Consider the following 144,179-nt stretch of genomic DNA (forward strand, 5'->3'; position numbering starts at 1 on the left):
GAAGCCATAAGTGGAACATGATGGCTACTTTGAAATATTTGAAGGACTCAAATAAAGGAAAACAAAAACAAAAACGGAATCAAGTTAATGTAACCCAGAAGATCCAAATTAAAGCCAGACAACAGAAGTTTTAAAAAAAATCAGCTCAACTGAAAGAAGGGCCCCTCCCCCCAGCCTGAGCTGTCCTGCAGTCAGATGGCCTGCCTTGGGAGGGAGACAGTTACCTGCAAAGAAAGCTTTCAAGTTAGAAAGCCTTACTGGGATGTTGTAAGGCTTGGGATTTAAATAGTTAGATGAGGTCGGAGCTCACGCCTTACTGGGTCCCTTCAAATCAGAGACACTATGAATCTGTGTTTCTTTTCTTCTCTCCTTTCTAGCCTTTCATACGCTTTCTACTGCACTGAGCATTTGAAAGATGTTCTTAAGCCATAACCCATGGTTTTGACCTAATTCCATCCCTCTCTGTTCTCCAGCCCTCCTTCCTCCCTCCCTTCCTCCTTGTCGCCACCTTCCCTCATCCCTCTTGAGGCTGACACAGTACAATGCTTCGAGCTCCTCCGACACCCCCCACTGAAACTGGCTGATGTGAGGGAAAAAAAGAATAGGAAAAAAGAAAAGAATAATAGGGACCAAAGACTGAACTCAGGTGGCATACTGTGCCTGTTGTATCTTCTGTGAAGTCTCTAGTGCTTGCTGGCTCTGAGACACATGCAGACATTCATGGAACTGACTGGATTGAGTTCACATGAATTAGCCTCAGGAGTGTCTACATACGCTGTTCTCTTTCTGCATAACATTCAGTGCTTGTAACATATTCCATGTCTGTTTCCCCTGCTCTACTGGTAAGTTCCAAAGGCCAGACCATGCAGCTTGGCCTCTATCCCCAGGGAGGCACTCAATCGCTAGCAATTAAATGAATGAAGAATTTCTCTTATCCTTCCCCCTACATCTAGACTGATCAAGATTATGATGATGCTGATGAAAGTCTTGCTTAAGACTAAACATCAGTGCACAGAACTTGAGAGTTAATAGAGATGTCAGAAAACACCTAGCATAACCCCTCCATTTGACAGATGAATAAACTGAGGGCCAGAGTGAGGAAATACTCAGCTAGGAAGTAGCAGAGCTGGGAATCAAAAGTAGCTCTTCTGGTTTCTGAGAGACAGAATGTCACAGGAATAGAAAACACAGCTTTTGGAATCACATGAAACTGGGTTCCAATGCCAAGTCTTCCTCTGACTAATGCCATGATCTTGGGCAAGTTAATCAGGGTCTCCAAGCCTCAGTGTCTTCAGAAGTGAATGGGAAAGATAATACCTTCCACCAAGTCACCGGCACACAGGATACACTCAGTAAGAGGTAGCTTTGATAACTATTACCAAGTCCAGTGCTCTGCCCACTACAACACACGGGCCCTTGGCTTTGTGCCTGTAGGAAAAGCCATATGTCTATGCTAAGTGGAAAAAAAAAGATGGGGACACATCAACCCCGAGTGCCTCCTATATGCTAAGCACTTTTCCATTCTCAATCTAAAACACAGAGGAGCCACATACAAAGCGGCAGAACAACTGCCATCCACACAGATGCCCTCTTTCAGCTGGGAGCACATGGCCGTGAAGGGAAATCCACTTCATTCAAGTTCAATATCTTTTGTGAGTCTTTTCTTTGGGTATCTGACCCTTCTCCTCAAGTCCCTACGTTAGGACCTCCCATATAGAGAATTAACAGAAGCCATTGAAACTTTTAAGTATATATTATCTTCCAGCTATTCTGGGTGGTACTTGTGGGCACAGGGCAGGGCGCACGTCCAGTTCAGAGATCTGTCACTGTGGGAGCTTAATAAGAGCCAGGAACAGTTAAACAGGGCATGTTGACAACTCACACCTTCCCTTACAGCTTGCTTCCTTGCCTCCTCATCTGCTGCTTCTGATGTTCCTCAGACCTGGTTCCATCTTCCTTGGTGACAGAGTCTCCTTCTCCTCTTTTTTGATGGCATTACTGCCGAGATGTCACACTCCAGAGACTCTGTGACTCAGTTCTTCCAAAGGAACTTCCCTTTTTCCTGCACCCGGCCCACACTCTGCCCTCTTAGCATTAATGCTTGGCCCACCCAGAACTTCTCATTCAGTTTACACGAGTGAGATAAATTCTGGAATTTGGCTGCCGACGTTTTGAGGCATTTATCTTTAGATTTTCATAACAGCTATCATCCTGGTGCGACATGTATAGACAAGACAGAGGAGGTGCTTCCCAAGATAAATCAGCCTAAAGGAAATGAATGCAATAATCCTGTCTTATTGGATCTATTTATTCTACTGTCAGAGGAATTCAGGAGCTAAGAAGAGGAATGGTCAAAGGGAGGTGAGGTTTGTTTGTCAAAGTAGACATTGGTGTTCTTTTAGAGCAGCTCTTGGGAATGATTCAAGAGGTAGGAATGGGTGGGAGGGAAAAGGATGATGCTGATTAATATGATAGGTGGAACCCCATGTAAATTTTGTGGGTGTAAGACTTGCAGAACTGAACTACAAGAATTGTGGACTACAATAATTCCACGTGTTACTTTAGTTAACCAGCAGTTACTGAGTTTCCAAAATCCCATGGTAATTCTAAAACAGAGCAACTACTTGGATCACAGAGTGAGCAGGGATAGCAACCCAGACACAATCCCTGTGGGAGGAGAGAATTCCGATTCCGAGAACTTGGTCCAAGTCCCTCACTTCCCGTAACCCAGAAAGTTCCTGTTTCTTGAATAGCCACCAGACAAAAGGGCAAGACTTGGGCAACTAGAAACGAAAAAGAGAATCATGCCCATGGTCACAAATGAGACTGTCTTTGCACTTAAAATGGTTCGTCTTAGGGTTGGAGAGGACCACAGTGACCCTTATCTCACTCCCAACCATCAGGGTTCCAATTCTTGTCAAGTCTCCTGATTCCATGCTAAGATACTTCCTATTGTCTGTATCAAAGCTCAAAAGCTACACCTTACAAGTAGTGTGCCCCAAAATCTGCATAGCCCCCATTGCTAATTAAATAGAGAAAACGGAAAACAATTTATAGTAACAACAACGGGAGTGAAGTAGTACACCTTGTTCTTGTGAAGACTATGCATCAATATTCAGTCACTCAACATATTTTTACAAGCTCTAACTCTGTAAATAAGCAAGATGCAAAACTGTGCCCACTTTCTGATTACAAGCATGCAAAAAAGCATTATTTCCATGATAAAAACTACATGAGATTACACCTCAGTTATATTAGGGAGGTAGGATTATGGGTGATTGTCCATTTCTTCCAAACATTTCTGTAATGCCGTCATATTGCTTTGATATTTTTTCAAGTTGAGAAAGAAATCAACTGAATGGATATGCCGGAGCTATTCTCTTTCCTTCTGACATGTTGGCCAGGGAAGAGGGATTGGAGACAGGGTATATTCCAGCAAGTGCGTGTGTATCCGTGAAGGTAAGGTGGGGGGATGGGGAGCTGCTGACCAAACATTGATTCCTGACATGTTTGCATGAGGCAGACCAGCCAGACAACTCTGCAAAGTAGTGCTGAGAGAGGTACAGCGGTGACATCCGACCTTGAATCACTAAAACCCAATCTGTGAGAGACCTGTGGGCCCAGGCTTGGTTGCTGACACTATACCGAGCATTTGCTCCCATCTTCTCTTATACAATTTTTAAATTGTTCCATATAGAGATCATGAGCAACCTGAGGAAGGACATGGTCCTTATTCTTCTGCTGTTATATCCTTAACTCCATCCTGCATATCCTTCAACAGTATCTAGCATCATTCCAGCACCGGAATAAATAATTATTGAAGCCTAGTGAGGCATGCAAAGAGGTAAAAGAGAAGTCAGTTCTATGGCAGAAAGCTGGATTTTGTCAATTCTCAACAACCAACCTGGGCATGAACCAGATGTGTACTGGTTCAGCAGGGAGAAGGTCGTTACCCAGGCCACAACCTATGCTGATGGCACCCAAGCCCCACTGCCCTTCCTTCCTGGCTAAAATAACTGAATGCTTCCTATAAAAACCACACTTTCTTTGGCCCCTATGACTTTGCTTATGTTTTCTCTGCCTAGATGGTTCTCCCCACTTTTCCTTGCCTACTCTGTCTTATCCTTCAAAATATAAATGCTTAAGCATCACCTCCTCCAGGAAATTTTTCTCCATACTCCAGGAAGGGCTGAGTGTCTTCTCTATTACTAGAGCACCTGGACATACTTCTATCTTTGCCCTACTCATGTTGGAGATAAAGTGTCTGTTTACAAATCTTAACTTCTTCCCTAAAGAGTGAATTTCTCTAACAACAGGGCCTATAACTTTACTCTTCTTTGCAACCCTAATACTTAACACAGAGTCTGGGACACAGGAGCTGCTACTGTGTTTCAGGTGTGTGTATATACACACATACATACATACATGTTGCTGGGTGGATGAATTTTTGTGCCAAATATTCATTCATTCATTTCTACGAAAGAGAAGAGCTTCAGTAATCCAACAGTCCTAAGTCATGAAGATAGAAGTCTGAAGCAAACAGCCAAATAGACAGAAATTTCTTTAGAGTGTTGTCAACACAGTCAACAAGAAGTTCACCTGCTTGAGAAAAAAGACGGTTCTAAAGGTAAATGAACAATCATTGCCATATGGTCCCCATCCAGTAGCAGGCGAGTTTAAGGATAATATGCACTTATGGTTTAAGGGCAGAGAACTGAGTGGGGACATGGGAAGGAGGTAACAGCTGGTACCAATGAAACCAGCCGGTTTTTAAAAGTTCTACTCATCCAGGTATCATTAGAATATAATGCTATACAATCCCAGTGCACAGACAGGAAGCATTCCCTTCCATCTCTGTAACAAAAAGTTGTTACATCTTTTGTTTTCAATTTCTTCAGTTTCTTCTTCTGTCTATATCCTACATCTTCAAATATCTACTGGTTTAGTCCATTTTGAGAAAAAAAAAATCTTTGATTAATTCTGTGACCCTGTCATTAGTATCTTCACGCTCTCCTGCTTTGGCCGTTGACCTTGTGAAACGGGCAGGCTGTACTACTGTGACCATGTTCTCTCCTTTTGCTCATTATTCTCTGCAACAGGGCTACTGTCCCCACTGCATTATTGAAACGTGTTCTCCGAGATCGCTGATGAACCAATCATCAAAGTCCATCATCAAACGTCTCTTGGTCTGCAATCTCCTCTTCTTCTCCTTGTTGCATCTTAACACCCATGACCCGCTTCCCTCCACACTTTCTTCAAACTCTCTCCTTCTGAGCTTTGGTGACTTGACAGTAGCCTAATTCCCCAACTGGTCCTTCTTTGACTTTTTAATAGGCTTTCCTTCTTCCCCCACACCTTAAACATGGGCATTCTCCATATAGATAAATGGATGTTTTTGTCAGAGGGACACCCACCCCTCAATGTGAAGTCCAGAAAAACCTAAGGAAGGGGGACATGACAGAGGCAACCAGTTTGAAAATTTGTCAGAGGAGGTTTTAAAATCCATCTATAACTCCTAGACTACAGACTGAAAACCTTGAGTCTACAAGAGAAAGTCCCAGCTCCTGAGCTTTATATCAGTGAGGCTCTAATCTACATTTTCAACCTTATCTCTCACCCTTCCCCTCCAGAACACCTCCACAGAGTAGACATTCGTTAAATATCTTTGACCAAACAGATGAGTACACAAATATTTCATTCATGGATAACATCATCGACCCCAGCCCCAACATTCTCCACCCTTCAACAATATAACGTGCCTTGTACTTGCTCATCCTTAAGATCTGTTCACATCACCTCCCTTGTATGAAATGCTTTTCCTATTTATTTCTCATCTATGTAAATCTTGCCCACTGTTCAAGGCCCAGTGTGAATCTCACTTTCTCCAAGACCTCCCCTCCTTATTCATACAATATTTATTATGTTTCACCTTTTGGGCATTTAGTGTATTGTTAATTACTTTTAAATGACTTCTTGCCCAACAACTTTTGGAGCCACATGGGGATGGGGGGTATCATATGCTCCTTTGTGCCCTCCATAAGCGTAACTTCGTACTTTTGATGGAGGCAATGCCCAGTAAGTAGTTTCCTAGAGCTTTGTTTCATGTAACACAGCTGTGTTGGAAGCTCAGGCTTGAAATCAGACCTAGATTAGCATCTCAGCTCTGAATGGTAGGCAAATAACCTTGAGGAAGTCACCAAATCTTGGTTTTTCTTATCTGTGAAATTGGGAAATTAATAGTAGTGACTCATGGTGGAGCTGTGAGCTAAGTGAGACCAGGAATGCACTGTGCTTAGCGAAGGGTTTGGCCCATGATAAAAGTTTCAATAAAAATCGTTGATGATGACGAAAAGGATGATAATTCTTCAGATATAGATTAGACCTAGATCAATGCCAAGGCCAAATGGATACCTTTTATCAAAACTCTGTGACTATGTTGAGGGAAGCTCACTCACAGAAGAGGAGTACTTTCTTGCTCTATGTGACACTGAGGAAGACAGATGCCATCATGCCCCACCTAAGCTGTGGCAACTAAGCAACAGAGCTTTGAATGATGTTTTATATAGCTCATTCCTAGGGTTGCTTCTCCCACATCTGTCGTTAAGCACTCAGCACAGAGTGACAGCCCATCAGCTCTACACTGGGTGATCTGGAAACAAAAGCAGAGGATCACCGTCAGCTGCTTTGTGACAATTTAACCAAATGGCAGACAAGTGCACCAGGAGGCTGTTACCAAAGTAAGACATGAAGGCTGTCAACCTGTAGGGTCAGTGATCTGAAGGATGCCAAGACTATCTTTAACCTGCCCTTCCTGCATTAGACGTGAGCTAGGCTGCTCTCCGGCTTTTATTCCAAAGATAGTAAATCTGTGGTTGGAAATCTCTAGACCTTAATGATACCCACGTTTGAGAGATGGCTCCTTGAAACTCTGGACTGTGGTTTCAGTTAAGAGTTCAACAGAGACAGTGGTTTATCATAAGAAAGGGGCCTCTAAGTAGTAGAGTAATGTTTACTTTGTGTTCACATTTTCCAGCTCTGAGACTCAAGAGCAAAATGGTCTACCTTGGAAAACTAGATTCACTTTTACTGGGGCAGGGGGTAATTGGGCAGACAAAACACAAAATTACTGAATGAGTAATTTAAGAACAGATGGAAACAATAACATGGATAACATAGGGACAATCCAGATAACAAACACATACTTCATAACATTTTGGAAGCAGTTAATAGCATTTGAACAAGACCAGGAAAACTGTCAAAGCATAGAGACCATCAATATATTGAAACACCCACCACATCTCACATTTCTCTTCACAGCTAGCATGTCTAAATACACACTCAGTAAAGCTATTAACATGGATGGCTACGTGGCTGTTAACTGATATTTTGTCCAGATGGGATTCTCCCCGGGGAAACCAAATCAGAGAACAAAATAATCAGCAAATAGGAAACAATTCTACAAATGGCCATGAGTTCTGTACAGCTAAACTCTTAGGGACCTCAAGCTCTGGCAAAAAGAGCCTGGATGATTTCTTTGAGGGTTCCACAATATAGGTTATTAACTCATGTTCCAAGGAGACAAGGATGGGAGACCAGAAAACTTTCTCAGCAGACTTCCATAATTTTCTTATGAGCAGTTTAATGGGTTTCCATATCTATGGTCAAATGATCTTCTCCAATCTATATATGTAAGAGGTATACCTTGGAGAGTTCCTTCTTTCTAAGCATGTTTTACCCTTTTCCAGCATGCCTTTCCTGGGGAATGACAAAAGTCATTTGCTTAGTGCCAGCTTCTGCAGCCCTAAGTATGTAATCCATCAAACTGACTGACAAGGCAGTGATCTGGGAGAATTTCCACTTTTTCTGAAAGGGAAAGCACTGACTCAGATTCCCCTGCGAGGTCAGGTCATACAGGGAGACCGTGCCATACTTTAGCAGGCCAGAAGCTGGGTAATTGATGACTAGCCATCTGGGAAATCTGTGCCCACGCTATTGAAAATTCATCCACACCCCCAAACCCTTCCAGCTATAAGACCAGGCAAACTTTACTGCTGCTGTGCCTGGGTCTAGTCTCTCTGCTGTGTAAGAAACTAACAATGTTGTAGAAAGGGTCAGCTCGCAATTATCAACACAAATTATCAACATGAATCTCTGCCTGTTAACAGAGGGTGACGTTATAAATAATCAGGTGATTAATTTTTATTTGCTGTCAGTGTGCATATCATTTTTAAATGTGTGGTGGTAAAACAAAATTTACCTGTTCAAATTGCTCTGCCTTAAACATACACCCACAGACAACGAGGGGAAGAGGAGACAGATTCAGGGAGCGCAGGATGAAAACTTTACAAGACAATCTACATAGAAGGCAAACTGAGGACCAGAATACTGGACAGGTTGCCCCACAGGCTGTCACCTAACTGGGAACACCATTCTACCCTTCTTCAAAATACCCTTCTTCAGCCACGGGAGATTCCATTAATGACTCTAAACTCTGTGTCTGGAGATGGGGGCGCTGGTCCAGGGTCTGCCACCAACCAGCTTTATGGACTTAGATGACTGACTTTTCTCTGAGCCTCATTTTCCTCATCTGTAAAAGGCTAAATGAGATGATTCTAGGCTCCTAAATTGCCAGGAATACATGAAAGTGAAGCCACAGAAGGCAACTGAGATCCTAATTTTTAATATTTCTTATCCAGAGTTCATCATAAAACTAAGTAATGACTGAGTCATTAGAAGGACACTCTTACAGATTGTTTCCTGGGTAATGTGTCTGCATCTACATTGAAGCCCTACATTTAGTCTCCTACTGGAACAGCAGTGGAAGAAATGAGAAATAACCTGGAAGAAAGGATAACAGACTGACAAAGAAAGGATGTTTTAAAACCTTGCTTCAGTGCTCTGTAATTGAGGTAAACAAATAGACAGGCAGATGAAACAGAGCTGAGACATTTTTTCCCCCTGATTTCTAAAGCTCTTTCTGGATGACATCAGCTGTTTACAGATACCTAGAGACTTGTGTTCTTTTGATTTGCATGTAGAACAAAGACACGCAGTTGCACCAAACTACAGATGTTGTGATGATGCAGCAAACGACACCTAGAAATGGGGAGGGGGAAGGGACGGGGACAGAGAGTTAGGATGGATAAGCCACAGAGAACTCTAACAGAACAAGTCAGCAAGGGCCAGACAGCCCTGCTGGTGCTGTTCCCTGAATGACAGAAAGATCCTTTGTCTGCCTCAGCAGGCCCATCATTTGCTCGGCTTCTGGTGACAACACTTGTAGGAAGCATGTGGCTCAGCGGTGAATCAACCCTACAGAATAGGCCAGCTTGGATGAAAATGGAAACCATTATGTTACCTGGCTGGAATGCAGGTATAGGGAATGGTCTAAAAAATTCACTTCATGAACCTAAAATTTCATGAAGTGAGAGCTAAGAACTGTTCTCTGGAAGAGACAAATTAATTTTAAGGCATTGATGATGTAAAATTAAATTAAATTAAATTTAATTTAATTTAAAAGCCCATTTAAAAAAAAAATGATTCTGTGGCTTGGACTTTCAAAAGTCCAGGTGGAAAAAGCTTGCAATCACATGTTTTTGAAATTTTTCAAAATACTTGTTAATTGGGCTCTGCAACTGTACATCATCATAAGACTTAGTGGCAGATAGATCATGAGATGTCATCCAGCACAGCATTCTGTCTCCAGTGAGGTCCACACCTAACTAATCCCAGATGCATGGGGACTACCCAATGTTGAATTCACAGCCTTTCTTGGTCGCCCACCCAACAGTAAGGAGCTCCATCTCTTGATAATACAATTAAGGCGACGCTAATTTAAGGGAGATGGTCACTGGCATGCAGCTTGCTGAAACAACCTTTTATCCAGATATCAACCCTAGAATCTCAAACGACCTCTGAGATGTGTCACCAGGATCTCAAACTCAAACCCTTTGAAATTTCTCATTCTACTCCTCCCTTAAGTCTCTTCTTCTGTCTCATCATTCTCCCAGTTTATCAGTCATCTTCTGGCTTCACTTTCCTCTAGGTCACTTTCCTCAAGAATAGTCTCACCAGCACCCTCGATGCCTTGTGGTTTTGCCAAACCTTCCCAGTACATCTCCTACCCAAGAGAAATCCAACCAACTGCTCTCGCTGCCCAGGTATCAGCTCTGTATGGAAATCTTTTTGCTTGCCCACAGTCAATAATCTTGAACTAAAACTGTTCCATTCTTCTTGAACTCACTACCCCACTTCCTACTTTATTCTCAGAAGATGGTTTCACCTCTTCTTCACAGATGACGCAGAAGTTACCTCTTAAAGTTACCCCTGAACTTATCTCTTGAAGTGACATCCAATGGTCCTTCACATCTGCACTTCTGAAAGTAGCACTCATCTTCTGCTACTTTCCTATTTTTTCCAAGAAAGGGGCATTCCTTCTCTACCCTTACAGGGTTTTAATGAGAATTAAATCAATCAATCAATAAATGTAAGATACCTAGCACAATGCTTAGCAGGCCGTAAATAATATTGGTTCTTTTCAAAAAATATTTTACTGAAGTATAGCTGATTTCCAATGTTGTGTTTAATTTCTGTTATACAGCAAAGTGATTCAGTTATACATATATATATATTCTTTTTCATATTCTTTTCCATTACGGTTTATCACAGGATATTGAATATAGTTCCCCGTGCTATACAGTAAGACCTTGTTGTTTATAATATTGGGTCTTAGCCATTCTTCCCTCTACAAATTTAATCTCTCCTATCTATCTACCTTTTTTTCTTTTTTTACTAGATTCTGTTACCTCTTGAGTTCTTAGAGACCCTACTCTCTTAGCTGTCTCTTCTCTTTCCTGTATCTTTAATCTCTCCCTTTCTGTCTAGCTGCCCCCCTTTCACGGACAGACATATTCAAGTGCTTCCCCTCTTTTTAAAAATCTTGTTTTATTCTTACTTCTCTTCTAAAGGCCCTCCTTTCTTTCGAACACTGAGAGCAGTATTCCTAAACTCTCTGCTGCCTTCAGCTCTGGGCAATGGTACTCTCTTGTTCTTGCTCCATCTTCCTTTACAACTTCCATAAAACTGTTTTAGCTGAGTTTACGAATGACGCCCTGCATCTCTACTCCAGTGGCCTCTTTTCTTTTTTTCTTTTTTTTTAAAAGTTTTTTTTTTTTAAATTAATTAATTTATTTATTTATTTTTGGCTGTGTTGGGTCTTTGTTTCTGTGCAAGGGCTTTCTCTAGTTGCGGCAAATGGGGGCCACTCTTCATCGCGGTGCGCGGGCCTCTCACTATCACGGCCTCTCTAGTTGGGAGCACAGGCTCCAGACGCGCAGGCTCAGTATTTGTGGCTCACGGGCCTAGCCGCTCCGCGGCATGTGGGATCTTCCCAGACCAGGGCTCGAACCCGTGTCCCCTGCATTGGCAGGCAGATTCTCAACCACTGCGCCACCAGGGAAGCCCCAGTGGCCTCTTTTCAATACTCATCCTGTTCACATTTTGATCTCATTACCCTCCCTTTCAACTCTGCTTCTTTTCTGATACTTCGTATCTCAATTTATGGCTACTGACCTCGTTAGGATAACATCAAGCTAGAACATTAATGCAAGCCGTGGCTCCTCCTCTTCCCTCCCTCAGCCTCTACCATACCTCTGCTACCAAATTTTGATGACTATTTTTTTAAACTACTTCTCAAATCTGGATGGTCTATTCCAACCTTTCTTGCCAGAGCCTGGACCCCATGTGAGTTCCCCAAACCTCACCTGCACGACTCAGCAGCCGCTTTATGGCAACTGGTCTTCAGACCCTCCCTGCTTTGGTCATCCTCCACATCGCTGCCAGAGTTAGTTTCCTAAACACGTGAAGCTGTTCTTCTCACTCTCCTGCTGGAGAATGTCTGGGGCTCCCACGTGCCTCCCTGAAGTACAGCTATGTAACTGCACCTTCAGAATCCGACTCCAGTTCACTGCTCCAGGCTCATCACCTCTCCTACAGCACACCTGACGGTCTGAACACGTCAAACACCTCACAGCTCCTGCTTTCTGCACAGGCTATCTGACTGAAATATGATTTCACCCTTTCCCATCTGGAGCCTGCCTACTCGCCGTTAAAGCCCCCGCTCAAATACAAGCTCTTCTGAAAAAGCCTTGTCAGACTCGCCTGGGCAGCTCTGCTCACTGCTCCAGATCCGGTGTTCCGGTGCCACCTTATCCTTTACCACTTTGTAGCCATTAACACGTTCTCCCTGACTCCTTCACCCTGCTTACCTTCCTCACTAGACCGCGAGCTCTTTGAAGAAAGAATTATCACATGCAACTCGGCATCCCCAATACCCATTTGGTTTCTTGCTTAACAAATGTTTGCTGCAAGAATATAAAGAGAGGATGTGGTTAAAAAAATATGACAGAAATAAACAAGAAGAGAATAAAATTGTGGTGAGAACACGTTACATCCTGTCCACAACTGGTAAAGATAATATACCCTAGTAGAAAAGGACGAGAGAGAAGGATACTTCATCAGTGCTCGGAAAAACCTACATTCCCGTCCGTCAACTCATGTCTTTCCACCGTCGACACAGGAATCAAATCCATAAAAAGTGTTAATGCCTGTATTCTTCTCTCTCCAATTTCAGGCTTGTGGGTACCACTTTTTATCCTCTCCCAAGATCAGTTGTCCAAACTTGATCATGGTAACGTCATCAGTGCAGGTATACAAGATGCCCAAAGGCTGGGGACTTCCCTGGTGGTCCAGCGGTTAAGACTCCATGCTTCCAATGCAGGGGGCCTGGGTTCAATCCCTGATTGGGGAACTAGGATCCCACATGCCCTGCAGCGCAGCCAAAAAAAAAAAAAAAGATGCCCAAAGGCTCAATGCCTAAATTAAATTTGGCTGTTGCTAAGAGATATCAGGCTCCAGACAGAAGAGTCAAAACCTGGCACTAGCGCTGAACTCAGGTGTAGGAGGCATCCAGATGTGTTAAGAGTGATCATACTTGGGGAGAAAATAAATAGGTAAGATTATTTGAAACCAATTTTATAAATCCTCTCATCTCATCCTCCATTGGGCAAACACTCTAAGAAAATAGACCTGCTGTCCCTGCTTACCTGTTCTTGCTTCATGACAAGCCAAAATATATCATTCAGATTGGGGTAGGCTAACTGCTAAATAAAGCCATCAGCACAGCCTTATTTACCTGGGTTTGTACTTTCTCAGACAAATAGCAGGGAGCTCATGCATGAAAAAGAGCAGCCAGGACCAGAAATTAACATTCTCTATTGATTGTTGCCAACTGAATTCAAATGGAAGGAATGGCCTTGGCAAAGATGAAGAAAGACCTCAAAAGGCCAAGTAATAGAAACTTGAATCCTAAGGGCTCTCTTTTGGAAGTGGTAGTTTCCCTCAAGTTCTGTCACTTTTTTGCCTTACAGAAATTTACTTAGCCACTGGTTTAGAGCTCTACCATGGGGTAGAGCTCTTCCTTCAGGATAATCTAGGAGGAAAGGAGAGATAACATAGTTATGAGAAGTAGGTATAATGCCAACTTTCATTCAGTATTTTCTTTGACTTAAATGTCAAGAAAACTTGGCAGTGGGTTAACATACCAAAACCTAAAAGAAAGGCAGTAGGTGTCAAGGAAAGTAATACAGTCTGCCTCTCTGTTCTAAATTCATTTAATTAGTTTTGCATGGGTGTCCATATTTTAAGGAATCCCTTGTATACCCCTACCTGCTGAGATATAGAGAACTAATGAAAGCTGATCAGAAAGGCTATGAGAAAAAAGATGGCATTGAAAATTTAGGGTAGGATCCACAAGCGAAAGAATGATATCATGGTATTTAAGAATGGATTATAGTGTTTAAAAATAGAACATTGGTTTAACTCCTGGCTCTACCACTTCCTGTCTATGTGATCTCTGGCATCATGTCTTTATGTCCCAGTTTCTGCAACTATAAAATGTGGATAATAATAATTTATTCTACATAAGGTTCTCATGATGATTAAATAAAATAATAAAAAAAGCTCTATAATATATGATATAAATGATATTTTAGTTGTAATAAAATAATAAGAATGAGGAGTTCAAGGTACTTTGTTTACTTCCAGACTCATGAGATGGTTATGTCAACCTCACCAGGAAAGGGGAAATTTTTGGATAAAGACTTTGTATCAGCTCTCTACTTCCAAACAACTTGAGGAACTTGTTCTGAGGATTCAACTGAATAAAGACTTGAGCATGAAAAGCTCAGGGTCCCAGCATAGAAGTCTGGGGAAAACATAAGACAAAGCAATGATGGAGACCGTCATGTTCGGCTACAATGGCTATGGGGCTGACACTGTGGAATTGTGTTCAATTCTGAGCACAACGCAGCTGAGAGGCCTGACTGAGGGACAGGGGCTTTATATCTGGGAGGCCGTACTTTAAACCTGATGGTAATAAAAGAAGTCCTGACTTGAGTTCATCTTTTTTCCCTTTTCCCCAAGATGCATAAAAGCATCATTGGCTTCAAAACCAGGCCAAGTAAACTGCCCAAACCAGACAGACAGACAAGAAAAAAGAATACAGAGAGAAAACACACATGGACGCCCCATTAGAGAGAAAGGAAGGAAACTGGCTTCTGCTTTTCTCTTAATGGACTGTCAATCCTTCGTTTCCCCAGGTCTTTGAACATACATCCATATGGCGCATGTCAATGCCCTCAATTGCTCTCTGCTTCAGAGACGAAGATACCTTTTTACAGTCACTGCAGGGGGTATTCTCTGACTAGTAAGCCTGTTTAGTTCTGGAGGGAAAGATCAGTCTCTACAAGGCTAGCCGGCAGGAAGAAGAGTTCCTTTCTGAGTCCCACTGTCCCATCCATCCCTCCTTCTGAAGTCAGAACTGACTCAATCGCAGTCTTTACTGTTATCCGGTTTTGACTGCTAGACTTGTCAAAACAGCATTTTAGAGGTTAATAGATGGTGAATCATATAAACATTCAATGCATTTGGCAAAAGAGCTCATAAATACGCTATTAGATACAAACATGTGCATGGGAAGGGACAAGTCTTTTGAATAGTCTGTCATTTTCACATCTGCCCAACCAACCTTGTCTTATTAACTGGTCCCCTTAACACGTACTGCTGTTGTTGTTGTTTTTCCTCCAAAAGAATGGTTATGTGCAAAGGGACGTGCGTTTAATTGCTACTCAACCTCCCAGGACTTAAGGAAGTAAGTCTAAATCAACCATGTCTAAGCCAACAAAGCATTATCTGCTCTGTGTTCTAACCAGGAACAAGATGTACAACATTGTTATTCTTGCCACCTAAGCACTGTCACACCAGCAAAGTACACACGAGCTTCCCTGACCTGACCAACAAACAGGGCAAGCACCCAAATTCTAAGCAAGGCTTCCACTCAGGGCAAGTTCAGCCAAAGTGAACCCTTTTCTGCCATCAATGAGATCTCCAAGGAGAACTGGACCAAGTCTCACAAAGGCTGGAATCAACGCCAGTGCAAAAAAAAAAAAAAAAAAAGGTATGGGAGGGGAAACGCTGGGCTCCTCCAGAATCCAGTTAACTGGAATTTCTCCTGCTAACAAGCCCAAGCGAGCCAGTGGACAAGGTTCCTTTCTGGCTTCTGTCCACCCTCCTCAAAGCAACTCTTCTGAAAGCCCAGGCTTCTCCTGAGGATGCCTTTTTATCTGATTAAAGGGAATATTATGCGAAATATTCAGCCACCCCGGCACTGGCTGTGTGGGTGTGCTGGATAAAATCTTCATGAAAATGCCATCACAGGTCATTTGTTTAATTTCAATTCTGCACAATGTAAAAATAGAACGAGCTGCCATGAAGGGTTGAGGCTTGACAGCTTCAATGAGAAGGCTCCAACAGCACAAAAACGACGCTGTTCTGCTGGATCGCTTGCTTCCTCCCCCGACAGAGGAAAAAGGGGAAGAGAAAAAACCTGAAAGCGAGGTACAGCTTTCACGATCTTCTGCTCTTTTCCCCCTTTTCACCCTTTCTTGCACTTCTCCACATCTTCCTCTCTCTCCATCTGTTCCCTCTGTCTCCTCCCACTTGGCTTGCTTCCTCTCTCTGTCGCCCCACTCACCTGCCCCTCCTTCATCATTTCTATGTGTCATTTCTTTTTCTCCTTCCCGGGGACTGGTTCTCCTCCCATGCTCCACACCCTCACCTGGGCTGCCCTTGCCTCCCCGGGCTGCCAGGCTCCCGGGGTCTCATAAACTTTTCTAGGAATTGCTCTCCTACCCTGTTCCCCTCTTTATCCCCTACCCCTTCCACCAAGTCCCAGACACTGAAAATGTTTAGAAAGATGGAATTTCAGAGGTCAGTTAGATCAGATGGCAGATGAGCTTCAGGGGCTGCTCCCTCATCTAGCCAAATACGTTTATTATTTTTTCGTACTCCCTATTGTCCCTAAACATATTTCGTAATAATATGTTTATTATTCATTGAGCTCAGCAGCTCCTGGCAGGTGGGCAGGCAGGAGGTACCTCACTGGTCTTGCGTTCTGGACAAATCAGTTTTTGTGAAATTTTATGAAGTTTTTAAAAATAAATGCCCAAGTTGCCCTCTCCAATTCTGACCCCTGAAGCCCGTAGCCACCTCCACATCAACCTTAGCACAATCCCGGCTCAGAAAGGGAAACTTCTCTTTAACCCAGGGCTCCAGAGCTGCGCCAGAAGTCCACATGGGTGCTGAGAGGGGAGACATGCTTCCTGCTTCATTCACCCGCACTGGGGTCTCAGAATGGTCCCACTATTTGACCTAGTTTCAAACCAAAGGATTAGGCTGTTTCAAGTCTGTGAATACGGCTGATGGAACCAACGCAGCTGAGCTCCTTCTCTGTGCCCAGAACGGGCCCCTCGCCTGTGGAGCCATCTTTCTCTGCTACGGTGGATTGCCAGGAACTTCCTCTCTGAAGACAGAACTTCACAGTTGCTTTGAGGAAAGCCTATTAGAAAAGGTGGTTAGCGGATTGCTAACTCACAGATTCATCAACGTCAACCCAGTCTAGAAAAGCACTCCTATTTTTATTGCTATCTTCCAGATTTGTACTCGAGTCCAATGCCAAGTGTTCCCCTATCTAAAGAACTTTATTTTCACACACACCAAATGAGGCTTCAGTAAATCAGGGGGACCCTCATAACAGCATATCCCATTTCCTAAAACACCCCGCTCTGCTGTAACACTGTTTCCATCCTCCTGCCTTTTATTGGTCATGTTCATTCGATAGGCAGATGTGCAATGTGTACCCACAAAGCAGAGTGGGTACAAGGGCATCCCTTAGAAGCCAGAGTCTTGTATACACCAAAATAAAGGGTATATGGAACCCTGACATCTCAAAGATACATGTGGTGTTTCTGCTTTGTGCCTGTTAGGGTTCTGGATCAAATCAAGGACATGATGATTTTAGTACAATTTGAAGAATAATCATGCCTAGGCAGAAAATGAAATGTGGTTCCCGATGTACCAATCCACAGGTGCAAAAGGGGGAAAGGAGAGGAAGAAAGAAAGGATCCTGATCAGGGTAAAAGAACCATGAAGGTTAAAACAGAGTATAAACCGCAGCAGGCACCCCAAGAGAAAGAAAGCACCCTCTTGGCCGGGCAATCGGAATGGGTAATAATTCCTAGCAAAATTGTAAATAGCAGCCCCAAACCACAAACAGCTGAAAACGACGTGCCACCTGTGTGAAAGCAGCAGACAGTGGAAGCAGAGCAGTGGAAACACCTCTGGACGGCAGCTGCAGCCCTGGGCTGGTGGTTTCAGTTATAGATGTACACACTACAGATGTGTCTGACCACAGAGCCCTGATGGGGGAGTCAACAGTGAGCTGAACTGAAAAGACATCATGTGACTGTGACGGTCCAAAAGCAAAGACAGGAAGGTGGTGGCAGGGACCCCCTTTATTATGTGGTCTCCTTATACAGAGGAGATTTCATTCAAGGCCTATCATCCTTGAAAACAACTGAGCAAGAAACCAAATAAGGCACTCACATTTGGTGACGATGGCACATCGGGGTATTATAGTAGCACCCCAGTTTGGATAAGTGTTGATCAGTTGCTCATAATGGTTTCTTTCCAACACTAACACCAAAGCCGGGCCCCAAATCTCCAAAACCTAGCAGCCTTTGAGTGTGGATAGGGGAAACCAGAACTTCCCCATGTCCACTGGAGACCCTGGATCTCCTGAACACCAACGATGCCCCGCAGAGCTCTTGGCCCAAGTTGCAAGTTGAGGACAAGGTCTTCTGAGCAAGTTACAAAGTACATGAGTCTAGGGCAGCACTGGTGACCTCAGGCAAACACTGGTGACCTCACTATATACCATCAACGGCAGCCAGTTCAAGTTGCAAGAAGCAGTGAAGGTGGCATGGATAGGGACATCTGGTATGGGCAAGAGACCTGATCTTCAAGTAAGAAACAAAGGCAGAGGCGCCGCTGAATAGGCAGAATAAACGTTATCCTCACCCAGAGCACAAGACTGAATTCCTCACACAAGAGATACATGCCTGTATGTTGCCCTCTAACCTTCTAAATACTGTTTAATGAAAAAAAAAAAGAGAGAGAGGAACGGGTCACATCAGAACACTGTGGACACCCTTCCTTGAGTGCACCTGTTCCACAGTGAGCCTCGAGATCAGATCAGGGGCAAAGTGGGACGTTGGGATGGGGGACAGAAATGCAGCATTTCCAACTTGTTTCCAACATTAGTTTCCTGAGCTCAAAGAGACAGCCCCAGCTGAGATATTTCCCTCCTGAAAAGCCCCCAGGCAGAGGGCTCCTCATCCATAAGACATCCTTTTGTAGCTCCAAAAGGTGATGTGCCCACGTGGGCACTGGCAGGGGAGACAGCGCAGCCCTCTGCACTAATGTCTTCGTTCTCACCCAGAGTGGTGGGAGTTTTACATCTGTTGCTGTCATGAAAACATTTTATTATTTTTTTTACAAGTTTTTTTTCTCCTTGGATAAAGCTAGGGATCTTCCAAGTATATGTGGTGTGCACAATCCTCCCATCCTATCCCTCTCCAGTTCTGGGTGTGTGATGGAGCTGCCTCTCACAGCTGCTCTGAGGTCCACCAGCACTCAGAGCCTGGGAGTACGCTATCAGCTGCTGGTTCACACGAGGCCTTGAAGCCCAGGCACCTGCTAAGGAACTTTTGGCGGAATGAAGTTTCTCCACGCATAAGGCTGGCTGATGGTTGCAAACAAGTTGTTTGGGCTCTATCACCTTCATTCCAATGGCCACACCTTCTCATCCCTCCATCTACTGCATAAGAGTAACTCTGTTTCTTCTAGAACGGGACTCCATGCATCCCTAGGTCCAAACCAGGAATTCCTCCAATTACTAGACCTCCACCTCCACCGTACGAGGAAATTAGGAAAAGCAGAACCTCTCCCTAGTCTTATTAGGTACCATCAGATAAACCTCACGATGTCTACTTTGTCTTTCTTCCAAATCTCGGGCTTTCACCATGTGAGGGGAACAGGCACAGACTGATGGGGGTGGCCAGGTGGCGTCAGGGAGGCACTGCCCAGAACAAGGAACGCCGGTGTCCCCAGTTCAAACTTTTGCCAGAAATCTGGAGAGAAGCAGACACAATCCCGTGCCCACAGCCCTGCCCTCACCACTCGCCTGAGCACGTCTCCAGAACTGAACGGACAATGAAGCCAGCTTAGCTACCTCTGGAAATTCATGAAGAAGCAGTCGCTCCCAGTGGCTTCCTGGGGACGCCAAGCCTCAGGCGTGGACACCACAGCCGGGCCACAATCCATGTTAACAGCTTTACTGTGCCCTCCGGTAACTTTGAGGTCGCTCTAAGAAAATTCAGACGAGAACGGCACCCCCGCCCCACCCTATGTTCCCACAGCCTCCAGCTTCCCGGGGATCCCTCAGCCTCTCCCCCAGCATCCAGGTGCGCCCCTCGTGGGGCTCAGGAAGGTCAGGAAGTTCTTACCTGGTTCTGCTGGGAGAGGCACTCATGTGGCCTGGCGGGCCGGGCGCGCCGGTCGGCGGCGTCCAGGGCACTCGGGCTGCCGGCGACCGCTCAGCGCGTCTCCCCGGGAGCCTGGCTCTGCGGACAGGAGAGCCCGTGCCACCTGGGGGAGGAGGGGGAGGAGCGCGGAGGCCGAGGACGCGGAGCCCGGCGGGGCCGGGGCCGCGGGGCACCCGGGCGGGCGGCCGTCTGCGCGGGGGGCGGGGGCGCCGGGGGAGGAAGAGGAAGCCCCTCCCCCTCCGCGGGCCGCGACGCTCCCGCTGGCTCGGCGTCTACGTGTTGCCGCGTCGCTTTCCCGCTTTCTATAAATATATATTTGCCCGCTCCCGGCGCTTCTGCGCTGCTCTCCGAGTCGACCCCGACTCTACCTCCGTGCTTTCCGCTCCCCTCAGTCTCTCCCTCCTCCCCTCCCCCTCCCTCCGTGGGTGAAGCCGGCCGCCTGCCTGGATTTTCCCGGTGTTGCCTCGCTCCAGCATTTAGCACTGCAGTGTAACTCGGGGACACGCGACCAGACAGTTCCTTTAAACCAGACCATCAAATTTAGTGCGGAAACCAAGCCCAGAAGTGCAGCTCCCCGTGGCTGGGAGGAGACGTTAGCCCATCTGAAAGCCAGATCGCCGCGTTCCACGCAAAGCTATGAGCAGGCATGTGAGGAAGGAGAATGGCAGAGATTTGCACGAGTCCACAGGTGACCTGCAGGGTCTCCAGAATGGGGCGGAATCTGGATGGGTGGTGTGGAAATCTGGGTACTGCAAAGCAGGACGGCACCTGAGGAGTCATCGGGTTCAAAGCCCTCATTTTGCAGATGAGAAAACTGAAGCTCAGAGAGGTGCATTGACTGGCTCAGGGTCACACAGCTGGCGAGGGAAGTGGAGACCTTTAGTTAATGCGATTGTCAGGGCATTCACGTTTCCATACCTAAAAAAGAACTGTCTGGGTGTGGAGGGGCCGCAGAGGGACAGTGTCAATCTCTTTCATTCACTCTTGCCCAGGGCACCTGTGTCTCAGGGAGGTCACCTGAGACCAGGAAGAAAACATAATTAGCCAATTTACAGGTTAACACTCCATTCTCACCAGAACCACTTCTAAAGCCACCCCTTCTTCCAGGAAGGCTGTGAAGAAGGAAAAGCACCAAAGGAGCAACAATGCTTAACCCACAAAAAAGTGAAATGACAAATCCTTCTTCATTGCCGTCTTCCAGAGACCCAGCTAACAAGATCTGCTTTTAAACCCCCATTTTCCACTTATTATTTTCTACTTTCATCTCCATCCCGCACATCATTCTGATCACTCTCTGACACGGATATTTACACATTACCCACAAAAGAGCACACATTTTCCCCCATCTACTTCTCACGCCTACACTAATACTACCTGGCAGTATCAGCCTATAAATCAAAGGGGCTTTCTCAGTGGAAGACTGGTGAGGGGGGTCATAGCATTAATTCCCTTCCCAGAAGATGTTATTATGCCTGGCAGAGTCTTCTCACAAATGTCCTTCCCTCAGGCATTTCACGACCTCAATGACAGAGCTCCTCTGGAAGGGCTTCTCAGGGCAATGGTATGTGGTACCATTCACACCTCCTTCTGGCCAGGTGAGGTCCAATATTTTGGATGCACTCATATACTCTCTTTGGGGAGGTTATGACAGCTATTTCACAAGTATGTGCACCGAGGTAACTCAGAGAAAAATGAAACCTCCCCAGGAGTTACACTGTAAATCAAGAAGGGGTCCTTTTGTCAAATGCCATTAAGAAGGACGTAGCAGAGTGAGGGAGAGTGAACTCTGAGTAGGTACCCCAGCCCCACCCTTGACCAGATTTGTCAACTTGGACAGTTTACTTAACCTCTCTAAGCCTTAGTTTCCCTAAATGAAAACTGGAGAAAGTAACCAACCTTGCCTCAGGAGTAAATGAGATTCTGAATGCAGACTGCCTGGAATGTGATACACGTCTTAGCTGTTATTCATATCGTTCATATTGCTTTTCAGGGACAGACAGTCCTCTTAGAGACCTCATACTTACACTTACATAGCTAGGTAACTCTGACCAAGTTGCTTAATCCCTCCCTGATTCTCTCTTAATCCAAGCTATCTTAATCTCCAAAATGGGGATAATTACATGTCCTTTGTAGGACTGTTAGAGGATTAGATTAAATAATGCATGTCAAACACCTAGCATGGTACCTGATACATAATGAACATCCAAGATAATATATTCGTTCCAGTCTCTTCATCTCCAGTTACCAAGTGTGTAATCCTGCACAAGTTAACTTTTCTAAGCCTCATAGGATAGCAAAGATTAACATAACATGTGCATATTATCTGGCACATAGTAAGTGCTGAATATATGTTAATTACCTCCCTTCCTTTTGAAACTGCTCAAAATTTATTTTTACCTGGAAGCATTCCTACCACATCACAGTCACTCATGATCTCATGCATTCTTTAGTTATACCAATTTTGTTTCATTTAAATGTGTTTACATTTTTCTCACATCCCCTCATTTATTTAGCAAAAATTTCTTGAGCACTTATGTGCTGCCAGGCACTGTGTTCTGCTCTGACATGCATGTATTTCTTTTGAATGATTTTCAATTCCCAGGAGCTGGGAACGTGTTTTAATCTTTCACCACCTCCTGCAGGTGTAGCCATAGTCAGAGAGTCATTGAGCTAGAAGGAGACCTAGAGATTATATTGGTCGACATTCTCATTTTACAGCCCAGAGTGGATACTTGACCTATACACATTTTAATGCTAAAGATGGTGGTTTCTTGCCTCCTTAGCCAGTGCTCTTTGAACTATGCAAACTGTTCCATGAACACCAGTTCTTGCCAGCTGTTGTATGAACACTAATTCCTTGGAATGTTAATAGGTGGCACTCCAAAAAAGAGTTCTATGGCCAAGTGTGTTTGGGAAATAATGGGTTAAAGAAAGTAAACCAAGTTTTATTTTGTTTGTTTGTTTTTCCTGCCAGACTTTTCAGAACTTTTATTATGTTTATAAGCATTGTGAATTTCCAAGGGATATAGTGCACCTCACTTGTTCGATGCAGTCAATCAGGAAACCCTTTCTCATAAAGCATTTGGGGAACTAGGGATCGAACACACAGATTTAGGGAACACGATGCTGAACACTGGAAATGCGACCAACCAATGTGACTGCTCCGTTTATGTGACCTCCAGAGAAGAGTCTAATGTTAACACATCCTGGGCGTTCGTCAGTCCCCTTTCGAGGTCTAGGAACTTGTCTTCTAGATGCCATCCTCAGATGAAGGGGGCGTGAGTCGCCATGGGTCCCCTCTTCCCTGAGCAACTTGCTTGGCGTGGGGAACAGGACAGACTTATCACAGCTATCAGGACACAGTTCTTCCTTCCCTGCTTTGATTCAGAGCAAGTTTCCAGGCTGCTTGGGCTGTAGAGCACACTGGTTTGAACGTGGGCTTTTGAGCTAGACATCTCTGCTTCTCACTAGCTGTTGGATATTTATTAGGCAAGTAGCTGAGCTTCTTAAGCCTCAGTTCTTTCATTTATGAAATTAGCATAATGATGCTGGATGGAAATATTGCACTCAAACCCCTGGCACAGTGCCTGGCACAGAGGAAGCACCCCAAAACTCTGGCGGTATTACTAAGAATGACAATGGTGTATAGTAGAGTGGTTGTGGCACTTAGTTGTCAACAGATAGCACAGTGATACAGCTGAGTTTTGCTGAACCCCAAAGCTCACTCAGTCCTTCTCCTCTTCCTTCTCCCCCCTCACAGGGTTATGCCAATTACGGTCACCCCATCAACTACTCTGCTCCCTCAGATCTGGAAGGAAACGAGTGGTAGATACTCTTCGAGCAAACTCAGAAATGAGCTAAAAAGGATATTAATCACTGACATAATAAAAAGCTTCCTTTAATTGAGCAGCTGCTAAACACCAGACACTGAGCTAAGTGATTTCTATTTCTACTTCTGTTCATTATCTATTTACGTCTCTATCTGTCTGTACTCCTTAACAACCACTTGAAGAGGGAGGCGTCCACCTCCCCAATGTGAAAATAAAAAAACTGAGGTTCAGAAAGTTTATGGGGCAAGAGGCCAAATTCACCCAAGGGCAAAATGAGTAACTACCAGTTCCCTGTTGCCATTCCCGTCCTCGGGGAGCGTAAGTACATTGTGTGTTGATGTGCTGTGGACCAGAACACACGTTGTGGGATGTGGCTGAGCTGGGACGATCTCTCTCTCTCTTATGGACGGGGCAGCTGTGGAACAGATGTTAATTAATGCCCAGTTAAGTAAGAAATGGAGCCAAGATAATTCCTTTCTCAGTTGCTTCCTCCAAGGGCTCATTGACTGGACTCTCTGCCTGTCAGCCTATTATATGTGAAGGATACAGGACTCCCATTAGCCTACTGGAAGGGGCTGTGCTTATTGTGCTAATCTTCTCACAATGTATGTAAGTTGAGTCATTATGCTGTACACCTCAAGCTTACACAGCGCTGTGTGTCAATCATATCTCAGTAAAACTAGAAAAATAAATAAAAGGAACTATGGTGTCAGCGGATCAGAGAGGACATTTTATATAAACAGAGAAATAAAGACATAATTTCTTCCCGCCAGTAGCAGGAACCCAGGCATGTGGAACCAGGACAGTGAATTAATGCTTCCTCTTTCCCTTTCACTGTCACCCACAGTATCCTTTCAGACTCCTCCACCCCCACCTCATCCTTCATCCCTGGCAAGAAAGCCCTGCCCAGGGTGAACCTGTGACTCCTTCCAGACTAAATCTTCCTAATAACCCATAGTTCACTCTTCCCGGTCTGTTCCTGATGGAGTCCAGTCAAAGCACCAGACACCCTTCGGCTGCATCCTCAGCTGAGAAAAGGACTGATTCTGCCTCTTCCAGGAGGTCAGAACCCTAAAGGCAGCCGTGGCCGGCTCCAACTCCTGGCAGAAAACATAACCAGGCTATTTTTTTTTCAAGGGGATTTGGAAAGAAACCAAGCTAATAAGAGAGAAAAGGCACGAGAAGAGAGAACAGCTTTGCTACTTCCTCAGGCAAAATATAACGAGAAGATTCTGCGATAAAAATTGCACCTGCATGGCTGAGATTGGAGGGTATAGAACCTCCCAAAGTCCATGTTCTCTCACCAGAGAATTCTACTGTGTCTGTGGTTCTCAGAAACACCTGCTGCGTGGCTGTGTGGGCTGCATGTATTAAGGGGCTGGGGCGCAGGATGGGCATAACCCTAACATCTTATAATAACTACTACAGCGCATCAGATCTTGTGCAGAATGCTCGCAGTATAACATTTGCTGGGCTTCCCTGGTGGCGCAGTGGTTAAGAATCCGCCTGCCAATGCAGGGGACACGGGTTCCAGCCCTGGTCCGGGAAGATCCCACATGCCCCAGAGCAACTAAGCCCGTGCACCACAACTACTGAGCCTGAGCTCTAGAGCCCGCGAGCCACAACTACTGAGCCCACGAGCCACAACTACTGAGCCGGCATGCCTACAGCCCGTGCTCCGCAACAAGAGAAGCCACCACAATGAGAAGCCTGCACACCGCAACGAAGAGCAGCCCCCGCTCGCCGCAACTAGAGAAAGCCCGCGCGCAGCAACGAAGACCCAACAGCAGCCAAAAATAAATAAATAAATTAATTAATTAATTAATTTTTAAAAAAAAAGATTTGCTGCCATCCTCATTGTAGTCCTATGAAGTTACTTTCATTATCCCCACTTTATAGAAGAGAACGCTGAGTTTATCAAAGGTTAAGCAACTTGGCCAAAGCCATGCAGTATTTGATGTGGGAATCTAATCCTGTATCTGTGGCAAATAATCATCTCAGCTACCTCACATTTCAAACATATCCTTCCTGGATAGCGAACAATCTTGTGAGGTCCGTCAAACACTTCTCCCAATGTGCACAGCGAGGAAACTGAGGCTCAGAGAGTGGAAGGAAGACTATTGAATTCAAACAGGTAGAAAATGACATAGTTGGGTCTTGAATTTTAGGCTTATTCTACCACTGAGTCACACTAGCAAACAGAGACTTTCCAGGTTTGGGGATCCTGATGCCCCAAGAATAAGAAAACATGTCATTCCTTGAACAATGCCCCTGCTAATATTCCCATGGCCAAGCCAGTCACCGTGAACAACAAATGTTAGAAGGGAAAAAAAAGCCACAGAAGAATCCCTGGGATTTCCAGTCACTGGGCAGGAGGTTCCAGGAGCCGGAGCTTCTTTGTTTCTGTCTCTCACGGACCTTTAGGCCAAATGTTCAGTTTTTCCTGTGTAGACAAAAATATGAAACATTAATGATCAGAACAGTAAAAGCATACCCTCTTACAAATTTCAGGCACTGTTAAAAGGGATTTACATTTTATTTACTCATTGAACCTGGAGTCATGCTATGATGTAGGGACGTTATTATCTCCATTTTGTAGATGGGGAAAATAAGCCCCAGAGAGGTGAGGGAACTTGCCCAATTGCAAACACTGCTAGGAAGGATAGAGATAGGATTTAAACCCAGGGAGTCTGGTGCCAGGTTCCAAGTGCAAAAGAGCTAGTGGCTATCTAGGATATCATTAGCTGCTCTGATGAGGTCCTCTGGGCTCCAGTTTACCAGAATAGATAAGGGAGACCCTGGGGGTAAATGCCTGCATCTGAGGGAGGGATGCTCTGGGACCATCTTTCCCCCTCCTGCAGGCTGGTCTTTGCCCACAGGCAGTTGGCTAATTCCTCTGCCCATCTCCCTGCCAGAGTCACCAGCTGCCCCTTGTCAGCCCAGCACAAAGGGAAGCCAGATTGGCTGGGGGTGGGGTAGCGGTGCCTCTCCCTCCTCTTGCTAAGCAGGGGACTTCTCTTCCCCTCCCCCTTCTCCTGGGAGCCCCCATCTGGCCTATATCACCAGCTGATGTGTGCTTTGTAAAGCCTGCTTTCAAGTGAGGGCAATGGGATCAGTCCCCGAAACCATGTCTGTTAATACAATCAGGGGCATTTTCCCTGATTGTGAACATCCCGCAACCCTGCAAGATCTACTGCTTTGAAACACAGCACCACCGGGAGTCCAGCCACAGAGAGGGATCGGGCATCTAGGCCTCTCTTCATGGGCACATTTGACCTCAGGGATTTTTTTTTTTTTTAACATCTTTATTGGAGTATAATTGCTTTACAATGGTGTGCTAGTTTCTGCTTTATAACAAAGTGAATCAGTTATACATATACATATGTTCCCATATCTCTTCCCTCTTGTGTCTCCCTCCCTCCCACCCTCCCTATCCCACCCCTCTAGGTGGTCACAAAGCACTGAGCTGATCTCCCTGTGTGACCTCAGGGATTTTAAGATGACTTCCTCCACCCTCCCTTTCCCCACTGGGTTTTGTGACACATTGTTGAAAAATAGAGGCAAAAGGATATGGGTGGGGTATGGAAGAGTGGCAGCCTGAGGTGGTGGGTAAATCAGAGCTCAGGAAGCCCAAACTAAAGTCCGAAGTTCGCCGGAAACAAGCTGTTTGAACTTGGGAAAATAATTTCCCTTCTTTAGGCCTCACTTTTCTCACCTATAAAATGGGAGAGTGGGATTAGATAGACCCTATGAGATTCCTTCCATGTTATGTGAAATGGAAAGACTCCTCCAAGGGGCACTTTTTTAAGGAGATGATGGGAAATGTTGCTCTCCATCCCATGGCTCCTTCTCCCGGGGCATCTCCTAAAACACAGAACTCCTGTCCTCCAGGACTCCACCATTGACAGGACACGGTAGGCGCTGGGCAGGCTGCTGGGCCAAAGTCCTTATTCCTGGAGGAGGGACTACAGGGCTTCGCTTTGACTCCAAGCAGCAAGTGCTCGGAGTCTGGGTTCTAAGAAATATCCTGTCCCAGGCTCACTGATCCTCTCAGCTGAGCCTCCTTGGCTGCCAATCTTAGAGTTAGGTCTTTATTTGCCTTCTGACTTTGCTTTCCTCTTCTGATCAATACAAAGAAAAAAACCTGATGGGCCCTTACGGGTACAGGCAATTAGCTAATCGGAAATCTGGTTAATAAGCTTTGCAACGTGAAGTGTCTCACGGAGAAAATCTATCAGGCTCCTCAGCCACGTCAGGCTCTCTCCCTGACAGGCAGTGGCTACTGAGGACAGCAGCGGGTTAGATGCTTTATTTTTAAAAGGCTTTTTCTGGCTCTAATTTCCTCTAGTCTGAAAGAAATGAGACGAGGCTAAAAAGAAAACCAAGTCAGAGCAAGTGAAGGAAAAGCTGAATTAGGAAACCAACATGGTATCTTGGGTTGTACTATAAATCTCAGGGTGGGTGCTGAGTCCTGACTGGATGGCTTCGAACCGCACTAAGTATAGCACCAAACACCTACGAGCAATCAATAAAGGCTTTTAGTAGTGAGGACTGGTGATGAAATGCCCTGTCCTTTGTCAAAGTCCCATCACTCAGTCTCTGTCCCCAGGTGTTTCGCCTAATGGCAGGGGCCACCAGAATTGGAGTTTGGCTGCAGGACATTGCAAACAAAGAGTCTAGGACCCAGTAGTTAAGTCTTCTGCCACAGAGGAGGCCTGTGCTTGGGGATAGACATGGCAGCAGATAAAGAGAAAAACCCATCCAGACGGATGGCACATGACATCTGGAGGGGATGGTGACAGGCACCAGGCAGTGATCCAAGCAGGGAGGTCCCCAAACAGGAGATGCTCTGAAAGGAGGAGAACAGCGACAGCAACAGGAAGGTCTGTGGGGTGCCCAGCTTCTGGATCCCACTCCAGAAAGGGCTGCGGAGGAGAAAAAAGGGTCCTAGCCCAGAAAAGCTGGGTACTGGGAAGGTTACAAAGTCAGGACCATTTACAGATGAGAAAACTGAAGACCAAGGTTACATCACCGGCACGTGGCAGAGCTGGGATGCAAACTCAGGCATCCAGAACCCAGATCCTGGAGACTTCACCCCTCTACCACTGACTCCCAGAGCAAGGCTGGGGCTATGTGTTTAGGCAGTTTAGGGGCCTGATGGGGGAGCATGGGAGGTCATTACAGAGTCCATCCTGCAAAATGTTTACCGAATGACTATAAACCATTATGTAAAGAGCCTCTCCTGAGGGTCCTAACGGGATACTACAGGCTCAGAAGGCACACGATAAGAACCAGGAAGTGAAACCTCAATTCAGTGAAGAGACACTAAGGAGAGCCTCTAGTCACTCTAATTCCAGGGTCCAGGCTCAGACAGTTTCATCCCAGAGTGCCGAAATAACGTACCAAATGCAACCTTAGACCCAGAGTCAATAATTCTGAGAAATCGCAGGAAAGTGAAGGACAAAATCCCTGAGCTAAATTGTAGTTTCCAGAAAAGTGGAGATTGGAGAATCTCTAATGAGGTGCTAGGAGAGATGATTAAATACATAACTTAATGCTAGCAAAGGAGGGTCAACCTAGAGTCCCTAGGAACCAGTCATGCCAACAAAAGTTAACTTACCATTTGGACAGACTTACTATGGAAGTCAAAATATGCTTGTTAAATCCTTGTGTATATCTTTCATTCAACAAACATTAATTGAGAATCTGCCATGTGGGATAACATTAATTAAAAAGACAATTATACATCTTTTTGCCACTCCTATATTCATCGTGGCACTGTTTACAATAGCCAAGATACGGAAACAACCTAAGTGTCCATCGATGGATGAATGGGTAAAGGAGATGTGGTGTATATATATATACAATGGAACATTACTCAGCCATAGAAAAGATGAAACCTTGCCATTTGTGACAACATGGATGGACATTGAGGGCGTTAGGCTAAGTGAAATAAGTCAGACGGAGAAAAACAAATACTATTTCACTTACATGTGGAATCTAAAAAACAAAACAAATGAACAAACAAAACACAACATAACCAGACTCATAGGTACAGAGAAAAGGTGGTGGTTATCAGAGGGAAGGGGGTTGGGGAGTGGGCAAAAGAGGTGAAGGGGATCAAGAGGTATAGACTTCCAGTTGTAAAATAAATAAGTCGTTGGGGTGTAATGAACAGCATGGGGGGGGGTTAGTCAATAACATTGTATTAACTTTGTATGGTGACAGATGATAACTAGACTTACTGTGTGATCATTTTGCAATGTATATAAATGTTGAGTCACTATGTTGTACACCCGAAACTAATATAATAATGTATGTTAACTATACTTCAATTAAAAAAATCTTTTCTCTCACTGAGTCTCCTGGGAAGAGTCAGAAAACAAACACGTAAACAAACAAAATTTCAGATAAGGGTAAGTGCTAAGAAGAAAATTAAGCACAGCCATGGACTAGAGAATGACTGTGAGGGAATTCTTAGCTGGCTAATGATTATTAGCCAGAACGATAAGGAAGCTTCTCTACAGGTATTTGAGCTGAGGCTGGGGTGATGAGAAGGAGTCAGAGGTGTGGAGATCTGGGGGGAAGTTGTTCCAGGAAGAGGAAACAGTAGGTGCAAAGTTCCAGATACTTGAGTGAGTTTGGCATGTTTCAGAAACCCAAAGAAGGCCACCATGTCTGACCTACAGCAAGGGAAGGGGATGTTACCCCAGGTGAGCAGGGATTTGGGCAGCTTGGCAAAGCTTTGTAGACTGCAGTCAGGAATTCAGGTTTTGTCCTCAGTGACATGGGAAGCAGTTGAAGAATTTAAGCAGGAGAATGACATGATTGAAATTACTTTTTAAGAGATGGCTCTGGCTGCTCTGTGGAGAGCAGTTTGGAAGTAGAGCAGAGTGGACACAGGAAACCGGTGAGAGACCCAATGCGTTTGTTTAAGGGAGAGAAGTTGGTGGCTTGACCAGGGGTGGTCCCAGTAGAGAAGGTGCAGCGGGTCAGATTCAGGGTATATTTTGGAGAGATAGATAATACCTTCAGCTTTTGAGCAAATACAAATTTATTTTTAATTTTTATATTTATTTTTTTTAATGAGCTGGAGCTCCCTTGGGCAGAATTCTAAAGGAGTGCTACTAGATTTTGGCCTTGGCCTTCTCCTGTTTGTCAATACCATGCACCCCCCTTTAGGGTTATGACCTGCACAGTAGCTTCTGGTATGGTGTCTCCCTCATGGCCATCCCAGTAACAGGCCTAATTTGGCTCCTGTATTTGTGAACTGCAGCTCTGATGGGATACAACACACCTGCATTGCAGCCAATCTCTAACCAGCTCTGGCCAGGGTGATGGGGGGTTAGGCGGGCAGTATATAATGTATAGCATATAATGGCTGTTGCAGAGGGGAATCCAGTACCGGGTGAGCATTTATGAGTCTCTGGCCCATTTTACCATGTTTACAGTCTAACTGGGTTTCTCGATCATTCCCATGGCTTCTAAGCTACAGATTTGGTTGGCCTACTTCTCCCTAGACTGTGTACCATTTACATACAGTATTTTTTTTTTCCTGCACCACCCACAAAAGCAGCCTGGATGCATGTGGCTCTTTCATTAACTGGGCACAGAAAGTTTGGCTATCACTAGGCCCACAAAGAGTGGAGCCAGTTGCTATAGTGAGAAAAAGGGCTTCCGGAGGATCTGAGGTGTTCCTTTTCCTCTCAATGTGCCTGTGAAAGAGAGTTCTAACGGGGGAAAAAAAACTTTTATGAAGTTCAAAGATTATATAAATGACCAGTCTTACGCCAAGAAACTAACTTCTGATTTCACTGGAGTTGCAATTACTGAGTCTACACTAGGAACCTATTTTTCTTGCGAAGAATCTGGCATCTTTTATTACCCATCCCCCCGAAAAAAGGAGCAGTTTACTCTGGAGACAGAGAATCATGTAGGATAATAATCCCAGCAGACAAATGGGAAGAGACAGCAATAATAAATATTCCTGCTAAAAGAGCATAAAGGAAGTAAAAGCTTGGAGCAACTTGGGAGCACCAGCTGCTTAATAATAAAGGCAATGATTCCTTGGCCAGGCTGCAAACACGGTTTTTAGTTATAGGTGTCAAAACCCGAGTGTCAGGCCCTTGCTTTATTACTGTCATTTAGTAAGCTGTTGGTGTCTACTCCCAGCACAGACATTTTTCTCTGATACCAGAAACACAAGGCTTTTTCTCTCTGAATTCCCAAAGTCTCCCAATCCTGAGGCCCATTTCCTTCTCAATTTTCTCCTAACCCAAGATTGTCTGGTTCTTTTGCTACAAAGAGAAAGGAAACTTGCTTTCCAGAAAGGCTTAAATGATTGCATCTGTGTTCATTGAACTATTAAGCCCTAGTCTGTCTGAGGGCTGGGGTGGGGTACACAGTTACAAAAATGAGGCTAGTAAACAAAAGCTATTTTCTTTTTAATTAATTCCATTTATTTGTCAATAGTAAAAACAGCAACTGTTTTCTTTGTTAACTCAATTCCATTTGTTGATCACAAGCCTCAAGAGTTATAAGAAGTGAGACAGCTCCCTCAAGGAATTTGCAATCCAGGAAGAAGGTTGAGATAAGCACAAGATTATAGTATTATTTATTTTTAATTGGGGTATAGTTGTTTTACAATGTTGTGTTAGTTTCTACTGTACAGCGAAGTGGAGTTCCCTGTGCTATACAGCAGGTTCTCATTAGTTATCTATTTTATACATATTAATGTGTATATTCACAGGATTATAGTATTATAAGTAGGAAATAAATGGAATGAAAATAAGTGATCCTATGGGCTATAGGATGGTAGCATGTGAGGTGAGTCTTAAGAGTTGGGATGGAGGTAGGGAGTAGTACAAGGAGGCTGGGGAAATGAACCAGGCCTGGAAGAGAAGAGAAATTGTCTTAGCTCTAGAGCTATTAAGGACAGCTGGGCAGTCCTAGGCCCATGGCTATGGATGAAGAAAACTTAGGTGTAATTCAGAAAAGGATTGATACCAGGAAAGTCTTCTCTTTCCTGGACACAGAAATGTGAAATTCCAGGTGGCCAGGTAAGAATATTGAGAAAAAGGAAGCTTCACTATGATTCTAGGAGATCTGAGTGATACTTCCTGAGAATAACTAGAGTTATAGGAATTAGAATCCCATTCACCAGGGGAGAGGGTTGGCAAGCATGGTATGAGTGCCTGTCAGGTGGGCAGGGTTTAGGGCCAACATTCTAATCTTGAAGAGAGTATGGAGAATTATGCAGGGTAACAGACAGACTTTAGAAAAGGGAGTAAGGTCCAAAGCAAGAGCCCAATTTGGGGACCTGAATCAAATTGAGGAATCCAAAGGGCTATTCCTCAGAGGTGTCCTAGCATCCAAACTCAGCCCGATCGCATCAGATACTCATTTCTGTGTAGCAATATGACTCAATGCCAAGCCACACCAGATGGTAAAGCTGAGCTGCTGACATTTTTTCTTCCCTGAGCAGGCACTAGGGCTTGTATATCTGCGGGCGATGCCCTGTGTGTGTAGTGTCAGAGATGAGAACAGCAGGGGAAGGGAGACAAGGCAAACTTCTTCCTCTTCTGGCTATGTCTGACTGTGTGCTCCAAGGGGCTCCTGCTACAGGACAGCAAAGCCTGGTTAGGATACATTATTTGAGACATTATCAGCCTCACAAGAGCAAAGAGATAAGAAGCAAGAAAGAAAGAGAGAATGAGAGAGAGGTCAAGGCTGACCTATCAGAGGGTGAACACTGGTTGCAGTAGTGGTGCCAGGAGACTGAGCTTTGGGCCAGACTTGAGGGGAGGAATGGAAGTCTGGGACTCCACCATACACTGAAGCCCTCAAAGGAGAGCAAGGAGCGTACAAGGGGTGGGGCAAGGTCCCCAACATGGTCCCAAGTTGGCTGCACCCCCTCATTACTGGCAAAAGCAAAAGCAAATCTTCTCTGCAAGAAAACTTCTCCAATCCCCACTTTAAGCCCTCAGATGTTCCATCTATTATAACAAACAATGAGTTCACAAAGATCACTAGATATAGAATGCAAGCCACTGTTACTGAGAGTTGGTGGAAATAACGTACAATGAATTTAAAACCTTATGGATTACAGATATGAGATCTGTCAAATATAGAACATAGAACAGCTATGCAAGCACAAGAATGATCAAACCCACAAGAGACTTTTGAGAGTAAAAAGATGTATTTGTGGGGAAAAATGAAACCGTAAGAAATTAACATTGTAATTGTTGATATAGAAATATTAATGAGTTAATTAGCAGATTAGACACAGCTAAAGACAGAATTAATGATTTGACAGTTATACCTGGACGAATTATCCAGAATGCAATGCAGAGAAGGGGAAGAAAAATATGAAACAGACATTAAGAGACTTGGGAAGTGTAATTACACATCTACTCAGAGTACCAGAAAGAGAGAGTAGATGAAGTGGAGAAGAGAATTACTTAAAGTGATATTGGCTACAAATTTTCACAACTTGTAAAAAATATGGATTTACAGATTCAAGAAGAGCAGCCTATGCCTAGTAAGTCAACAGTTAAAAATCCAGGCAGAACATCAAAGACAAAGACAAGATCTTAAAATCTTGAGTGAGTGGAGCTGGGGAATTCGTGTGGAAGTCAGAGTGGAGGCAGGTACGAATGGGCTGAGAGATGAAGTCCAGCAAAAGAAACACAGCTGCCAAAGTTCTTAAGTCCATTGGCAAGTTCAGCCTGGCCTTAGAATTGAGCAGAAATGGTCAGTGTGAATACTGGCCACACGGCTGTCACCTTTGTGTGGTTCTGTAAAGTTCAGGACATTGTAATAGGCAAAAGGACTAATTTTCTTATCTCTTGGGAACAGAAGCCAATCATCCTTGACTGCTACATAATGCACCAGTAATCCCTGGAAAGAAAAATTTATAGAATGTCAATGTCATGCTTTGCATCCTTTTCCAGCCAATTGCCAGAGTTGCCTCACATCTTCATCAACAACAGAGAGAGCTAGGTCAAGCATGGGCTTCCATCCATCACTATGGAGATCCTCAAGTGAATGATGGCTCATCTTGATGTCAGAAAACCAACCACGCAGAGACAGCTGGTCCCAGACAGGTGAGCAATGAATTATCCAACATGTCCTTGACACATTTGACCATTGGGATGAAATTTTCAGAGCAGGAAAAAACCAAATAGTGGCACAGCAGAAAGCAGAGGAGGTCAGATTCGTGATAGAAAAGACTAAGAAATAAACAAGGCAGTGTCAACAAAATTCAATTAACAATCAAGTTAAGAAGAAAAAAGGGAATTTTATTCAGGCCAAACTGAGGATTATAACCTAGGAGACAGACTCTCAGAAAGCTCTGAGAACTGTTCTGCCTGTTAGAAGTTAAAGGCACAGCCATACACATTTTTGAGACAAAGGATCGCGCACCAAAATGACATAATGACATTTTACATAAAGTTCACCAAAGGTGCATAGCCCAGGTGAGCACGTACAAAGCGAGCAGCAAGTCACCGTGATTCCCTGTAGAGCTGGGAAAGAACACTAATCTTTTAAGAAGGTACATTGCTAGCATCAGAAGAAAACAAAAAAGTTGATCTTTGCAGTCAAGCAGGCATTCCCATCTTTGAGGAGGTCTGGATAATGCGTGTAATGCAGATGAACACTACATATTACAGAGGGAGAGAGGAGGTCCAACTAGACACAGAAAGAAAGAATTTTATGCTTTCATTTTCTTGTCCTGCCTTAAAATATAAATTTTTATTTCACCAGCAGGTATCATATCTGCCAAGGACGACTTCAAAGCAGCTGAATTGGGCAACAGTCTGAGCTGCATAGGCTGGAAGTTCAGAGGACATTGTGTACCTGCTTTCTTGCTTTTGAAACATTAGCTGCCTGCCTACCTCAGTGAGGTCTGTTCTAATCACAACTCCTCCAGGTGACCAGGCCACAGCTCCATGCTTAACATAGCCTTCCTCCTGCCTTTTCCCCACCAAATCATTGTGAAATTTCATGATTGACTTAAAATAAAGGGGGATAATTATTTTAAGATCTCAGAGGAAAAATATACTCAGCTAAATTATCTTTCAAAAATAAAGGTAAAATAAAGACTTCTATAAATAAACAACAAATGAGAAGGTTTAGATGAAGAAAACTGCTGTAATAAAACTTCTGAAGGGTATGTTCCAGGAAAAGGGAATATGATTCCAGAAGGACAACCTGAAATACAAAAAGAAATGGTAATAAAGCAGGGAAAATATGCCAAACTATCATAAAAACAAAAAAGATGCAGAGGGGACAAGAAAGGATTTACATAGACAGTAGCTAGAAGAGTGTTGCAAATAGAGACCAAAAAAAAAAAAAAAAGCAGAGATAAGAAAATCTGAGGAATGTTGAAGACATGACAGATCTTTGTAAGAGTGGCCAGCTTGCAAGAGACGTCCTCTCTCTTTTTTGTTTTTTAACATCTTTATTGGAGTATAATTGCTTTAGAATGGTGTGTTAGTTTCTGCTGTATAACAAAGTGAATCAGCTATACGTATACATATATCCCCATATCTCCTCCCTCTCGAGACACGTCCTTTCTTCTTTCATTATTATCATTAGTGTTGGTCTTAAGTAGATGCCTTCAGGACCTCTCTGCTACTCCTTCCCTTCTCTCTTCTGCCTCCTTCCCAGGAGCGGGTCTGGTTGGTTAGGTTCCAGATAAAACCTTGCTTGCTGGGGTCTTTTTTTCCCTGTTAGTCACCGCATGAGGCTGAAGTAGGGAAGTCGGGGCCAGCTCTTTCATAGAAGCAGACTCTATGTTGCTCTTTCTTTCACTGGTTGTCACTTTTATGCAATGGTAGTAAGTTTCCACAAATACTCTTCACCCAGGTGACAGCCAGGTAAACCTAGAGCTCCAACAACAGCCCAGATCAATTCAATCCTAAGCTGTTCAGGACAAACACTTTTTTTTTTTTTTTTGACAGCTGTTGCTCTCTGGTTCCACCTGCTAGAATGTGTAGGCTTGTATTGCCCATCTTAAGGGTAAGATCTGTGGGTCAGGCATAGGACAGAGGGAAGCAGGGTAGGAGGATAGTGAATAGAGTAAAAACCTCATAATCTGTTTTAGGCTGGAACTCATGCTATTTAAGCCTAACTAGCATGGGAAAAAAGGACTCTTATTTTATCCAGCAAAGGACATTGGAATTCTATACCCCCATGGGGAAGATCGCCTGTGATCTAGGATTTGGGCATTTAGGGGTCCCTTGTCTATAGCACCTACTTACACTAAGAATTCTAACTATTCACTGAGACCATTGTAATTTAAAGGAAGCTTTAAAAAACAGCTTTATTGAGGTATCATTGACAAAAATAAACCATATAAATTTAAAATGTACCTTTGAAAATTTTGATATATGATAATATATACATGGAAACTTAATCCGCCATAAACAAAGTGAACTTATCCATCACCTTCAAAAGTTTCCTTGAACCCCTTTGTAATCCTTTCCTCCCGTCCCTTCCTACCTCCCCCTCCAACTCCATCTCCAGACAACCACGGATCTGCTTCTGTCACTAGAGATTAGTTTTCATTTTCCAGAATTTTATATCAAAGGAATCATATATACTTATTCTTCTTTTGTCTGGCTTCTTTCATCCTACATAATTATTTTGAGATTCATCCATGTTTTTGTGTACACCAATAATTCGACATCTTTGTTCCCAACTAGTATTCTATTATATAAACATACCACCCTTTGTTTATCTATTGACCAATTGATGTTCATTTGGGGTTGTTTCCAGTTTGGGGCTATTATAAGTAAAGCTACTCTGAGTATTTATTTAAAAGTCTTTGAATGGACAAAAACATTTACCCATTTCTCTTGAGTAAACACATAGGAATGGAAGGCCTGTATCATATAATAGATGTAAGTTTAACTGCTTCGGAAGCTGCTAAACTATTTTCTAAAGTGGTGAGGGTTCTAGCTCCTTCACATCTTCATCAACACTTGGTATGGTAAGTCTTTTACATTTCAGCCATTCTTAAAGGTGTGTAGTTATCTCTCATTGTGGTTTTGATTCGATTTCCCTAATGACTAGTGATTTGGCACATTTTTTCATTTGTGTGTTTGTCAGATATATATCTTCTTTGATGTGGTGTCGGTTCAGATCTTTAGCTCATTTTTAAATTGGGTTGTTTGCTTTTTTATTATTGAGTTTTAAGGTACTACTATTGACTGAATTTTGTCTCCCCCCAAATTCATATGTTGAAGCACTAACCCCTACTTGACTGTATTTGAAGATAGGAGTTTTAGAGATTAATTAAGGTTAAATGAGGTCATAAGGTTGGAGTCCTAAGAATTAGTGGCCTTACAAGAAGAGAATGCATGTGCATGCCATTTGAGGACACAGCAAGCAGGTTGCCGTCTGCAAGCCAGAAATAGAGTCCTCACCAGAACTCAACCCTGCTGGCATTCTGATCTCAGATTTCCAGCCTCCAGAACTGTGAGAAAATAAATTTCTGTTGGTTAAGCCACCCAGTCTATGGGATTTTGTTATGGAAGCCCAAGCAGACTAAGACAGATAACATATATCTGATTTACAAGGATATATAGACATAGATATATACATACACACATGTATATAACATATGTATATTTTCTTGGTACAAGCCCTTTATGAGATATATGCATTGCAGATACTTTCTCCCCGTCTGGGGCTTTTCTTTCCATTTTTAAAACTGTTTTTAAAAGAGCAGATGTTTTTAATTTTGATAGAGTTCAATTTATTAATTCTTTCCTTTTTGGATCATGCTTTGTGTGTCAAATATAAGAAATCATCGCCTAACTCAGGGTCACAAAGATTTTCTCCTGTGTTTTCCCTTAGAAGTTTTATAGGTTTATGTTTTACGTTTAGGTCTATGATTCATTTTGAGTTAATATTTGTGTATGCTGCAAAGTATGAATCAAAGTATGGTGGGGTTTTTCTGCATGTGGAAATCCAATTACTACACTGTCTTTATATCGTAGCTTTATAAAAAATCTTGAAGTCATGTAGTGTTACTCTTCCAACTGTGTTCTTTCTTCAAAGTTGTTTTGGCTGCTCTAGTTCTTCTGCATTTCTAAATGAATTTTGGAATCAAATGTCAATTTCTATTTTTTTTCAAAAAAAGTCTGCTGGGACTTTGATTGAGATTTCATTGAATATATACACCACTTGGGGAGAGTTAACATTTTAGCAACAGTGTGTATTCTGACCCTTGAACACAGTATGTCTCTCTATTTACTTAGGTATTTATGTTCTCTCACTGATGTTTTCAGTGTGCAGGTCTTATACAGCTTTTGCCAGATTTATCCTTCTGTATTTCATTTTTTGAATGTTAATTGTAAATGATTTTTTAAATTATTTCAGTTCCCAATTATTCATTACTAGTAAACAGAAATACAATTTTTAAAATATTAATCTTGTATCCTGCAAACTTGCTTAATTCACTTACTAGTTCTAACAGCTTTTTTGGGTAAATTCCAACAGATTTTCTCCTCAGACAATCATGTCATCTGTGAATAAAGACAGTTTTATTTCTTCCTTTCCAACCTAGATGCTTCTTTTTTCTCTGTGCTTCAAGAAACTTTTGATCACACTTAGTATAACTCATAATTGTACAGATGCAACTAAAGCCCAGAGAGGTGATATTTCAAGTCTCCTTGTACGGCATCTAAAAGACAAAAATGAGATTCTAACAAAAGCGACAGAACCTGCCAAAAGTAACACTTCTAGGCTGGTATGTACTGTCATAATAATAGTATGTGACAAGCAATCTCAAAACCTCAGTAGCATACAGCAATACGCATTTATGTAGCTCATGAATCTGTGGGGTTTACCTGATCTAGGTTAAGGGTCTGCTACAGGTTGGCTAGGTCACTCTATCCTGTCTGGGCTCACTCTCATGCATGGTGTTGGCTGGCTGGTGGCTGATCTAGGGCACAGTTGGAATGACTGGGGTGAATAAACTGTTCGACATGTCTCTCACCCTGTATCAAGTTAGCCAGGTATAATCTTCTCATGGTAATGACAGAAGGCGAGAGTAATAAACGGAAATACACAAACCTTTTTTCAAGACTCTGAACGTTTTGCTAACATCCCATTGATCAAAGCCATGGCCAAACCCACAGAGTGGGAGGACCCTATGAAGTTACAAGACAAAGGACATGGGTATAGGGAGGCATGAAGAATAGGAGTCATGAATGCAATCATTAATGGTTAGAACCAAGGGGTTAGTACAGATGATAGCAAGGAAATACCATAAATCTTGGCTCTGAAGCAATTACATTTGCATTTTACCTTCTCTGGTAGAGTGACTACTAACATTTACCATTAATTCTTTCCCAAATTGCTGTGGCGAGATCTGAGGAGTTCATAAGTATAGAGAGTAAAGGGTGGGTTCTGAGTGGACAGTTAGATACTTACAGTTTTCAAGAAATCTTCAAAGGCAGAGGAGACCAGGCAATACTGAGGGATTCATTAAATAAATGGATTCCAGTGTCCAGAATATCATATGTTAATTGGAACATTTTTTGTTGCAAGTGACAGAACTCCAAGTGAAACTGGTTCAAGCAGAAAGGAACGTTATTGCTCCCATAACTGAGAAAATTTAGGAATATATCAAGCTTCAGCTACAGCAGGATCCGAAACCTCAAATAATGACATCGGGACAGTTTCTGTCCCTCTCTGGACTTGGAATCTCTCTGCCTTCACTCTCAGGCAAGCTCTCCCCACAGACGGCTGCCAGCAGCTCTAAGCTTACATCCTCCATTTTAACAATTCTGTGGGAAAAGAGCTTCATTTTCCTAATAATTCCAATAACGCTCTGAAATTAATTTCATTGTTCTAATTTCTATTACCTTCCCAATGCTGAATCTGATCTTAACCCAAGGGAATGGAAAATGCTTATTGGCCAGCCCTGCCTTGGACTTGAACTTTAGAGAACCCTGCACATCACAAACACGCATAACACACCACATATTTATTTATGAACTCTGTGCCACTCAGGAATTGGTTCTCAACATGGGCACAGCACAACCCATAAAGCTAAACTAAACCTAAACTCCTGGGACTCACCGGTTAGGCCCAAGGGAAATATTCTCACATGTCTTGACCTGTGTCCTCAAAACAAAGGAAAAACTGCATCAAGATGTTATGTTTTGTGGGCTATGCTGCCCCTGACATTGGAGATAGATACTATTGTACTTTGGAGTAAGCAGAGGATTACAGTGGCAGAATTATTTAAGGTAAGAGAATAAGCACTTAGGTAATTTTATATTTTTAATATTTTATTAATGTGCCATGTTCTTCCTCCCAGATAGCATGAATGCTATAGATCTTTGCCTAATGAAATATCATTTCCCAGTACTTCTAATTGCCCACGTTCTTATTTCTCTTCATGTTTCATTTTACGGCTCCACAGACACAAATTAGCTTCATAATCACAAGCCGGTGTCTGAGCAATTTTGCAATATTAAATTATTCATACTACTCAAACACTTATCTACACATAGATATAGTTATAAAGGCAGCATGTATGAAGTGTGATACTGAGTCTTCTTTTTTTCTTTTATATTGAAGTATAGCTGATTTACAATGTTGTATTAATTTTTGCTGTACAGCAAAGTGATTCAGTGATACATATATATACATTCTTTTTCATATTTTTTTGCATTATGGTTTATCACAGGATATTGAATATGGTTCCCTGTGCTATACAGTAGGACCTTGTTTGACACTGAGCTGTGTTTCTTTTTTGGCCGCACAGCTTGCGGGATCCTAGTTCCCCACCAGGGATTGAACCCCTGCCCCCTGCAGTAGAAGCACCGAGTCCCAACCACTGGACCGCCGGGGAAGTCCCCGATACTGATTCTTTACATAGGCAATTTGATGGTCATTTGTGAATATTTTTATTTTTTGTAAGAAATGCTAATAAGATGTATACAAATTCCCACCCCCCCCAAATAATATTTCAGCTTTGTTTAAATCATTGCTATTTAAAATTATAATTTGTTTGGTCTTTTAATTTGAAGAGAATGTTGAGTATTTCAGAAGAAAATTTAACATTTTTGAAAAAAATATGAAAATAATTTTATATGTTTATATATTTTATTGCTATTTTCTGGATATACATTCAAGTTTTATATGTTTTTATTACAATCATATTTTCTTTTTAATTCCTTTAGAACAGGGGTTGACAAGCTATACAAACTACTGGCTGACTGCCTGTATTTGTAAAGTTTTATTGGCACACAGCCAGGCCTATTCATTTATTGTTCAGAGCTGCTTTCACATACAATAGCAGGGTACAATTGTTGAGACAGAGACCACATGCAAGACTAAAATGTTTCCTAGCTTGCCCTTTAAGAAAAAGTTTGCTGACCTGGCTTCAGATTACTGTCAACAGAACACAAATTTTATGGAAATATTGATTATTATAACATAATTCATGATTGTGCTAGGATGAAAACAAGACATTTTGTAGAAAAAATATATAATAATTCATAAAATGCATTTTACTATGCATCTGGACATTGACAGTCCATCAACATCACACGTGGACATGTGTAAATGTAACTAAATTTGGCTGCATTTGATATTTTTGCTGACTTTTACTCATAAAAACCATAGTTTTACATATAATTTAAAATTTGGGCATTCTGAAAATATAATAATAGAGCACAGTTTATGTAATAATTTGTTTGCTCAATTTATAACTTTTAAATGTTAGGCATATGATGGCGGGTGGGGGGCACGCTCCACTTTTAACTCTTGTTCCTGGGTCCTACAAATGTTAGAAGAAGGACTAGGGAGAACTTGCTGGGTTGCTTAAAGAAGAACCAAGACGTTGTTACCAACAGAAGGAGATTGGATAGATTGTAAACAAGAGATGTCAATTAGAGTTGACAATTTGCCAATAGGAGTAATTCTATCAAATGCTGCTGTTCTCTGATTCCAGAAGAAAGATTAATGGGGACAGAGATTAAAGGAGGAAGATATCAGACCCGTGGATGAATAAGCAAGATATCTCATGAAGTTCCTTGTCAGTGATGTGTTTGGTCAGAAGCTCAATGGCCACGTCCAGGGTTCTGCAGACGGGATTCGTGCGTTGGAAAGGAGGCTGGATGAGGTTAGTTTAGTCAAAAACAGGTTTATTGGAACCTGTTACATCTCAGGTTCTGCACAAGGTCCCAAGGTTTGGACAATTTTATGATTCGAATAACCAGCTGAAAATGCTGGGAACACACAGACAAGTTCCCACTCTTGCAAGTGTACACAGTTCAGAAACATCTTAGCAGGCAATCCAGCTCTGCTCTTAAGAAAGCTCTGGGTCTATTTATATATCAGAGACGCACAAACTCAGAAGCTATCTCTGTAGGAGGTGGTCTAGGAAGTTACCGGAAGCCAGTCTATGGCCTTGACAGTTCAACTTCAGAAGGAAGGATTAAGCAATCTTTGTAACATAGATCCCCCAGATATAATTTTATTTCATCTAATCAGTCCTGCAAAGGCAAAAGGTGAAATTCTAACAAATTAAATTAAAATGCAATATAGGCCACTCTGAGAAGTAAATTTCAAAACCGATGTTTCTCTGATTTCCTCTTTGAACCTGAAAGTTAAAAGGTCTGTAGAGGGAAAAAGACACATCCTCTTTGATCAAAGTTATCAAATCGATTTATTCTGTTTCTAAAGGAATTAATGGAAAGAGAGGAGACACCAGTGTTTCATCTCACAGTAAAGGGAAAGAACAGGGTTTCTTTTTCATTCCTCACAGAATCTCTGGAGCCAGACTTAGGCAAATGGTAATGACCAGCATAGTCTGTAGGATTAGAATACTTTGCTTCCCTCCTTTCTTGCCATGTTCTCCTTTCTATAGCATCATACCTTTGTCTTCAATCAGTCTCGGTCTAAAGCTGTAGAAAAACATCACTCTCAGAGACCATTATGATACAGTTGATTCCTCCAAGCCAGTCAAAAGGCAGCTGCCATCTAATTAAAGATGTTTAAAACTGGAAGGGACCTTCGCTATCATCTTGAAAACGTCTTCAGTGCCTCAGCAAGTTAAATAAATGGCTCCCAATTCCACAAACTTTTGGTAACGAAAAAAAAGTCTATAACCCAGATACCTCAACTTTCATTTAAATGTTCTTTCAACTGCACCACTCAGTATGATGGTAATAACGGAGGACTGGAGAAGCTTTCTAGGTAATCCATATATAAAATCCACTCTGGACTCCATTGTCTCTCTTTTTTTTTTTTTAAATATATTTATTTTATTTATTTATTTTTTGGCTGCGGTGGGTCTTCATTGCCGCGCGCAGGATTTTCTCTAGTGGAGGCAAGCGGGGGCTACTCTTCGTTGTAGTGTGCTGGTTTCTCATTGCAGTGGCTTCTCTTGTTGCGGAGCATGGGCTCAGTAGTTGTGGCTCGAGGGCTCTAGAGTGCAGGCTCAGTAGTTGTGGCGCACAGGCTTAGTTGCTCCGCGGCATGTGGAATGTTCCCGGACCAGGGCTCAAACGTTGGCAGGCGTATTATTAACCAGTGCACCACCAGGGAAGTCCCTCCATTGTCTCTTGAACTTTGGCTTGTTGCCCAAATCATCCGTGAGTTCTTTGGCAAAACACTTGGTTTTGTGTTCTGACTCTGACACTTCTTGGTTGTTGATCATGGGCTGATCCCTTATCCTTTCAAACCTCAGTTTAATCATTTGTAAATTAGGGATAATCACAAAAGCACCTTGTAGGATCATTTTAAGGATTTTATGAGAGAACGTATATAAAGCACTTCACAAATTGAAAAGAAGTACGTATACGTCCGGTGTTATTGCCATTGCTGCTTGGCACATGCTTCTCCAAGATATTTCCTGGATCAATTTTCCACAGTCCATAATCTCTGCTCGTTCCTCTCATTCAGTCAATATTTATTGCGTATCTATTGTGTATCAAGCTCCATTCTACATGATGAGCTTAAAAAAGGAATAAGATAAAATGCAGCCCATCAGGAATTCCACAAACTAGTAGCAGGTGTATAAAGAATTACAATATAGAATGAGTATATGGGTACAAAGTGCTATGGAAGCACAAAGGGTGAACTTACTGATGCTGGGGTCCTTAGGAAGGCTGGATAGTGGAAGTAACATTTGGATAGTTTTGAATCAAAAGTAGAAGTTCTCTAGACAGGGCATTCCAGGCAATTGTGATGGATTTTCAGGTTTACACAAAAGGCAAGTACTCTAGAAGTGGCTGATACATAAGGTATAACAACAACAACAGTAACTACAACTATCTTTTAGAATGACTTCTAAGCTCCAAGCTTTTTAGCAACATGTATAAACTGCACTACTCCCTTCAAGGGAGGTAGCATTACCTAATGATTACAAGTCAGGCAACTCAGGCTCAGAGAGGTTAAGCAACTTGCCTAAGATCACATAGCTGGTAAAGACAGAAGTCAGATACTGAACTTCAATCCTTCTGACTCTCAAATTTGTGCTTTTACTTAATTATCACCCTGCTTCTCGTGAACTGGGGGACATTAGGAGAGGACTGGAAATATAGGCAAGGGACAGAGTTTGCAGACCTTGGAATACCAAAGCCAAGGAGCTTGGATTTTATTCCACGGATAGTGGGAGTCACTGAGGGATTTTTGAGCAGCTGTTTTAGAAAAACCAGTCTGGGGGCAGAGTGTATATTAGATGGAACAAGGAAGAGACTAGAAACAGGAAGATCAGTTAAGAAATTGTTAACAAAAATCCAAGCAAGAGAAAATAAAGACCTCTTAAACTAGGTGTTTATTTGCTCACTCACATGTGTGTGGGCACAGATTATTATTTTAGTAAATAAGGATGTTTGTTATCTCACATAACAGAAAGGCCAGAGGTAGGGCAGGCCACAGGACAGGTTGATCAGTGGTCCATCAAAAGCCTTGGTCTCTTTCCATCTCTCTAGTTATTCAAATCTAGTTATTCAAATATGGGTTCCCCTTGTAGACCAAGATTGCTAGCGGTGGCAGTTAGAGAGCTACATGCCCCCTGGTGCACACCCTACCAGACAGAGGAATCTCTCCTCACAGACAGGAATCCAGTCTTTCCTTCAGTCTGATTGGGTCAACTTGGGTTACATGAACGAATAACTCCTGCCAGTGGAACTGCGTTAATTGGTCTGGATGAATCAGGACGCTCCTCTGGACCTGGATAGGGTAAATCTCACCGTGAGTTGTGTGGTAGAGGTCGGTACTTGAACCAAATAACAGCTTTGTTAGGAAAGGGGGAGTGGAGAGCGAATGCCAAATGGGCAAGTAATGGCATCCACTACTGTCACCAATCTTTGGGCGCGGACGCTTGAAGGGAATGAGTTTCCGTATATCTCTTTCCTAAAACTGATCTGCCTGTGGATGTTTCCATGGTCAAGGCCTCAAGCTAGCTCCTTTCCAACTCCCCTTTCATAATCACCCTTCTCCTACTTTACAAAAGAAAGGCATACCTCTCACCTATTCCAAATATTACCATGGTGCGTTGACTCAGAAAAAAATTTTCTTGGGTGCCAAAAAAAAGGAATATTTAAAATATTGCAGTTGGTATTGAGAAAGTGAATGGTTACAACGACTGGGTAACAAATACTTTTGCAAGTCAGGTGGTTTCTAATTTTTTGAAATTTGAAGGAAGACATAACTTAGTTGCCGTCTGATAGATCACTAAATATACTTTTTTTTTATGATAGGTCATAATGCTATTTTTGATATAGGACTATAAAAAGTAAAATAGGAATAGAATTAGTGCTGAACCATGTTTTATTCTAATAATACGTTATATTCAACCACAGACACATGAACTGATTGGGAAAAACAATAAAAGTCCCATCTATCTTGTTAAGCGATGTATTTCCAATAAAATGTACTTTTATGTTTAGTAATCAAAAAAATCAACATATTTATGTTTCTGTTGATTGTATATTAGTAACAATTCTCATATTAATTCTTTTCTAACACACAGATATTTTTGGCATCAAAATAAACTTTTTTTCAACTTCAATTTATATTTTTGTTTTGGAGAAGTAAGAAGAGTGATCAATAAATGATTTCCAAGCATTAAACTGGGGAAAGTTAAATGGAAATAATAAGTTCAAGGAGAAAATATGTAAAACTTTTAACAATGAAAAAAGAGTTTGTTCATGTATTTTTGAATGAGTGATTCTGAGTATCAAGTCGGTAATTGGTCCCATTGGATACATTTTTTTAATGCTTTAATAATTTTATCGTTAAATGCTAATACTTATACTATGTTAAAAACTATCTCTTGAAATACATCAACTTATAACAAAAAATTTTAGATGTCAAATTAAAACACGTGAAGGGGGTATATAGTTTTTCCAAATTATTTTAGGAGACATGAATCAGAAGTGTTGATCACCATTAGCTTAAAGGAGAAAACCAAGCTGGGTCAAATCACACCAGACTTGCTGTAGCACTGGGCAGACTACTCATATAGTTCCATTTTTGTGCTTATTTTGAGGTTCTTATAAAACATCTAAGCCAAAATGATTCCAATTTTAGGCAATTGGAATTCAGCAGAGGAGACTGGACTAGAGATATATTGTTTGGGGGGTCATACAAATACAGAGACTGTCAAATCAAAGACATATTGGCCATCATCAAGAGAGAGTATGACAATGGGGAAAAGCAGCAGAATCATATTTTGGGAAATAACAATGGCAAAGGAAATGGAAGAGGGATCAGAGAAGCAGGAAGAGAGTTAAGGAGAACAAAAAACCAACAGGAAAGTTTCAGGAAGGAAGTTGTGAGCAATAGTGCTAAAAGAGGTCAACTAAGATAAAAACTATAAAGTATCCATTGGATCTGGCAATTAGGCAGTTAGGAAATCACCTTAGTGAGGTCAATTTCGGTGGAGTAGTAGGACAGAAGCCTGATGACACTGGCTGGAGGGCAGGGGCAAGCAAGATAAAGATGAATTTGAGGTTCTGAGTATGAGTAAAAGAAACCAGAAAGTCAGAAAAGGAGCCAAGCGATTGTTCTCCTGGGTGGGAGGTAAAGACAAGAGTGCAGCTTCCCGACAGTTGAACTTATGAAACATGACTAATTTGGTTTTAGAAATTAGGGGGTTGAGAAAATCCAGGTTGAAAGGAGCAATGAGAATTGAAGGTCTAAAATAAGAAAACGTTAGTGCTCTGTGTGTGAACAAAGGCATTCATTGTCTTTGGCAACTACTGTATATGAAGTATGCATTAGGGTGTGAAGGAACAAGAGAGAAATAAGACGTTCTTTGCTTCAGTGTTGGCTGATGATGTACATAGTGAATGAGATCTGAGCTGGATAAAGAACAGAGGATCGTGGTAGAAACTTGGAGTTCAGTCCTGGCAAGGTACTAGAGAAGGGGAGTGATCAGAGAAGTAGAAAAATCAGAAGATTGAAGCCACTCAAAAGCGAAACAAACACGAAGTTTCAAGAAGGTGGTGGAAAAAGTGGGGGGTATTGGGCACGTGCTGCTCACTCAGAGAGGTTTCTTGATGACTTTTCTGTCCCAAAGACTCCTTTGGCTACATTTGTGTTACGGTTGGTGTGTGAATGGCAGTTTGGAGATATTGCCCATTTGGTCAATTAGGCACCCAAGAATTTAATATCTTTGAAAATGATAAATGCTTTGCAAGTCATAATCATGTTACAGTTATGGACTCAGTAATAGTGTGAATTTTCCCCTAATAATAGTATCTGTGTCACCACTTAAGGCAAAGAGGATACTTTCCAGCTCAGACAACACTTTCTAATCATGGTTTAAGCAAGTCTCCTTTCTGTATGTGCACCTTTTTAAATGGTCCAATTCAGCTTTTATCTTTCCCCTGAAGAGCTAATCAAATATGTGCTAAAACCACTTAGAACCACATTATAAATTTCCTTTCTTCCTTACTTCTCTCTCCTTGGCTATAAAAATTTGGTACCTGTCCAAAACCAAAACATAAAGAACCAAACACACTTCACCAGCAAGAAGAAGGGCTCTGTTTTCATTTTGTTTCATTTCATAAAAACATTAGCCCTACACTCAGAGCATCTACCATGTAGGGTGAGCCTGGAACTCCCCAGAACACGGGCTTGTTTTTATGAAAAAGGAAGGCTCAGAAGTTGATGTGGTCCTTCCTGCTACAGATACTTGAGGACTTGAACTTGAGTCGAGAAGCACAGACTCTCATGCTTGAAGGACTTCAAATTTTAGCTAGTCAACTACCTGTCCAATATTTGTATCCCTTCCACAACATTTCTGCAAAGTGATGGGGAATTCACTCGCTCCTGAGGACACCTCTGACTTAGTAGGTTCTGTTACCGAGTAAGGGCTCGCTGTCTGACACACATTTAAGCCAATACTATGGCACGGGCTTTTGAGAAAAGAAGGAGTTTTATTGCGAGGTCGACCAGCAAAGAGACAGAAGGCAAGGCTCTCAAATTTGTCTCCTTGATCCAGGGTTCTGGGCGAAAATTAAGGGATAAGGGGTATTTCAAACTTGGAAGCTGATTGGCTAGTCTTGAATTAGTCCATATAAGCTACTCCTGCTGCTGGAAGCCAGATTTTCCTTATTGAAGGACTTCTTGCTTCATAAAGGGCTCTGGTGGCAACATTTCTATTCTTTGAGTTTGGTAAACTGAAGATTCTTGATTCTGGGGTCTTGCTGGAGACACGGGTTCCCATCTTGCACATGCACAGTGCTATCTCTGTAAAATAACTACAGGTTTGATTAGTCAACCTATTTAAGGAGGCAAAATCAGTTTAAGCTGGCCAGTTTTATGTGCTGTTTCATTTCCTTACAAGGAGCCAAAAGTGTCTCCCTATATTGTTATTGGTCCTAGTTGTACCAATTCAGGCCGTTCAGGGTAAACGTAGTCCCTCCAAACCGTTCAAATATTTGAAGGTAGTTTTGTTCTTGAAGCCCTTAAGTCTTCTCTTTTCCTTCAACTTCTACACCTGAGCTTGCCTTTAAGCTCTCCACTGCCTTAGCTGCTCTCTCTCAATGCACTCAGTTTTTTGTCCTCCTAAAGTATCACCCCAGTACAGAATGCGATCCCGACTCCTGGGCCGTCCTGAGAAGGGCAAGGAGGAGGGGTGTGGTCATCTCTCACATTCGAAATTCAACAACTCTGGACCACCCAGAGAGCATCCTTCCATACACGCTATGTTTGTGCTCTCCATGTCATTCCTGGCTCACATGCCTTCAGTATCTTCCTTTTTGTTACTGACTCACATCTAAGTTTCCCTGCTTGATTTCAAAGGCTTTTTCTCATCTTTGTCTACTGGATTCATTCAACTTTATTTTGTATTCCATGCTAACAGACACCCATCACTGGGTCCATCTGGTTTTATCAATGTATCTCAAACATATCACGCACATTCATCTCCAACTCTGTGCATGCCCTCCTGTTGTCCCCTGTCTGAATTGCTCTTCTTCTTGCCCATCTAAATTCCCTCTATCTTTTTTTTGGGCTGCGTTGGGTTTTCGATGCTGTGTGCGGGCTTTCTCTAGTTGCAGCGAGCAGGGGCTACTCTTCGTTTTGGTGCGCGGGCTTCTCATTGCGGTGGCTTCTCGTTGCGGAGCACGGGCTCTAGGCACACGGGCTTCAGGAGTTGTGGCACATAGACTGAGTAGTTGTGGCTCATGGGCTTCAGTAGTTGTGTCTCGCAGGCTCTAGAGCGCAGGCTCAGTATTTGTGGCACACGGGCCCAGTTGCTCCGCGGCATGTGGGATCTTCCCAGACCAGGGCTCGAACCTGTGTCCCCTGCATTGGCAGGCGGATTCTTAACCACTGTGCCACCAGGGAAGTCCCCAAATTCCCTCTATCTTGTAAGACCCAACTCAACTACTACCTCTCCTATGGAGCCCTCCTATGTTATTCCAACCTGTAATTATCTCCCACTTTCCTGAATGTTTTCATCCATCAGAAGCTGATAGAGCAGGATCCACCCACTATCCAACAGTACAAAGCATCTCAGTCATTCGTCTTGTATTATTTACTATAAACTGTATGTATACATATTACACTCCCAGGAAAACATAAACCACCTTTTAAAATTCATTTTGTTTTGTTCACTGGATGTTATGGACTGAATGTTTCTGTCCCCCCAAATTCATATGTTGAAATCCTAACCCCTAATATGATGGTATTAGGGGCAACTAAGTCATGAGGGTTTAGTGCCCTTATAAAAGAGACCCCAGAGAGCTCTCTAGCCCTCTTTCTACCATGTGAGGATGCAGTGAGAAGAAGGCAGTCTGCAACTCGGTCCTCTCAAGAACCGAACTGTGCTGGCATGCTGATCTCGGACTTCCACACTCCAGAACAATGAGAAATAAACGTTTGTTGTTTAAGCCACCCAGTCTATGGTACTTTGTTATAGCAGCCCAAGCTGACTAAAACACTGAAGTATTGCCGGCACCTGGAGAATGTACCAGGCACTCAAAAAATATTTGTCAGATGAATAAATGAAAACTTGAAAAGTGCTTAAGAAATGTTTGTTGATCGGTTAATTGACCTGGATTGGACAGATGATTAACCAGAGCAGAGATTAAATAGCAGAGAAGGACAGGATATCATTCTTAAAAATCAAACAGTCCTCCAGATCCTTGGGTCTGATCCAGTTTTGCGGAAGGAGAAGGAAGAGGTGGGCTGTCAGCAAAGTCTCCAAGTCTCAGGGGAGTAAGATTATGTAGGGAGCTCTGACTCATCTCGGGAAATCATCAGCAACACTTCAACGCTCCCTAAAAACAGCAGCCCCCAGATGAAGCTTTGAGGCAGTTTTGGATCCTCTCTTGTCTTTCCCCCTTTGACATGAGGGAGCGCAGGTTGCAGCATGACTGCTCAGCCTTCCAGGTGCTGTGGTTATTTAGTATTCCGGATATGGCGGGGGCATCCTGCTGTATCAGTCACCCACATATTCCCATTCCTTCTGAGCCCAGGAAACTAGTAGAGGCAGGAAAAATGGAGGCAGAAAACATAGGATTCAAAGAGTGACAAACTCTGATGTCTTAATTGAATCTATTCTCTCCACCCACCTCTCCCCTCCCCAGTCTTACTCCTCCTATTTAGTTACGGCTCCACCATATCTTCTCAGCCCCAAATGCTACCTTCCATTCCTTCCTCATTCTCATTTTCAATATCCCGGTGGCCAAAAAATGCTGTCAATTCTACTCTGAAATGTCTCTCAAATCTGACCTCCCCTTTGCAGGCTTGCAGCTTCTACCCTTTAGCAAGTTCTTATCCTCTCTCACCCAAATTATTGCAATTGCTTCCTGTTGTTCTGCCTGCCTCAAATCTCTCCCCCTTCTCCAGAGCATCCTTCACGTTGCCACCAGTAAAATCACACAGGATCTGAGCATGTCATTCTGTGTTTGAAATAGTCAATGGTTCCTTACTGCCTACAGAATAAAATCTAAAACTCTTGATCTAGCAAAGTCTTCCTTATCAAATCATAACTCACCTTTTCTCTGCCCGTCCTCACAGCATTTCTATTCTGCCCCATTCCTGAACTTTCTCCACCTTAAGCTTTCTACAGCCAAAATTTTAGTTATCTTTCAAAAACTAATTCAGGCTTTACCTTCCCTGCAAATCCTCCATTTTAATGAGTGAAAACCTAGGAGCATTCAGAAATCACTCTATATGGAGCAGTAGGCAAAATTCAAAAGCATCTTGGAGGCAAAAGATGGATTTGAGGAGTAAAGGATAGTTCAATCACTGTGTGATCATGGTCAAGTGTCAAAAGCCAGACCTGGGGATGTCGAGAAAGTCCAAAGGATAAACCAAGTTCATTGCTAGTTGGGAGATCTAAGAGATAGGACCTAGCATTTGTTGAAGGCCAACAAGATGTATGTTCTACATTAAGCACATGTGCGTATATTATCTTGATTAATCCTTCCAACAACCCTGTGAGCTAAGTGTTATTGTCACTATTTTATTAGATGAGGAAATTCAGGCTCAGAGAGCTCTCATAGGTTCAATGTCACATAATGAGCGATTAGCATAACTAGAATAGTAACTTATATCTGTTCGACTCTCAACTTAGTGCTCTCCCCACCTACCATGCACCCACAGTAAAGTGGAGCAAATCGCAGAGTCAGAATACCAGGCAGGTACAGGGTCGGAAACCAGCAAAGGACAACAGGATCACAGGTTGACTTCTCAACATGGCATGAGAGTAGGGCTTGCTCCCAGCAGACAGCATCATGCTGAGTTCCTTTTAAGGGGCTGTCTTAAGGACAATTTTTGGAACTTGATATCTTCCCTAATTCCCACATCTCCTTCTCCCACCCACCCTCCACCCAAATTAGCGTCATGCCTTTCTCTGAGCTCCCATATTCCTGGTTTTGACACATAATATGCCTTACGTATAAGACATAATAATCATAGACACCCCAAAACTTAGTGTCTTAAAACAAGAGCAACCATTTTTTTTGGCTCATGACTGTAATTTATGCAGGTCAGCAGAGACAACTTGTCTCTGCTACCATAGTGTTGCCTGGGCAACTTGACTGGGACTAGAGGATCTACAACAGTTTTGCTCACGTCTCACGGCCGAGCCGGGGCAACTGGAATGGAATGGCTTGGGGCTGGCAGGGTCTGTCTCAAGCAGAGTGACTGGACTTCTTTACATGGAGGCTGGCTTTAAAGAGAAAAAAAAACAAAAACCAGAAGCTCCAAGACCTCTTAAGTCTTACACCCAGAAAGTCATACAATGTCACTTCTGCCAGAATCTATTGGTCAAAGCAAGTGATGAAACCAGCCCAGAATTCAGGGGAGGGGGAAAAAATCCATCTCCCGATGGGAGGGGTATCAAAGTCACATTCCAAAGAACAGGAAGGACTGGAGGATTTTTCTGGTCATCGTTGGGGATAATTTACCACAGCGATTTTTATGTCCATCTGTTTTCTCCAATAGATTATATTCCTAAGGTCAACTCCTTGTTTGTATCAATTTTATGTTTCTCACAGTGCCTAGCATAGTAATAGCTAGTGCATAGAAAATACACTAACTGGAAATGAAATTTCCATTCCCCCAATAAGAATTTTACTTTAGTTTTGTCCCTTGCATTCTAAAAATTATAGGTCATAAAATGCCAGAGCTGGTAGGAAATTAAGTCATCTAGTCCCATACCCCTCATCAATAAATGTGGAGAAATTGGGGCCAGATGGGTGAAGCAACTTGACCAAGGACTCATAGCTGGAGTTGGACCCTAACACTCCCTCACCTCACAGTTATGCCATGTTTCCTACCACATGTGCACTGAGACAAAATTCCAATATGAAGAAAGGGTGACGGAGAGGGAGTAAAGCAGAGGGGTCGTGGAGTCAAATTCTCAGAACGAACCTTGAATCAGAGGACACCAGTCAGCAGAGAGTGGGCAGGCTTGACCTCTCAGGCTGAATATGTTTTGTTTGGTTCACATAGCGTTGTTTTAAAAAAATTTGAAGAAGTTGCCAACATCAAAAAAAAAAAGTTCATATCAAAATCCAGATTATCAGCTTCTCTTGAAAACAGCTGGGCCACGTAGCCACACTGGACTTGCCTTCAAGCCTGACAACCATCAGCTGGAGCCATGCGCTGTGATTTCCAGAGTCCTTGGTTTGGGGGAAGCTCAGCCTTCTTCCCTCATTTGTGTTAGCTGCTTGCCCAACATGTAGGCATGTGAGTGTGTGACTCCTGCCTTAAATGAAGGCATTGGAAAATTACACAGACATCTTTTTGTGTGGCAACTATCTGCCTGCATGTTCCATCTCCCTACAAAGTATAAGCTCCCTAAGAGCTTAGAAAACTTGGAAAGAAGTAATATTTGTTTAGCATTTTATATCTCCCAAATAGCATTTCTGTACATGATCACATAGAATACTCAGTAACTTAATGATGTAGGTCTTATTGTAACTGAAAGTGGGGTCCGGCTGCTTGCTGCTCAAGAGCCATTCAAGAGGCAAGGTTGGTGGAAAGGAAAGTTTGCTTTATTTCAGAGGCCGGCAACCGGCGGGGGGGCAGACGCCTGTCCAAGGTCGACCCCCCCCGCCCCCCATTGACAATCAGGGGGCAAGAGCTTTTATAGATGGAGGGAGGGGGCTACATCAGAAACAGCACAGTCAGCTCCGACAGTCATCTTGAAATTGGTCATCGGTGGTCTGACCAGTGTCATCTTGATTGTTTTAAGTACAATTAATCTTCAGTTCCAGGGTCGGTTTTTTCCCATTTCTCTGAGGCCAATTCTCAGAATTGTGGCTGCTTAAGTCATGGCTACAGCCTGGTCATCATGTAGTAACTTCTTCTACCTGATGGGGGTTTCAGTATCTATAAGACAGCTCACAGGATGTGGCTCAGAATCTTATCTACAGCCCTTGAGGAGGAACTAAATGTCCTTGACTTTGCTTAATGACTAAAGTATTATTATTTGGTCTCCTTTGACTGTTTTCCTTTGTTTCTGCATTTTCTCACTTCTCCGATTAAACTTATTCTTTGGCTAAAGTTTTTCTGCAGACAAAAGGCAGCCTGAGGACATGGTGGGGATGGACCATAGAGTCCTGCTCCATTTCATTATTAATCTAATAATGAATCTAATTTACTTAAAAAATTTTTTTTTCCTATCAGAGAAGAAAACAGAATCAGAAAGGCTATGATTTGCCAAAGATCAGCCAGCCATTGAATGTGGAGCTGGGTGGGGAGGGCTCCCGCTGTTTGGGGCTGCCCAGTATCTGTTTTCCTTTCTTCTGGATGTAACAACTTAATTTTCCTTTGGGGAACTATTCCTTTTCCTCACAGCCCTTGAGTTTGGGTGAGGCTGACCCCATGGGAGTGCAACTAAGTCCTGTCCAATAAGAGTTCCGATTATCCCTAACCTCAGTGATTGGTTTAGATGTGAACATGTGACCCAAGCTGGGCCAATCAGAGCTAATCAGTACCAGTCCTAGGACTTTTGCTGGAACTCTTTTTTCTTGCATTACGTTGATTGCTCCCAGTTAAGACCAGCCTCCCCTTTCTTCAGACTTCTGTGGGCAAGTGACATGGGAGTCCTAGGAGCTCCCCAGCTCTGCAAAACACCACCCCACCCCTGCCCTCCAGAACACCACTGACAGGCGTAAAATGGGCTCTGAACTCTGCCTGCTCCTAGAAGAATCCTCCTGCTTCTCGTCTCCCTCCCTTTCAATCCTCACTGACCCACCACCACTCTCTGCCTTGAGACCACCAACACTTATCTCAACATACTCATTATCTGCTTATATCAGTCTCCCCAAAAGTGCAGGACACCCAGGTCATCCCGTATTCCCAGGATGCTAATCCTCATACTGCTTTATGAGCAATGAGGCGCACACACCACCCCCACCACCACCCGCAGTCCCTCTCCCTGTGTTTTTAGTTTCCATACAATTTGCATTCTGAACATCCACAGTAACTTATTTTTTTCCTTCCCCAGCTTTATAAAGATGTGATGGACTCATAACAATGTGTAAGTTTAAAGTGCACACAGTGTTTATTTGATACACACATATTGCAAAATGATTACCACCATAGCTTAGCTAACACCTGCATCACATCCCATAATTACCATTTCTTTTTTGTGGTGAGACTAATATTTACTCTCAGAGAAGTTACTTGTTTCTTTTATGTCTGTTTCTCCCCACTAGAATGCAAGCCTTATGAAGAAAGGGACCATTCCTGTCTGATACACTGCCATGTATTCCCAGTACTTAGAACAGTGTGTAGGCTAAGGGGGGTTCGGTAATATTGAATTAATGAATAAATATGCCCAGCCTGTTTTGATGGGGATAAGCCCACTTGAGAAAGAAAGCAATAGAGAAGAAAGCAGATGCATGAGGAGGGAAGAAAAATATTCCTGCATTTTAAAAACCTTGTCTTAGCTTGGGCTGCTATAACAAAACACTATAGACTGGGTGGCTTAAACCACAGAAATCTCTTTTCTCACAGTTCTTGAGGCTGAAAGTCCAAGATCAGGTACCAGCATGGTTGAGCTCTGGTAAGGCTCTCCTCCTGGCTTGCAGATGGCCTCCTTCTCACTGTGTCCTCACAGGGCCTCTCCTCGATGTGTAAGTGTGTGTGTGTGTGTGTGTGTGTGTGTGTGTGTGTGGAGTGCTCCCTCTTCCTCTTCTTAGAAAGCCGCCAATCCTATCAGATTAGGTCTCCACCCTTACGAGCTCATTTAACCCTAAGTACCTCCTAACAGTCCCATTTCCAAATACAGTCACATTGGGTATTAGGGCTTCACTGTATGAATTTTGGGGAGGACACAATTCAGTCCATAGCACCCTGACCCCAGATGTGCCTTAAACTTTTCCGTGACGTGAAGCAATAATTTCTTCTGTTTATTTTCTGCCTTAAACCGGATTGAGTTTGGTTTCTTAAAAACCAAATTTAAAAGAAGCCTAACCACTCCCCAACAAAAAAAACAAACAACCCAATTTAAAAAATGGGTTAAGGGTGGTCCAGTGGGTAAGACTCTGCACTCCCAATGCAGGGGGCCCGGGTTCGATCCCTGGTCAGGGAACTAGATCCTGCATGCATGCTGCAACTGAGTCCGCAAACCGCAACTAAGAAGTCCACATGCTGCAACTAAAAGATCCCACATGCTGCAACTAAGACCCAGCACAGCCTAAAATAAATAAATAAATAAATAATTTAAAAAATGTTTTTAAAAAATGGGCTAAGGATGGAAGAGACAGTTCTCCAAAGAAGATATACAAATGGCCAATAAGCACACAGCATGACTAGTCATGGAGAAATGCAAATCAAAACCACAGTGAGATACTACTTCATTTCTATTAGGATGGCTAATATCCACACCAAAAAATGTTTTCATTGTAGTAACATTGTAACATTGTTGACCAGGTTGTATAGAAATGGGAACACTTGTGCATTGCTGGTGGGAATATAAAATAGTGCAGCTGCTGTGAAAACGGTATGATAATTCCTCAAAAAATTAAACACAGAATTGCCATATAATCCAGCCGTTCCACTTGCAGGTGTACAGCCAAAAGAAATGAAAGCAGGACCCCAAATGGATATTTGTACACCAATGTGCATATCAGCATTATTCGCAATAGCCAAAAGGTGAAAATAATGCATGTGTCTATTAACAGATGAATGGATAGGGACTTCCCTGGCGGCCCAGTGATTAGGACTCAGCGCTTTCACTGCGGTGGCCCCGGGTTCAATCCCTGGTTGGGAAACTAAAATTCTGCAAGCTGCGCGGCTCGGCCAAAATAACCCCAAACAAATGAATAAATAAACAAAATGTTATATATACATATGATGAAACATTTTTCAGCCTTAAAAAAGAAGGAGCTCCCTCTGTCCGTCCCCGGGCCTGGGAGAGCGCATCTCCTCCGCGGCCTTCGTCCCGCGGCCACGTACCGGTGCCTGGGCGAAGCGCTGCTGCTGTCCCGCGTCGGGCCCGCAGCCCTAGGCTCGGCGGCGGCCCACTCGGCCGCACTGCTGGGCCGGGCCCGCGGGCAGCCCGCCGCCGCCGCCCGGCCGGCGACACTACAGCAAGGGGGCGGCCGACCGCGAGGACGACCCCAGCTTCTTCAAGACGGTGGACGGCTTCTTCGACCGCGGCGCCAGCATCGTGGAGGACAAGCTGGTGGAGGACCTCAAGACCCGGGAGAGCGAGGAGCAGAAGCGGAACCGGGTGCGTGGCGTCCTGCGGCTCATCAAGCCCTGCAACCACGTGCTGCGCCTGTCCTTCCCCGTCCAGCGCGACGGCGGCTCCTGGGAGGTCATCGAGGGCTACCGGGCCCAGCACAGCCTGCACCGCACGCCCTGCAAGGGAGGTATCCGTTACAGCACTGATGTGAGTGTAGATGAAGTAAAAGCTCTGGCTTCTCTGATGGCATGTAAGTGTGCAGTGGTCGATGTGCCATTTGGGGGTGCCAAAGCTGGTGTCAAGATCAATCCCAAGAACTATACCGATAATGAATTGGAAAACGTCACAAGGAGGTTCACCATGGAGCTGGCAAAGAAGGGCTTTATTGGTCCTGGCATTGATGTACCTGCCCCAGACATGAGCACGGGCGAGCGGGAGATGTCCTGGATTGCTGACACCTATGCTAGCACCATAGGGCCCTATGATATTAATGCCCATGCCTGTGTTACCGGTAAGCCCATCAGGGTGGAATCCACGGACGGATCTCTGCTGCTGGTCGGGGAGTCTTCCATGGGATTGAAAACTTCTTCAATGAAGCTTCTTACATGAGTATTTTAGGAATGACACCAGGATTTGGAGATAAAACATTTGTTGTTCAGGGATTTGGTAATGTGGGCCTGCCCTCTATGAGATATTTACATCGTTTTGGTGCTAAATGTGTCGGTGTTGGTGAATCTGATGGGAGCATATGGAATCCAGATGGTATTGACCCAAAGGAACCGGAAGACTTCAAATTGCAACATGGAACAATCCTGGGCTTCCCCAAAGCAAAGATCTATGAAGGGAGCATCTTGGAGGCGGACAGATTGATCCTTGCTGCCAGCGAGAAGCAGCTGACCAAGTCCAGTGCACCCAGAGTCAAAGTCAAGATCATTGCTGAAGGTGCCAACGGACCAACAACTCCAGAAGCTGGTAAGATTTTCCTAGAGAGGAACGTCATGGTTATTCCAGATCTCTACTTGAATGCTGGAGGAGTGACAGTATCTTACTTTGAGTGGCTGAAGAATCTAAATCATGTCAGCTATGGCCGTTTGACCTTCAGATATGAATGGGATTCTAACTACCGCTTGCTCATGTCTGTTCAAGAGAGTTTGGGAAGGAAATTTGGAAAGCATGGTGGAACTATTCCCATTGTACCCACAGCAGAGTTCCAAGACAGGATATCGGGTGCCTCTGAGAAAGACGTCGTGCACTCTGGCTTAGCTTACACCATGGAGCGCTCTGCCAGGCAAATTATGCGCACAGCCATGAGGTATAACCTAGGATTGGACCCGAGAACAGCTGCCTATGTCAACGCCATCGAGAAAGTCTTCAAGGTGTACAATGAAGCTGGTGTGACCTTCACATAGACCGGACCGGACTGCGGCTGACTTCTTCACTACCCTCTTCACCTCTTCATCTGCAGACCTATCACAAGTTTACGTGTAACCACAGAAATCTCTCTCTCATGACTTAATAGATAATGGACACCATTCTCAACAAGTCAATCCAAATCAGCCCCTTAAGAAAAAAAGTTAGGGGATCATATATAAGCTAATAAGTAATAGTAGAAATTAGTTATGTCAGAGAGCCATTTGGGCATTTTACCTTTAAATAAAGTCTTTTCCCTCTGCCTGTGCTGCCTTGCTCCATGGCTGTTTCCCAGCACAGTCAGCTGTCGCCCTGGGAAAGCTCCTTCTGTCCAAGAGCAGTCAGTCGCTTGCCACTTCAGCTCTGGACAGATCTATCAGGTGCTTTGACGCATTTAAGAAGCAGGTATATGGCATTTTCAGGAGGTAGCATGGTCCTCAAGTGAGTTATTGGTATTTTACATCAGCAAAATAACTCAATTTTACAGGTTACAAACAAAAAAACCTTTCTCTTTATGCATTTTATTCTTTCAGAATAAAATAAGTACATGCTGCTGTAATAAAATTCCCTTTAATCACTTAACAAGCCTAAACTTGACTCAAGCAGTGAATGTCTGTAAACATAATAAATGAAAAAAGCTAGTATTTTTATAACATAAAACACTATCATTTATAACTTGTCAATTGCATATTGTCATCCAGCAAAAATAAAAAGCCCGGTAGACAATTAAGTTATCTTCATACCTGCAAATGATGGAGGCTTTTTTTGTTAAGACTGTCGGAATTTACTAACCACAATTATGACATATAGTCCAAAGAATGCAGTAACCTCCTTATAATGTTAATTAATTGTCCTCTTTTGAAGATCTATTGTGTTGACTAATTGAACAATAATTCAAGTAGAGTGCCCCAGAGAAAAACCACTTGGGCTGCCTCTTTGGAGTCTGGCTGGCAGCTCTGAGCATTGCCAATGGCCTCGACTCGCCCTGACTTTGTGTCCTCATTTAGAGGCCTCATCTTCTGCACACGGCTTCATTCCCAGCGGGCTGGAAGCAACCTGGGGTTGTGTTTTCTTTGGGAGTTGTTTGGCCAGGGCCTTTTGAACAGTAGTGTCCCAGTGAAGTACTAGATATTATTTATGTAAGAATGAGCTTCTTTTTTTAACAATAATATCCTTTCAGAAATTTCTAACTACTTTGTAACTGCATGACTTAACCTGGTGACAAAAGCAATGATTAAAAAGCCTACCTTTTCCAAAACAAAAAAACAAAAAAAAAAAAAAAGAAGGAGATTCTGGCATATGCTATAGCATGGGTGAACCACAAGGACATCATGCTAGTGAAATAAGCCAGTTGCAAAATGACAAATATTGTATGATTCCCCTTATATGAGGTTCCTAGGGTAATAAAATTCACAGAGACAGAAAGTAGAATGGTGATTGCCAGAGGCTGGGGGAAGGGGGAAATGGACAGCTATTGTTTAATGGGTACAGAGTTTCAGTTTGGGAAAATGACAAGGTTCTGAAGATGGTTATACAGCAGTGTGGATGTACTTAATGCCACTGAATTTAAGAAAAAGTTAAATGGTAAACTTTTTTTTTTAACAGGAAAGTTTATTTTAAATTTGACAAGCACACATTTGAAAATGGTAAACTTCATGTTATGCATATTTTACCATAATAACAAAAAGAAACCTAACCAGTACACTAGTTCTCAAACCCACATCTTTAGACTCCAAACCCTGTGTCTCCTTCCATCACTTATGCTCTCCAGCTCAAAGGCCCTGCACATATTTGTGCTTAATAAAAATCAGGTGAACAAGTGAATTAATACATAAACGAATGAATGCATTAATGTTTATTTTTAGTTAACCTGAGGGCTTTTCATCTCCTGGCAAAAAGCAAATGTTTTAATTTGTAGTCCTTAACGGTCTGGAAAGTATCATGAAAGTTCAACCCAGTTTCTTACTTCAGGAAACCTAGAGGCATGTCCCTACCACATACGTGAAGTTCACACTGACATGTCCACGTTTAGCACAGGAGAGTTTGTTCGCCTGTGTATGTATATTTTGAGTGTGACCTTGGAGTAGAAACACCTTGAAGGCAGACACACTTTTCTTTGTATCATTCACAATAGCTAGTTCAGGGAGTTTATATAATCAGCTGCTACTCCAGAGCCGTGGTAAACATGGTAGCTGGGCAAAAGTAGCTTTGAGACAAGCTCTGGGCTTTAATTCACTCCCTCACCAAGCCCTGGTGACGTTTACATTCTAGATGTTTAGATGTCATCCTCATTGCCACCACTCTGATTAAGGCCATTAGCTGTCACCTGACCCCTTGCAGGAGCCTCCTAACTGGTCTCCTTCTTTCTCTCTTGCACCCTCCTCTACATCCTTCCATTCCCCACAGAGCAGCAAGGCTATGAATCTGATTATGTTCTACCCTGGCTTAAAACCTTGAATGACTTCTCGCTGTGGAAGGATACAGACAAAATCTCCTAACTTGGCCTAGTTGGTCCTCATATGTTCTATCATCCCGTGTAAACAGTCAAGCCTCATACGGAACCACCTCCTATATCTTCTCTGGGCTGCAGCCAGATGCTCTGGGCCTGATACTGACCAGGGTTCTTGGCCTTCCCCAGTCAATAGAAATTGACTACAGACCAGGCAAGAAATTCAGGCAAGGCTTTACTGGGGCCCCTGCAGCAGGGGGGAGCGAGAACAAACAACAGGTTCCCTTGCTTGCTCCCTCCCTGAGGTGGGGGGGGGGGGAGCTTGCTCCTTATATAGGGTGAAGGTAGGGGTGGGTCCAGGGGTCGGGCCGGAGGGGTGGCTTAGGTGGTCTGCCCACCCCTTAGGTGGTGTTGAGTGAAGGGGGCATGCGCAGTACCCTGCTTTTGCTCCAGGCTCTTCAAAAGTGGCAGTTGCGTTTTTTGGTCTCTTTGTATCTTTTGTCCACAATTTTGCCCCAACTGCACATGCACACAGTTATTTTTAGTCCCATATAGTTTTTTTAAATATTCTGTTGCTGGAGGAGAGGTGTGTCCAGGTGCAAGCATTGCAGCACTGCAGCAAAGGGTCCCAGGTCCCAGCCTGTCTTGGGTCTTCCATTCCTGAAATGCACAAGTCTTCCCACTACAAAATCTTTGTGCGCACTGTTACCTCTCCTCCCTCCCTTCCCTCTCCCTCTGCCTGTTCAGTACTTATTTCTCCTTCAGCTCTCACAATAAGCATCAATTCCTCAGCAAAATCTTCCCTGGCCTCCTCCCGCATCCCACTCAGGCTTGGTCAGCTTCCTTTGGAACAAGCTGTCATGGATCAGTGTTCCTTTCCTACAGGGCACCACCCTCAGTTAGTAAGTACACATTCCTTCCCAGCACTATTTGATCAATGACTATCTCCCGCACTGAGCAGACTCTAAGCTCCATAAGGACAAAGGCCCATCACTGAATCACCATTGTCTAACACAATGCATGGTGTATAATAGTTGCTCAATAAACATGTGTGGGAAGAAAAAAGGGAAGGAGAGAAAGAAACAAAACAATAGGGGCCCCTTGTGGAATGTTAGGAATCCATACAGCACCATATTCACACAGCACCAGCACTGTTTGACATAATAGCTAAAATTCAGCAGACACATTTCCAAGTTTCATCTTGGTTTTGCAGGCTTGGTCAAATGGCCAAAATTCTCTAATTTTTTGTTTGTTCGATTTATTTCTGCAGACAGATGTAGATTCCTACTAAGCGGAAGGCATGTATTATTGGAAGGATGCTTCTCAACTAGAAGGTAGCCTTCCAGAGAGGGATATATTAGAATTTCAAGGGGGATTCCTACTCAGAGTGCAAATAAACCCAGAACCAATGGGATGGTACTTGAGTGAGCTAGCAGGCAGAAAGTGATGCAGAGACGAATCAGACAGTCCATGACATCAAAGAAGTTACTCTTGAATGTGAGAAAGACATGAGGCTAGAACTATACTATGAGGCAATTCGCTAAAACAAAGAGAAAGGGGGAATTCCCTGGCGGTCCAGTGGTTAGGACTCCACGCTTTCACTGATGAGGGCCCGGGTTCAAACCCTGGTCAGGGAACTAAGATCCCACAAGCCACGTGGCGCGGCCAAAAAAAAAAAAAAAAAAATACAGAGAAAGGTGCCCACAGAGCACAAAGGAGGAGTGACTAGTTTCAACCGGGGGAGGAGAGGAGAGGAGAGGGCTCGTTCGTAACTTTGGAGCTGGACCCGGAAGGGTAGGCAGGACCTCATGGATAGCCATGAGGGACAGCCATCTGGACCTCTCTCCAAGAAAGATGGTGAAGGCTAACTATCAAAGAGCTTCACCAGAGGCTCTGTGAGTATCAAGTACTGCCTCTTGACAGCAGATAACTCTAATATATTCCACTACACAGCAACTGTGCCCAGCTGACCAATAATATTACTTCTGTGAACGGAATGCATCTAAGCTTTTTCCTTCACGACCCAAGAAGGTCTTGATTTACCAGCATCATCCGTGTGTGGGAGAAATGATTCTAGCCACCAATAGGAGATTAGCTGAGGAGGAGTTGACTCATATCTAGAACTAACTGGTGATTTCTGCCCCATCTCTGTTCTTACTGGGCTGCCAAATGCCTGGCAATCTCTGTGACTTGATCGATTCAGTTTGACCCCTGGAGAAACACATAAACAAGGCATGTCTTTCCAGAGCAAGATATGAGGAAACAGAAAACAGAGATGGTTCTAGACAAAACTGACATCAGCCACGTCTAGATGGGCACACCTGGGCTCCCTGGCTGGTGTAGAGCACGCTGCTCATAATTGTTAGTACTTCCTGGGTTCTGGGCATTATTCTAAAATGCTTTGTATGTGTTAAGTCATTGAATCCTCACTGCAACCTGAGATAGGCAGAGTCATTGCCATGCACTTTAATAGGGGAGAAAGCTGAAGCCCAGAGGAGCTAAGTAACCTGTCCAAGGTCACACAGCAGTGGGATTTGAACTCACAGCTCATGCCCTTCACCACCCTGTTAGACTGCCTCTCATCCTCAGAGCTGAAAGCAAGGACACTGGAGTCAGGCAAAGCTGGCTTTAATAAGGGCTTCCTCACTTTCCAGCTGTGTGATCTTGGCCCCATTATCTAACCTTTCAGGGCCATTTGCATTGTAATAAGCCCCAAAGCCTTAAACTTGGGGAACAACTCTCAGCTGGAGGAATTTGGTATCTCAACCTGCCAGCTGGCTGCCCTCCCCCGGTCCCTGGCCCTCGCCCCCAGCTGAGACTCTGATTTCATCTCCTGCTGCTCAGCCCCAGCCTTCCCGTTCTGAAAAAGGATGTCCTGAAACAGGCTGAGCTGTGCCAAACGGAGGCCAAGTCTTGGAGTGCTTGGCCTCTTGGTCTCATCCGGGCCCCAGAGCTCTAACGTGAGCCCCTGAGCTCCGGTGTGGCTATACCCACGTTTCCCCTCGTGTGGTTCCTCTGTCCCGTTAATAGGGCCCCAGGCCTTGCGTCTTTACCCAGATTCCCGCATGCACTCTGGTTTATATGCTGGGCTCTGCTCTGACACGTCCATCCAAATCCCAGTTCTAGAAACCTATCTAGCACCCAGTCCTGGTGTACGGGTCAGTCCTGGCCTTGCACTTGCCAATCCCTCTCCCCAGTTCAAGAAGAGCACTGCTCCTTAGATGACCCTCAGAGCTGGGCCTCTGCAACGATGGACTGGCCTCTCAGTTGACTGATTACCTGACCACTCGCCACACCTGCACTCCCCAAACTGCTCTATCCACAGGCAGATAAGCCAAGTAATTCTTTTTTTTTTTTGGAGATATAATCTATATAACATAAAATTCACCATTTTAATCATTTAAAGTTTACCTGGTTGTACAATCCTCACCACTATCTAATTCCAGAATATTTTCATCTCCCCATAAAGAAACTCCATACTTTTTACCAATCATTCTCCATTTCCCCACCCGCCAACCCCTGGCAATCACTAAACTACTTTCTGTCACCATGGATTTGCCTATTCCGGACATTTCATATGAATGTAATGGTATCTATTTGTCCTTTTTTGGTCTGGCTTCTTTCACTTAGCATAACGTTTTGAAAGTTCATTCATGTTGTAACATGAATCAGTACATCATTCCTTTTTATGGCTGAATAATATTCCATTGTGTGGCTAAACCATGTTTTGTTTATCCATTCATCAGTTGATGAACATCTGGGCTGTTCTTACTTTTTGGCTGTCATGAATAATACTCCTATGAACATATGTATACAAGTTTTTCTGTGAATATGTTTTCAGTTATCTTGGGTATGTACCAAGGAGTAGAACTGCTGAATCGTAGGATAGCTCTATGTTTAACTTTTTGAGGAATTTCCAAACTGTTTGCACTGTTTTGTATTCTCAACAGCAATGTATGAGACTTCCAATTTCTCTATATCCTGGTCAACACTTGTTAATGTCCTACCTGGTATTTCTTGGATCCCCTGGCAGTGGGTGTTTCTTGAACTTGGTGATTCTTAAACAAAATAGTCAAAAGTGTTTGACTCTGATGACAGATTCCTACTTTTGGGTCAGCTCTACCATGCAGGGCCCTAAGGCAGGTATATTTATTGGGTGAGTTTGTTTATTTTTTAATTTTCCTAACCATCAGTGTTCTCATCTGTTAAATGGGAATAACAATAGGATTGTTGGGTTAACTAAATGAGACAATGCATGTCAAATCCTTAGCATGATGCCTGTACAGACAATACCTTGACAAATGATGGCTCTCATTATGACTATCTTTCTTTGCCTACACACCTAGACCTCTGATCAGTTGGTCATTGCATCAGTCATGCAGCCAGTTAACAAACACAGAGAGCCCACCGTGTGCCAGGTACGATCTTAGGAACTAGGACTATGGTGCCAAAGAAGAAGAGACCTCACAGTCAGGGAGCTAATATTCTACGAGGGCAAGAGCCATCATAAACATGCACATTTAAAAATAAAGAAGATAATTCTAGGAACTAGAAGAGCCTTGATAAAATAAAACAGGGTGATGCGTAGTGAGGAAGGTGAGGCTGCTCAGCTGGCCCAGCCGACACAAGCCTCTTGGAGGAGGAACATTGGAGCAAAGACCAGACAGGAGATGGGGAGGCAACCAATTAAAGGTCTGGGGAATAGCGTTCACACAGAAGGAAACTCAGAGTCCCTGCGACAGGAAGAGCTCAGGGGGTGGGCATGGAGCCGGAAGAAGAAGTGAGGGGAAGAGAGAAGGGAAAAGCAGTAGCTCCCCGCAAGCCTGGGGTCATGGAGAAGAGCCAGCAGGAGCCGAAGTGCTGCCGATGCGCCGTGGTGAGACAGCAACAAGGAAACGGAACCGACAGTGGGGCCCGCAGAAGGGCGTCCGTGAAACTGGGCCAGACCCTGAGCGTGATATTTGGCAGGAGTTCTGGGTACTAAATGTTCTCTATAATTGGCAGGAATCAAAGGAAGCTCACCAGAGAGCCTCAGCCTGAACACCACTGTCACTTGCTCGGGGGAAGTTCTGTCCTCACTCAGATTGCTTTAGTCCGATACAGAGCACGGATCACAGCCCCGGGAGAACACTGTGTATTGATCTAAGTGCTTGCACTTTGAAGAGTTGCTAGAAGGAAGCCTGGACCCTCTCTGCCCTTCAGGGGATATCCCGGATGGTGTTGGTGGAGTTGAGCACTCGTCCTGTGATGCCACAATGTCTAAACACAAGCACCCAGCAGGCATCACAGGAAGGCCAGTCACAGCCCATGAGCTGGCCTGAGTGCTGCGGTGACCCCCTGTGACGACGCAAACGGCCGTGGAGGGCCCCAGGAGTGTTTGAAGAATGTGTGGTGAAGGGCGAGGATTTTAGACTGGGCACTCGTGGGTTTTGCCTGTGCTCTGGATTCCACCACTTTCTAGCGATCTGGCTATCAGCAAGTTTCCTCAACAGTTTAAGCTTCCCTTTCCCCATCCGTGAAATGGAGATAATAGCGAAATCATAGGGGTAGCAAGTACACTGCACAAAAAGAGCTGAGCGTGGAGCCTGCCACTTAGTAAGCCCTCAATAAATGTCACTTGTCATCATTTATTATTATTATTATTCCTCCTCCCGCTACTACTATTTTAAGAGCATCCACCTATGAAGGGTCACCATGCTTTGAAAAGGAAGCGCAGGGACTTCCCTGGCGGTCCAGTGGTTAAGACTCCTAGCTCCCAATGCAGGGGGCACAGGTTCAATCCCTCGTTGGGGAACTAAGATCCTGCATGCTGCATGGCATGGCCAAAAATAAATACACAAACAAACAAATACATAAATAAATTTGTTTAAAAAAAAAAGAAAAGTTACTTAGAACTTAAAAAAAAGAAAAAGAAAAGGAAGTGCAGAGGTTGAAGGGTGTCCCAAGAAGGGCAGTGATCAAAACAATACTAAGAATCTGAAGACTGGAAGAAAAGGTTGGCACAGGAGGGGTGAGGGCAGAACTGGCATGAAAGAATGTTATTAACCAGCTTTTCAAGTATGAAAATCAAAGAGCTATAAGATGGAAAGGGAGAAAAACTCATATTTTCTTGGCATAACCTACCATATGCCAAATGCCGGACTCAGGTCTTTATATTTATTACATGTATTTAACCCCATTACAATCCTCTGAGACAATGATGATGAGGAGGAGGAGGATGAGGATGATGATGGTGATGATGATGGTGATTCCCATTTTACAGATAAGAAAACTGAGGCCAAGAGACCAAAGTCAAACACTAAGTGATATGCTGCTGTCTGCCTGACTCCAATACTCATGCTCTTTTCTCTATAACCTAAACCAATAAAGCCCCAGCAAAACCTATGTCATTAATTACAGAGATTGTGAACTCCACAGATCCAAGTATATTTCCCCAAATGTTACAGCTGCACAGTGGAGCTGTAACTGTAGCTCAGAGCAACTAATCCAGCCCAGGGAGACAGACGTGAGCATCTAAGTAGAATATTGCAATGATAAAGTCTCTTTATGTAACAAAAACAAACTTCCAGCAGAGCACAGAGGAGGAAGGATTCTTTCTGCAAGGGCTGAGAAAGAGTCATTAGGGAACAGGAAAAAAAAGTCTGAGGCCTTTTACAGAAGCAAGAGTTTCAGATGAGGCTCTCTGGGTTGTCAGGTAGAAAGGCATGGGGAGGGCATTCTTTGCAGCTGGGGCAAATGAAGCTCTGGTATGGAGGTGGGAAGGCACATGGCTTGTTCAGGAAAAGACTCAGACCACCTGGACACGAGCATGGAACAGGGTTCCCAGGGGCAGAGGGGTTGGAAAAGTAGGGTGTCACCTGATGGCAAGATGCCTTGCATGACAAGCTGTGGATTTTAGACTCTGTCCTATAGGCTTGTGACCAGCACTGCCACTTTCACAGTCATCCTGGTCTCCCCCTCCCTCACTCCTACATCCAACTGGTACCCAAGGAAGGCCTGTTGATTTCAGTTTGTAAGTAGCTCATGGATCTCTCCCTGATGCCCGTGCCCTAAGCAAGGCTCTCATGGTTCCCTACATGGACCATTGCCATGGCTTCCATTTATTTATTTATTTTTTAAACTAGAGGAATCACTTTATTTCTAATAGGTTAATTTAATCTTTCTAGAAGATCCTTTTGAGTTAAGAAGTGGTTGCTAAACAGAGTAGAAAAAAGAATGTTCTAGGTATGGGACATGGCTTGTGAGAAATCTTGAAGTTGGCAGAGGATAGGATAAAACACCATTCCTCTGTGCCTGGAATTGTGCTAAGTGCTCTATGTAGGTTATTTAATTTTTCCATGGCTTCCCTTTTGTCCTCTCTGCTTAGTTATCCTTCCCCACCGCCTCCCAACCCCACCCTATGCATCCTCCATGAAGCTGACAAAATGTTCTTTTTTATCCATAAATCTGATCCCGGCATCCCGCCACTCAACATTCCTCCATAGCCTCTCAATCACTAACAAGACACAATCTGTCCCACTTGCTTGGCTACCAGAGTTGTTCATAACTGGGCTCTTGCTGAGCTGTCCCACATCATCTTCCATGGCTCCCCCTCCAGAACTGTGTGCTCTGGTAATACTCAGTTATTTATAGCTCTCAGGACATGTTACTATATTCTCCCGTGCTTTCAGATTTTGCACATTCCATTCCATCGGCCCTACATATGACCCCCACTTGCCACGCCTTGCCCCAACGGAGCCCACTCCGGAGCCACTAAGCACTTCTTCCTCCGTGAGATCATCCCTCACGCCTCTGCACAGCCCGGGTGATCCTTTCCTTAACCTCTTTCTATACTTCGCACGACATACCATGAAATTAATTACACAATTATACTGAACTAAATGTATGCGACTATTTATCTCCCCACTTGACAATAAGCTCTCTCTAAAGGAAACCACTGTCTATTTTTTGACTTTATTTTTTTCGAGCAGTGTTGGTTCACAGCAAAATTGAGGGGAAGGTACAGCGATTTCCCATTTACTCCCTGCCCCTCCCCCACACACAGAGCCTCCTCCATTGTCAACATCCCCCAGCAGAGTGGGACATTGGTTGCAATCAATGGATCTACACTGACACATCATTATCACTCAAAGCCCCTAGTTTACATTAGGGATCACTCTTGCTGTTGTACAACCTATGGGTTTGAACAAACACATAATGACGTAGATATACCAATACAGCATCGTACAAAGTATTTTCACTGCCCTAACAGTCCTCTGAGCTCTGCCTATTCATCCCTCCCCTGCCACTAATCCCTGGCAAACACTGATCCTCTTTATTCTCTAGATGCTTTGCCTTTTCCAGAATGTTATACAGTTGGAATCATACAGTCTTTTCAGAAACATTGTTGTTTGATGATTATATCCAGTGCCTATCACATTACCTAGCACATAGTAGGTGCAAGCTATTTACAGAATTAATGATTGATTTAGTCGATGTGTTTAGGGAACGGATGTCCAGTGATCGGAGGCATGGTGTAAATAATTAGGCTCTAAGCTCCAAAAGAAGCTCTGCTCTGAGCTGTTTTGAAGCTACCAGACTAAGAATGATTCATTCCATCTGCAGACCCCATCCCCAGGGCTAGCACGGTATTTTTTGTATGACAGAGGCTCAGTAAATACAGAATAAGGACATAGTCTCTGCCCTCAGAAAGTATACAGTGGACCAAGGAATGTTTCTGCAACCACGCTATTCCTGTCCTGCTTCTTCAGTTGTCCCCAGGAGGCCCTAGGACTCCAATCACTTGTTCTTTCATTGATTTATTCAACAAAGCTATCCTAGGTCAAGCTCTGTGTTGTGCTTTTTAACTGGAAACTTCTGGAAGGGCAAGGCTGTGGTGGGATGTTTGATGCTGTATTGCCTAGGCAGAGCATCCCACAGGAACAGACCTTCTCCCTCAAAGCATTCCATGCCCAGTACCTTGGGGCCCCAGAGAGTTTTTCCTGCCCCTGCCTGGCTGACTATTCCAGCTCATCAGGCTTTCTCCACATTCTGGAGTCCTGTTGTACTCCAGCTGGAACCGGACAGTTTGGCGTTAATTGCACTCTAATTGTTTCAAGTGTGCTATTTTTATCTACCCAGTACCCCGCACTCTCCTTGCAAATGAGCCTGGTCTTTTAGTTCCGCATTGCCACTGTGCCCCCAGCACTCAGTAAAAGCTTGCTGATTGATTTTTTTGGTGAGCTGTAATATGGATCTGTCCTGAAACTCTGTTGCTACTTCTACCCCTGGCAATCCCCCTCCCCACTTCCAACACCTCCCACTAACTGTGTCTTCTATTGGTGTTACCAACTTTTTGTTCTTCTCTCCAAGAGAGCAAACCTTATTTAACTGACCATCGAAGCTACTGAGGCTCTTTCTTTTTGCTACTCCTCCTTTTGCATAAGGGCTGTCTTAGCAAGAAATGTTATTCTTATCGGCTGCCTCATGATCTATTTTTATCTCTCCATGTAACTTATTAAATACTTCTGGAATCTGTTCGGATGAATGAAGCCTTCACTTTGATTGAATTTCTATGTTTTCAGTTTTATTATCTCCCTTTGCAGTGCTGCCTTGGGTGGTGGGAATTCCCCTGGCCTTTTCTGTAAATACAGTCCAACCCTAACCAACGACACATCCATGCCATAAAATATTTCCCCCTCTTTGCCAATCAGTATGGTGATCCAGGTCACTTATTGCATGTCTGATGACAAACAAATAAATGTATTATCTGTTTGGTGACAGCTAATGTAGTACAGATGCAAAGAGCAAATGATCTGAAGATGGAAATCCCTGCATTCAAATGATGTCTCCATATTTACCATTATATGGCCTTAGGCTAGTTATTCAACATTGCTAAGAGAGCTTTGGTTTCCTCATCTGCAAATGGGGTAATAAAAATACATGATTAAGAGAACAGGCATGACACCGCGGTGAGAGGCCCGCGCACTGCAGCGAGGAGTGGACCCCGCTCGCCGCCACTAGAGGGAGCCCGCGCGCAGCAATGAAGACCCAACGCAGCCAAGGATAAATAAATAAATTAAAAAAAAAAAAGAGAGACCAGGCATGAAAAACACTCAACACAGTTCCTGGCACATAGTAATGGTTCAATAGATGGCGGTGTCTGTCATAGGTAAAGGGTGGAGGTATTGAGGATGTGGCTCCCTCACCAGGACACCTGTTGCTTTTTGCCCCTTCCTTGCAGGTGTCTGGTGCTCTTTTGCACACGCAGCACTTGAATCTCAGTTCATGCCAACCTAGACTTGAACCCAAATGAGTCTGCAAACAACCTCATCGGAGCACTTCAGCTTCCAGAGTCTTCATCAGCAAAGCTGGGCTCAGAAGTGCTCAAGAAGCTGGCAAAGCTCCATCTGGCTGACTTGGCACCACAGGAGAACAACAGTGCCAAGAGCTTCTTTCCCGCAAAGGCTGCAGACGCTGCCTTTCAGGATGCAGAGCAGATACCACACACCCAGACAAGTTCCTAATTAACGATGCATAATCAGTGTCTTTCAGATGTGCATATGCTATTCTCTGCCCGGCTCATTAACTGCACTAAACCTCCCATGGCTGGAGATGGAGCATGGCTTATCAGAAAAACCTGTTAGAACCAGCCCAGGTTCAGAGCTCAGAAGATGCAGAAGTTCTGATCCAGGTTACCCCAGAGCTGAGGGAGTCCTAACACAGTCGCTCTCCCGCTCTGAGCCTCTCTGTGAGTAGGGCCACAGAGACCTTCTTCCTCTTAATGTTATTACAACGGGGACAGTCATGACCATCTCTGGGAAAGTGCTCTGACAGGTGTAGGGACCCACACAGACGCACGTGACAATTACTCCTGGCCTCGGCCGTGACGTTTTCTAAGCAGGAAGAGTGGTCAAGCTTAGGCAAAAATGATGTATGATTGTGCCTTCTAAGGTTTGGGCTTTACACACATCACCCGTGCCCGTGAGGAAAAGAAATCTCCTCCGAGGAGCTCCCAAGGGTCTCACCCAGACTGTGAATGGCTGTGAATCCAGGTTGATCCGATTCAGAAAACCCAGGATTCATTCTCCTTCCTTTCCCAGGCAAAATAGATTCCTCCTTGTAGAGCTCCCCTCAGACAGCTCCACCCTTTTTTTTCTGTTTCCCTCTCCTCCCTCCCCTGCCCGTCTACTTCACACCCCTCGCCCCTGTTAAACTACACTCCCCTCAATCACATCCTCTGAGGTCCCTCAGCTTCCCTTCTTCAGGGAGGTCTAGTTAACCTGGTGGAATATTCCTTGCCTGTTTGCCAGCTTAATACCTTAATACCATTCTCCTCCCTCCCCCCACCCCCAGGTAATTTAGTCATTTTAATAGGAGGCTTCTGGAAAGAATATGATACTCTCAAATCACACCGGAGATGACCTGCTTGGCCCACCTCCACTGGGAGTTGCCCTGAGCAACTGTGCTGATGGGAGCTTGAGTGATCACGGGAGCAAAGCCAGAAGTTTCACTGGGTGGACAATTCCTCACAGAGATTAACACAGAACAGGGTTATATGGTGGGGGTTATAGTCAGCAGAGACCGGGAGATGACATGGGTAGAGACAAAATCACGTAAGTTCTCATGTGTTGGAGCTGGAGAGCTGGCTTGACTTGGACAGAACAGAGGGACCAGGGGGAAACAGAAGTCCCTTCTTTTGGAAAGGCTGCATTCTGTTCTTCCCCCTTATGCTCTGTCCAAAGCCTTTCTGGCCACAGAGGCGGCTCTTGCGGCAGTGAGTCGCAGCTGGCTGCTAAGCGGTAATTTTTTATTTCCCACCAAGTTCCAGGCAGGGAAGGGGCAGCTGACAGGGTCTCATCTGAGACTTTGGCCATGGAATTAATTGCATGAGAATGTTTATTCCACATTATAACGCTCAGGGGTCATCTTCCAAGACCGCGAAATAGATAGTGCCTGGGAGGTACTTGTTTCAGCATATGAAGGATGCCCGTCATCTAAGGGGCACCTCACTTTGCATTCCGCCTCTCTCTCTCTCTCACACACACACACACACACACACACACACACACGCACACTCACTTGACTACAGAAATTGGGAGAAGGTAGACAGTGGTCCATTGTCGTTAGACGCCACAGAGAGAGACAAAGATCCAGAGAAAAAGACTTTATGCTTTATAAATTTAGCAGGACGTCCTGTCTCCGCTTCCCGTCTGTCTGCTGTAGCTGTGGCTCAGCCCCTCTCTGCCCCCTTCTCGCTCACACCTGAGGTCTGCGGTGGGCCCTTCCAGAGATGGCTGCTCTGGGATGCTGAGTCGGGAAGCATTCGTCTGGGGAAACGTTCTGAACCATTGCCTGGATGCTCAAGCCCTCCCGCTTACTGGGGTTGCTGTTACCTGGAAGATTTCGTTAAAACAGGGTCCAAAATCTCCATTCCCTCTGCAGCTGAAAAGCAAGCATTCCTGCGATATCACTAAAGATTCTCTGGGTCCCTGCATCCTGCTTGTGCTGAATTTTTCATCATTCCTGTCTCCCTCCTGAGCATGTTGTCACCTTTCCTTAAGGACTCACCCCCACTGGACACCCCAGGTCTCGCCATCTCTTCACTCTCCAAAGGCTGCCACATCCAGGCGCTGTGTTGAGCAGGCGTTTCTGAAGAGTTGGGGCAACAGAGAGAAGTAACACTACAGGGAGGACAGTATATGACTTAAGACTGAATATTAGCTATTCCACTTTTCAGAGCTCCCTCGAGCCACTTCTACCACCAGAAGGGTTTTATTTATTTATTTATTTATTTATGGCTGCATTGGGTCTTCATTGCTGTGCGCGGGCCCTCTCTAGTTGCAGCGAGCGGGGCTACTCTTCGCTGTGGTGCACGGGCTTCTCATTGTGGTGGCCTCTCGTTGCAGAACATGGGCTCCCAGCACGCAGGCTCAGTTGTTGCAGCACGTGGGCTCAGTAGTTGTGACTCACGGGCTCAGTTGCTCCACGGCAAGTGGGATCATCCTGTTCCAGGGCTTGAACCCGTGTCCCCTGCATTGGCAGGCGGATTCCCAACCACTGCGCCACCAGGGAAGTCCCCACCAGAAGGGTTTTACTGATGCTTTTTTTTTTGTTTGTTTGTTTGTTTTTGTTTCTTGGGCTCACTGCGCGGCATGCGGGATCTTAGTTCTCCAACGAGGGATCGACCCCGTGGCCCCTGCAGCGGGAGCGTGGAGTCCTAACCACTGGACTTCCAGGGGACGCCCGCCTGATGCCTTTGGCATTTGCTTGTCGTCAGCCTCTTGCAGTGCAGCTGGACCTTTCCCCCTTCAACCTCTCACCTTTCCTTCCAGTTAGATTGCCTCACCATGCCCTCACATTTTTATACATTTTTGGGCAGAACAGTTTAGCTACTCTTACCCACTCTCAGCCGTATCCTAAGGCCCAAGGGACACCTTTTCACAGCCTAAAGTGATGCAGCAAGGTGTTGCTTCTAAACTTCTTACTTGCTCCAGCCACTTTTCAAGGGCTTGATAGCCACATTTGGCTAGTGGCTACTGTGACTGACAGTATAGACAACAGAAAGTTCTATTGGACGGCAGTCTAGCCAAACCGAGACCAACTTCTCCCCTAAGGGACTGTATCACTGGCTGTTTGGATATCCCTTTTTCCTGCCTACCTCATTAACGTTTACTGAGTCCTTTTTGCTGTGTAAGGCACTTTTCATGTGTTGTTTCATTTAATCCACATGACAGTTCTTTAAAGTGGGTAGTGTTTTTCTCGTTGCACACAGGAGCCTGAAGTTTGGACAGCCAATGCATCCGGTCCATATTCTTACCCCAAGCCACATGCTTAGGGTTAGTGATGGAAAGATAATATTGGGAAGGTACATAGGGACCAGGCCGGGAGAGAAAAGAAGGAAGGAAAGGGCTTTGTCAACCACGTATGATGTTTTTATTAAACTGTAGGAAGAATTTTCTTACACTTAAGGCTTCAGTCCCAAGATGGGGTTAGTGAAAAGGAAACAAAGACTATTTTTCGAGGGGATGATTTTTACTTCGCTGTGATGGATGCCATTGCTTCTGGCGGCCGGCCAGGCAGAAACACGTACGGAGGGAGAGATCAGAGCCCTCCTTTGAGGGAAACCAGCAGTGAAAGGAGACCGAGGTGGTTAAAGAACTACCGATTCTCCCTCACACCAGCAGCTCCCAATCCCACCAGGCCAGACTCGCCCCCTCCTGCTTCGGACAACCGATGTTTCAGCAGGTTGAGCCCGGAACGGACCCATTTCCATCAGCTCCCAGGGGAGGACTGATGGTCGCGCCATCTGCTGGTCGTTTCTCATGTTGCAGCCTGCTGCTGGGTTCCTTCTCAAATCTAATGCAAAGTTTGGTCCCTAGATCATCAACATCACCTGGCGCTTGTTAGAGGTGCAAATTCAGACTCCACCCTAGTCTTGAATCAAAAAGTAGCGTGGGTCCTAGCTGTTTGTGTGTTAACAAGCCCCTCAAGTGATCCTGATGCACACTTGAAGCTTGGGAATCACTGATCTAGAAGGCCCAACTCCACCATTTATTCATTCATCAAGTCAACAATCATTTTTTTTTTATTGAAGTATAGTTGATTTACAATGTTGTGTTAGTTTCTGGTGTACAGCAAAGTGATTCAGATATATATATATATATATATATATATATATATATATATATATATATATATATATATCATGCTTTTTCATATTCTTTTCCATTATGGTTTATTAGGATGTTGAGTATAGTTCCCTGTGCTACAGTAGGACCTTGTTGTTTATCTATTTTATATATATAGTAGTTTGTGTCTGCTAATTCCAAACTCCTAATTTATCCCTCCCCTACTCCCTTTCCCCTTTGGTAACCATAAGTTTGTTTTCTATGTCTGTGAGTCTGTTTCTGTTTTGTAAATAATTTCATTTGTGTCATATTTTAGATTCCACATATAAGTGATATCACCTGGAATTTGTCTTTCTGTCAAGTCAACAATCATTAATGAGCATCTTCTAGATAAATATCACTCCCATGCACACACAGAGAATGTAGAATTTCTTTCTGTATCCTCACATCTCTGTTCATTTGGGAAGAGAAGCATTAAGATTACCCTTATTTTACAGACAAGGACAAAGAGAGAACAGGAGGCCCAGGACCATACACCTAGTAAATAGCAAGGTGGGGCCCCCTGCTCCTGTCTTTGTACGTTAAAGCTTGGGATTATTCACCAAACCACAGTTCACCAACTTTTCTAGGTTGGCTTGTGGTTTGTTTTGGGTTGGAGGAGGTGGGAGGGGAGAAACCTCCCCAAATCACACTCAGCTGAAACTTGTCACACTGCCTACGATTGCTGGCAACACTCAGTAGGGTAGACGTTCATTTTAGAAGGTGACAAACAGGCTGCCTGTCTAACTATCGCTCGACTATAACCTTGTATCTAGTGTTCCCTCTCCTCTTCCATTGACGATGTGTGGCTTTATTGGGTGGGCTGTGATGGGGAAGGAAGGGAAGAGTTCAATGTGCTGCGTGGGTGCCGTCTAAGGGCACAGCTTAGGGACTCTCAGGAAGGCAGGAATTTATCTCCAACTGTCTAATTGGGGGTTGAGAGGGAAAGACAGTGGGACTAGACAGAAGCAGAAAAATGTTGAAGGGAAGGAAGAAGAACAGAAGACCAACTCCGTCTCCACTTTCACAATTTGGCAGCCTCTGAAGCAGCCCTCCCAGCACAAGGCAGGCTGCTCACCGACAGCAAACAGTCGAGAGCACGTGTTTATGTGCAGGGCACTGCACTGTCAGCTCCCTGCCTTCGAGGGATGGGATGCTTTGCAGGGAAGTAGAGACACAGGGCTTAAAAACGTATAGACATTCCCATGGTTAAAATTCCCTTGGCCATAAACATATTTTAACAAATTGCAATACTTTTGTTATGATAATGATAACTCTACGGAACATTTAACTAAATGCTAGGCAGTGTTCCAGGCTGGAAATGGGACCACCACCCAGGCCCTCAGCAGTGAAAGCTCAGAGTTCTAACCACTGGACCGCCAGGGAATTCCCCCACCACCTTGGAAAGTCCCATTTCTGGTCTTCAGCTTTTCAGGCCTGGAAATTGGCTTTTATGAGTTCCCTCTCAACTTATCTGGCTCATACCTCTCAGACTCACAAGAAAATGTGTTAACCAGAGTGGCAAGATATCCATTTACAGTCAAATCTATTACTGCCAAGTGGTTGCTGGTCATACTCATGAGTCAGCCAGCATATCCTCTGTCCTTGTGAAAATCTGTAGGTGAAACCACCTTCAGTTACTTGGTAGGTGTGGAATCAGAGCGAGAGGCATCGGATGAAGATATTGGGGCAGGTCAGAGGGATGTGTGGCCTGATGCTTTCTCATCTTTGGCGCTGAAAACACACCTGAGATGGCTCACAACATGGCCTGATGGCTCCCATGAAGGATTCAGGACATCTTCAGTCTGGGTGGGGGGCTAGAGACACACATATGGCCGCCCACCCCCCTTCTGCCTCCTTGAATGAGTTCACCCAGGCTGCAATGCAAGGCATCAGGTTTCAGCTTTACTGCCAAAGTTCTCTGGTCCCTTTGATTGGCCTTGCCTTGCCCAGTCCCAGGATTATATTTTCAACTATCTCTCAAGGTAGTTTCATCAGTGGATAGCTCAGTCTCAGCTCTGCTGTGCGATTTTTAAGTTGCCCTGTCAGGGAGATGGCTTTCTCCTGACCACACTTCCTAGTCCCAAGGCTGTCCTCGGTGCTGATTGGCCCATGAGACGGAGCAGGCACCTGCTCTCAACTTCTTCTTCTCAGTCTCTTGTGTTCTCCCCCATCCTTACCTCAGCCAGAGCCCAGGAGATCTGGAACAAAACTCTCACAGGGCGAGCCTTTGAACCATTTGTTTGCTTCTCTGTCCCTCCCAAGAGATTCTTTCTTATTCATCTTGTTCTAAGACTCAAGAAGAGTTTCTAATACTTGTTACAAATTAATAACTCAATAAATGTCTGCTGGAGAAGTGGAAAGAGTTCTGGTCTGCAGATTAATACATTTAGAGTCTAAAATTGTTTCAACACCGTCACTAACTTACTTTGGGACATTTGACTGATCATTTGATGAGTTTGCTCTCCATTTCCCAGTTGTTAAGTAGGAGAATCATCCCTCCTCCCTTTCCACCTCAAGAGGACTTTAGACACGTGTCTGTGACCACTGCCGGGGTTGGAATTCTGTCAAGAAAGTTGTAGATTACTCTTTCTCACCTATTCTCCATCCTAAGAAAGATAATAAAGCATAAAAGCTCCTAGGCATTGAAAGATCTGTTTTTCAGTTCCATCATGTCAGTGTTTCAGTGTTTCAAAACACAGGAAGAAGCATCTCGTCCCACCAGTCTCTCGGAAATAATAAGATAATGCCTGTAAAGTATTTTGATGGCCCCTAAAGCCCCTAAAAATGCTCTGCACCATTATTTTGGTTAGCAAGTCATTGCTTGTGTATAGTTTTAATACTCAGAGAAGACTTTTCAAAATATAGGAATTAGGACTGGAAAACAGATATGAAACGAAATGGTTGTTTCTCTGCTAGAGTTTAGGGATTCCTGGCTCTTGGTCAAGGAAGCCCTGGTGCTCATGAGATTGTGGGTTCCCCCCTGACGACCAGGTCAAACTTTGTGGTGACAGGCCCCCCTGGACAAAGGGTCTAAGGACTCCACCACTGCCCTTCTTGCCCAGTGGATAAGCCACTCCCAGGGCATCGTCTTCTAGGGGACACTGATTGGTCAGCCCTGTATATTGCAGATGAGATCCTGGCTGTGTGTGCACTCTGCCCTCTGGCCAGCCACGCTTGCTCTTTCTCCTTCGCGCTGGGCATCTGGGTTCCTAAGAACTCTAAAAGTATAATCAGTTGTTCAGATTTTCAAAGGATGGACGTAACAGTCAAAAATCCATTTTGAAGCCTGGGGCTCAAGTGAATAGCAGTAAGAATTTAAGGACAGTTTCTAATCACTAATCCTCTCCTCAAAATATTTCTTGATAGTCTCTCTTGATAATCTCCCTTTCCCCCTCTGTACCCCGCCTTTATTTTTCCTGCCTCCTCCATCTTCCTTGACTAAAATACCTAATTGAAATGGTTTTTCTTATTACAAATTTTTTTGAAGAAAATTGTGTACTCTCCTTTCTTAATTTTAATTTTTATTTAGTTTAAAGTTTCTACTGAAGTATAATTGACTTACGATATTATATGTTTCAGGTACACAATGTAGAGGTTTGATATTTTTATGCATTACGAAGCGATCACCATGATAAATCCATCTGTAACATGCAGAGTTGTTACAAGTTTATTGACTAAATTCCCTATGTGCACGTTTGATTCCCGTGACTTATTTATTTTATAACCGGAAGTGTACCTCTTAATCCCCTTCACCTATTTTGTTCATCCTCACACCCCCATCCCCTCTTGCGACCACCAGTTGGTTCTCTGTATCTATGGGTCTGCTTCTGTTTTGTTAATTTTAAAAGCAGGACAGTTGCGCGTTTTGGATCACCTGAAGGAAAAACAAGTGTGTAGATAGAGAAATGATTCCCAAGACTGGATTTGAGTCTAAACTTTTCTTTTTGACTTCCAAACTTTTTCCTAATTTGGTGCTGTAGAAGCAACCGTATTTCCCATCCTCCCCCGGTGTGGAGGCTGGCTTCTGGCCAGGGGAGTCTCCCTAAGAACCTTGACTTTCTGTCTGGGTGGCCTCCTGAAGGATAGGCGTGGTTTCTAATACCAGCTGGGCCACTTGCCAGCTCTAGCAAATCTTTCAGTCTCTCTGGATTTCAGTTCTCTCATCAGTAGCTTAATGCCTGGCCAGCCTAACTCATAGTCAGAGGGAGGATACAATTACAAAATGAAGCAGTGGTTATGAGGAATGTTCAGGGTTATAGAAGTTCTGGGTGAATGACCGTGTTTGTTTCCTGACCTCCAGAATGAGTTTCCCCTTTTCCTTGGTCAACCAGGTCCAATTCATCTTTCAGTGATCACTATCATTCCCCACTCTTTTTCTTTTTTCCTTTTTATTAAGAAAATATACAAAAGCAGAGAGAATAGCATAACCAATTCCCAGCTTCAATGATTGCAACATATACACAATCTTGTTTCATTGATTCTACCTGCCCCCCCGGATTATTTTGAAAAAAAAAATCTCAGAAAGATTCCCGCATGCACTGCACCCTCTGGTATTCATGCCTTGGTTGAATTCTCTCCCTTCACAAATGCTACATGTAGTCCCGCAGACTTGTTCTCTGTTCCTTGTTCCCTGCTCTGTTCATTCTCATCTTCTAACTTTTGTTCTCTGTTTCCTTGGCTGGAGCCTGCCCCAACCCTTGCTTACCCACATTTTAGATAGCAGAGGCCCTTTTAATGCCATCTCTTCCATGAAGCCTTTTCTGATCCCTCCACCTCAATGCCTGCTGTTGGAAGTCATCTTTTCTTTCCCTGCACTTCATAGCAAGTATTTCTATCTTTCTTATGCCATCTGTATTTTTACATTGTATTATATCAATTTTTATCATGTCTGATCTCCTAGAATGCTCAAATTGTAGATTTGAAAAGTTAATGTCCCATCCATCTTTGTGACCCTATGATATGCTAGGGCATGATGACTTATAATAATGGTGCTCAGTAAACATTGGTTGAGATATTGCTGTGAGAAAGTGTTTGAATGAATAAATAGATGATCATGAAAATAATGAAATTTATGTTCCGATTTCCTCCTTCTTGAATGATGACATTTCCCCTTGCCTTCAATATATCCTTCTTAAGTCATCTTTCCAGGATTCTAACATTCATTAGGGAATTCATGAGTAACTTACCTCAAAGAAAATTCCAAATCAGCAAAAAGGAGCATTTCTATCCTATTAGCAGGATAGTATTATTATGACTATAATGTTAAGGCAGTTCAAAATTTGTATTAATTAGTTATCCTTTCAGTCAGTCAGTCATTTAACAAGAAATGTGTTTATCACCTGAAAAGAGCACTATGGAGGAGGATAAAAAAAACATAATGTGTGATTTCTGCCCTTACAGCCCACCTAGGAAAACCACAAACTAGTGAGAAATTTACTAAGGCAAGGCACTGGAGGACATTGGATCTCTGCAGAGACAGGAGTCAAGGAAGACTCTGAGAGGTACTGACCAAAATATTTCAAGCGAATGTACAAAGGAATTAAAATCCGTTATGATTTGAAGATTTAAAATTATTTCAGGCACTGCCCTGAATTAGTGCTCATTTGAAGTTTTCTGGATTTGACAGAAGTCTTCTCTCCTAGGAGGAGATAGAGAATATTTAAAATGTCAGTGGAACTGCTTTTCTTTTGCTTTTTTTTTTAAACTTTGGGTTTATTTATTTATTTATTTATGGCTGTGTTGGGTCTTCGTTTCTGTGCGAGGGCTTTCTCTAGTTGCGGCAAGCGGGGACCACTCTTCATCGCGGTGCGCGGGCCTCTCACTATCGCGGCCTCTCTTGTGGAGCACAGGCTCCAGACGCGCAGGCTCAGTAATTGTGGCTCACGGGCCCAGTTGCTCCGCGGCATGTGGGATCTTCCCAGACCAGGGCTCGAACCCGTGTCCCCTGCATTGGCAGGCAGATTCTCAACCACTGCGCCACCAGGGAAGCTCCTCCTTTTCTTTGGGATTTCCATCACATTAACACCTGTGGGTCTACATTTTCCTTGCCCACCTGTCCAGGTAAATCTGAGAAACCGTTCAAAAACTGTTCATCCTCTAATAATGCAGGTGTTTTCCAGGTGCCCAGCACATGCATACTGTGGTGAAGGGATTTACCCCTGGAAGAAAGCAAACCCTTACGATCCATCTCAGACACTGGGTTCTGCTGTTGAGTGGACCAGTTCCATCTCTTCCACTTCTCAGTCATCTGGAGGTTTCAGGGTACCAACCCCAAGTTGGAGAGAGACTTAATAATCATGGTATGTCACATGCTGCAACCTGTATGAACCTCGAGGACACTGTACTCCGTGAAATAAGCCAGTTGCAAAAAGGCAAATACTGTATGATTCCAGTTATATGAGGTACCTAGAATAGTGAAATTTATAGAGACAAAAAGTAGAATGGTGGTTTCCAGAGCTGGGGGGAGGGAGGAATGGGAAATTGTTACTTAATGGGTACAGAGCTTCTGTTTTGCAAGATGAAAAAGTTCTGGAGATTTGTTGCCCAACAGAGTGAATGTACTTACTGTTGTACACTTAAAAATAGATAAAATGGTAAATTTTATGTTATGTGTTTTTTACCACAATTTAAAAAATCATTTTAACACCTCCTCTGCCTTCAAACTGGACAAAACTTTAATGTGCCCCAAACAGATGGGAATTTTTTGTGCACGTAAAGATCTTGAGAAAATATTCCACTGTCGGCTTCCTGCAATCGTGCTGCAGTGCTCTGAGTCCTCACTATGAGGAGTTTCTTATGCAAATACACAAGAATAACTTTCGGGCAGTGCAAGCCTTTTTCCAAACTTTGCCAAAAAAACCACCCAAGAACTAAATTGGCCAATTTTTGGCACATTAGAAGGCATATTTGCAAACCATTGAATGAAACCAGTGTTTCCTTTCTCTCTTCCTTTTGCCAAGCAAAAACTGGAATGGGACATCATTGACTACTGCGATCATACCAGGTCAAGCAATCGTTAAGAAAAGGGATCTGTGAATGATAGTTAACCCTTACAGAGTTCTCTTTGTTGTCAGGCATTTGTAAGCGCTTTTACATATATTAACTCATTAAGTCCTTATAACAACCCTGTGAGGTAAATACTCTTATCTATTTCACAGATGGGGAAACTCTGACACAGAGATGTTAATTACCCAAGACCATACTCCGCAAAGTGAGGAGGCCAGGATTTGATCCCAGGCAGTGCAGCTCTTACGACAATGCTCTAAAACACCAGCCAGCACAGCCCTTAGACCTAGTCAGGAAGGACCCCCGTTCTGTACCCTGTGCCCTAAAGGACCCCTCACCTCTTGGTACCTCTTCCCATGGGGAGAGGAGTCCATGGGCCAAGAAGCCATGACCACCCGAATCCTGTGCCAGGTAACCTAGTCCCAGCCTTCTCTTCCTAAATAGTCCCAAGCCTGCCTCTAGGGCCTGCACAGCCTTCCACCTTAGGTCCGTCCCTCTAGGGCACTACCGCACCCCTGGTATAGGCACTTTGAGAACCAAGAGAGCCCTAAAGGGTGACCATCTGTGGGGAACTTGGATGGAGCCCGGATGTGTGGGCTGAGGTATCCTCACAGAACCAGAAGAGGAAGAGAAGGGGGAAGGCCCCATACTACCGTGTTCTGCACAGAGCTCCAAGGAGGCTGAGAATTCTGAACGTGAACTGGGCCTTCCAGGTCATCATAAAAGTCTGTTTGTTAAGGTAGGAGAATAGAACATATTTCATTTAACAGTTTGTTGGCTTGTTCAAAACTTGAAACATTCAGAGGCAAGTGAGCCTGCCTTTGAGGTCTCGCCTGGGGTCCACGGATGTTGGGGTTGAGCCCGCTGCCTGTTCATCTGCTTCTCAGTAGTAACTGACCTGACGAAGCCCGCCCTACGTGTCAGGCACAGCTGGGAGCACGTGACATATACTCTCCTTTTGTCCTCATACAACACTGTGAGACAGAAATCTCCATTTCCACGGGCAGTTATGATCAGAAGCTGTCCTACGGTGGGATTTTCTTCATGTCCCTTATCCCACAACAAGACTGTTTAATAATAATAATAATAGCAGCTCGCCTTTTGTGATTCTAAAATCCTTTAAAAACGCCAAATAAGGAGACTTGTAGGCATATTTAGATGATTTTCAGAACATCCCACTGCATTATTTTCCTATCTTGACAAAATGAACAACAACCAGGGCCAATTTTAAGCCACCCTGATGGAGGATACAGAACCACCCTGGACGGCTCCTTGAGAAGATGGCAAGAAGTCACATCCCCTCCAGAGGGTCTAATTCTGGAGCCCTGCTCCCTCAACACTCAAGTGACACACAGTGTGCCTACAGGAGAGTTATTTCCAGAATGATCTCCTCTTAGCCTCAGACTTTCCTTGTGATCAAGAATGTTCAGGGATACTTTGCTTGCCCAGGAAATTTGAATCTGTCACCCACAAAACCAGGCCTGGGTTCCAGGAAAGCCTCTTATTCCCAAGTCACCACGCTCATACTTAGAAGAAAACCCCGGGCCATTACCAGCCTGAAGGCGATAGATACTAATTTCACCTATCAGGATGCCTTAACTCTTCCAAATATACTGAATTGAAATGCTGCTGTCCTTTTCCGCAGGCGTATATCAAAAAGGTAGTTGCCAGTATCCAGTCCTATCGCCATATCAATGCAGAGGAGAGCACTGCTAGGGGACTGGGAATCCTTCCCACCAATTCGAACATGCTGTCAATAGGCAATGAACCCAGCGGTGCTATGACACAGAGGACCAAATCTACCACACAATTATTAGCACCATTGTTTTCTTCTGCCTGGAACAGTCATGATGCATAATAACCTTATAAAATGAGAGGGATGTCTTCCCATACATCTCCAGTTTCTCTCCTTGGACAGAAGTGACTCTGAAGCTCTAACTGAGGTCTGGGAAGATCCCACATGCCGCGGAGCAATTAGACCCATGAGCCACAATCACGGAGCCTGTGCGTCTGGAGCCTGTGCTCCGCAACAAGAGAGGCTGCGATAGTGAGAGGCCTGCGCACCGCGATGAAGAGTGGCCCCCGCTTGCCGCAACTAGAGAAAGCCCTCGCACAGAAACGAAGACCCAACACAGCCATAAATAAATAAAAATAAATAAATAAATAAATAAATAAAATAAAATAAAAGTGAACCACAGAGAACCGATTGGGAAGCTTTATGGGAAGGGGCTGGTCTTGCTGACTCTGTAGGATACTCTGGCTGGGCTGTTACACTGGGGGACCACCACCAGTAAGTATCGGTGGGTCTTGGCCCTTGAGCAGCTCCGTTTCTGAGAGAAGACTCTTCCGATGTCCCGCGTCAAGATATATAACACCGGCTTTTCAGAAGTCTGGGGACCAAGTGAAAGAAGGGGGCCAGAACCTCACTGTGTTGGTAAATCCCTGTTCTCAGGGTGATTCCCTTGCCTCAGCTATGCCTCGTACCCCTGATTCCAGAATGTCTCTGGTTTAACCTCTTCAGAAATGAAACCTTTGGGCTTCTGCTGGTTGGGAGAGGGGAAGTCACTGGCAGAGTGGAGTTGAGGTGAGAATCTGGGGTCCAACTGCTTCTTATTATAGACTTTCAACAAATATTCTGCTTTCGAGATCACCCTGGACACCCACCCTCAGAGGTACCATGTGCCGCCCATTTCTGAACCATTCTGGAGCTCCATGGCGTGAATGGACTTCTGGGCTTCTCCCACTGCAAATTTAAGATTTAGCTTGACCTGGTATATGAAATTGGCCCTCAACTTTCCAGTTTCCAAAATTTTATTCTGTCATTTCCTTTTCTATTCTCTTTCATACTGTCATCTTGTGCATTTTCATACACTCACTGTTACTTTAGTTCAGGACAGAGTAGCACTAGCATAAGTGTTTAATCTATCATATTTTACCAGAAGTCTCCCAACCTATTACTTCTTAACTAACCTGTGTATCTAGAATATCCTCTCATAGCAGTGTGGAGATAATTTTTTGCTTATTTTTATTATTGTTGTACATAACTCATTTAAGCAATCTCCTATTTATGGACATTTGTATGATTTCCAACCCTTTGCTATTAAAATAACACATGGCGAACATCTCTGTGAACATTGGTGATATTTTTCAACAGTGAGTCTGCTAGTGTAATTGCCGGTGTGGATTTCCAGGCTTGCTGCTTTCAGAAGTGTGAAGGCAGCAGCAGGTGCCTTGGCTCCTGCAGATTCTGCCTGCACAGATCTGGTGTCCTGAGGGGTTGTCCAGCTGGTTCGCACTGAAACCTGATGCTGGGAAACAGCAGCCTTTATTCATGATGCAGATGGAGCCCTTGGATCATTTTTAGAGCAGAGTATTGATCCCAAGGGTGTGCTCAAAGCAGTCAGTGATGTACAGCTGAAGATGAGGCAGGGTCTACACTGCAGGAGTTTAAAATCTTTTGTGCTGATGAGAGAAACAGCGGCCCTGAAGAGGAACCAGCTGTACTTTCCTTTTCTCTGAAGTTGGGAGAGGGTGATCACATGACAATGAATGTTTGTTCCGACTGTCTTTGTAGGCACCTCTGAACATACTTATTACAGAATAAATGGAAGAGAAGAGAGATAGTACCAACTACTGGAGCCCCGATGAAGCCACGACTGCACGTCTCAAGTTTGGTGACAACTCCCTGGTTGTCGGAAATGACTGCCAGTCTCTCCTTGCTGCCCAGTAATACACACCTCACACGGCAGTAATCTAGTTCACAAACAGTCCCTTCCGGGCCTGTGCCCTCCCCCGTCCACTGTGCAGCTGTCTGGCTGATCCCTGAACATCTACCATTTGGGAGGTAAAGTAGATGAGATTAAACTCTTTAAATCTGTACTTCATACAGTGGGGACAGGAAAACAGCTAAGAGTCCCAGCTAAGGCATTGAGTAAGAATTTCTTTTTTTTGGTATTGTATTTATTTCACTCCCAGACTTGGCCACATGTCAAGTAGAGTTAAAATGCAAGGACAAAACAGAAACAAAGCCACAAAGGCAACAAAGAGAACCCAGCACCTAACATTTTCTTCTCAATATTTTGTTTAATTCCACTTGGGTCTATTTAACTTCATTACAGAGAATGATGATATATCACCTGTGCATTTTTTAAAATATTGAGGCAATCTACTTATAATATATTTAAAGTAGAAGTCACCCATATAATAGCCATCATTTATTGAGCATTTATCTCATTTGGATGCTCTCAAATCCTTGTGGTCGGGGTTTTTATTACACCCATTTGTTACCCCCATTTTGTAGATAAGGAACTGAAGCTAAGAGAAGTTAAGACATTACCCAAAGTATGACAGGCTAGTAAGTCATGGGATCTGAGCCCAGCATTCTGACTGCTGGGCCCATGCTATTTACTGTAATGGCTACTTTCATTTCTTCCAATTACCTTCCAGTCTTTATTCACATGCATGCACATATTCAGTTATATTAAATTATATACAGTGTGTGGTACTCTGCTCTCCCTACTCCCACTTACCATATCAAACATGTTTACATGTTTCCCCCATCAGTATAATTGCAATTTGCATTTTAATAGGCTCATGATATTTCATTGAATCGTCATAGCATCCATTTACCAAACCACATTTCCTTCCGTAGAACTTTTATGTTTTCCCTATTTCTGATTAGCATAGACAACACTGTAATGAACTTCTCTGGGCTCTCAGCTTTTGCTTTAAAAACATGTATTTCCTTAGGATAAATTCCCAGCAATGGGATTTGCACACATTATCACATTGCTTTCCAAAGTGTTGTACTAACTTAGAGTACTACCAGGAGTGAATTAGCAGAACAATTTCACTCTATCCTCCTTAAAGTTAGCCTAATGGAACACTTTCAAACAGGAATATAAAATAAATGGGGTACTATTACGATTATGGTTGCAACAAAAATTATTACCAGAAATCAAAATGTCCTTGGAGTGTTTACCCTTCATTTCTTTGTGGTTCCCTTCACGGTGGCTGTAATATCCTCACCTGAAGTCACTAGTGAGGAGTTTGGCTCCATTACAGGACACCAGCAACGTGGATACAAACTGGAAAAGGCAATCCGTTATTCAGATACCAACAGCTGGCACTGAAAATTCTTCTCCTGCCTTCTCAATTTCTATCTCCCTCTCATTTATGGGAACAAAGAAATTGGGGGCATTTTGATTCCCAACTCCCCATTTCCTCATCAGTTTCCATACAGTCTCCCTTTCAATGTTGGCCCACCCTCTCCTTTCCCAAAGCCACTAGGCTGATTCTGATCTTCATCATCACTGGTCTGGATGCAGTATTATAACAGGACTCCCTTCTTACCCGAATCCAACCTACATATAGCTCCCTTCTAATCCTCCTGAGGCACAGCCTCTGATCAAGTCATTTCTCTGCCTCAGAATTGGCACCAGCTTTCAGTCGCCTCAGAGTGGCGTCCAGCCTGGGGATCTAGTGCATCCAGAACGTGCAGCCTCCTGCTGCCCAGCCTGGCTTCCCTCCACCTCCTCCACTCAGTCCCCTGGACCCCTCATCAGTCCTTGGAATGTGGCCTCTGCAGGTCTAACAAGGTGCCTCAGCTGGGCAGGAGCTACCCACAAAGCTTGGGCACAATTCTCCCATCTGTGTTTATTTATGTTGACTGCTTTGAATCACTCTTGGGCTGGGGTGGGTATCTAGCAAGATCTCTTACGCATCTTGAAAGCCACCGATGAGTATTATGACACAGACTTTAAGCAGCTTTTCTGCCTGAAATCTCGCCAGCTCCCTTTCCTGATCTACCCTCTACGCGGCTGCTAGAGTGATCTCTCTAACTTCGGGCTGGGTCACGTCCCTCCCCCAGCTTCACTCATCTCTGTAGGGTACCATCTCAGGCCCTTTGGGAGCTGGCCCCTCTCCATCCTTGAAGGCTCATCATCCCAGAGCTCCATTCTCCTCACCCTGTCTCCAGCCCTCTGCCCCAGGTTACACACCTCCTTAGAGCCCTCCAAACAGAGATGCTCTTGTGTACCTCCTCCAAGCCATCCATAGGCACTGGCCTCTGCCCAGAGTGCCCTCTCATTCCTTCACCCTCCTGGCAGACTTCTATTCCATGGCTCAAGTCAAATGCCACCTCCTCTGGAAAGTCTTCTGAGACCTTCAGAGACAGAGTTAGGCATTAGTGATTCCATGACACCACTGACTTACATTTAAGTTCATGTTATGTTATACTGACTGGTTAGAATCTCTCTCCACCAGATATGAACTCCTCTGGGGGAGGGACCATATTTGATTCATTTCGATGTTCCAGATGCCTGGTACTGTTTCTGGTAATTGCTTCTGGACGAAAGTATAGCCAGAGCCCTGTCTCCTCTAAGTGGAACAGGCTAAATCTCCATCCCAATAATCTCATGGAAGAGTCCAACTTTGCAGACTGGAAACATCTAGCTTGGAACAGAAGTGGACTCTAATGCCTGTGCTCCCCTCTCCCCGACCCTGTTAAGGAAAGGAACGGGAACTTCTCCAGGAGCTTCTTGGTTCTGGATTGAAAACAGAGGAGAGGAATCAGAGGCGGCCTCAATCTCCTTCTCGTTCGCCCACCAGTAGCACTACGACCATGCTTCTTCACCCTGCAGCTGCAATTCGTTGTGGAAACAATGGGTTCCAGTTTCCAGGACTCTTCCGCTCTCCCTGAACCGGCCTCATGGTGACCCCGCAGGCGTGCCTGCACCAGTCTGCTGCTCGGCCGCCTGCATCCCATTCCTTCAGCCCCTCCTCGGGGCTCCTGAGGCGCCAGCACCAGGTGGGCAGCAGCTGGTGGGAGGTCTGGGGCCCACCTCGTGGGAGGTCTGGGGCCCACTCAGAGAAGCTCAGCCTCTGGGCTTCCGAGTTCCAGTAGCCTCAATCTCTTCTTGTTCCTCCAGCCTGAAGGGCGGCAGTTGCTTCCTGCAGTAGCTATGTCTGTATTACCACATTGTCTCCCTTTAACTTCCCCCATCTTCCAATTCCTGTAACCAGTTTCTCATATTAAGTTATCTCTTTTCAAATAGCTGGTACGGTTTCTGTTTTCCCGGGCTGACCGACTGGTACAGAGAGAACAGCTGCTGGGGAGCGACCACCGAAGTCCAGCTCAGTTAGAGCTTCAGAGTCACTTCTGTCCAAGGTGAATTATAATAATAATGATCACCATTTACTGGATATCTGTGCATGTCATACACCACGTGACCAGCGTTAGGAGAGACTGAATATACAGGACAGTGGCCAGACCACATGTGACAGCAGAATTCTGACCCACAACCTCTGCGGCAACCAGCACGGGAAGCCAAACCACAGCCTCTGCAGTGATGGACCCAGAATGGCCAGGACTCGGTCATTGACTGCCAGCTTCCCTAACTTTTGCCTCCACTTCCCACTCAGGACCAATCCAAGAAAGCCAAATAGGCCCCTGAACTAATCACATAAGATGCCCCTGCTTCAAAGTAGCCTCCAGCTTCCCCATGTCAACAGCCTCCAGCCAGAGCACATGGGAGCCTTCCCCTTTCTCCATTGTAAAGCTTTCCCACTCCCTGCCTGCTAATGAGTCTCTCCAAACTCAGTGATGGTGTCTGGCCCCCTGCCGCAGCAAGCTCTGTTCTCATTTGGGTGATCTTCATTTATTTCCACAGTTAGGTTTATTTCTTACTACCATCCAGCAAAGCAAACATAATTATGTCCATTTTACAGATGGGAAAACTGACACTCAGAGAGGCCAAATAATTTCCCCAAGTGTATAACAATTAAGTGACAGATCCAGGATCCACACCCAGGTAAATCTGACTCCAAATCCTGAACCGGCCCAATTATACCTCTGTCGTGATGTTTATTGCCTTCTACTGTGATGTTATCTTAACAAGCCTCTCTCTCTGACCAGCTTGTGCCTTCCTCAAAGTTAGGAAGTGTAACCTACAAACTTTGTATTCTCAGTGCTTACTCAAAGCATGACACACGGTTGATGCTCCTAAACATTATTCAGGAATAGTGCGGAGGAAACATCTCTGATTTTCTTCCCCAGGCAGGTGGCTGAGAAACTTCTTGAGAAGGAAATAAAATCAGCTGCGTAAATGGTCTGGGATACACCGAACTCTCTCATTTTCTTCCTGGGCTGTGGTATAGATTGTGGACGTGAATATGAAGAAGGTGCCACCACCTATGCGTTGATGGGGCTTACATCCAGGTATCAGTGGGACCAGGGATCTGAAAGAATGAAAGAAGCAGGGGCCAACGCATTCTTGTGCTCTACCTGCATGAGGTCAAAACGAACACGACTGTCCACGTCCAAGAATCAGTCATCACAGTCACTTAGAATTTTGCTGTTATATTAGTAGGCGGCTGCCTCATTCACCCACTCCCCACACACAAGTGTCTCTTGTGCTATTGTGAAAACACCTGTCTGAGGACCTGGAGGAGGCAGAGACCAAAAGTCCTACGCCACCACCTTGTAATCTGAAAGGCCGGGAGGACCCGCAGACACGGGCCGGCCACCAGGTGGCACTAGTGCTGAGCTAATGCGTGCTGGGGCCTTCTGCCCACCCTGCCAGATAGGCCACCACATTTATCATCAGAGGCCAGTAAGAGGAGGTAAAATAAAAACTGGAGCTGGAAATAGGGCTGCTCTTCTAATCCCACAGCGAGCCTTTTATGTGATTGAGACTTTTCTCATTACTAGGGTGCTTGTTCTGAATTAGCAGTGAGTTAAGAACTGAAACCAGCCTAATGTTTAGACTAGGAGAGGCAAGGTCACGAGGGCTTTCAGAGAAATGACCTGAGCAATCTCCCAGCAGGATTCATGTAAATGAAGCTTTTCTTTGGTTAGCTTTGTTCTGCTGGCCTGGGCTTTCAAAATTTCAGGTTTTCTGAGGATCACAGTTTAATTACCTAATTGTACAAAAATAATCCTTAAGAAGGTAGCAAGCAAACAAAAACGATGGCAACATTTTCCCAGCTATTACCAGCTACTGGAGGCAGCCTGGTATAGGCAAAAGAATGGGTCTTGGAATTGAATTGGGGTTTGAATCATAGCTTTGCCTCTTCCTAACTGCGTATCTTTGGGTGAGAGTCCTTTAATCTCTTAGAGCCTGTTTCTCTATCAATTAAATTAGGATGGGAAGGTATACTTCATAGAATTGTAAGGTTTAAATGATGTGTGATGTCTGTAGATGCCTAGTACATTGCATGGCATGTAGTAGGTGTGTAGTAAGTGAAAACCCCTTTCCAGTTTCACTGAATGGCAGAGCTTTGCATTGATAATTAAAGTGGGTACATTGCCCTTTGCAGCCTGCATGCCCTGGAATTTACTCCTTTGAAATAATTTCTCATCCACCATTCCATTTTGGCTTGCAGATTTTGGAATACAGCTCCCTAGGGCAGAGAGCTGTGTGGGATGGAGGGTTTTTGTTTAAAATGCAGATTAAGGATAAATGCAGACCTCCGCAGCAGCTGTTGTCTGTACTAGCACCTCCTGTGTGGCTTGCTTTCAAAAGCCCTGCGCTGTCCTGAAGACAAGCTGTCTCCTGGGGCAGGAGAGGTGTAGGGTGAGTGCCAGCATCCTTCCTGCTTCAGCTTTGTCACCTTAGAAACGTGGAGGTTGGATTATGGGTTTGGTCTGGTTTCAGGTGGGGAAAACGGGGTGTTTCTGAAATATCTGTGGCCTCTCTCCAGGTCTTTGGGAAGTCAGAATACAACACGATTTCTTACTCTTTCCTAAATGCACAGCCAGAAAGCCAGGTGGGGGCCAGGTGCTGGGGGTCTGGTGTGGGGCAGTGGGGAAAGCATTGGACCTGTATTCTGCAGACATAGGGTCAAGACCCGGCTCTGCTACTGTTGTATAATAAAGAATTTGTCTGGTCTTTGTCCCAGGTTCCTGGGATGGAACTTCTAAAACTTTTGGAATTTCCTGAGTAATAGGAGTGTCTGTTATTCATGAGCCCCTTGGATCACACCTGAGATTATGGTAATGAGATGGCTCAGGATGGAGGCTGGTTACTGGAAAGACCAACCATGTAACTGGAGGGTTGGGGCTTGGAGTCTGGGGAGCAGTGGGACACTGGAGAGTGAGTTATCAATCATGCCTATGTGATGAAACTCTAGCATAAGCTTCAGACACTGAGGCTCAGTGAGCTTCCTGGCTGGTGAGCATATTGGTGTGCCGGGAGGGTAACATGCTCTAATTCCATGGAGAGAGGACACAGAAGCTCCGCCTTCAGGACCCTCCAGCCCTTGCCCTGTTTGTCTCTTTGGCTGGTTGGTGCTGATTCATGTCCTTTAGAATAAAACTATAATTGTAAGCATAGACTTTTCCTGAGTTTTTGGAGTCATTCTAACAAATTATCAAAAAAACCCGAGGGAGGTAGTGGGAATCCCCCAGATTTGCAGCGAGTTGATCAGAAGTGTGGGTGGCCTGGGGCCCCCAGTGGCAGCTGACATCTAAGTGGGGTCAATCTTGTTGGGGACCATGCCTTTAACTTGTGGGGTCTGTGCTAACTCTGGGTGGTTAATGCACAATTGAATTGCAGTTCACCAGGAGGTATCAGAAGAGCTATTTAAAGCTCCCTGGTCTCTGGCAAGTCACATCTGAGGTTCAGTTTTTTTGTCTATAAAATGAAGTTGGTGTGATGACTATAGTAACCACTCACAAGGAGACGGTAGCAGGGAAAGTGTTTGGTAGTCTGCCTGGTGCTATGCGTGCCTGTCCCTGTTCCTCCTGACTCACCTGGTGACCTTAGGCAAGGTCACCAGCCTCCCTGGGCCTCAGTTTTCACATCAGGAAGATGGGCCCCTCTGTTCCTATACTCACAGAGTTTTAGACAGTCAAACTGAGATCATCAATGGGAGAAAGCGTCGGCAAATACTCCATATTATTTTCCAAAAGAAGTTTTTACTGCTTTTTCTACTTCTAAATGCATCACACAAAAACACCTGAATTTATTTTCCCTGAATTTGGAGTGTCCGGGATAGTCAGAGTTAAAAAGATAATAGACCACAAGGTAATAAAGGAAATTTGTTCTAGAAAGCACCTGGGATGCCTCAAGGAGCTAGACGGTCATCCTCCGGAGGAGTAGAAACTAAAGAACATAAGAAGTCTTAGTGAGCGCCATGTGCAGGGTACCGCTGACACTGAGATGCCACCTGGGGGAAACAAACAGGGGTTTTGACACGAGCCCCAAGAGGGGCTAAAGAGTTAAAAATGGCAAGTGTTGATTTGCAGTGGATTTATTTTTCGCATGATGGTTAATGATTCTTCCCAGTAACTTCGGGTAGGCCAGCTAGTAGATAGGTCTGAGTCTAATACAGTTACAGATGCAGATAGATAGGTTATAGAGATCTAGATGAGAAAATTTTCGATGTCTTATAAATAAAGTCCTTTCCTTCCTCATTTCAGTTTGATCCCTCTGATCAGCCAGGATGGGGGTTAGGGAGGTGCCTCGCTTCGGTTCAAGATGAAAACGCAGAATTGAAATAGGCTGGTTTGTGCCCACGTTTTGTGCTGGGACCTTAGCATGTGCAACGTGGAAATCCTCTCCTACCCGCCACCAACCTGCTCCGCCTCTTGCGGGAACTTGGATAAGATCCCGATTTAGGGGGTCTTAATGGAACCCACCACCCATGCTGTGGCCCTCCTGAGAAACCTGGGGGGCACTCTCTTCCTCACCCCCTACTTCAATTATTAACAAGTTCAGCTCATTCTACCTCTTAAGGATACTTGTCAAACCCATTTTCTCTTCTCCAGTCCTTTGTCTTTGAACCTTGATCAGGTCCAGGCAGGTCTGAGTCTGTGGGTAAAGCTCCAGCTAGACACAGATTTTTTTCAGGAAATTGGGGCTGAGACGGCAGCTTTGGGGGGGAGGGGCATCAGTGACTTTAGCTTGAAGGGGTGAGGAAAGCAGAAGCTACCAGTGTCCCTGTCTCTTTGCCAAACATGTCTTGGTAAAGTAAGAGGCTACCATGAGGTGAGGTCTTGCCTGAGCTGTGATTTTGTACCAATGTTATTCAGAGCGGTATCACCTCTGCTTTATATCCAATTATCTCCAAATCCCCTTCAATGAATGTCACTGCCCCCTAGACTTTTGGCCTGAAGCCATGAAAGAATAGATCAGGACTTATGGGGCAAGGGATGTGAGTGTCTTGGGGAGGAGATGGGAGAGAAGATACTGGAACCTAACAACCCACCCCCCACCCAGCCCATCATCACCATGACAACAGCAGGAACTCAGGCTCCACCCATGAGAAATCTCCTGACTCTTAGAATGAAAGGCAGTTCATTTAAGGGCTTAACATCTGTGCAATAACAGAGGTTATCTGAGCCACTTGCTAGAGAGTGAAAATTAAGTCTCAGAGGAGCTTGGGTCTGAAGTACATTCTCAAAATATGCATTGCCCCATGAATATGAGTGAGAGGACAGAAATAGACCAGGGAGGGGAAAGCCTACTGAAAGTACCAGAGGACAAAAGGCCACGATGAGTAGAGGAGAGGAAGAAAGTGGGAGGCAGCTCATGGGACCAAGATTCCACCTGATCCCAACCATGGGGATGGTAATTTGTGCCCTGGAGAGGTCCACAAACTTGTCTCGAGCATCTAATAGACACCTCACCCTAAGCTAGGCACTGGTGACACAAAAAATGAATAAAACCATCTTTGTCCTTAAAGTATCGTTTGGAGGAGAAGACAGCTATGAGAATCTAGATGGAAGAGACAGCAAGCATCAATAGATAGGTTCCCATATTTGAGACCAGTACCACTACCTGGCACTTTTCCTATATGGTTACTTATTTAATCCTCATAACATCTTAGTGAAATAATTATTATATCCCTATTTTACAGAGAAGTAACTGGCAGTGAGAGGTTAAATTTCTTGCCCAAGCTACCCACCTATTTTTTTTTTTTAATTTAATTTAACTAATTTATTTATTTTTGGCTGTGTTGGTTCTTCGTTTCTGTGCGAGGGCTTTCTCTAGTTGTGGCGAGCAGGGGCCACTCCTCATCGCGGTGTGCGGGCCTCTCATTATCGCGGCCTCTCGTTGCGGAGCACAGCTCCAGACGCGCAGGCTCAGTAGTTGTGGCGCACGGGCATAGTTGCTCCGCGGCATGTGGGATCTTCCCAGACCAGGGCTCGAACCTGTGTCCCCTGCATCGGCAGGCAGACTCTCAACCACTGTGCCACCAGGGAAGCCCCGCTACCCACCTATTAAGTGGCAGAGCTACGATTGAAACCGGGGTCTTCATTTCCAAAACCTTATGTGCTCTGCACTGTATAATCCTCTGTCAATATATTAAAAATCCCCACTCAGCTTACTGCCACCTGCTCAGAAGGCTCCACCCACACCCTTGGTCTACTTCTCCACCCTCGTGTTCCCAGGCGCACCTCACATACTGTCATCCGCTTCCCTTTCCAGGCACAGACAATGCAGATTTGTTGGCTGGAAAGAGATCAAAGCCATTCTCCAAGTTTAAAAAAAAAGGGTTAGAATGAGGAAAAGATACCAAAGATAAACATTTTAATGTAAAGAATGAAGGTGGCTGAAGAGTAAACAACCTCCTTCTGATGGATGAGCCCTCCGTTCTGAAAGGAAGTGGATCTGCCATCTGTCCCATGTTTGAAACCTGAGCTACTGGCTGTAACCTGAACAGGAGCTCTCTGGAAGCCCTGCAGCTCTTCCTGCCCGCAAGAAACGAAGTCAAGAAAGAGACTGCAGTCGAGAGGGGGAGAGTTGAATTCTGGGAGGATGAGAGAGACCAGGTGAGGACAACTCAGGATGCAGAAGATGGCAGAGTGAGGGAAAGAGGAGGTCTGAGCCAGGGCAGAGGGAAGGAAGGAAAGAGAGAAAAAGAGGAAGGAAGGATGGAAGGAAGGAAGCAAGCAAGGAAGGAAGGGAGGAAGGGAGGAAGGGAGGGAAGGAGAAAGGAAAGGACAGAGGGAAAGAAGAGTATTATCTTAAAACCCAAAGCAAGAGATTGAGGGGTTACCTCCTATTTTTCTGTATGATCCAACTTTTTCTTAAAGTTTATAAGGAGACGGTAATGCCACAGTGTCTGATTAATCTTCAAGTGAATTGTTTGGGGACAGTAGGACCCAATGCCCTTCCCAAAGAATGTACTCCCAATACCACATGACAAATTATATCTGCTTTGAGGTTTTTTTACTTTTAAGAAATCACATGCTCTACTGTGCCATTCTGATCATCAGTCTCTTAAAATACTCCCTAAAAATCTGTTTTCCAAAGTCTGTTTCTTGTGCAGCATCCCCAGGTAGACTTATTCCCAGACACATTGGGGATCCCTCCCATGGGGGCTAAAGCAGGAGAGGCGCGATCTGTTCATTCAAGCAAGTGTCCACTGCAAGCAGAACCTACCTGGGAGGCAGAGGGGAATGTAAGGGAAGGGCGGTCCCAGCTTCCAAGAGCTTCCTGGGCCCCCAGGACAGCTATGACACGAAGTCATGACTTGGCAATCAAGTGGACAGGGGTGCCCTTCCCTGAAACAGGGCACATAGGGCAGATGAGCAGGTCTGGAGGAGATGCAGTAAATGATGGGTCCCAACTCTGTCGAGTTGCGCTCAGGTGGCACTGAATAAAATTGAGATACAGACTGAGTGGGCATTCTTTCTCAGGAGAGAAATCGGGCTGGAGAAGAAAACTGAAGCCACAGGAATGAATTGTCTGTGGAATGAGAAAAGAAGGCAGGTTGGGAAACAGCTTATCTCTATTGGAACAAATATATGAATATATATCGAATACATAAATGGAAGTGGTGTGAGTTAAAGCTACGATAATAAGGGAAGTTGACACCAGACTGCAGTAGTATGGGCATCAGCGGGGCAGGGTTCCAGGCTCCCCTCTCCGCTCTGGGTATTTTCTGAACAATTTCTAGCTTGTCAGTGTCCTGCCAAATATATAGCCCAGAAGTGAACGCCTCTCTCATCCTAGATGCTGATACTCCCATTAATGCAGCCCAGACTTACAGTAAGCTTCCTGGCTTCTACATCCCACTGATGACTCATTTTGGATTTACTACCTGTATTAGTTTCCTAGGGCTGCTGTAACAAAATATCTCAAACTGGGTGGCTTAAAACAACAGGAATTTCTTCCCTCGCAGTTCTGGAGTCTGGAAGTCCAAAATCAAGGTGTGGGCAGGGACCTGTAGCGGAGAGTCCTGCCTCTCCTCTTCCCGGCTCGCGGTGCTGGCTGTCAACCCTTGGCGTGCCTGGGCTCTCAGCTGCCTAACTCCAGCCTCTGCCTCTGTCATCGTATGACATTCTCCCTGTGCACCTGTGTCCAAAGTTCCCTTCTTATAAGGACACCAGTCCTATCGGATTACATAGGCCCACCCAATGACCTCACCTTAACGTGACTACCTCTGCAAAGACTATTTCCAAATAGGCTCACGCTCACAGGTATTGGGGGTTAGAACCTGAACATATCTTCTGGGGGGAGGACACAATTCAACCCCTAACACACCAGATAGAAACACCAAGTCTTCCACCACACTTGCTGCTGGCTCCTCCCTGAGCCTCATCTAATCATTCAGTACCAGTCTCAACTTCCCTCGAGGACAGAGCAAGTAGGACCCGCGTGAAAAGGTCACTGCTGAAATTCTGAATGCTCTTCTGCAGCAGGTTTTACCTCAAAGTGAGGAATCGGAGGAAGTGGGAGAAACGTGACTCATTCACATCCACTTCTCGAGTTTCTAGCTTTCTGCCTTGTCTCTGCCCTGCCTCTCTCAATCTCTGTCTCAGTCTGTCTGTCTGTCCCTCTCTGCCCACCTCTTCTCTCTCTCGTGTCACACATTCTCACGCACCCTCACCGGCACCACCCTGCCTGAGTGATTACAAACACAAACGGCACAAGGAAGTCAAACAGAGGGAACCCTGAGAAGCAGACAGACAACCATCAGCATTTGAATTTCCAATTCAACAAAAGCACTGGAAACTGGTGATGAGAAAGCGCTTCTGCCTGATGTCTCATTGTCGTGACTACATTGATCTCTCTTTTTCAGCCTCAGGAGAGTCATAGAGCTAATAGGAGATAAAGACTCCTAAAAACTGGAACAAGTCCTCAATTGGTTTCACCGTATCAGAGTCATTATTTTTCTAAACCCAGGCTTCTGCCTGAATTCAAAGTAGGTTGCGTAAGTGAAAATATCATTCTATGCCTTGTCCTGTGCTTTGAAGAAATGAGGATGTCAGCAAGGTGAGTTTTTTGGTTGATGAAATGTTTGCAGTCATTTGGTCCATTAAATAAATCCACTTTGCACACCGCCCCACATTCTTGCTATCACAAATAGTAATATTTGCTATAAATACATTTTAAAAGTTAGTACTTATGAAGACTCCTCCCCAAACAAAAAAACTGTAAACATGGAAAGGCAAATATCTCCGATTCCTCGTTTCCTTCCTAAATCCAGCTCAGCTGCAAGTCGAATGAGCTGTTTCTCCAGGGTCTCCAGAGCTCATCCATGGCTCCCACCCCGACTGCTGGCTCCCGTAAACCAGCCAGCCCCACATCTTGTGTGGACTGTTGCCAAGTCAACACCCATCTTCCCGCCCTGCCCCCTCTCGCTCCCTCACAGACCATTTACCAAGGAGCAGCCAGAAGGACCTTTTAATGATGTGAACGAGATTAGTAAAATCCTTCAATTGTTTCCACCCACATCTAGGATGAGAACCAAGTTTACCTTGGCCTCCCTGCCTCTTCATCCCTCTTGTTTTCTCTGCTATGACCTCAACAACCTTCATTTCGATCCCCAGGTGCAGCAAGCCTCCTCAGACGACTGAGGATTTGCACTTGCTGTTCCCTCTGCCCAGAAGATTTTCCCAGCTCCTTCTCATGATTAGTTCCTAGATTAAATGTCACCTACTCAGAGCAGCCTTTCCCTACGCCACCTACTAAAGTAACAACCTCCCCCACCACCTTGTTTTGCTTTCTTCAAAGCACTCACCAATACCTAAAACTGTGTATCTGCTTTCATGTTTCTCTTCCCTCCATGAAAGCAGAAACCCCAACTATCCTTTTGAAATTACTGAATCCCCAAAATCTAGAACAGCATCTGATACGTGGTAAGTGTTGAATGTTTGTTGCGTGAATGAGTGAATTGAATGAAAAAATATTCTAACTTTTATGGTAGACCTAGGGTTAGTAACTCTAATATGTAAGAGTCTTTATTAACCAGCAAGAAAAATATGAACAGGCCCACGGAAGGCTGCAGAAGCTCCCAGTCGGGACCTAAGAAAACATTCTCAGCTCAGTCAATAAAACTTAGACGTTGCCTTTTCCTTTCTCTGCCCTTGAAAATGAAGAAGGGTGTTAAGAAGCCAAAGGGAAAGGGGATTTGAGACTGCAGATGGAATTGATAATAAAGAAGAGGTCAAAGAAGGAGGAAGAGGGGCCATGTGTCTTCGGTGGTGTTCAATGACCAGGCTGAACAAGGGGGAGGGGTTGTCTCACTTCGTGATAACTATAGCTCACCCCAACGAGGAAAGTCCAGGGCACAAATCAGCACTGCTTGCTTTCTGCCCTTGTCTAACCTCCCCTCTGCTCGTCTCTCTCTGTTTTCTTGTTCTTGGAAAAAAATGAGTAAAATTAAAGAGGAACCAGGGAATAGAAAAGTGAGGATGTAGGGATACTGGGGAGGAGAGGTATATGGAATGATACACAGCGCAACATCTATCTGGTAAGTGATGGAAGTGAGGGTGTCATTTTTAATTTTTCTAAAACAAAAATATTACCAATATAATTTTTAAATTTGTAAAAATATTTCTATTTTAATATATGAATTTTTACATGTATATTAAAAGAACCTCAAGCATGAGATGCGGCATATGTATTTGCAGCATCCCACCCGTTGCACCAAACGTCACACATTCCTGGCAATGAGCACCTGATCCACACAGCGGCAATGGTGTCGTTCTGGTGATTTGGGTATCTCCCCAAATCACCCTACGGTTGATGAGAAGTCAAATGGCCACAGAATCTCAAGACAGGAGAAAGGAGAAAGACAGCTCACCAATGATCCTAAGGAAGCAAGTTACAGGCTCCTGGCAGGATCCAGTGAGACCGACTGTCCACAGGGGGGCAGAGTCCAACCAATTGCAAGCTTGGCAGACGGTACCCGAGTGTAGCTCTATGGGAGACCGTCAGACTGAGATCTCTAGCCATTGATTAGTAGTGTATGTGACTGTTTTGCTATCATTTTGATCCCAAATACTGAAACGTGAGAACTGGCGCCCATTTTCAGAAGTAGCTTGTCATATGAGACAAACAGCACTTAGTGTCTACCCTGATGACCTTCCTGCCCATCACACGCAAAACTCAAATGAGGCCTAGTTTCAGAGTCACAGGAAGGTGGCAAAATGACCTACACTAAAAAATGCATCTGAATAGAGAGTGGTCTGCCTGTCGTAGTGACATCTCAGCCCCAAATCCCTGCTCCCAAGGGAAGAGAGGTCCCCCACCTGTCCAAGACAAAGGAGCCCATCTGGAGGCATCAGAGCTGTGACTTTTGAGGTCAGGATTCAGGACCACCTCAAGATCTCAACAGGACACAGGATTCAAGCTCTATTTACTCCTAAATCCCTGCTCCCCAAGACTTAGCTTGACAAAGAAAGAGAACAAATAATGTGACCAGACACTGAAGATCACATCTAAATAATTTAGTTACTCTCCAATTCCACCTCCATGGCTTATTTCCTTTAGCTGTATTTGTGAATAATGAAGATTAACACCCCAGCACCCCACCAGCCCCACACACTCACGCGCATGCACCCGTACCCACCTTTTCCCTGGTTGTAAACCCACAAACATACCATGCTGGCCTTTATCTACAATCAATGGTTCTCAAACGTCAGTGTGCATCAGAATCACCTGGGAGGTTTTTACAACACAGATTGCTGAACCCCATCCTGGAGTTTCTGATTTAGTAGGACTGGGGTGGATGTTGATGCTTCTGGTTGGGGACCACACTTTGAGAACCAGTGTTGTCATTATCAGAGCACAGAGGGGTTTGTCTCTCTCTGTCTCTTCACTACATCGTCCTGAAGCACTCGAATGCTCAGGAACAAATACCCGCCAAATAAGGAAAAGAAACTAATGTTTACTGAGATTACTGTATGCTGGATGCTTTACCTTCATTATCGCATTTTACTTAATCTGCACAAATTCTAGGAAAGTAGGGATTATTATCCCCACGTTCAAATGACGAAACAAAGGCTCCAGAGGTATTTGATCAATGTCACGCACCTACAAAGTATTAAGAGTCCGGATGTGATCTGGCTTCAAAGATCATGCCAAATATTCTATTTCCTATATGAAAAGTGGATGATCCAAAATGAACAAAAGTGTAAAAACATGCAGCTTGTGAACAAAAGCGAAAAAGCAGACAGTATAAGAAAGCTTTGCAGTCACAATTAGTATCAGCAGTGGATCCGAGGTTGCCCCAGTGCCCCGTGAAATACACAGCTCTTGGAAGAGAGGGCCAAACTAAGCAAAGAGCTCGCTGACGCCTAGATGAAGTAGGTCCCCCAGCCATAACTGCCTCATAGAACAGAACATTATACATTATTCAGAATAGAAAGTAGTTTCTACTTTTGCATTCTGAGAAGAAGCGGTATTCATATAAAAGGGTGTTAAGGATGTTTGTTAAAAAGCTTTTTACAGATCAGAAATCCCCAAGCTGGAGGCTTGATGAATTTAAAAAGTGGAAAAACAAAATGTGATGTAATGCTTAAATGCCCAAGAAACTGATTAACGCCCCTCAGAGCTTTTAGGTTTCTGTCTCAAATGGAAGTGTTTGCTTCCTTAAGCATTCCCTTTCTGTTTCATTAAGCAAATGGTAAGCATTTTGATTCTGAGACTTTTGATTGTGTGTGTTTGGGGTAGGGGGGGTTAGTGTTTCTATTCAAAGTAATGCACTGTCAAGAAATATACCTTTTGCATAAAATAATCTTGATATCCAAAACAGACTTATAGTTGGTATGTCTTACCAGCTAAACAGATTTTCATTAATAGCAATAATCAGTGTGAAAAAATCTGATTTCAACATTAACTTGATTTCAACCTAATTGTGTATTAGGTTATACACAGTTTAATTCAACCAACAGAGCCCCCTCTGCGTACAAGGCATTACCTTCAAGAAACTTGCAATTAAATCAGTAATATTATAAATATATTAATAATTTTGGTAACTGTTATGTGGACTGAATGTTTATATCCCCTCAAAATTCACATGTTGAAATCCTGACCCCTCATTGTGATGGTATTTGGAGGTGGGACCTTTGGGAAGGAATTAGGTCATGAGGGTGGGGTCCTTATGCATGGGATCAGTGTCCTTATAAGAAGAAACACAAGAGAAATGATTTTTCTTTCAGGCATGTGAGGGTACAGTGAGAAGACAGCCATCCACAAATCAGGAAGCATGTCCCCACCAGACACATGATCTGCTGGCACCTTGATCTTGGACTGCCCTGCCTTCAGAACTGTGAGAAATAAATGTTTGTTGTTTAAGGCCCTCAGTCTATGGTATCTTGTTATAAGATCCTGAACTAAGACAGTTACTGCAATCCAACTGGGAAGGAAGCAAGCACAAGAACTGCTTCTTTCTTCATGATTCCGCTCACATGCCTTTTTCTAGTCCCATCCCAGCTTATTCTCTGCCAGCTGCCATCTAAGGCATTCCAGCTCTCCTATGGACTTGTTGCCCTGACTCTGGCTTACCCAACACACTGCTACCAGGTTTATCTTCCTAAATTAAAGGCAATTTGATGCTCCAGGTCAAAGACTTTCCATGGCTCTTAGTTGCCTGCAAAGCCAAAGTGCTCCTGGCTGTCAAAGTCCCCACAATTCAGCTGCAAACCCCACGCCAACGCTACCCCTTTCACTCCTCTCTGAGCCCGCAGCTCCAGTTAAATTGATACATAATCTCTGCCCCTAAACACACTGCTAAGCTTCCCTCTCAAAACCCAATGGCACTGACTGTACCACTCATCTAGTATATGCATAGGCTGCCTTGAGATAATATTAATTATTAATAATAATGCTTCGGCGTGTCTGCCTCATGACTTGTCACAACTCCTAAGAGTAGGAATTGTGGACCATTTGTCTTCATATCCTCTGCACTCAGCAAAGGCTGGGTATGCAGTAGGCCCTCAATCAATCCACCCAACTTTGACCGGGGCTTTCGTTAAAGACATCCAGCCTTGTTTACATGATCCACACTTAAGTGCATCCAAGATAAACCTGCCTGTACCAAGTCATCTCAGAATCTCTTGGAGTGACATAAAATAATAGTGAAGAGTTAAGACCCCTATAGACTTTTCAAGTGGATGCATCCGTTGTTCTCTGATAGGATGATGCCCTGCTCCTTTCAAAGTCAATGTTAAGTGTCATACAACAATATTGCAGCTGGGTAAGCACCCTTTCCATCTACTTGTATTTATTTCTTAGGTTAAGAAGGCATGACCTTCTATAAAGGGGACCAAGCTAGGAATCATAGGAGCTTCTTGGCAGTAGAATGATCTGAAACAGCTCTGACCAGCAGGGTGTGGAAAGCCTTCTGACACCTCTGCTAGACTCTTCAGACTAATAGGCAGTTTTTCAACTCAGACCTCAACTCAAATACACCTTCTGATTACAAGGCTTATTTCTCCTCTTTTGCCACTTGGTCTGTCATGCTGTTTGGGCCAAAGGGCTACTTTTTAAAAAGTTGAACAAAGGTAAAGTTCATTAATTTCCTCTGATCTATAAACATAGTTTGGGGTTATTGTTTAAGATTGACAATAAATTAAAATAGCAGAATGCATATAAATTGTAAAATGCTTCCCTTATTCCTCTTCCTCACCACCTCTCCATTAACCAAACTGGCTTATTAGCCATTCAATTCTGTTCACAGAAATGATTACATTCAATTGTTACTCGAGAACAGCGGCTGCACAGCACTGGCAAAGCCTTTGGGCAGGTCTGACCAGCTCACGAACAATAACTATAAATATAAATAATATATAGAAAATATATTCCTTGTTTAAGAGCTGATGAGCCACAGAAAACTTCAGCTGTTAATCGGTACTTTTGCCTAGAATTGATTCCAACTTGGCAAAATTAGAGAATCACTATCATGCCCGGGTTCTGGAATACAAAACAGTTGAATGGTTCCGAGAGGAACAGCTCAGAACTGCTGGCTCTGGAGAGTGGTGGAAGGGTCCTGATGGACTTGCAGTATTTTAAATTTAGTATTTCATATTTAGATCTTTTCGGATTTCAGGATTTTAGTATTTCAGGCTTTTCTTATTTTAGAAGTCTTGCTTTGACATAAGTATTTCTCAAATCGTTGGAGACAAAACGTCACTCACATGAGTATAATGAGTAGAGTCAGAGACTCAGCCCTCTCCTGCCACCCACTACTTCCGGTGCCTCTGCATGTGTACTTTCCAAATTAGGAACTTGCAAAATCTGCTAAAAAATCATCAGTGCTGCCCTGTGCATCGCAGCCTACTCCTTAAAGCCCAAACCCTTATCCAGACATCTCAGCCCTCCAACAGGTGACCTACAGGGAACCTAGCTCTCCCCCATCATGTCTCATCACTCCCTTGTGTTTCAATTAGACAGTCCTATCTCCTGCCCCACAGACTTGCTCTGACCACTTTTGACAGTTGCTATAAAGCTAACAAGCAAATATTGATCACCTGCTGTGCAGCAGTCACTACACAGACATCTTCATATTTTGTCTGTTGAATCCCCATGACAGTGTCACAAGGTCTTTTTCAAAGATGGAATGAGATTCAGAAACTTGTGGTTTGATAGTAAGTGTTGGCTTATCTGTGACTCTAAAACTTCAGGTCTTCTCACTACAGAATTGTCCCCCTTCTCTTGGTGTATCTTCCCGGCTCTGTTTCACCTCTGCAAATTCTACGCATGCTCACGGCCCAGAACTAATCTGCCTCCTCCTGCAACATTTTCCTAACTCTTTAGAGACTTTGCCCTCCTTGGAATTCACAGCACTTACTGATGCTTTAGCACTGTACATAGAGTCTTGAGTTTTACATGTATTTCATGCATGTCTGTAGTATTTCTCCAGCTAGACTGAAAGCTCCTTAGAGTCATGAATTGCCAGTCAGGTTTACTCAATGCAGTGCACAGAGTAGGTGCTGAATAATTATCTGTTAAGGAACATGACACTACTGGATGTGTCTAATACCATTCTTGCTGCAGTTTGTCTCCTGTACTTGAACCAATTCAGGAAAACATCTAGCTAGCTTAAGAAAAAGCAGACAGATGCTTAACAAACAAACAGAGTCTTATGGAGAGGTGAAAGGGAAAGTGTCAAGGTTTGGATGTGTCTTACAGGCTTAACCTATCTTTGACAATGATTATAAAGGACAAAAAGTAAAAAGAGATCCATGATGGTAATCAAACACTAAATGGAGATTTGGGCACGAGCAGTGTGGCCATAAGATTGGTCAAGTCCGCCCAGAAAAGTGCCCATAAAAAATAACTGTCTCAAAAAAAAAAAACAAAAAACAGTCCCTGAGAACATCCGTCTCACTTGCCTACAGATACGTATTTAGCACCTATTCTATATAGGACACCACGGGGCCTACAAAGTGGTATTAGAATCTGCTTGAAAAGGATCTAGAATGTAATTGGCAAGAGAGGACAAATACCTACAGAGAAGAGCAAAAACACCAGGGTATATGTAGGAGCTACCGAATTAAGTAGCAATACATTGAGGGCAGGTGCTGGTGGAGCTCAGAGGTGGGAGAGACCCTTGTGGATGTCACATCAGGAGAACCTCATGGAGGAGGTGGAACTAGAGTTAAGAAGTAAGAGCAGGGCTTAGATGGGGGATGGGGAATGGAGGGAAACTGTCGAGCACGTGAGCTTCGAGCCGTGGTGGAGACTCAAATTCCTAGTGAAGGCACAGAAACATATGAAGCGGCCAGGTCAGATAACATCCATGCCAGGCTGCTTAAGTATGACCCCCAGGTGACATCTATCTAATTATGCTGCCTTTTACAATGTTGCACTAAGGTAACACAAAAACCAAAAACAATCAAATGAATCAAATGTGTGGGTTACTTGTTTGTGAGAACTGATCGGTACTGAACTTGGTGTCATGGGTCCAGCTTGATGCTAGGGAGCGTGGAAAAAAAAAAAAAACAGAACAAATTTAAAACATGGCCCGTGACCTCAAAAAGCTAAATACCTACTTTGAAAGCAAGACCAACTCATATGGAAATGTTTAAATATACTTTATTTTTTTTTAATTTAGTTTTTTTTGGCCTCACCACCTGGCTTGTCGGCTCTTAGTTTCCTGACCAGGGATTGAACCCCCTGCAGTGGAAGCTCGGAGTCCTAACCACTGGACTGCCAGAGAACTCCCTAAATATACTTTAAAAGCCAGGATAATCAGTGCTAAATTATAATTTTCTGACTGTATAACACAAAAGTATTTTAGAGACTAAAAATATTAATATGGACATAGGTGATTAGTAGAGGTAATGTTTCAGTAAATTCCCTGAGACGGCCCATCAAGATGCAAACTTTATTTTTGGCTGGGTTTGCCCCAATTTCTCCTTTCACAATTTAGGCTTCTTCCAGCCACTGAGAATCTCTTGCGAGTGTTTCAGAAGTGTTCAGTTCTAACCTGAAGGCTTTAAAAAGGAGAACAATTTCAAGGCCAGGCAAGAGCCACCTGACTCGGCAGCTTGGGAGGGGGCAGAAGCTGGTGATGTGGTTCTCCTACCCGATTCCGTTTCTGCAGAGATCCACCAAGTGAGAGACACCAGGGCCCATTCGCCAGGTATTAAAAGCGATAGACATAGTCACCCGGTGAGGGGCGTTGCAACTCCCAGAACTGAGTCACTGAATTATTCATGAGGCTGCTTCTAATTTTTTACGGTTATAAAATCCACAGAGCCAGCCCATGGCAGAAGAAGCTGTTTTTAAGCTGTCATTTAAAAGTCTGTCTGAAATTGTACGTGTCTTATTTTAACAGTTCCCAAAACGTTACAGCAACACCGAATTCAGCCCTTGAGCTTGTCCACGTGGCTCTCTTCATTATCCCTGTGATCTATAGGAATCCAGCAGCCGCCAACATCCCCAGGATGAGTCAGGCGATGTAGGAACCAGACGCGTAGGACTCCTTCCCCCTGGGAGCACAGCATATCCCTGGCGGCGAGTTGACTTTCTCAGCTCCAGTGACCTCTGAAGGAGGAAATAATAATCTCTTCCAGCGACTGAAGGGAATGCAGCACCAGCCATAGAAACAAAATGAATTCAAGCACCGAGGAGTCACTTGGCCGGTGACATATGTTGTCCACTTCCTGTGTGAGGAGGACCACGGGAGTGCGGCATCTGCATGTAAGTGGTGAATTAATTAATGCACTAGGTGCCGGGTTGAAATGGTGGAAGAGGCATCCAAAATAACAAAAGCTACTGTTACTGAGGATTGCTATGGGCCAGCCACTCTTCCAAGCACTTGTCCTGTATCATCTCATTTTGTCCTCCCAAGCCCCTGGAGGACGTGCTGTTTCATACTGTACAGAGAAATAGATTAATTAGTTGCTCGGCTGGACGTAGTAAGAGGCAAAGATAGGACTGGAACAGAGGCATTCTCACTCCATAATTCAAGCTCTTTAATGCATGCTCTACAGCCAGGTTTACCAAACATTTAGGCCACATACAGAGAAAGGAAACGACTCGCTCATTCATGGTCCTTTGAAGGCAGGGAGCCCAGGATGGCTTGGGTGGAGTGGGGGCCGGCCAGTGGCTATGCCATGACGGTGTCACAGTATGAAGAGAGCTGTGAGAGCTGTCAGCCCGGATTCCATGGGAGGACAGAGGAGGGTTTAGATAAAGCTTCCTGGGGAAGGCACTGCTCGACCAGATTTTGAAGCATACGTGTAAATTAGAATTGGAGCAGAAGCGTAAGGTAGATTGGTTGCAAAAATGTCCGCAATTTTTCACTCCTCCCTGCATCCCTGCCCTTTGCAATTGACTTTGCAGCTCTTCCCATGAGAAGGTAGAGTCTGTTTCTCGTGCCTTGAATCTTGGAACTCGCTTTGGCTAATAGAGTCATCAGGAGTGAGGTGCTGGTTCCAAGCCTTGACCTCAAGAGGCCTCGCATGTTTTCTCTCTCTCTCTCTCTCTCTCTCTCTCTCTCTCTCGAACTTTGCCACCGACATGTGAAAAGTCTGGGCTAGCTCCCTGGATGATGACATACCACGTGGTCCAGTCACCCTTGTCACCACAACCGACAGCTCACCAACCATCAGGCATAAGAGTGAACCCATCCTAAATGAGCCAGCTCCCAGCCAAACCAGCAGCTGACTGCAGAGGCCTGAGTGGGCTCATTAAGGTCAGCCAGGCCAGGCCCAGATTAGCAGAACTGCCCAGCTGACCTCTAGCCTCAGGAGCAAAAGTCAAAGTTTATTGTGTTATGTCACTGAGGTTCTCTGGTTGTTTTTTATACAGCAGGATTATCAAAATAGAGGTAGGCAGGTCTTCTTTTACAAGACTAAAACCAGTGTGGTACAGACTGCGCTGTAACCCTACTACACTTTGCTTGTTTTAGAAAAGAATGTGAGATTCAATTGGTCCAGGATAGGGTTTCTCAAACTTGACGCTATTGAGATTTGGGGCCCAATCATTCCTGTGGGAGACTGTTCTGTGCATCATAGTATGTTTAGCAGCATCCCTGGCCTCTACCCACTAGACGCCAGTAACATCTCCAGCTGTGACAACTAAAATGTCTCCAGACATTGCCAAATGTCCTCTAGGGGGGCAAAATCGCTCCCAGTTGAGAAACATTGGTCCAGAAGCCAATGCAAAGAAGGTCAGTTACCAAATACCCAAAGTCCCCCCAGCTGGGCAATCTTTCCTACAAGATGGTTCCACGGGTAGATCAAGCTCAGGCCCCGTGTGAACACAAGCACCTTCTGTGGGAATGTGTGGTGTTGGAGTGGTCAGAGCCAGGGGGAGCTTAACAGTCTGGGAGCTGCTCCAGCTCACGTGAAAGCTTGCTCTGGGCAGCGGAGGCGCTTGCTCAGCGCGGTGTGTGGCCCATACAATGAAGTTCAAAAGAAAAGAAAAATTAAAATTCAGGACAAAAGGCAGGACTTACAAGCCACCACGTAGATCAGACCACTAGTGTCCAAGGATTTCTTCCAGGTCCCCTCTTACTTAAACTCTTGTTCCCAGTGCATTGTTTCTCACTCTTAGACCATTGTGAAAAAGAGCAATTCATCACTGCACTGCCATTCATACTTGGATATTCTACATGAGGGTTCCTATATCATCAGAGAGTTTCTTAATTTGGAGTTAAGAAAAATGGTTTGCATTTCTCTTATTCCAAAGCTAACGTTTAAACCAACATCTCTACTCATAATTGCACTTCCCAGGAGCTAAGTCGCCCTCATGAGAGAATGCCTGATCCAGGCTTTTCTTAACATCACAGCTTAATCAGCCTATTCACTGGTTCCAGAAGATGGAAGGCAGTGAAAGAAGGTGGCCAAGCATTTGCCAACTTCTACCTCACTGTTGGCCCGCACATTTCATTGATTAAACAGATGTGTTGGAGGGGGGCCTCAAGCAAATTGCTTACCTTCTCTGGGCTTCTATTTTACTACAGTAAAAAATAATAATAACCTTTTCTTGCTTTACAGGAAAAACTGGTAGATTCAACCACAAATGATATGTATTTCACAAATCCATGGAAACTAAAGAGAACATCCATTAAGAAAAAGAAGGGCAAATCAAAGTTGGAGCTATCTTGAATTCTAAATTCTCAGCATCTCACAGGCAACTCTGTCTTCCTGATTTATTTAGCTTCCCAGTGGAACTGTGCCCAGTCATGCATTTTAGGCGTGCATCAGAAAAAAAGGTGAAGTCATAGATTCTTGGCATCTCAGTGTTGGACGCAGACAGACTTTATGAAAATGAACTATTAATCACTTTCTCTGTAACTCGACTGTTACTTTTCCTGCAGGGGTTTGTGGTGATGGTTCAGCTTTGTGAACACATGAGCATATTGGCATGAAGACAGAAGAGGGTTTGAGAGTTCAGGTGAGGTTCCCCTAAGGTTGTTTTTGGGAATTTGCATGAATCTAGGTATTAGATATGACCCATTAACCATAAGTTTCAACGACTATCACTCTTTTGTCAGAACAAGAAATGCAAAGATTACCTCCAAGGCCAATGGCAAAGGATGCTCCAGCCTTCACCAGAGGCAGTTAAGCATTACCTGCAAGGCAGGGTGACCACCCCAAAGTGTGCCCTCACCCCATGGGTCCATCGAGGTCCAGCAGGTGCTGCCCAACAGCACGTGACACCCAGCCAGGCCCACGTCCATACAGAAGCTAAGAAGCTATGACGTGAAGTTGAAGAGATGAGGTGAAGCTCGGGCCCCTGACCCCATGACACTTGCAGCCCAAAAGCCTGCTTTCTTGCTCTGCAAACCTAACAAATCCACTGAGAGGAGAAATGGCAATTTCCCCAGAAATTGTGCCTTGCAGAATTTACAGCACTTTTCCTTGAATTATCTTGTTTGAAACTCAAAGCCCTGTAACATACATATGAGAGAGATCATAACCCAGATTTTTAAAATGAGGAAACAGAACATTGAAGACCTGGCCCATGATCATGGAGGAATGAGGGTTGGAACCTGGTTTTCCTGACTCCAGACCTTGAGCTCTGCCACCACATCTGCTTCCTCAGGCAGATCTGAAACATTCTAAACCTTGACCTCTGAGTGATGTTTCACGGACCCCAGCCACTTGTATACCCTCCCGCTGCCCCCCACACACTCTTGTTCCCAAACCAGCCATAAGGAACTTCGCATCCGTGGCTGCGATCTTCTCAGACACCGGATGCAAACAGGTGGGACAACACGTTCCTTTCGTTGGTAATGACTTTGTTACCTACCTTCCTGAGTTGGGCCCCAACAAGGGCTCTCCAGCCCTGTGTCATCCAAGCCAATAGAGTGAGATCCAGTTCTGTTGAGAAGCAAAGCAAAGCTTTATTCTTTGATCAGAGACTGGAGAGGTGCCCGCTTGGGCTCTAGAGCACACGCTTCCGGGACAGGTGATGGGCGGGGCTGATTTATAGCGTCCCGTCTGCGGGGGGGGGGGCGGGGGCGGGGTTATTGTAGGGTCGGGCAGCTCTGCTGCGCAGACTCCAGATGGGAGGCGGGCGGGGGCAGCGTCTCTGCACTCGGCGCGCCGCCGCCATGTTGAATCGTGGTGTCTTACGCAGCCCTTTCGCGCACGGCCCAGGGAGCTGGCGGGTGGGCGTCACCATTTTCCACGAGGAACTCTGAAGTAATGGGGGCCGGCCTCTGCACGCGGCCCCCTATGAGCAGACGGAACTAGACTGAGCACAAAGGAAAAGGTTAGACTTTATTACCCATATTTTATTTTTGCTTCCCGGGAATTGTGAATGGGTTTGCTGGTGACAATATGAAGTTTAAAGTCCTTTCAGTCTCATCTGTTTCCCTGGGTATCGATGAACATATGGAAAATAATACTGGGAACAGTAAGTACTGACTGACGAAATGTAAAAAAAAAGTACTAAGCACAGCGCACGAAGCCCAACTGGGTGGGATGTGCCCGCTCAAGGGGTCAGCGGTGCGGGTGGGGGCTGGGCTCTGCCGAGGGCGCCAGTGGGAGTGGAGTCGGCCTGCGTCCCCTGCCCCAGCCGCACCCCTCCCCCCCAGGGCGTGTTCCCGCGAGAAGGGGCACCGGTTTATGATCCTGCGCGTCCACCCCCCCACCCTCGCCCGCGGGCCCCTGAAAGGTAGCGTTGGCCGAGGGGCTTCTTCCTCCTTCACACCAGGCGCCCTATGGCCGGCGTCCGCTGGTGCAACACCCGTGCTGTCATGGGTACCAGAACCCCAGGGGTAGAGGACACCATCGTGGTCCTCTTACTGGTGAGGTCGGCAGAGCGTAAAGAAGTTAAGTGATTTGACCGAAGCCTCATGGCTGGAGCCACTTGCCGAGTCCCATGAGGATGGCCACGCGCTGGCACCACCGCCCGCAGGATGCCCGTCCGCCTCTCTCGCACCTGCGGCGTGTCAGGACCGTGCTCACACGGGCAAGGTGCCACTGCCAGTGAGCTTCAGGAACTTAATTCAGGGAGACAACCTCAAGATACTCATCAGAAAAAAACTATTGAAATGCGTTATGCTTGCAAATCTGAGCCAAGATCCTCAGGCAAGTGTTTTTCATAGATGATTGGAGTTCACACTTTAATATTCCTATTTCCCACGGAAACTAGAGAAACCAAACTCGAACCATTTTTCAATGCAATAAGGAGGTTCGGCCTAAGAAGATTTTATTTAAAAAATCAAAAAAACCTGGAGAGACAGAACGAAGACTGCTTCTTGATCCTGAAGCCTTGATAAGGCCGGGAACGCCTGACTCTCCCCCCTGAGACCCTCTGGTCCCCTTCCTCCCCATCTCCATAATTAAATATGCTTCGTCCTCAGCTGGTGTGACAGTAACAGCTTCAGTCACGTGGCTGTCGATTTACAATCTGCTTATGGAGCCGCTTGTAATTCTCACTCGAAAGCATAGCGACAGCTCATTTAGAATCAATCAAACATTTATTAATAGAAAACCAAGGGGTACAGTCTCTTGATTGAAATTCTCTAGTTTCTTGGCAAGGGCAAGAGCAGGGGGTGAATAACTCACAGGTCGGGGTTGGGGGAGGCCATGTTGTGTCTGGGAAAGAGTCCACTCTTGGAAGTCAGACAGAGGAAGGTTCAAAGCCCGACTCTGCTGCTTTTTAGCTGTGTGTTCTAGGCAAGTAATGAAACCCAGCTGAGTCTCCATTTCTTTCAAGAGGTTGTTGTGAGTCTTAAAGATAATGAAAGTAAAAGGCCTGACGCCTAGGAAGGGCTTAATAACCAGCAACCATTATAAATGAGAGAGTTATAAAGATGGAAAGTGGGGTGAAACAAAAAGAAAATCATGATTTAAGGCTGACTACGAAAGGAGTGGGATTATTTAACCCAGCAGCTGCTTTCAAGCAGAAGTACTTTTAAGTACTTCTTAAGAGGATGGGTGGTACCAGGAGAAAACAGAGAAAGGCAGAATTGTAGAGCCCTGTAAGGAGGAACTCATGACGGTGAGCTTTGTTTTTTGTTGCTTTGTTTGCATTTTGTTTTGTTACCAGAAACATAACTAAGGGAATGTCTTGCAGTATCTTCTCAGGTCTTTGGTCCAGTGCGTGATCTCATCTTTATGGCATAGGTGATCCTGCTGGAAGCCCAACAAACAGTAACCTGTATGGTACCTAGTACATACCAAGTCCTTGTTGAATAGCCGTTGAATAAAAGAATGAATGAATGAGAAGTAAATTATTTAACAGACCTAATGATCCCATAAGAACACTTGGGCTTCATGAAAAAGGAAGAAATTGATGCTAACACCCAATTTCTTCCTCTGTGTCCTACTTTCTTACATCTAAATGTGTTAATATTCTTCCTGGCAAAGGCATTTGGAAAAAAAAAAAAAGGAAACAAACAAAAAAACCTCAGAAATGTCCAGATGGATCTGACATGGGTGACAGTCCCCAGAAGTGAAAAAGCTCCAAGACTGATGAATAGACCTCCTCCCTCCAAACTGAGCCAGTGGAATCTCATCCAACATTTTCCATTTGAATTGTTTACAGCCCAAAAGATGAAACTGACTGTAGTCTTTTAGCCTCCCATCTCCGCTCCGTCAGCTCAGGCGCCTTGGGCAGTGCTGGGCATGACCACTGTGAGCAGAGCTGTCTCCGTCCCGGATCTGCCCCACTTTTTTGCTTTCTTATCTCTTCTCTCCAGCACCTTCCTCTTTTTTCTCCCTTTCCCCCCTCTTTCCTTGTGCCTTCATTTTCCTTTTCTTTCTCATCTTTCTTTACCTGTGCTCAGGGATTGTAATTCAACATCAGTGTTACGCAGGGGGTAAAGAACGTGCTGCTTTTTCACTGAAAGTTGTCTTGTCACCTGGGGTCCCAGAAGACTCTGAGTGTAGGTCCACATTCAAGATCTTAACATGACTAGTCCATTTAAGCTCCACAGCAGTGAGAGCCAGAAATCCTTCCATGAATTTCCCTCCTCCCGAAAAATGTATCCGAAGTCATCTTGTCCTACCCCACCTAACCCAAGATGACTCCAATTTCCATCTTCCAAGACTTTTATTAGAGATTAGTGTTACTGAGTGTATCAGCCATAGCAGCTGCATAGAATGATTTCAGTGACACCTGCTTCAAAGTCCATCTTTGAAATTTGTACCCATCTTTTCTCTGAGCTGTAGCTACTGGTAACTTCTATTACTCATCCTATAGGAATGTAGCTTCTTAAACCCATCACACCTCTGCTCAAAACCTCCAAAGGCTCCCCATTTTCCATAGGATAAAGTCCAAATGCTCTGTCACTTGGAACCCTGAAAAACCTGCCCCACTTTCCCTTTTCAGTAGCATCTCTGTCCAGACACACCATCTTCCCTTCTACTGCCTCGGCGTTCTGCACCTTCCTGCCTCCTGCCTTTGCTGTCCTTCACTTGTATCCCTTTTCCCTTTCTCCATCTCGACCTAACTGGGAACCCTCTTTCTAGGTTCTACTTAAATACTCCTCCCTAGCAATCTGACCTGATTACCCCAACATGAAATAATTACATCTTCACTGCTATCCAAAGCTCTGATGTGCTTACCTTATGCAGCCCCGTGTTACAGACAGCAGCTACCACATGTCGGGCACCTGCCTCAGGCTCAGGACTGCTCCAGACAACTCACACAAGTGATGTTCGCTCCTCACCAGTCCCATTTGACAGAAGAAGTAGCAGAGATCGTGCCCAAGGTCACACAGCTGGGAATTGAAACCAGGTGTATTGGACTCCAGGTCTTTTTCTGTTACATCAGGCTATCCCACAAGAGATAAAGCCTGGGCACTCTTATTCATGCTTATTCATTCAAAAGCATTTATGTGTGTAGATCAGGCCCAGGAATGATGCTGAGAGCCTAGTGTGGGACCAGACAAGTGATCCAGGGCTTAGGTAAGAACCAAGGCAGCAGGTATGAATTACTGTTTTCAACACCTACATATCTCATCTGTGAGATTATAAACTTTTTGAATATATGTGTGTAACCCAGAATTCATTTTTTACTATATGAGTAAATGTCTTTCTCTTTAAAGAAATGGACTTAAGTTTATGTAGTTTATGTGCTTTCAGATGCTATGTTCTTTGAGACCATCTAATTCTTAAAAATACAGAAGCCTAGTTCTGGAGAGGGTCAGCCATCTGCCTAGAGTTGCGTAACAAAATAGTGGCAGGGCCAGGATGAGAAGGCTGGTCTTGGGCGCCGGCTGGGCTATTTTCTACTTGCCCACAGTGGAGGTAAAGACCGTAGTCCCTTTGCTACTGCTCTGGCAGTTTATATACTTTCTCTCCCTGAGTTAGTTGTCAGTATTTAATTCTGGATTGTTTCCAGGCTGGAGCCTTCAAGTCCAGGTCAGCAAAGGCCTGTGAGTTGCAGTGAGAAATTTCAAATCTGACACTTGCCAGTTCCCATTGAGCTCCGGGTGAGAAATGTCCCTGGCCTCGTCCGTATTTAATATCACAGTCAGCCAGTGGAAGATTTCACCTCCAGGTGAAGACGTTCAAAACAAAGGTTTGTCATTTTAGTGCCATTCAACTGAGGCAGATCACAGGGCCACTCTCGCTCACCTCACTGAACTTCCCAGGGTGTGGGGCTTGGGACAAAGGCCAGTTTTCTCTGTACCTCTTCCCTTCCCACCCCAGGGTGGTCAGACAGATGCCCATGATGACAAAGCCGTTGACAGAGTTTCTGGGAGCTCAACCTCTAAGCACACTAGACTTGCAATTCTAGTCTAACTTTGAACCATTCAACCTCTCGTGGCCCCCCTTTCCTCATCTTTTTCTTTTTTTCTTTTTGCTTATAAGCTGGTCTTTTTATATCACATAAATTTTTTTTAACATCTTTATTGGAGTATAATTGCTTTACAATGTTGTGTTAGTTTCTGCTGTACAACAAAGTGAATCAGCTATACGTATACATATATCCCCATATCCCCTTCCTCTTGCGCCTCCCTCCCAACCTCACATAAATTTTTTATGTATTCTCTTTTGTTAATAAGGAAGGAGGGAGAAGAGAATCAATACATTCTTCAATTTACCATTATTCATATAAATAGTAAATTGCCAGTTTCCACTTTTTAAAATTCTTTTGTTAAAAATTTTATTGGAGTATAGTTGATTTACAATGTTGTGTTAGTTTCAGGTGTACAGCAAAGTGATTCAGTTATACATATACATATATTCATTCTTTTTCAGATTCTTTACCCATATAGGTTATTACCGAGTGTTGAGTAGAGTTCCCTGTGCTCTACAGTGGGTCCTTGCTGGTTATCTATTTTATATATAGTAGTGTGTGTTTGTTAATCCCAAGTTCGTAATTTATCCCTTCCTTCCTCCCCGCCATGTTTCCCCTCTGGTAACCATAAGTTTGTTTTCAAAATCTGTGAGTCTCTTTCTATTCTGTAAGTAAGTTCACTTGTATCATTTTTTTAAAAAATTAGATTCTGCGTATGAGTAATAACATGATTTTTGTCTTTTCTGATTTATTTCACTTAGTATGATGATCTCAAGGTTCATCCATGTTGCTGCAAATGGCATTATTTCATTCTTTTTTATGGCTGAGTAATATTCCATTGTGTATATATACCACATCTTCTTTATCCACTCCTCTGTTGGTGGACACTTAGGTTGCTTCCATGTCTTGGCTATTGTAAATAGTGCTGCAATGAACATTGGGTTGCATGTATCTTTTCGAATTATGGTTTTCTCTGGATATGTGCTCAGGAGTGGGATTGCTGCATCATATGGTAATTCTATGTTTAGTTTTTTAAGGAACCTCCATTACTGTTCTCCATAGTGATTGTACCAATTTACATTCCCACCAACAGTGCAGGAGGGTTAATAGCACTCCATCATAACTTGACTTGTGAGGACTAACTGAAATAACCATGAAAGCACTTTGTAAACTGTAAATCACTATATGAGCACAAAGTTCCAAATCTTCAGGTTGTGTTAGGCAAATGCCTGAATTCCTTCAGGATACAAAATGCTGGGGAGGTGGGGTGTTTAGTATCCAGAAACAGGGAAAATAGCCTTCTTTGCAGATATCTGTTTAAATATGTCTCATTGCACCCAGGAAACATGTCATTCTTAGAGGGATCTGCTTTTCTTCATCCTCACAAAGAACAGAGTGAGAGGTAATTGTCAGTCAATAAACACCACATGCTCATTTATTTATTCCTTCAAAGGACATTTACTAAGCACTGAGATGTAGCAGGCAATACACTGAGCTAAGTGCTAGGAATACAGAGATTAATATCAATGTACATGTATAAACATTTAGAAAAAAGTCTGGAAGGATGTCCCCCAAAGGTTCTTTCCTGTTTTCCTTCCTTAAGTAAAATTAATTTCACAAAACTCTCAGACCTGAGTCAAAGTAAGTCAAGGCTAGTTTTGGCTCTGTGGTGTCTGTGCTGCCGTCCTTAGGCACCTCCCCTTGCAAAGCCAAGACAAACACAAAAACATGACATTGACCAGCAGAAGCAGCATAGCTCTGTCTTCCTGAGGGACCGTTTTTATCTTTGAGGAAACTTTTCCAAAGTGATTGAAGAGTTCCCTTCATTTCTCGTTTGTCTGAATCAGGTCACATGTCCATCCTAAATCACTGGTAAAGGGAACAGTATTACTGGTTTAGACCAGTGATTCTCAAAGTGTGCTCCAGGGACCCTTGTGGGACCCTGATCTGTATCAGAGGCCTCTGTAGGTCAAAACTATGTTCATTATAATACTAAGATTTTTTTTCCTTTTTCATTCTCATTCTCTCACAAGTGTACAGAAAATACAAAAGGCTTATAGATATGAAACTACCACTTTTTGAGGGTTTTTTTTCTATTCCTGTTTTTTTTTTTTTAATTGTGGTATAGTTGATGTACAGTATAATATGTTTCAGGTGTACAACATAGTGATTCACAGTTCTGAAATGTTATACTCCATTTATAGTCATTATAAAATGTTGGCTATATTCCTTCTGCTGTACAATATATCCTCGTAGCTTATTTTATACATAGTAGTTTGTACCTCTTAATTCCCTACCCTTATCCTTCTCCTTCCTCCTTCCCCCTCACCATTGGTAACCACTATTTTGTTCTCTATATCCCACTTTTTGAGTTTTGATATAGTACCAAATCAGAATATCAACAATTACCTATAAAAGTATTAAAATACCCTTCCTTTTTCTAACCACCTATCTGTGAGACCACATTTTCTCATATATTTTTTTTAACCAAAACAACATATCACAACAGATTGAATGCAGAAGCAGACATGAAAGTTCAGGTGTCTATTAAACCAGACATTAAAAAGATTTGTGAAAATGTAAAACAATGCCACATTTCTCACCAAATATTTTTTATTTTGGAAAATATATTACTTTTCATAAAAAAATGTTATATGCAACAGATTTATTATTGTTGTTTTTAAAAGAATTAGTAAATATTTAAAAATTTGTTTTAACATCTAATACAGTAAAATTAACAGACATAACCTACACAAACCAAAGCTCTTTGGGTTTTCAATAATCTTTAAGAGTGTAAAGGGGTCCTGAGACCAAAAAGTTTAAACAAGACTAGATATGTTACTGGTCTGGTGTGGGGTGAAGTAGACATCAAACTTTGCCAGGAAGGAAGATGTAGGAAAACAGCTGTTGGTGAAGAACCCAGCAGTGCATACAGCCACTGTTTCTGAATTCTGGAATTATTGGTTTTTGTTATTTTTGAGTTTCTTTATATATTGTATGAACTTTTAAATGAAAATATACTGCTTTTATGAGCAAAGAAAAATCAATAAGACAATTTTTACCTTGAAATAAATAAATGAAAAAAAGGACAAATAAGATCCCTAGTTACAGAAGCAGAGAAGCAAACCACTGAGGATGGGCCGACTTCTTCCAAAATGCTTGGATGTGAAGAGGAGGGGAGGAAGTGGTGAGCTTTCGGGGGAGGGAGGGAGGAATTCTTTTAAAAAAGAGAAGCAAAAGCAGCATAAACCTATGCTGAGGGAAGGATCCAGTGGAGGAGGGACTGTAGAAGGTAGAAGAGGCGGAGACAACACGTAAAACAAGGTCCCGAGGAAGGGGGTGCCCAGGAGCAGAGGTAGAGGCAGAGAAAAGGAGCCCTCCTCCCAAGATGGGGGAAGGAGAACTGGACACATGCAAGGTGAAGCGGAGGGAGTTCTGATCCTGTGTCTTTGTGACGATACCCAGTCCAGAAATGGAGAGGTTAAGAAGCATGGAAGATACAACCTGTAAGGGGAGCAAGCAGCCTGATGAGAGAGTGCCAACTCAAAATTGAATAGGCACCAGACACCACTTACTTTTTATCCTGCTGGTGATGCTTGACTGCTTGATGTAGACAGACTCATTTCAATATTTTACACCCTTGACTTTCAAGTTACATGGGATTTTGAGCTCTTTAAGCAATATTAACTCAAAAAAGGAAAAATAGTAATAATCAATGCTGAGTTCTTCCAGTAGCTCTGAAGCAATATGAAATTTAATCCTTTCTTTGAAGGAAATGTAAATATGATAATTTAATCCAGGGTTCAGCAAACTAAGGCTACAGGACAGATTCTGCTCATCACCTATTTTTGTTGAGCCTGAGGATTAAGAATGGTTTTTATATTTTTAAATAGTTGGGAAAAATCAAATGAATATTTTGTGACATGTGAAAGTTATATGAGGTTCAAATTTCAGTGTCCATAAATAAAATTTCATTGGAACACAGACAAGTCAGTAAGAACATGCAGATATAATTAAAAATAACGCTAATTACAGTCTATAGAATTTTTATTGATATATATCGATGTCTGGGAGGGTTTCCAAGAGAAAGTGCTTTACACATTTGGAAGAAGATAAGGGCCACAGCTTGGCGGGAAATGGGAAGGTGAAGCCAGGCAAAAGTGTTTGCTGACTATTCCCTCAGGATGCTGGGCATCATGGGCAGAGAGCTTCCCTGGGAGTGGTGTGGCTGGTGGGGTACAGAGGGCGGCACCTTCAGCTGAGGTGGTGCCTCCTCTGTTTACCCCATTGTCTGAGCGCATGTGGACAGAGTTGTGAAGCACGGCAGAGGGAATACAAGCGCAATGTAGGGTCCTGGACCTTGCCTGCAGGAGACCGCAGTCTACCTGAGAGCTGAGGTTTACTCAGTGCAAGAAGTCAGTGAAAACTCACAGACTGCAGTGTCTGGTACTGATTGTATATGCAATGGGATAGACTGGGTTAAGTATAAAGAATGCCTGAACTAAATAAAGATCTCCCAAATGCTCTTCCAGAATGGTCTCCCAAAATGACTGAGGGAAACTTTTGAATGGACATCTTATTTTTCGGCCCTGCTTAACATTGTTCAGATATCACAGCTACTTTGAGGCCCAACCCCTCTTTCCAAATGTTTTTTTTCTCTCTCCACTCCTCCTTTCCAATCTACCCCTCCTGTCTTTTTCCCACTTCCTTCTTTTCTTGCTCTTTTCTCGTCATTTCTCTCTCCTCTTATCTTGATGAAAGAAGAAAAACTTAGCAATGAAATACAGAATGTTCATTTGCGACAAGAGATTATTACTAGACGAAAAGACAATTCTCACCCCTTTAAGAAACAACTTTAATAATCTCTAATCTCTAGCTGCTTTCAATCCTACTGTTTACACAGGCATAATTTTACATAATTGCTTTCATAAAGTCTATATCAAAGAAATTTTTGCTGAAGGCAGAAATTAGAGACGTACGTGCATTCTCCCTAGTTTTAATGGTCCACTGCTCACTTAACCCAGAGTCAGGGCTGCAATAAACAGTCAGACACTTTCATTGCAGTAGGATGCCAGTGAGTTCTATAAAGAAAAAAATACAAGGAAAAAAATCACCCACTCTCCGATAAACAATGCCATAGGGTAGGAATGCTCTCAGGAGTCCCTTATCTTCCAAACACAGAACCAACCTGCCAAATTGACAGAGTCCCTATAGCTGGATAAAGACCCTCACTCTCTCTTCTCCCTCATCCAATAGCATGCTAGAAAATAAGCCTGTTCATTTCAAGGCATGGGCTGCTCTATACATCTATAAGCTTTCATTTCATGTAAGTGCCAGTTTGGGAATCTGTGATTAGCAGGCGGCAAAATCACTTAACCCAATTTTGATATTCTTTAGAGAAAAGTTATGTGCTTAGCCAGCCAACCTTTCCATTGGATGCCGACTTCTGGGGCTACAAGTTTAAGAAACAACCAAGCAAAAATCAACTCCTTAGTGAACCAGCAGGCATTTTCACTTAAATCTTGAATAAAGAATCAGTCTGGGCCTGGGGATTTTTCTTATTTAATCTTCATCATAACTCTGGTGGTACAGGAAATATAATTATCCCATTTTACAGATGGGGAAACTGAGGCTTGGTCACATATCAGAATTACACAAGTGGTTCATGGTGAGATCAGATTCCGGTTGAAGCAGTCTTGATTCCTGCCTCGGCAGGCTAACTCGTGAGTTTGTATCCTGAACCCTCACATCATGCTGCTTCCTCAGACCTTGTTGGAGGGCTATCTCTTCTGTGAAACCCCCCTGCCCACCTGCCTCCCTGTCCTTCCTGTCTCCTCCCAGAGCATCCCCAAACTTTTGTAGAACCCTCATCACAGCTCTTATTTGTACTGTGGCTCCCCAAGGTCAGGAGAAATGCCATTTTGATCTTTGTAATGCCAACATGTAGCTCAGGGTATTTTCTCAGTAGGTGTTTGTAGGCTGCAGTGGATGGTCTATGAAATGCATCCTGTTACCAGGAAGGGTCTTAGCATGTGTATGTTCTGTATGGTGCCAATTTGTATCCTCACAACTCACCTTTTAGTCATTCCTTCTCCCCTCCTTTTTGTTAGACCTTGGAACTTTTCCCCCTAATTGCAACTCTATCACAATTACCCTTTCCTCCATCCAACACATAACATGCATTTATTTTTGACTTTGGTTTAATGTGTTTCTCTTGGGAGACTATGAGCTCTTTTCTTTGTTATTTGTATTTGTTTGTTAGAGACTACAAATTCTAAGACAGAATAAATTTTGTAATAAATCTTGGAAGAGGACCTTAAATCTAGTAGGTGCTTAATAAATTAACGAATATAATTCTCCTGGCACATCTTTCAATGTAGCACCACACGCAATTCAACATTCTCTCAAGATTTGTTCATTCATTCATTCATTGAGTAAATGAATAAATGGCTATTACATACAAAGTCATATGTTATAGACTGAGAATACAAAGATGAGACTGATAGGAACTTAGCTTTCAGGAAGTATGTCTACAAAAAGAAAGAAGGAATGTTCCACCAAAAAGAAACAGAGAATGTGCTATGACCATTCCCAGCCAAACAGATTAGAGACGACTTCATGGAGAAAAAGGACTTTGCACAAGGCCTTAAGGATCAGTAATATTTAGAAATTTGGCAAAGAAAGAGACAGATGGGCATTCCAGATGGAGCAAAGAATTTGAGCAAAAGTGAAAAAGTGGGAAAGCCTGGGGCATGTACTTGGAACAGAGTAAATTTCACTTGCTGGGGCATGGAGTGGGGAGAGAGGAAGGGTAAGAAGTGGAGATGGAAATGTTTGTGAATGCCAGGTGATGAAGCAATCCAAAAGAGGCTCAAGACATCAAGCCACTGGAAGACTTCCCCTAATTGGCATAGCTCATGGGTGCCATCTCTGTACCAACCAATGAAGGCCTCACAGGACCCTTGGCAACAGAGGATTGGCTGGTGCGTATTTTCTAACATCAGTCACCTCCTAACAGCTACTTCTACCTTGTAGCAGATTTTCACTTCTGGAAATATAATCCACATCATAATTATATTTATAAGTGGCTTTTGCACTTATTTAGCCTGCTGCATGCAAGGATTCCATTAACACAATATTAGGAGCGTCCATAACACCTTGGGAGGAGACTGGCCCCTGATTCTCCTTCCCGCCACCAAATCCTTCCCATCACTCACCCCCATTACAAGATAGGAGTGAAGCCCAAGGCAGTTTGAGCAGCACACAGTAGATTCAAGATATCAGGGACTTGACCCCCTGTGTTGCAACTGGAGACGGTATTCCAGATATAGGAGGATGGTGCCATAGGAAGGACATACCCAGATAGGAAAGCATCATTATTGCTGTTGAAATCATCATTAGATGATCCAGAGCCTGTTGTACATGGCACAGAGCTGGCTGCTATACACAGGAAACATTCTCTGTGACCTTGAGTAAATTTCTTTGCCTTCCTAGGAGAGGTTGCCAGAGGTTGCCGCCTTGCAAGAATATTGTGAAGATCTACAAGGTGATATATATAAAAGACTTAACAGCTGCTAATATATAAGGGGTGCTCAATAAATAGTAACTAAGGATGTATTGCTTAAAATTTTAAAGGTGCTTATATTTTATTGTATGTGTGTGTTTTCATATACATATATCTACACATATACATATAGATGCACAGCGAGTTTTCGCAGTATCCTGATGAGATAGGGAGGGAAATTTCCCAAAAGAAAATTTCCCAAAAGAAATGAATCCCATAGGTGGGGCATTTGTATGAGGTCACACAAGGAGAGGATGGTTTGGGTCAGAACCCAAGGCTCCCTTTTCCTAGGACCAGGCTCTTTTCTGCACAGCATGGTGCCCAAATGCACTTCAAGACCACCTATGTATAATTATAAATGAGAATCAGGAAATGAGCTGAGAGGATTCTATAACCGGAGAAGTCAGGGGAAGGAAACTGTCAATTCTCCTTCAGGTTGCTGTTTTTTGACAAAGTATATCTAACTTTTCTGCATCTTCTACATAGAGGCCACTTTATAAGCTGTCAGTCATCTTCCTCTCCTCTCTTCTGGGATTTCTTTAAATTCTTGGTGAGGTTCCTTCAGAGACAGGAGCCCCAAATTGAGTTTACTCTTTGAATAAAGGCCAAACTGAGCTGAGGGCAGAGGCTCTCTGTGTTTTTCATGGCTAGGGTGCACATTTCATCTTTGTCTCCCCAGCACCCTGCACCTCGTGGCTGTGTATTCTCAGGGCACCTTGAAGAGCTGTCGTGAGTCTAGTTTTAAGTATCAAGGTCCACAGGTCCGGTTATACCAGGATTGGCTGGAGGTCAAAGCCGGGCAACAAGGTCAGAGGATGGGGCAGCAGGCAGGCAAGGAGGAAATGGATCAAACGAGGCTGATCCAGAGGAGTGGCCAGGAAAGCAAAGAGGCTCAGGCTGGGGCCATGTCTGAGAAGCAGTAAGAGCAGGGGTGCCCACGCTCCAGGCCAGAGACACTGCAGAACTCCGGCTGCTCCAGCTGGCTTTCTTCCCTTTTACTTCATATTCTAACGTTTTGGTCCAGAAGAATATAAACGGAAAGGCGTGACTTGGATGTCTCAGAGCGATGAGGCAAATAAACCCAGAAAAAAAGAGAGGGCCAGAAATCTTTTGTTAGATAATTTGACCGGGATTACGCTGCGACAGTAAGTGGGAGGGTGCCGGGTGGACTAGTGGGCATGGTTTTTTGCGGCCGTCAGTGGATGCAGACACGTTCCCACCTGGGCGTGACACAGCACCGTGGTTCAAGAAACCATAAAGCAGAACTAAAAACTCCATATCCAGGAGCTAACAAGATTCAAGCTGAAGAAAATCAGGTCACAGACTTAAGGGAGTTTTACTTGAACTTTTAAACTTAGATTTTTTTTTCTCTTAGACTTGTAACAAAGAGTAGGAGGTAAGAGAAAGTGATGAACAGAGGCCTTGAGACCTTGTATCTAACTTTGCTCCCCGATGCTGCAGTGTGAACCCCAGATTCTAAAAGCATCATTGAGAAAAGAATAGGGACTTCCCTGGTGGCTCAGTGGTTAAGAATCCACCTGCCAACGCAGGGGACGTGGGTTCGATCCCTGGTCCGGGAAATCCCACATGCCGCGGAGTAACTAAGCCCGTGCGCCACAACTACTGAGCCTGCGCTCTAGAGCCCGCGTGCCACAACTACTGAAGCCTGCGTGCCTAGAGCCGAGCCGGTGCTCCGCAACAAGAGAAGCCACCGCAATGAGAAGCCCACGCACCGCAACAAAGAGTAGCCCCTGCCCACTGCAACTAGAGAAAGCCCGCATGCAGCAACGAAGACCCAACAGCAGCCAAAAATAAATAAATTTTTTAAAAAAAGAAAAAATAGGAAGTCAAAGCACTCTTGTGTTTTCTCATGCTAAAATCCACCAAAGAAGCAGGAAGAATGGAGGCCCTAGAGCCCCAACAAGTAACCCCACCTCTGCCTCTAGGGCAAGAAAAAGTCAGGGGCTCAAATTAAAGTGTTATCTTGCTGGCAAAGGAAGTGTGAAAAACTGCTGTGCCCTTTTCTAGCAACCCCAATAAGCTCATGTATTTTCATTTTGAGGTGTTACTGCCAGAGAGAGGGGTTCCTATGGGTATTTAGGTCAAATGCTAGGATTTTTTTAACCCTTTAGAATCCCAGCCAAATTCCAAACACTCTAAATTGAGATCCTAAAACTGGAACCTTAACAGAGTAATCACTAATATTGTGGGTTTTTAAAAAGCCACCTGATCTTAGAGCTGCAGTGTCTTTTTCTGCCCTCCTAAAATGATACCTGTGGGAAACTTCTGTCATGTTGTGCAGTGGCCCGTCCCTCCCCACTCCTTCCATTCCCATTTGTGGTTAAATCCAGGCTGGCTCCCTGATGGGGGAGGATTCCCTTCCTTGCTTGGTCGCTCCCCAGAGAATTATTTCTGGTTTTAAGACAAAGGAAAAGTCATCTCTTCCAAGCTTTTTTACCCAGGCAGGTCTCCGCAGGCCATTGGGAAGCCCTAAACCTGGCACTAAAAGGCAACTTTCAAAGAAGCCAAACTCAGAAACAGTAGAATGGTGGTTGCCAGTAGCTGGAGGGTGGGGGAATTGGGGAGAAGTTGGTCAAAGGATACAAATTCCCAGCTACAAGATAAGGTCTGGGGATCTAATGCACAGCATGGTGACTGTAATTAACATTATTGTATTATATATATAAAAGTCGTTAAAAGAGTAGATCTTAAATGTTATCACCACACCTGCACACTCAGATCTTAATTACATGAGGGGATGGAGGTGTTAACTAACCTTATTGTGGTCATCATTTTGCAATATACACATGTACCTAGACATCACACTGTACGCCTTAAATGTGCATTGTTATATGTCAGTAATATCTCAGTAAAGCTGGAAGCAAACATAAACAAAATGAGACCAGAACTGAAACAAAGTTAAGTGGTTGATGATAATTCCTGGGGTTTCCTCCTAAGGATGGTCAGTGTAGAGAAATCACTTAAATTGTAATTAAAATATACAAAGCAAGATGGTTCAAGGGGAACCCCTGGCTTCTAGGAAAATACGTTATTAATCACAGGGGCATTTTACCTGGGAAGTAGCTGAGCCTGAAGCGTGATAGAAGGTGTGCACTGTGTGTGACAGCAGCCTGGTGGTGGTGGCAGAGCACAGGCAGAACGTTCAGTCTTTTAACTATCATTTTTTTAAAAAAAGTCCCTGAGAATGAACCAGTCAAGAAATTATTGGGTTAGCCAAAAAGTTCATTTGGGTTTTTCCGTTAAGATTGTACGAAAAACCCGAACGAACTTTTTGGCCAACCCAGTGTTAACAATCCACTGTTCATCCTGGAAAGATAAATGAAATCAACTCTCTCTCTTTCTCCCCTAGTACCAACTGTCACTAAACCCTAAGAAGCCCCAAATTCCAAGAAGGCACAGGAAGGTTAACTCAGACACCAACTAGCTACCTTAGGAGCATGGTGTGAGGAGTTAGAGTTAAGGGAGTTCAGTAGGCAGGCTCATACACAATTATACACAGAAATCAGTAACTTTCATCTATACAAATAACAAACATAAGATATGATGAAAGAAAAGACCTATTTTATAACAATTAAAAAAAAATACCTGAGAATAAATAATATGCAAAATGAATAGAACATCAAAATGCTGAAACTAAACTGATTGGGAAACCCGTCTAAGTGAAAAGGCTTACTGTGCTCTTTGGCAGTCAGAGCATTATTAAGAAGTCAGTTCTCCCTGGGGGCTTCCCTGGTGGTGCAGTGGTTGAGAATCTGCCTGCTAATGCAGGGGACACGGGTTCGAGCCCTGGTCTGGGGAGATCCCACATGCCGCGGAGCAACTAGGCCCGTGAGCCACAACTACTGAGCCTGCGCGTCTGGAACCTGTGCTCTGCAGCAAGAGAGGCCGCGATAGTGAGAGGCCCGCGCACCGCGATGAAGAGTGGCCCCCGCTTGCCACAACTAGAGAAAGTCCTCGCACAGAAACAAAGACCCAACACAGCCAAAAATAAATAAATAAATTAAAAAAAAAAAAAAAAAAAAAGAAGTCAGTTCTCCCTTATGTATCTATAAATTTAATGTGCTTTCAAGAAATACCAAGTTTTTTTTCTAACCAGTCAAACTGAATCTAGACTTTATATGGAAAAATACATATACAAGGATATCCTTAAAATGTTTTCAATGAAATATAATGGGAATGCAAGCCTTAACAGATACTAAATGTATTCTAAAGTTACATTAATATAAATTGTGCAATTTATATCAATGCACAATTAATATAAATCTGTCTACTCATTTATTGTACAATTAATCTGTCTACTCATGCAGTGAATAGACAGATCATGAAATAGAAAATTTTTTTAAAAACCACAAATACATATGGCAAATTGGTATATAATTAGGCTAGGATTCTAGTGCCCACTGATGTTTATGTAGAGAAAGAGATTATTGAATAGCTGACTTAGGGATGATATGACAACCATTTGGGGAAAAGATTAAGCTGAAACCATACTTCATACCTAACACCAGAATAAACTCCAAATGAATCAGAGATTTATATGTGAAACGTGGGACTGTAAATGTACCAAAAGAAACGTGGGAGAGTTCTTTTATAATTCCAACTGGGGAAGACCTTTCTGACTATGATACAACACTAGAAGCCATAGAATAAAATATTGAGAAATTCAATAACATCAGATAAAAAGTCCATGTATGAAAAATCACCATAAACAAAGTTTAAAAAAAGATAACCTAGGGAAAATATTTATAACATATATTAAACTAACAAAACCAATTAAAAAATTGACAGAGGGTATGAACACACAGTTCCCCCAAAAGGTATATACATTATTGTCAAATATATGAAAAAAATGCTTCACCTCATTATTAATAAAAGAAATACAAGTAAAAACTACAATGAGATACTATCTCTCCTATCAAAGTTCAAAATTTTCACAACCTGCTTTCATGTTGGCAAGCACTCTCATATATCATTGGCAGGAGTGTAAATTGATACAGCTCTCCATAAGGAGAGTAATTCCTCAAAAACTTCAAAAATTGTAAATACATATGTCCTGTGACCAACCAATTTCACTTCTGGGAATTTATCCTTCATAGTCGCACAAAATTATATATGCACATAGTTATTCAATGCATCATTGCCTGTTATAACAAATGATTGGAAACAATCTAAATATCTATTAATAAGAGAATGGTTAAATAATTATGGTAGATTTATCCAGTGGAATAGTATATAGCCATAAACAACAGTGGGGAGCCCTTAAAGCAAGTTGCAAGACAGTGTAGAATATTCTACCATTTATTGAAAAAAAAAGGATATGTAAACATACTTGATAGTATATGGAGAGAATAACACTGGAAGTTACACAAGTTGACTCTGGGGAGGAAAACCTGGTGTCTGGGATAGTGGTGGAAGGTAAAACCTTCAGGATATATATACCCTTTTAACTTTTTGAATTTGAACCAAGTAGATGTATTGTCTATTTTTAAAAATCAGGAAATACAATTTTAAAAGAATTTACTGGATACAAAGAAAAACAAGACAAACAAAAACTAACAGATGTGCCTATAAGGCATAAATGTCAGTGCACAAACAGACCTAGTGGGCGTTCTCAGCTGGCAGACTGGGGAGCAGAGCGACTTTGGTGGCATATGATGGAAAGAGCTTGGAATATGGAGCTGTCAAAGTATAACTTCTAAAAACACAATTCTCCAAAATAGGGTTGTGATGATGACTAAATAAGATGTGTGTGTGTGTCAGTTTTATACACTAAGTCCTATACAAAACTATACGGATATTTAGTATCAGGATGTGGTTGTGGCATCCCAACCTTGTACTTCTTTCAGGTTCTGTTTTGAGAGTCAATTCTCTTAACTTAGGGAACGCTTTCTGGAAAAAATGACCTTGAACAGCATTATAAGGAGAGGAAGAGATGTGATGTGGCTGTCAGGAGGTGGGAGGTTGTCCCAGACCTAAGTGACAGTTTGGACAAAGACTTAGAGGAAGGAAAGGGTGAGCCTATCCCAAGAGACCACAAAACTGCCAGCCTCACAGGCTGATGGGAGATGCGAGCTGACATGTCTGATGGGCAGACACCACAACATCATAATAACTCACCTATCCCAAGAAACATCAGGGTGGCGCCTGTCAAAATTTCCCCCAAACACCTCTAAAAACAGAAGAAAGAAAATAACTCTCCAAATAGGCCACTGCAGTTGGGACACTTCTTTAAAATTCCTGTGTTTTCTTCATAAATTCATGAGAATTTTACGTTCTAGTCCATCACATTCCCAAGATTATTTTACTTTATTTATTTTTAAAAATAAATTTATTTATTTTTAAAAATAAATTTATTTATTTTTGGCTGTGTTGGGTCTTCGTTGCTACTCGCAGGCTTTCTCTAGTTGCGGCAAGTGGGGGCTACTCTTCGTTGGGGTGCGTGGGCCTCTCATTGCAGTGGCTTCTCGTTGCAGAGCACAGGCTCTAGGCACGTGGGCTTCAGTAATTGTGGTTCGGGGGCTCCGTAGTTGTGGCTTGTGGGCTCTAGAGTGCAGGGTCAGTAGTTGTGGCACACAGGCTTAGTTGCTCCACGGCATGTGGGATCTTCCCGGACCAGGGCTCGAACCCGTGTCCCCTGCATTGGCAGGTGGATTCTTAACCACTGCGCCACCAGGAAAGTCCCCCAAGATTATTTTAATATTAAGAATAATAGTCCCCCCGCCGAGAAAAATAAATCTTTGGTAAAACCGAATTCCACCAAGATGTTCCATATTTATTCTGAGGTTCCCATAACCCAAGAGGCTTAAGTATCCTACTCTGAAAAGCACTGTACTATTAGCACCTTACTATGATATTGTTCATGACATCTCAGTGATAAAGGCTACCACACAGAAGAGTCCACACTTGACTGAGGACCTCTTAGCACTCAAGGAGCCAGAACTTGGAAAGGGGCCAAAAAGAGGGCATGCCCTAGGCAGTAATTCCACTCCACAGCCATGCTTCCTTCCAGCCTTCTCTGTAGGCCCTCCTCTTTGCAAAGACTTCCATGACCCATGAGCCCCGCCTAAGCCCTTCTTGATTCTTGGAGGACTGACTCGTTTAGGGAGATTTATGACTACTTGAATTGGTCCAAATTCCTCATTCTTTTGCCTCCTTTAGTTTCTCTGCTCCATTATTGGGTGTGGAAGTGGAGCCCTAGAAGGGGGCAAGGCAGGGAAGGGCGGTGATGTAGACTCAGAACAGAGATTTATTTCCATGAGAGGGAAGAGCAGTCTGAAATCTGTGACTTGGAGACCACCCAGACTTAACAGCTCGTACCTACTGCATAGGGCCCCTTGAACCACGCACACATTTCTACTCTCTGGAGCCTCACCCCCTGGGGCAGAATTATTATCTGTTGATGATTAGGACCAGACTGCTGAACACAGAAAGGACTCTAGTAAATTCAGACCGCAGCCCTTCTTCTTCTTTTTTAATAAATTTATTTATTTAGGCTGCGTTGGGTCTTCGTTGCTGTGCACGGGCTTTCTCTAGTTGCGGTGAGCACGGGCTACTCTTCCTTGCGGTGTGCGGGCTTCTTGTTGTGGTGGCTTCTCTTGTTTCAGAGTTCGGGCTCTAGGTGCGCGGGCTTCAGTAGTTGTGGCTCGCGGGCTCTAGAGCGCAGGCTCAGTAGCTGTGGCACACGGGCTTAGTTGCCCCGCGGCATGTGGGATCTTCCCGGACCAGGGCTCGAACCCCTGTCCCCTGCATTAGCAGGCGGATTCTTAACCACTGCGCCACCAGAGAAGTCCCCAGACCGTAGCTTTTCTAACTGGCTACTGTGTTGTGTGTTTCCCTTTGCTAGAGGCTGCATATTTTGCTCAGCGACTTGGTGGCAAAATTAATGAGTGCCTCTTTGTGTCTCAAAGAGGAATTAGGGGTTAGCTGATGATTCTTCCTTGATCCCTTCTTCCCTCAGAGCTTGTTTTTATTACCAGCAAAGGGGCGGGTGGACTGCAAAATAGGAGATCAGAAGAGCACATAAAATATCTTTCCTTATTTGTTTCAAAATGGTGGAGGCTGGGGAGGGAATGCCGGGTGTAGACGAAATAGGTGAAACAGATTAGCTGCTGTGGCTAATTGTTGAAGTGGGGTGTCAGGAACATGGGGGTTCTTTACACTATCCTGTCTCCTTTTTTTTATGGTGGAAATTTTCCGTAAGAGATTTTTAAGAAATCCCTGACCTCGTGGAGCTTACAGTGTCTGTTTTACTCTCTGCTGCATCCTTTGGTGGCTGGTCCCCTTCTCTGCAGGGGCTCCCTGGCAGGGGTCTGCCTGCACCTCTCTGCGGAACTCTTGCCAATCTGAGGAGCAGCCTCTCCTGACGTGGGGAGGGGAGGAGGAGGAGAGGGGCAGGGAAAAGGGAGGGGGGAGGGGGAGGGAAGACCAGGACCCCTAGGTTCTCACCTACAGGATCAGCCCTCCCCCCCCTCACCAGTGAACAACTAAGACCAATTCTGAGATGAGAGCTACTACTCCTCACTAGACTTAGACTAATGCCTGAGAACCAGAATCCAAAGTGAAACTTAAAAATACAGACTTCAAGGCACCACCCCCAATCACCTTGGGGTTGGGGAGGCAGGAATATGTCATTTTAAAAGCTCCCCTGTGACTCTGCTGCATCGCCAGATGTGGGAACCCCTGCACCAGACCAGCACTTAGCATCAGGTTGGTGGGGCTGCCAGTGTGACCCAGAAGATGATAGCTCTAAAAGTTTGATTCATCCTGCTGTTCCACTGTGGACCGCTCTGTTGCCCTACTGTTTGCCCTGATGGCACCTGGAGATCTTAGTACCCCCTTAACCACCCTGTTTGCTCATTCGTTTTCACTGTCTTTTAGCAGTCTTGTCTCAGTGGGCAGCTCTGGTTCTGCCTGGCGGCCCTTTCCTGATGTAAATAACTAACAATCCAAATTCAAGCTAGAGCACCAGTGACCATCTCACCAGGTGTCCTGTAGGTTTCTCAAACTCAACATAAATGGGGACTTCCCTGGTGGCGCAGTGGTTAAGACTCTGCACTCCCAATGCAGGGGGCCCGGATTTGATCCCTGGTCGGGGAACTAGATCCCACATGCATGCTACAACCAAGAGTTTGCATGCCACAACTAAGGAGCTGGCAAGCCGCAACTAAGGAGCCCACCTGCCGCAACTAAGACCTGGCGCAACCAAATAAATAAATAAATATTTTTTAAAAAAACAACGTAAATGAATTCACTGGGTTCTCTTTTCTCAACCAGCTCCCTCTCCTGGCTTCTGTGTTTGTCTCTAGGCTTAGAACCATAATTCTTCTTGTCTCCCAGACTCGAAATCCACATTATGACTAACTTCTTTCCATCCCTCCCCATCCTCCATACTCGCTCTAATCAGTCACCAAGTCTCATTACTCTATTCAAAAATTTACATTCATCATCTCTTCCTTGAAGGCACATGGTCTCTGTCCCAACTCAGCCCTCTTTACCTCTCACTTGGAGCACTGAATGCCTTACAGGTTAACTTTCCACCTCTAGTTGGTCCCAGTGCCCTCCCTCACCTCCACTACTTGCAGTCCCATGTCCTTCCTTCAAGGTGTTCCCAAGAAAATCCGACCGCTCTTCATAAAGACTGTGTTGCTCTCCAGATCAAAAACCTTCAACAGTTTCCTTTGCTTACTGAATAAAGCCTAGACATTTTTTCAGTGATTTGGCCCAACTCCACCCTTATCCGCCCACATGTTTCTTATGCTCCCACAAAATGTTACCACTCATGGATCCTTCAAAATCACTCCCATTCCTAACCTCTGAGCCTCTGCCCTTGCCATTTCCTCCATCTGGACTTCCACCCACTTCTTACTCATGTATGGAAATGTTACCCATCCTTCAAGGCCTGGACTCAAAAGTCACCTTCTCCACGAAGACTTCCATGATCACCAGCCAGATGTGACATCATGCTCCTGACTCCCAAGACGAGTACACTTTCCTTAGGACAGTTTTCATGCACTGTTCTTACTGAGCTTATTTGATTATTGCCATAGCTTTCTTAGGAGACCATGTGTTTCTTTGGGGTACGTTTCTTCACGCTTTTTAATCTCCTCCCCTGTGTCTAACCTAACACTTTGCACAAAAAAGCTGCTCAAAAACTCTAAGTATTGACAGACTGAATAAATGAAATTAATAACAGATTACATTGGAGCAAAGAAGGCTGATATTCAGGTGGTACGCTCATTATGACACATGCAGTATTAAATGTTGGAATATTTCCATTCTGGCTGGTGAGTTTAAGTGAGTTTAAGCTCTGGGCCCCTAGTTACCCCCCAACTGCCCTGAATCCTCCTCCAAGAGTCTCTAAACCCCCTGTGTGACTCAGCAACTAAAGAAGGGACACGACACAGCAGAAGGTCTCCAGAGTTCGTTGATGCCTCCACAGTAACTTTGAATATCCCCCAGGGAGGTGGAGCAACAGCGTAATCAAACAGGGTTAATGAGATGGACTTTCAGACGGGAGACTGCTCTCATCTGGGCACCGGAAGAGCTAGACACATAGACACGGTTTCCGTACACCTTAGAACGGTAATGTTAGATAGTGGATAGAGGGCATATTAATGTTTGTGTGGTGACTAGTGAAGCGCAGGTGGGTATTACTATTAGTAATAACGACCACCAGATTTAACAAAACACTTTTACTCACCTAGTTTAATTTTCACCAGAACTCCTGGAAGCAACTGGTATTACCTCGTTTTACAAGTGGACGGATAGTCCCAGAGGACCAGATAGATAGCAGTGTGCCTATGTTCCTGTAGTGAGAATACATGCCGTCTGTGTGCATGGAGCTTCTGCACTGTTTTATGCTGCTTCAGCATCAGGCACCAATGATCCTGCACCCTTGAGAGAGAGAAATAGAGAGAGAGGAAGGAAGGAAGGAAGGGAAGAAAGAAAGAAAGGGAGAAAGAGGGAAGGAGAGAGGAGGGAAAAAAGGAAGGAAGACAGGAGGAAGGGGGGAGAGAGATGAAGGAGAGAGGGAGAGAAGAAGAAAGAAGAAAGAAAAAGTGAGAGAGAGAAACAAACTGAGAAGCAGAAACATTTGGGGGCCTTCCCAGGCCTTTTGGTCCCACACCGCACCATATTAAGCATATTAAAATATACTCAAACCCTAACTTTTTTAACTATGAAAATATTGCAATATTTTTTATAATTTTACTTTTGAAATTTGGCCTAGCAATGATTTCTTGGCGATCGCTGCACATAATCAGGACTTCTGCCAATGACGAAAAACTAGCCAGCAAGTTATTTTCAGATAGGTAAAAATCTTATGAAAATAAATGTAACAAAGAAAATGGCATCATAGCATCTTTATAGATTTAGTGAGGTGCCTAATAATTTCATTTTCACAGTTTTCTTTTTGTGTTGTGAAGCCGACTACATTTGTTAGATCTTCAACATGTTTAGGTCTCCAGCACTAGCATTGGGATAAACAGCCCTGACTGAAGGGGTCAGCAGAGGTCAACTGTGAACTTAACAGGGACACTTGAAGTACTACGGAAGTGCCAACAGTCGTCCCCTCCCCAAGGCATCTACATACATCTTCACAGGCTGGAGACCTTTGCTTCCATGGTGGAGTTCATTCCATCTCCCAGGGGCCTCCCCTCCTCTGGAAACTCCCTCCCCACTTTGGATCTGGCAGCGCCAATGGGACACCAGCAGGAAGCTCTGCAGCCAAAGAGCTTGAGGTTGGCGAGCTCCCTGCCTCGCCCGTCCCTGGACCCAGAGAGAGAGGCACAGAGTGGTTAGCAGTGAACACTGTTTACTCGGGCCAACCTGCGTGCATTCCCAGCCCAGGCTGCAGTCAAAGATGACGCTGAACAGTCCTCCTTTACTTTGGGGGTTGCTATGACAGCCAGGAATTTGCAAACCAAACCAGACCTAAAGAAGAATTCTGTCCTTGGCCCAAAAAGCTAGTGTGGTTCCACGTGGTTCTGCTTGTGGTTCCTGCTGTCCCCTTTGACACCCACCAGATGGAAGCATCTCTAAACCGGGGATTTGGAAATGTCCTAACGGAAAGGCTATTTCCAACCTGGCTGAAGCTGTGTTGGAAGGAATTTAGGTCTGATTGAAGAAACTTCTTGGCAAGAAAAGTTGGAAAATATTACAATAGGTCCCAGAGAAAACCTCATTACTCTCTCAAAAAATCTTTTGTATTTGTTTAGTGTTCTGTGGTTTGCTAAGCACGTTCACATAAATTATCTCATTGGATCTTCACATCTACCCAGCGAAGGAGTCAAAGCTGATGTTACTATATTCCACCGAAGACAAGGAAATTGAGGCTCAGTAAGAATAAGGTCAAACAGCTAACAAGCAGCAGAATTGAGATTTGAATCTAAGTTTTCTGATTCGAGATTTAGCCCTTTGAATTAGACCACGATGATCTCCAAAAGATAAACTGGGTCACGTTTGATCTGGACAGCTTAGGAGCAGATGTTTTTAAAGTAAGTGATGTTGTAGATGAATGATTTTTTAAATTGTGGTAAAATACACACAACATGAAATTTATCAACTTAACCATTTTGAAGTGTACAGTTCAGTGGCATTAAGTACATTCACATTGTTGTACAACCATCACCACCATCCATCTCTAGAGCTCTTTTCATCTCGCAAAACAAACCCTGTATCCATCAAACACCAACTCCTCATTCCCCCTTGCCCCCAGAAATCACCATTCTATTACTTTTAGTCTCTATGACTTTGACATCTATATATACTTCATGCAAGTGTAGTCAAACAGTATTTATCCCTTTGTGATTGGCTTATGTCACTCAGCATAATGTCTTCAAGGTTTATCCATGTTGTAACGTGTCAGAATTTCCTTCCATTTTAAGGCCAAATAATATTCCATGTATGTATATGTCATATTTTGTTTATTCATCTGTGGATGGACATTTGTGTTGTTTCCACCTTTTGGCTATTGTAAAGGATGGTGCTATAAATATGGGTGTACAGATATCTCTTTGAGTCCCTGCCTTCAATTCCTTTGAGTATATACCTAGAAGTGGAATTGCTGGGTCATATGGCAATTCTATGTTTAATTTTTTGAGGAGTCATCATATCGTTTTCCATAGTAGCTGTACCATTTTACATTCTCACCAATAGTGCACAAGGGTTATTATCTCTCCACATCCTTACCAACACTTGGTATTTTCTGATTTTTTGATATTAGTCATCTTAATGAGTGTGTAGATGGATGATTTTTAAACATGTGGTTGTCAGGGCAGTTTATTCAGAGGAGTTAAAGAATGGTCCTAGTGAAACCAGGCTAGCTTCCACTTGACATGCCAGCCCCAAGCCCAACCAGGGGCATTCACAGAAGCATTCATTCCACTGGACACCAGGGAAAGCACTTGAATAACAAGCAAATCCATGATATGCTCTTAAGGATAATGAACTGAAATAGTGATCCTCCTCATAGAGATTTCCCATATCTTCACTATGAGTGAGAATTTTTTATACGAAGCACATTAGACAAAGGCACCTCCCTGCATAACTAGAGGATGTGTGTGTGCACACATAGGCAAGGGTGTGCATCTACATGGATGAAAGTGAAGGTGCAGAGTTCCAAGAAGGATTGGATGGCCAAAGGGATTGGCAGGCTCTCTTCCCAAACAACTCTAGAATCTTAGGACGTCATTTCATGTCTGTGAGCTTCCTTCTTTATTCTTTATCCACCCCTGCCCATGTCAGAGGGATGAGTTAGATTGTATCTTTAAAGGACTTTAGAGGAAATGCTCTGTGTGTATAAGATGCAATTATATCTGATCATGTCCAGAGTTATAATTACCTCACCTAGAAAGAACTGTTGGCTTCCCTATAACATGGCTCAGGATAGTGGGGAAGCTCAGGGCTGGTGAGGTTGGGACTGGGATCCATTTCTCAATATCCCATCCTCGTGTTGTTCAAGCCCTACCCACCTCAAATGCCATCTTCTCCATGAAGCAGTCCCTGATCACTGTATTAGGAAGGAATATTTTAAATTCAGTAGCACTTCACCTGTGCCTTTCTTAGGCCAATGGCTATGCTTTGTCTTAGGTTTATGGTTACTTACCATAAATGTAAGATATGTAAGAGCAAATTACATATCCCTCTTTAAACTGGATGCCCCTTAGGGGGAAAATCCAATTCTGGGTTGCACATCGTATAAAGCAAATATTTACCAAAAGCTCCCCAGCAAACATCTCTTATGCCTGACTCATTGGCTAGACCTGTGTCACCTGGCCTTCCCTGGGGCAAGGGAGGCTGGGCAGGTCCTTTAAGTTTTCAGCCTCCGCGGTGGAGGTGTGTAGGGAATGGGCTGGGCAGCCAGTGAACGGGGGCTGCCAGCCCTGTCTTTGAGCTTAACACATCTTCGGGGAAGTCAGAGGGGAGGGCCCCACCCTGAGTCCTGTGCCCCCACCCTGAGTCCTGTGCCCGGTCTGTTTCTTCTGCACGCCGTGCTGTGTCTACCGTGGGTACACACTAAACACTCCTAGATTCATAGATTCTCTACTCCAACTGAGAAACAGGGGAACAGAGAAGAATGACCAGCTCTAATCAGGTTGTGTCAATTCCTGCAATTTGTACTCCTAATAATACTTCCCTCACATTCATAAAGAGCTTAAAAATTTACAATGTTGTAGCATCCCTATTTTCTTCAGATGAAAAACTGAGACTCAGAGACATTAAATAATTTGTTCAAGATAACTCAGGAAATGACAGTGCCAGGAAGTGCTCAGTCCTGGTCTCCTGATGTCACATTTCGTGCTCTGTCCACCACTCTCCACTGCCTCTCAGACAGCGGTTTCAGGCCATAGCTGTCTTGTACCTCACCCTGCCTCCTGGGAACAGTGTAGTCAGGGGAGATGCAAGACAACACACGACAGTGGTCTGAGTTTGTGTCACGCAGTTGTGCGAGTATTGTGGTCGGGAAGATGGGGGATGGTTCTCGTCCCCTGCCAGCTCCTCAGCCTGCCCACTGCAGACACCAGTCTTGTCACTGAGCAGCTGCAAACAGCTGTTGACAGCTCCCCGTATCTCAGCCTACAAAAATATGAGTTCCTCACAGGACACCAGTGGCATATTCAGGCTTTGGATATATTGTCCTCAGTTTTATTCAATGGCTTTGACGGCCTCAACCGTTAGTAGGAGAAAAAAAAAAATCCCAGCTCTTCCTGGGGCCCTGTCACACCTGTTTCTGCCGGCAGACACCATGTAGTTTTCTGTTCTCATTCTCGACCTTTTAGGAAGAGGGAGAGCCACTCTCTGTGATAATCGTCCACACTGCTGGAAAGAGAATGGGCTGGTCTCTAGGCAACTGGTCTCAAGCTTGGCTCTGCCTCTAACTTGAGTGTGACCCTGAGATAGCTCTTCCCTGGCTGGGTCTCAGTCAACAAAGTGAGGAAGTTCGACCAAAAGGAACTCTTAAGACCCATCCAGCTTGATAGTGGAGACAGCAGCTGCACAGAGGTGGAACTAATGCAGGCTCATGGCTGGAACACTTCCGTTAAGGCTGAATGAATGGAAAGCACAGGAGAACTCATGCAGCTGGGGACAGCAAGTGGCTGATCCGCAGCTGGGAAGATGGGAATGATTTCTGTCTTCTGGTTTGGCCGTTTGTGTTCTCTGCCATGTGCTTATGTGTTACAGAGGAAAACATGCGGCTGGATTCTCAGGAAAATCACTTAGGTCTGTCCGGCTGCAGAATGAAGCCAGGCGTGGGTGTGCCTCACCTGCCTAGCTGGTGATCAGAGCAGGCCCGTAGGAGATGGTGGCAAGAGCACTGAACTAGGCATCAGACTAAGGCTCTGGTCACTTCTGTGCCACCAGCTGGCTGTGTGGCTTTAGGCAAGTCGTTGCTCCTCTCTGAGCTTGAGTTCTTTTCAGTGAAATAAGGATGTTAGATCAGATGCCTCTGATAGTCTTTTCAATCAAATGATCTGAAATTTAGTGCTTCATCTTATTCCTCTCTCACAGGCTTCCTTAGGACAGCTTGTCTTGTGGGCAATTCTGAGTATTATTAGCCAAGGAAAAACCTTCTGATTTTCATCTTAACTTAGAGATGGGGAATGAGAAAGGGAGATGGCACAGGGATACTTTCACTACTCCTTTTGCTGTGTGTTTCTAAGGAAGTCACCAGACTTGAGATGCTATCTCTCCCCCTCTCTGAGAGGTGAAAGCAGCCTCTGCAGACCTGGTTACAAGGTATCCTTGGAGGCGTGCATTGTTGCGTTAGTTACGGGGGAACAGAGGGAGCTGCTGTGTGCTGAGTAGCAGGGTGCCTGTGCTAGGTGCTTTCTCTAATATAGTTTCAGGTAATCTCAAAAAACCATGAGAACTCTTAGAGACGACCCGAAGTAACGGAGGCTGAGGGAGCCCAAGTTAGACACGGTAAAGAGAGCCACGCGAATTCAAAATCAGCCTGTCTTTCTCCAAAGCTTGAACTACGTCTCTGAGGGCATCACTTTAGCAGGAATTGAAAGTAGGATGTGGGGAGGAGCTGGGAAACCCCAGATCTAGCTGATCTCAGGGAAGAAGGTGGTGTGTAGAGCAAAAACTCAGACTGTAACTTAGGCTCAGCAGCTACATAAACCTTCTCTGTTTTTCGTCTTGCCTCTTGACTCTCCCACTGGCACCTGAAAACCCGACTGGGGTCGAAGGACAGACCTATGCATCCTGCGTCCTGGCAGGCAGAGGGAAGCATAGGTCCCTTCTTCACTGACAAATGTCCTACAGGAAACCCGAGCCCCACCAAATCCCTGCCTCCTCAGCTGACCACACAGATCAAAGCTGGGGACTGTCATCTCGCAGTTTGGGGTAGAGCAGGGCCAGCTGTTCTCACCTCTGCCCCACCCCCCCCAGGCCGTCGGTGGGGAGAACAGCTGCTTCCTCTTCCTCCGTGAGAACCCCTCATTCCTTAGCCTCCATCAACACACAGGGCTCCTCAGACACAGCCTCAGTAAGGGTTGTCCAGTCAAGATCCCGACAGCCAGCTGGAGCCTCTTACTGTCCAGCCATACACAGAACCAGCGCACTGAACAGCCAAGGCAAGAAGTGATGTCCTTGTGGGACAGGAAAGAATATGTAAAGATAACCTTGTTTTAGTAGAAAAAGGAAATGAGACAGAAGTTGGCTCTCTTTTTACTGCAGGGAATGTAATCCTGTGGACTTGACTTAAGTTTTAGTTGGAACAAGTATTTACTGAGTCTCCTATATGTTACACGCTGTGCTAGGCACCTTCACCAGAATCTCATTTCTGCCTCCTAACAGCGTCAGGAAAAGAGGAAAAGGCCCCGTGACGTCAAGTGACCTATTCAAAGCCACTCAGAACCCAAACTATCTGCCCCGCAGCCCACAGCTCCTTCCATTATCCCACAGCTTCTCGTCCTAGATGCCCTCAGGGATGTGTCTTCCTCTGAGAGAACGGGGCACAGGTGGATACCGGAATGCAAAGGGATGGAGAGACGTGGTCCATGGTTCCCAGGTGTCCTGTAAGATGAGACATCTCCTTCCCCTCCTGCTCAGGGCGGCTTCCTTGACGTCTCCTACACTGAGTACGGGGTCCTGCTGTCAGCTCCGTAGCACTCTGCACTTTCCCTTACGGAGTCTTTCTCACTCTGCTTTATGATTGCTTCTTTGCTGTCCATCTTCCTTAACCCACCATACGCCTCTAGAGAGCAAGGACAACTTTTGCTTTGTTCATCGTTGACTTCCAATGCTTGGCACCTCGTAGGTACTTAACCAAGATTTACTGAATTATTGATTCAAATTAAAAATAAAAAAGTGAATGGATGGATGGATGGATGGATGGATAATGGATAGATGTGGTTTATCATCGTCTCCAAGTTACCGTGTCTCAAATTAAATTGATCTTTCCCTTCCTGACAAGTTAACTTACTTGACTTCCTAGTAAGCATTACCGTCAAAAGACAGTGAGGGCTTTCAATCTTCTAACTTTAAATCTTGTCTCAATCACTTACTAACCATGGAATGATATGCAATTTATTTACTCTCTCTGAACCTTAATGTCCTCATTGTAATATCGTATAGTGAGGCTTATTGATGACACTTATAATCCCTGGAATATACTAGAAGGTCTATAAATTGTAGCTTTAATCTTAGCATAGATAACAGTAGATTAGATCACTTATCCTTATCTTCGGTGCCGCTTGTCTTCCACTCCCTCTCCCGCCCACAATGACCACTGGATGTTTAACCTGGCTTAATTTTCTCCCAGATATCTTCTATGTTGGATTTACCGCCCTCACCTCATCTCCCCATTTAACGCAGTAGGTTCTAACCAGTTTCTCTGCTTCAGGTTTTTCTTCCCATGCTTTACGCACACCCCGTGGTGGCTCTGGAATTCCTATAGAGAAGAGGTTAGGGTGGCTCTCTGGCTCTGCACAGAGTGGGGAGGATCAGGGACTTGTCTTGAAGCTGCATATTCATATCACTTTACAAAATGTTGAGGAAATGTAATTGTGTCTATTAAAGCATGGGGCCAGGGAGCTTGACGGATAAGAAAGTGTACTAAAGCTCTCCACCCTTGGCCAGCCCTTGGAGTCACCTCTGGGCACTGCCAACTTATATCTCTTAAAGTATGGTTCTCATCAAGGTCCATTTTGCTAAAATTTTTTCAGTGAGTCTGGAGAAGGTGTAGAACAAGTTCCAGAATCCTTT

General features: G+C 44.1%; 1 protein-coding gene across 1 annotated transcript; it reads left to right on the forward strand.

The window, feature by feature from the left end:
* Positions 1 to 24,102: 24,102 nt before the first annotated feature.
* LOC133099782 (glutamate dehydrogenase 1, mitochondrial-like) lies at positions 24,103 to 59,960 on the forward strand. Its single transcript, XM_061203664.1, is given in 4 exon segments — positions 24,103 to 24,148; positions 58,155 to 58,356; positions 58,358 to 58,989; positions 58,992 to 59,960. Coding segments are annotated over 4 exon segments (1,770 nt in total). The 3' UTR covers positions 59,882 to 59,960.
* Positions 59,961 to 144,179: the final 84,219 nt, after the last annotated feature.

Source organism: Eubalaena glacialis, chromosome 10 (assembly GCF_028564815.1).
Source record: "Eubalaena glacialis isolate mEubGla1 chromosome 10, mEubGla1.1.hap2.+ XY, whole genome shotgun sequence".
Classification (NCBI taxonomy): Eukaryota; Metazoa; Chordata; class Mammalia; order Artiodactyla; family Balaenidae; genus Eubalaena; species Eubalaena glacialis.